Raw genomic sequence first — 116,886 nt, 5'->3', positions numbered from 1 at the left:
GAGACAGTCAATCAATTTTGCCGAAGAGGATATTGCAGTAATATACAATATAACAGTTGAAGCAGTTACTGATTGTAATGTTTTCTGCTAACCAAGTTCAAGTTATTCAAACAGAACAGCCATTCAATACTATGAGAGAACAAGTTCCATAAGGTGACGCTGTCGATTGGACAAAGAAACAAAATTTAACGTGTTCAATTTACGCACAACTTGTTTTTAATTCACTTCCACTTGGAGTTCTTTGAATATAGACTTACTTGAAAATCATTATATTTAGTTTTATAGAAATTAATTCTGACAGAGTGAAAGCTGTGTGACAAAACTAAACCAAATATAATTTTAATGTTATTCTGTATCTGTAAGCACATGCATTCCGTTTTTATTTCTCTCATAATCAATATTGTATCAGTGTTTACTAATTTTATTCAGTATTGTGAGTTAACTCATACTAGAAACTGTAGTTATTAGATTCATAATTCTTCTTCTTATTTTCTATTTGAATCTGCAGTTATTAGCAATCTAGCTTTATGACGCTTGTCGAAAAGTTAGTTTGTACCAGAAAATACTATAAACATATTATAATAAGTAAATATCCTTTCTTACTTATCTACAACCATGCAAAAATCATTTTCTTTAATTACAACATTTAATGGATAGAGGCATGAGTTGCAGCCTTATTTTGTTTATATTATTATATGTAAAAATATAAATAAACAAAAAGTATACATTATATCTAGTGTATATTTATAAAATGTGTTGTAACGGATTTATTAATATACATGTATTTTAATATCGACGTTTGTTTCAGTTAAATACATATTTACAAATCCATGTAACTTATACTGTTAAATGTGTATTGCTAAATTTCAGCTTATTTTCTAAGTTTAGCGCAGATAACTCTTGAGTAGCTTTGCGCGAAATTCAAAACAAACAGTTCTCTAAATTTAGAGAATATTCTCGAGTGTAAAAATCAACAGTGTACTACGTGTGTATGTAAATAATAGTGATTGCCAGTACTGTTACCAAATGAAGTTTCGAGAACCTCACATAAAGTTTATAAATCGATCCATCAAGAGACGGTTTATATTTGTTGATTTGCTACAGTTAGTGCACTATAAACCTCGGAAGATATAACTGCAACGAACACTTATTAATCAGGAAGCTACAGGTATTTAACCAAGTACGTTTATAGATGTGGGATATTGCAAACCATTAACAGATTAAGTTCAGAAGTTCATATTGCTACGAGAACTGTGAAACACGCACGTTAAAAACGCCAGCAAGCTACCCGTTATGTGAAATGTACCGATATCAATTCGAAATTCATTCGTTCATCGTCAACTGCCGATAACATATTCAGTTCCAGGCTATATAGAACACTAAGCATTGTTTGTAAGTTTCTAAAACTTTTGTACATAAATAAGTGTTTGTTATAGCCGTTATTATAAATTGTGTTATTGTTTGTATATTAAAATATATTTGTGTTCAAAAAGAAAACTGTGTGTATAAATCTTGTTGGCAAATATCATAATTAGATAATTATTGACATTTAATTAACTTCTCAATCCAAATTACAATTTAATCAAGTTTTAGGCTACTCCAGATTGTAAAACGTAACATAATTAATTGTTGGTTTCTCCATGATTAATTTATTGTGGGGGGCTCTTCCGAGATAAATTATAACATGTAACAGTGTGAAAGTGATTTTAAACGAAATTTTGTTTGTTTTTTGAATTTCGCGCAAAGCTACTCAAAGGCTACCTGCGCTAGCCGTCCCTTATTTAGCAGTGTAAGACTAGAGGGAGAGCAGATAGTTGTTACCACCCATCCCAACTCGTGGGCTACTATTTTCTCAATGAATAGTGGGATTGACCGTAACTTATAACGCCTCCACGGCTGAAATGGCGAGTATGTTTGGTGCGACGGGGATTTGAACCTGCGACCCTTAGATTACGAGTCGAACACTTTTACCCACCTGGCCATGCGGGGCCTTTTAAACAAAATAGGACAGTATAATATGAATAAACGTATTACTGAACATCAATTAATAGTGAGTTATTGTCTTGGAAAATAGAATAGGCTGTAAATATTAATAGCAGTTTACAGTTGCCATTCTTTATATACATAACAACCATGTTATAGAAAACAACTTTTCTACTGAAATCACTCCACGACCATGAAGTATATGGTAGCCCTATGATCTACTTGGTTTCTTTAATTAACCAATTATTTGTTATATTATCCAAAAAACGTAGCTTATTAACATTACCTTTGCACTCTAAGAGCTCTGAGATTAATGGGATTCACTAATCAATTAATTACGTTTACATGAGACTAAACTTTTTATATTCAATCTGTTTTTCCTTTTTTCACGTTTCTTCTGTTTTTATTAGAAAACGACTATAGTTATTTTATTTCACTATCACTTTTAACACTTTTATAAATACGGGAAAACCCACTTGCAGAGAAATATCTACGTAAAATATTTTCTCAACCCAAACGAGCCGTTTTTACATATATATTTTATAAATACGTTTTTACCTTTGTAGCTACAGATGAACAGTTCATAGAACGGCTCTGAGTTTGTTTGTGTTTGCTTTTGCCGAGGCTTAGCAGCTCGTGGAACGGTTTTTTGTGGGTTTTTTCTTGATTTTTTGTTTCAAATACGAACCTTTAAATCATTGTTTTGTCATCTCTTGACCGATTATAGATCTACTTAGTGTTTTGGACTTAGTGTTTTCGATTGGTAAACTTCCTCTTGCCCAAAGTCTCATAAATTAATTTATTCTAATCTTGCCTAAAATAATTTCAAATGCCGCGGCTATTACAGATCCCCTCTTGTTTGTCTCTTTACTATTTCATTTGTAAGGAGAGAAAACTAGCAGTTATTCTGATTTACTTCTCGATGTCTGCAGTCCAAAAGAGCATGACTACACGTGTTATTTTTTTCTGTCTTTTTACTGTTCTGGCCAGGTGGTAAGAACGCTTGACTCACACACTGAGTGTGATAAGATAGAATCCCTGTCACACCAAACATGCTCGTCCTTTCAGCCGTGGGAGCGTTATAATGTCATGGTCAGTCCCACTATTCGTTGGTAAAAGAGTAGCCCAAAAGTTGGCGGTGGGCAGTGATGACTAACTACCTTCCCTCTAGTCTTACGCTGCTACATTAGGGCGGCTAGCGCAGATAGCCCTCGTGTAGCTATGCGCAAAATTTAAAAGCAAATAAACAAACAACAATCAATTAAGAAAGACAAATAATATAAAAGGTGAAGGAAATAGATAAAGAAGAGAGCACTCAAAGATAGACGCCCTATGAAATATATAAAGTTCTTTTTTATACTAGCGACAGATAAAACAGACAGAAACACAACATATGTGTACTGGTGTTATTCTTTAGTTTGCAGAGTTGTAGCTGCTGTTTTCATTGTTTGGAAACAGACTGAGAAATTACGTAATATAAAAAAAGACTCTAAAGTTGTGTAATACAAGAAATAATAAAGATGTGACAAAGTGTATTTGTTTTTGTTTTAAATTTTGCTCAAAGCTACAAGAGGGCTATCTGTGATATCCGTCCATAACTTAGTAGTGTAAGACTAGTGGAAAGACAGCTAGTAATCACCACCCACCGCCAAATTTTGGGTTACACTTTTACCAACGAATAGTGGGATTGACCGCCACAGGTGAAAGGATGAACATGTTTGGTGTGGCGGGAATTCGAACCCTCTACTCTAGGATAACGAGTCGAGCGCCTTAAACGCCTGGTCATACCGGGTCAGTTAAAATATCGTATTTTCAATACATAAATGGCCCGGCATGAGCAGATGGCTAGAGCTCTCGACTCGTAATTATGTGACGGTCAATCCCACTATTCATTAGTAGATAAGTAACCCAAGAGTTGACGGTAGGTGGTGATGACTAGTCTTACACTGTTCAGTGAGGGACTGCTAACGCAGATAGCCCTCGTGTAGCTTTGCACGAAATTCAAACCAAACTTAAAAAACAAAAAATCACACAATATTCCGCAATCACTTTTTGTATTGACAACATGTTTGGTGCGACGAGGATTTGAACCTTCAACCCTTGTCCTAACCACCTGGCCCTGCCGAGCGCCAGGAAAGAAACGTTAAGGTATCGTAATATAATATTTAGGAACATCAAGAGCCCTATTGGTTACCGTCTCATTCTCTAAAATAAATGAAAGGTGTGAAAAACAAAAACTCAAATCCCTCCATTATTATTATTCATATAATTATCACACCACGCTTTCACAACATTCAAAAGCACCCCTGTAAGAATGTAAAAGTACCTTAGCTAAAGATGACTCATACCATACCACAGTTTATGGGTGTGTTCCATACTCCTACCATTCTAGCCACAGAATATGAAAAAAAAAAAGATATATCAACACTATCGATCTTCTTAAAAACACAAACACCACAGTCAGGTTACTTTTATCATTCTTGTTTTCAAAGTAAAAGTTTCAAGGATCTTGACCACTCATCGCATGGAATGCAGGGTATGTTATACGATGAGTGGTTTAAATCTCTGAAACTATTATCTCTAGTGGCTCTTTTTCAAACGCTTTCCAACAATTCAATGTCCTTCTTCAGGAAAGGAGCCAAAGGGCGAATACAATGCTCCAAATGTGGCCTAACCAGTGACCTATAAAAATGAAATCATAACCTCCTTAGACTTGTATTCAATATTTCTGTCGACACAATTTAAAGTTTTATTAGTCATACTACTGGCAAAAGTATATTGAATGTATTTAAATTATAATAACCCACATGCATTATCTTGCATTTATTACTATTAAAACGTATCTTTCATTTAGTCACAAATTGCACTAAGTGATCTAAGTCCTTTTGTAAAGCAGCATTGTCCTCATTACAGCCAGCAACACAGAACACTTTAATATCGTAAGCAAATTTAATAATTTATTAATCGTTCCTTCATAGAAGCCATTAATGATAAACCAAATGAGCAAAGGTCCTAAGAATGAACCCTAAGGTATCCCACTTGTGATATTAACCTAGTTTGACTGAACTCTATTTATAACAACTTTCGGCTTTTTTCTATCCTGCCACTCTTCTATCCAATTAGCTAACTTATTATTCATACCTATAGAGATAAGTTTTAGAAGCATTTTACGTGGCATCTTGTAAAATAATCTCTGAAAATAATGAAACATTAAAATAGCACCTGAATCCTCACCTAAGATTTATCAAAAGATTAGTAAAGCCATTAGAATTCTACACTTTGTGAAATGAATTTGCAAAACATCTTTTATTAGACTTTTCAAAACATTTCCCACATCTGATTGAACACTAACAGGCTCATAATTACTGGATCAATTTTTATCACCTCTCTTGGCAAAAAGAAAAAAATGTTAGCCATCTTCCAGTCTTCTGGCATCCGTTCACTATTCAAGGACCTTGAAAAATCAATAACAGTTGGTTCAAATATCCAATTCTTAATCTGTTTTAAAAACCAAGTGCTTTATTACTATTTAGATTGTTAATTGTTTTTCTTAAAACGTTAAAAATTAATCCAGTTATCTTGTTTCCATTTACCAACTGTTCAAGCTGAGGAATTTTGTTTAAAAACTGAAGAAAAAGCAGAACGTAATGACACAGGAATCTTTAAATCAACAGATATGAGCATCATTTTCTGATCCTTCAATGGTCCTACTTCTATACTAACTGACATTTAACTTACCCTCAATGTATTTAAAGAAGTCCTTAGTGTTAATTTTTACATTTTCAGCCAACCATTCTTTCGTACATTCTTTATTGATGTCCTAATTTCTTGATCAACATTCTTGATATGTTTTAATCTTTCGTGAAACCAGTAAATTCAAATTTTATAACTTTGTGATGGTTTGCTTTCATTTTATTTTTATACCCTTTGTAAGCCAACCTGGTTTTTCCTTGCAGCTAATATTTTCTTTCTACAAGGCTTTGTTTGTTTTGAATTTTCGCACAAAGCTACTCGAGAGCTATCTGTGCTAGCTGTCCCTAATTTTGCAGTGTAAGACTAGAGGGAAGGCAGCTAGTCATCACCACTTGGGCTACTCTTTTACCAACGAAAAGTGGGATTGACTGTAACATTCTGGGAGGGCGAGCATGTTTAGCGCGACTCGGATGCGAACCCGCGACCCTCAGATTACGAGCGCATGCCTTAACGCGCTCGGCCATGCCGGGCCTTCTACCAGCACATCTTGATCTTGAATATTTAAAATTTACCTTCAAACATTTTCCACATCTTAACAATGTTCCAAGTAACTAAGTTGCACAATTCACAAGATATAATTATTATTGAATTTCTTAAAATTTCTTTTTTGAAACTTGTAGCCAAAGTATTATTATTCCTGATCTCCATGAGTAAACAATCATCGAACCTAAGAGAGTAATAATCACTTGCACCCAGATTTTTTTCACCTTCCATTCTCTCAACCATTTCTATACTACAGATTAAGAATAAATCTGAAACAGTAGTGTTTCGAAAAGGTTCCATGACCATTTAGTGAAGAAAACAACCTTAAAGGTGAATTTTTAACAAATTTAATAATTGCCTTAGAAACTGTACTTTGGTTAGGTATAATTCTTGTGTGATCGCCATATTTTTAAACACTTTAGTTTTTGAGTAAAAAATGAAACAAAATATGCGGGTCTTCGAACTCAAGTTCCTCTCTGTCGTTTGGCTGTTTCCGTGACGTTTTACAACTATGACGTAATAGTTGCCAAACAAGTTTTGTTGCGCACCGACCATTGTGTTCCTTTCAGTGCTGGTGTTTTACGTAAATCTATAGGTGCTTTTTTCGGGATACATAATTTGTGAGACTATTTTTTGTCTTGATATTGCTACTTTATGTTTGTTTTATGATAACATGGTTTACTGCGTTGCTTATGGTTGTAAAAACGGTTCGTCATCGGGCAAAAGCTTCTTTTCGTTTTTGTGCAAGGAGAAGGAACCGGCAAGGTGGCGACAGTGGGAACGGATGATCAATAGGAAGAACTGGACACCTTCACACCATGCAAAGCTTTGTCAAGCCAGAAAGGTTGAGACTGAAAAACCATCGGCACTAGACAGGATCGTCCTCACCATCTTTCCTCGTGTAGAGCTAAGGACTGATCTCAGCCTGCTGTGTACAGGTTCCACCCCTCTGAAGCCATCCCTCGCCATCACGAAAAGAACAAACTTAAATGTATGTGTGCATTATAAAGCGATAAACAATAACTAGTATAATATAATAATTTAAAAAGTACAAGTTTTTGAAGAATGTAACTATACATACACATTTCACATTCATGAGAGTGTTTTCCATTTGTGGTACCTAAAAGTCAGTGAAACCTTGATTTTCTAGTCTAGACAGTGAACAAATCTATCCCAAATAGTGTATATTCCAAGTTTAAAAGCTGATAGATCATTCTGTAGATGTTTTTGTATCATTTTTAAATATGGAAAAGTTTGAAGAATTCCATTTTTCAAATTTAACATTTCAAGATAAATTGAAATAAGACTATGTCTTGAACGTGTTGAAGTAATCAAGTACATGTTATGTATTTTTAAAAAATTGTGGACTTGTAAAAAATCAAATATAAACTTCATAACATATTTCCATAACTCATCATAATAAAATTAATCTTAACACAGTACTTTGACATTGTCATATTAAATGTAAATCTCATAAACCTCATAAAGCATGTTGTTTTAATATATAATCTTATACCTTCAGCATTTAGAGGAGAGTGCTGCTGCTGACACAGTGCCTACTACTGTAGAGGAAGTTGTGATTCAGCCCACTCCTGATGATGACTGCCAAGACTCTAGAGCTGACTCATTTCAGAGTGTGTCTGTTCAGACTCTTGTAAGTACATCATGATTGTTAGATTAAACATTCATAAGTTGTAATAATTGATGCATAGCTTTATTTACATTAATTTGAATCTAACCGTGAAATAATGTTATTATTTCAATACCTAAATAAAAACCTATTGTTTTAGCCTATCCCAAGTATTCCAAGAGGGACACAGACTGGCTGGTATTCTGTTTCCAGAGGTGTACAGATATTCCCATCTGGCTTGAAGACTGTAGCTACCCAGACAGAAAATCTTCCAACAACAGATTTTGCTTGTGGTACTGGTAAGTTAGTTTGAATATGGATATGAAATTTTCATTCATGATTTAACAATATTCAATAGTCAGATTAGTCTTGTTAATATTATTTTGATTATTTATTATAAACTATTGCTGGTAAACAGTACATTGTTCATATACATGTAATTTTTCACTGATTTTTGCAGAATCATCACCTGCTGCTAAGAAGTCCTCTGTATCACAAGTGACAGATGCTGGTGATACTGATGATGTTCATATGAGTGATGATGAAGGTGCTGATCCTGACTTGAACTTGTCAGATCTGTGTCAAAAGTAACTGTTCAAGGTTCGTTCAGAGTAGGTTTGAATTGATATGGCACTACTCAACACTGTTCAGAACACAAAGTCAAAACAGACTCCACTTCTGTTTCTCTGTATGCACTGGCCATGTTTATTTACATTACATTCAATGCTCTGTCGTTGGCGGTTTGTTTGGCAACTATTACGTCACAGTACTTTTCCAAGCAACAAACGTAAAAACGAAAACGTTCGGATTGCCGCTCGAAAAGGGCTTTTTCTGCACCAAGTTCTATGTTTCATTTATTAGCACATATTTTTTTATAAAAAATGTGAACCTACAAAATTAATCAGTATGAGTAATTCTTTTGACTGCAAAGTTTTCTTTTTTCTGTAAAATTTACCTTTAAACAGTTTCCGTAAACTTCTCTCACTCAAGTGTTATTTTTAACGAAGAAAAACAAAGAGAGGTCCGGCATGGTCTGGTGGTTAGAGCTCTCGCCTCGCACACTGAAGGTTGCGAGTTCAAATCCCCTCACACAAAACATATTTTTCCTTTCAGCCATGTGGGTGTTATAATATTACAGCCAATCCCACTATTCGTTTGTGAAAGAGTGGGTGTTGAGTGGTGAGGACTAGGTGCTTTTTCCTTAGTCTTACATTGTTATGTTATGAAAAACTGGCGCAGACAGCCTTCATGTTGCTTTTCGCGAAATTAAAAAAACTCAACAACAAACACACAAAAAGAATGAAATCAAAATATTTCGATTTGTGTTAAACCAAAATCAATAAAGATAACACAAAAGGTTTCTTTTAGTTTCTCTTAAGCGAATAAAGATAGAAAGAATAAAATTAAAATAAGCAATGTTTTTGTATATTACATATAATACATTTAGTGAAAACGCGAATGTAATATCTATAGGAAATTTAAATCTGATACTTTAAAGGGAAAGGAAAGTCGATTGAAATACCTAAAGTTTTATAATTCGAGAAATGGTAAAGTATCACAAAAGAAACTTGAACACGGCCATAGTTTTATTCTTTGAGTTCATGCAGACACAGAAAAGCAACACAAAATACTAGCTGCTTCTGTTAACGTCTCCTGGTAAACTCGCGAAAATGGCAAAGAAAACAACTGGAGAAGTGTTAAATCTAAAAACGGAGATTCTAGAAACATGTAACAAAGAGAGTTGGTTTATACTAAAAGCAGAAACAGATAGGAAGAAAACGAAAAAATCGTGTAGTAGTGTCACAGTTGAACTGATAAACGAAACAACTGCTATTTTTGAAAATCTGATAATTTGTTTTTCGTTTGTTTTTGAATTTCGCTCAAAGTTACTCGAGGGCATGTTTGGTGGATTTGAACCCGCGACCCTCAGATTACGAGTCGAACGCCTTAACACACTTGGCCATGCCGGGCCAAAAATCTGAGAAAGTAAACAGTAAAGAGGCAGCAAATTAATCTACTGAGTGAATAGAAATACAGAGAAATGTAACAAAATACCAAATATTTGATAAAATATATGAACAAACAGAAAAGACGAAATAATTACCTTAAAATTACTTGAAATGCATGAAAGTTTTTGTTCTAGAAACAGAGAACAAAGACACGTAAAATATTTCGAGTTACTTTTTAGTTTACAAACACACAGGGAGCGAAAGCAAAATAAATGATATTTTTTGTGCAATTGAGAACGATAAAGGGACAGAAGACGCTGAGCAAATACAAGCAGTTGTCTCAAATCATTAATTAAGACTGTACGCAGAGAAAAAAAAATGTCCATTGAAATACCAAACATTGTTTTGAAGTAGTAACAGTAAAGAAAGATAAAAGAAATGTAAAATAAAAATATTTTGTTTTATAACAACTACTGTAATTAGTTATAACTGTTTTATTATTCTGACTGCCCTATTCAGAGTTTGATACCAGCAATGAATATTAACAACAACAATATATTTTTGCATACATTAATATGCAAATATACTTAATATGTTTGTAATTAACTTCTAACAGCGTTACAGATAAATGTGTATTTTAATTTAGAAATAATAAATTAGGCAAAGCATAAAATGTTGTACCTTTCAGTTCATGATTTCAGAAGTTTTGTGCACATCTTGACATAGCACTGTTTGCACATAGCTGTCACTAATTTTAAACTGATAACCTAGAGAAGAGATAACTAACCACTCAATGGAGTGTTCTCGTCTAATTCCAGGCCCGGCATGGCCAGGTGGGTTAAAGCGTTCGACTCGTAATTCGAAGGTTGAGGGGTTCGAATCCCGGTCGCACCAAATATGCTCGCCTTTTCAGCCGTGGGGGCGTTATAATGTTAGGGTCAATCCCACTATTCCTTGGTAAAAGAGTAGCCCAAGAGTTGGCGGTGGGTGGTGATCACTAGTTACCTTCCCTCTAGTCTTACACTACTAAATTAGGAACAGCTAGCGCAGATAGCCCTCGAGTAGCTTTGCGCGGAATTCAAAAAACAAACAAACAATCTGACTCCATAAACGATGAGTATGATGTTATACTTTTACTCTGGCCCAAAGCTTAAAAAAAACAAAAAAAAAAAAACACCCTAAAGACAACGCTATAATCGTTCGGGAGGGAGGAAGAGGTCAAATGTACCTGACCCTCCTGGGTATTTAACAACATCAATACCCAAATACCCACACAGTCAAACACCATAAACGAATTTGACCGTTAATATTATAGAACACCCGTAGTTTGGAACGCGGTTTGCTTTTGGCAATAAGTCGTGAGTCATGAATCCTTGGAATCACAGACTGAACACGCTATTAACTCGTCAAAGAGTTTTAGTAAAAACAAAATCGTAAGAATGATTTCATACAGAGTATAAGTTTATTTGTTTATTGAAGCATCAGAAGACTGTGCATTTTTTAGACACACGTATCTGTGCTAGAAATGTGTTAACTGTCACATTCACTATAAAAGTAAACTTAAACTTACCTGCTCCTGTTTATATAATTAAACTTTCACTTAACAAGCGTACGTCTTGCGTGCAAAGTAGAAATCACGTGATCTGTGGGTAGTGCTCGAGAGTGTAGGATGGTAACCACGAGCAGTGTTTTCTCTACCATTACTCGTACTTCTGGATAACGTAGCTCATGTTTGTTTATTGAAAAGAGATGTATACTATATTTTGTATTTCATTTTAACAGAATCAGATTTGGAATGTGATGCGTTACGAAACTTTACATGCACGTGGTCAGAAAAAAAAATCCAAATAAATGTGTGAGAATCATTAACTTTATATACAGTTTAACAGCTAGAGACCAGAAAATAAACTACGCAGGTAAGTGATTCTTAACCTGTCTTTCAAGGTTGGTTTTTGAAGCTTTTTTAAACTAAATGTGTGGAAGAAACCCTGTTAGTGGTAAACTATTTTGATTAAAAAGAAACAACTGAGGTACAAATGCAATAATTTCAATACATTTTGCTTTAAGTTAAATTATTATCGGACGCATAGATTACAACATATATATGATACAACGTTACACCAGGAAAAAACACGAATTATATGTAAGAATATAAACATATTCTGTTTCATATCTTCGTGATGCTAAAGAAATATAGTGATATTTCTGCTGCTTTCTGGTATGAACTAAAGATGGCTGGCATACGACAAATTAAGTGTTAACTAGAATTAAAGTTTTTGAAAATGGCTTCAATCCATTTCATATACACCACCTAGATTCGTTTATTGAAACTACCCCTTTCAAGAACGAATATTTCAAAAATAATTTGTAACGCCGTTAATAATAAAAATCTTTCACAGTTTTCGCATGCAGGAAACAAATTCTTTAAGAACGTTCTAATTGAAGTTTTGTTTTAAATGGATTAAAAACGATTACAATGATTTTTTTATTATTTCCTGATTTGTGTGATAATGGAGAAAGTTGTATATATATATATATATATACATACATGTATTTCAAAGTTTCCTGGCTTCTTCATGACGCAGCATCTGGGAAACCTGTAAAACAAGGTTCATATATACATATATACATCAGCTTTACCTGTTTATTGGATGTAACCACTTGTCCTCAACTGTTTAACTTTGATGTCTACTCACATAGAAATGAAGATTAGGTTTATTTCTGTCATATTTTTCTTACTACACCAAAACAATATGCAGTTAAGAAATGACTTTCAGATATTCGGTTTTGTTGTATATATTTATTTTATAAGTTCTTAAGGTCCTTAATTATCTTCTGAGTTTACATTTGTACTTCCTGAACAGTAAACTTCGATGGCGGAGAAGGGAGCAGGTGATGTTTAATAAATACATTTGTTCTGGTATGTGGCGGAGAAGGGTGCAGGTGATGGTTAATAAATACATTTGTTCTGGTATGTGGCGGAGAAGGGTGTAGGTGATGGTTAATAAATACATTTGTTCTGGTATGTGGCGGAGAAGGGTGCAGGTGATGGTTAATAAATACATTTGTTCTGGTATGTGGCGGAGAAGGGTGCAGGTGATGGTTAATAAATACATTTGTTCTGGTATGTGGCGGAGAAGGGTGCAGGTGATGGTTAATAAATACATTTGTTCTGGTATGTGGCGAGAAGGGTGCAGATGATGTTTAATAAATGCATTTGTTCTGGTATGTCAGTAGATACTTCCGATTCAATAAAAGCACTCCCCCCTCAGTGGCACAGCGTTACGTCTACGGACTCACACCGCTAAAAAACCGGATTTCAATACCTTGGAGGGCAGAGCAAAGATAGCCCACTATGTAGCTTTTTGCTCAATTCTAAAACAAACAAACAAACAATAAAAGTATTTACCCCTTTGGAGTAAATCAACTTTCATTAAATACGTGATTAGTCTATTTGTTATATGTTATACGAAGCATAACAAAATATCACAGAACTCTTGGAACACCCATATAACAAAGATAAAACGTTACTTGTTAGTGAGACAGGTAGACAAGTTTGATTTTGAATTTCGCGCAAAGCTACTCGAGGGCTATCTTCGCTAGCCGTCCCAAATTTAGTGGTGTAAGATTAGAACTACTCATTATCACTCAACGCTAACTCTTGGATTACTCTTTTACCAACAAATAGTGGAAGTGACCATTACTTATAACGCCTCCATGACTGAAAGGTGAGAATGTTTGATGGAATGATAATTCGAACCCGCGATCTTCAGATTAATAGTCGAGCTCTCTCTCTAACCACTTGGCCATGCCACGTGATTTGTTATGAACAAAATTCTAGAGCAGAAAATATATTGCCATATCTAAATATAAATTTTACAGGTTTACAAATAAAGCCTATTTTATGGTAAGATATATAGATTTTGTTATGATGGACATCAACACTTTCACTGCTCCTTTCGTTAATAATGGGAACTTTACCTATGTTTCAGTGAATCACGTTTAGAATAAAGTTTAATTTCTTTATTAAATATTCTTTTGCAAATATTAAATAATTTAAGTTTTTGTAAATTCTATATTTAAATATATTATTGAATATATATATATATTTATTAATTTTATATTTACGTTTTATGATTAAAATAATGCAATAAATATTTAACAAAAATTATCAATGTTTGCTTTAGTTTTTCACTCTGTGGGCTTGCATATATAATAACTATTCGAATATATCATTTTGTTAATACTGGCTTTATTGTCTTTATTTAATAGGAAACCTATGAAACAAAAAATAGATGTTTATCTTGCTTTGGAGTACGTGAATAATAACAAGTGATACAAAAACATTTGCACTGTTCAAGAACACTTTGAAGTTTTTCGTCGTAACTGATTCTTTTAATAGTTCCAATGAAAAATATATTTCCTGAGAGCAATACATCAGCTCAATAGAGATGATTTGTCACTGAAGTTACCTATAGAGACATACTGAAGGTGTGTACCTGAAACTAATGGAATAATATGAAACGAGACTGAGCATATACACCACACAGATGATAGTAAAGTCCTAGACACCAGTGCATCTTCATAACGTTGAGACGTTACAGCATCACTGTAGGTCAACCAGGGTTAATAAATGTTAAGTGAACCAAATCAGATCCAGTTTAAAAATATTATTATTGAAAACTGCATGACTGAATTAGTTTTTTAACTGTCGTGTATCTAACGACTTTAGATATTATTACCATGATATTGTTTAGCTTATCAAAATGATGCAATGTTTAAGAATTCCTTTCATTGTTTTGGTATTTTTATCAATTTTCTTATTGTTATACGTTTTCTTGAGCACGGACAGGATTCTAGAGGGCGCTGGACTAGAAAAGAAATTATAAAACATTTTCATCTCGTATGACCTTACAGCATATTGTAGCTCATGCAGCAAACTTTCAAACACACAGTTGTGAGAAAATTTCTGTAAATGTTCCAAACATTATGAACAATGCTACACCAAATGGGTGGAAAAACCCTGTTAGTGAACCCGTATTTATATTTTCGGCATTCTTTGACAATCGCTACGGGTTAACCAATCAACAAGTACGTCTCATCGGAATGATCGAAGGTGACTTTAAAAAACCGCTTTATTGCCAGCTTTGGTACGAAAATATTTCATTACCTCTAGTAGTTGAAAGTGAAATGCGTGAGATATGGCTTGAGATTTGGAGCAAAGCTGACCGTTTTGAGTTTTATCGACCATATATGATTAACTGTCCAGTACCTCAAGACAACTCAGTCCCATCAAGCAACATTCCTCAGGGTGTATCCTTATCACTTCATCCTTGTTCTAATTCCACAGTCTTCTTCAAGTTAGCTGTTCCGCCAAGAAATGCGACTAAACATAAATTTGCTATTTGTGTGAAAAGTTTAGATTTCCAGAATGATATATCTTTTCGCCTTATTGAGTGGCTTGAACTTCAATTTCTACTTGGTGTGGACGAGATAACCATTTACGTATTCAACGTTCATTCCAATACTTACAAAGTGCTCCTTTATTATGAACAACTTGGAAAGATCACAATCATTCCAATTGCCTTACCTGGTTCTTTACCCAACACACCCTTAGAAAGAACCAAATTCCTTCACGAGAACTTATGGCAAAAACGAAGACACGAGTTGATTCCTTACAATGATTGTTTTTATAGACACATATATACTCATGAATTTGTTATCCTTTTAGACGTAGATGAAGCTATCATTCCTGTAAATCATAAAACATGGACTCAAGTGTTACGTCAAGTATTTAAAGAAAAACCACAGGCAGTAATGAAATATTCCTCTTTTGCAGTCCCTAACGTTTATTTTTTCGACGATTTCGGTCCTTCAAACACAAATAATGATGTGCCAAGATATATGCATATGTTGAGGTTTCTTTATCGTTCCAAACATTTTACCAAGCCAGGATTTGCTGTCAAGAGTTTCATAAGCACTAATAACACTCTTGCTGTGTTCAACCATTATGCTCTGTTCCCACTGTTTCCACATATTGTACGGACCATGCTATTAAATGAAAGCGAAGTGCGACTCCATCATTACCGATCGAAGTGCCCCTCAGAAATGGCTGATGACTGCTTGAAAACTTCATGAAATACAAAAGAAAAGACACGTTAATTCTTAAATATCAAAAGGAACTACTGACCAAAGTTGGTAGAGTACTTAGAGAACTTAGTTTAACATAATGCTGCACCATACAGTTTTCTTCAGTTTAATTTGGAACTGAAAAAATGAAAATTATTACATACATATATAGTGCATAATGAATTAATGAAATTATTTTTAACACTTTTAATGATAATAAATGCAACAATAAGAATTAAATTAGCTTTTAAAACTTTTTGCCTCCCTCTTAGAAGAAGACTGAGAAGGTAGTTTATGTATTATTCATTTTTTTCTCAATGACAATCCATTTGAAAAGATTCACCTTTTCTAATACCATTTTAACATGATTTTAAACCATTATTTAAACTTATAATTTTATCGCTATTCTACGGAGGAACAGCAGTGATAAGTCTTCGGATTTACAACGCTAAAATCATGGGCTGGATTCCCCTTAGTGGACACAAGAGACAGCCTTATGTGGGTTAGTTATGAGAAAAATCACACATACACCCACTATATGTTAAATTTAAAGTTGTGGAACACTGAATAACCCCTTTCAAAAAAAATATGAAACTTTCTCACTTAAAGTTTTTAAAACGATTGGGAATAGTAAAATGGTTTTACATTTACATGATATATATTTAATTCAAGTGTAATTTAGTGACTCAGCGGCAGATCTGACGGCTTACAACGTCAAATATTATGCAGATTTATGTTTCAAAAACAGATCAAGTATAACTGTAACAAATTATACAGAAGTCTTCAGTTACGTGGGCGTTTGGCAAAAATGTCTCATAACTTACAAATTTCAAATCTCAGTCACGTTGTTTTAAGAAATGTTCACTTTATACAGGTATTTAATGCAAAGTTAGTGAATTGGACTATCAAATTCAAAGTTTTTTTTTTTAATTTCACATTAAGCTACTCATAGGATATCTGAGCTGGTCATCCATATTCAACACCTGTTAAACCAGAGGGAAGGTAACTAGCTATTCAAAACCAGTCACCCTATTCTTTGGAATACTCTTTTACCAACAAGTACTGGGATTCACCGTCACATTATAAGGAGCTCAAGACTGAAAGAGCAAGCATATTCAGTGAAGACTATTCGAACCTACTAGAGTCGAGTTAATTTATGTATTCAGTGACCATTGGGGATACGATATGTTTTTCAATCTTGCTGTTTATATCGCTTTAACTTCTTTTTTCCAAGAATTGTTACATTAATTTATTTGTTGTTATTTCTATAATGAGAAGGTCTGAAAAAATTGTTTATTTGTTTATAATTAACCACAAAGCTACACATTGGGTTATCTGTGCTCTGGTCACAATGGGTATCGGGTCCCGGATTCTGTGGTTGTAAGTCCACAGGCATACTGCTGTGCCACTGAGAGGCGTCTAAAAAAGAGTATGTTAAAAAAAACAAATTAAAACCTCTAAAAATAAAATTCGTTAAATGAAAATATAGTACTTATTTGTTTACGTCAGCTAAACAACAGAAACAGCAAAATCCATTTTAATGTTTTCAGTCTAAAAACATTTAACATCTGAAGTACTTTTTAAAATTGAACTAACTCTGCTGATTAGCAATATTGACGCAGTGTCTCCCTATACATTCACTGCAGATGTTGTACGGTTGTTAAACAAGGGTTAATCGAGATATCAAATTCAAATATCCCCATTACCTAAGACTTTTCAATCAAGTAAGAACAATAGTATACAAAAAATAACTGTGAAAAAAATCATTATCTGAAAATTACAGATCCAAATGGTAACTTTATATCTTTGTTCGTGACGAAATACACACCAAAATTCATATTACAGGAAGACTGTCAGCCTTTTTAACGTACACCGTATGCTAATACAGATTTTTCGTGAAGTAAGATATTAAACCTTAATTGTTTTACGTGTGTGTGTGCATATAAAGATATATATATATAACCATAAAATTTTAAAGCCCTAAAGCAAACCACGTTAACATGAAGTTGTTGTGGTCACTTCTAAATATCTGTTGCATGCGCCAGTCACTACTGCCATTGTTAATCCATTTGCTAACTTCAGTTGGCTATCAGTGGTGCACTAATTAATCATGAAAAGCAACACTTCCTTTTTGAGGTGAATTTCATGGGTTGTTTCTATTTTGTTTATTTTTGCAGCAGAGTGACACTCACTGTTTTCTTTCTTTCCAGCTCCATTCTAGTAAGTTGCTCCAACTATTTTATGTTGGTATTTTTCCTTTTTTTTTTTAGTAATAGACTTGAGTTCCTTTGTAATGTGCCTTATTTTATAACAAGTATAGTATATCGTCTCTCATTTATTTGTTAAGCTATTGTCCCATTTGGTTGTATCCTGTTTCTGGTCAGTCTCCCCTCGTTTCAACTTTATCCGATTATTTCTAAACTTGTCAGCTATATACCCTCCTTTGGCTGCCATATTTTCTTCTGCCAGATTAATCATCTCGTTCATGTTTTTTGGTGATCTTTCCTTTAAGAGCACGTGATAATGAACTATTTACATAAAGTCTTCCAGCATCTCAAAAGTGTTTCCACATTTAACAAATTTAATCCATCTTATAGAATATCAGCGTAGACGTGTCACAAACTGAAATGTAGTTTCTCCAGTGTCATGTTGACTTCTCTAAACTTCCAACCTAAGCCTTATCTTTAAGTTCATGGCATTTCAGCAAGGTCACTTTTAACTTGTCGTATTAGATGGCATCTTGTGATGTCATGTTTGTATTTACTGTAAGAAGTGGATTGAGGCAGACGACTCGATTGTCTTTGTCCCAGGTCTGACTTTGGGCGAAACTTTCATATATGTTCAAGAAAACATTTATGTCGTTTTTGTGTTTATCAAATTTTGGTAGTTTGAGTTGATTGCGATTGAATCCATTGTCATTCTTAGATTTTTCATCTTTCTGTTGGACAAGCTTGAAGTTTCAATTTGTATGTTTATTATCTGTGTTTCTAGTCTCTCTTCTTTTCAACTTGTGATCTTATTCTCTCTCCATGTCCTGCTCTTATTCGTGTACGTTCTTTCTTTTCTTTCCAACTCTCTTTTCTGTTGCCGCTCCTTTCCTCTCTAGTTGTTGTTGTTGTTGTAGTTTGACTCTAGAAGTTCGCCATATTTGAGCCCAAGACGTTCATGTGTTTCAATCCATTTATCAAATTCGGTTGACGTGTTTAAATAACGTGGCTGTAAACCTTAATACCTTCGCTACTACTACAGCTGTGTGTACATAAGTCTACTTATTTCCACTGTCGTTCATGTCTTCTTTCACCGCATTTTACCATTGTATAATTCTGGCTGTCTCTCCAAGTGTCAGTTTTATGGTGCTAAATTCTTTACAGTAAGTGTCTGTGATAGTTTGGTGATAATTCTTAATAATAAAGTGACGGCATCTGTTTTAAAATAATCTATTTAAAACAAGCTATACGTGTGTACAAAAATTAGTCACATAATAAGACATGATATTTTTTATCTACAACTCTAAATAATTCTCTTTTCCTCTCAGAAGCCCACACAGACTAGTTTAATTACTTTAATATCCATTTGACAAGGCTAATTATTTTTCTGTATCGTGTTTCATATAGTACAATGTACGATAAATTCATTTACGTTGTCCAGTGGGTTACTACAGATGTATCCAGATCTTTAAGTAATTGTCTTCTTTCTGTCAAAATCCCCACATGTGGTTTAAATTCTAAATATTATTTTCGGGCAAACACAAGTTAAACCACAACAAAACAATTTGGGATTGGTATCTACTTACAAGATAAAAATTCGAAACATATTTTGTAAGGCCAAGGATGATTTTTTCCACGATTAGACTCACTGTCACAAGCTTCTGTAAGAGAAATATTTTTTTTTTATCAGATTCCACTTTCTTAACACGTTAACTAATGTACATGGAGACGGAACCTCGTGATAAATGTTATTTTAATGAAATGACGGACGTAAATAACGTATGTTTGTCGTAGAGAACATGTTTAATCTCTACAGAAGCTCGAAACATCTACACGAGGTAATACGTTTGGTTGTTTTTTGTAAGTAAAATGCCCCACGCTAGTACAGCAATATGTCTCCAAATTTACAACGCTAAAATCCCGGGTTCGATTCCCCTGGGTGGGCTGAGCAGATAGCCCGATGTGACTTTGCTATAAGAAAACACACACAAACACAAATTGTAAGTAAAATGTAATGTAAATTGTTTGTTTTAGAATATCGCACAAAGCTACTCGAGGGCTATCTGTGCTAGCCGTCCCTAATTTAGCAATGTAAGACTAAAGGGAAGGCAGTTAGTCATCACCACCCACCGCCAACTCTTGAGCTACTCTTTTACCAACGAATAGTTGGATCGACCATCACATTATAACGCCCCCACGGTTGAGAGGGTGAACATGTTCGGCGCGACGGGGATGCGAACCGGTGATCCTTAGATTACGAGTCGCACGCCTTAACACGCTTGGCCATGTGTAAATGTAACTATAAAAATATATTATACAAAATAATATAATGCAATTATATTCTACAATGAATATATAATAATATGTATATATATATATTCTATTATTTTACTAATCTAATGTGTGTTTTATTATTAGTAATAATAGTTTATATTATCTATCACAAATATATAATAATAATGGTTTGTTTTGAATTGCGCGCGCGCAATGTTACAAGAGAGTTAGGTCTGCTAGCAATCCTCAATATAACCGATAGTCATCAAAATCGACTGCCTGTGTGAATGACAATCACATTATAATGCCTTCGGGGACTCGAACTCGCGACTCGCACATCCTTACCACCTAGCCATGCCAAGCCCTAGAGTAATATATTATAAAGAATAAATCTATGATTTTCCTAACTAATTATCGGACATGAAATATAAACTACCAAGTTTATATGAATATCTTGTATTATTAATTGCTCCGTATTAACCACGGAAAGTTTCTGCTAGAACTGTCACGCTCAGGAATTTAATAAAACGTTTTACAATACTTTAAAACTCAATTTTTTACATAGAAATAAATTAATAAACATTCTAAGTTAATATTAAACTGAACACATATGGAAAGTATTAAATAGAACAATATTATAAGTTCAAACAACGCTTTATATACATTACGTAGTATTACGTCACGGATAATCAGCAAGTTATCATTGCAGATCGAATTACCTGTTTGTTTGTAATTAAACATGAAGCTACATAATGGGCTGTCTGTACTCTTCCTACCTCGGGTATCGAAACCCGGATCGTAGCTTTGTAAGACCGCAGACATCCAGCTGTGCCAATGGGGAGCACCAAACATATATATATATATATAATTATGTATATGTACAAAACTATATGATTGAAAAATATACAAATATATATATATATATAATTTACAAATTATTATAATCAATATTTTCTACTGTTAAAAATATAGCGATTATCGCTTTCATTGACTACAAATGGAACGACGTTACCTGTAAACGTAATGATTTTTAAAAAATATCATCGAACCCGGAATTAGAAACATAGCGGCGATATACATAACTCTGACTGTTTTCAGCTGAGTTTTAGATAAACACAAGATGTAAGTGCATTTCGTAATTTTAGAAAATCATTTTTGCATAAGAATTCTTGTTTGCTTGAAAATTATACATTACACATATTTTACTAGTACGATAAAAATTATTTTAACAAAATTTCTTTACAACTAGTGGGAATGAAGCTCTCAGTATTAAAATATAGGTTCAGCATGGCCAGGTGGTTAAGACACTCGACTCGTAATCCGAAGGGTTTTGGGTTCGAGTCCCCGTCACACCAAACATGCTCGTCCATTCATCCGAGGGGGGGCGTTATTGATCAATCCCACTATTGGCGGCGGGTGGTGATAACTAGCAGTCTTTCCTCTAGCCTTACACTGCTAAATTAGGGACTGCTAGCGCAGATAGTCCTCGTGTAGCTTTACGCGAAATTCAAAACAAACCAAACTAAACCAGAGCACAAATAGCCTATTGTGTAGCTTTGTGCTTAATTTCAACCAAACAAACACTTAAACTGTGGTTATTATTAACAATTATTATTGTAGTTTATAAGATTGTTTGAAAATCGAAGTTTGTGATCCTGTTGATTTTCTAAAGTGAACAGTCATAGTGGTATGCTTACTATTCAGATATTACACAAATCTGGAGAGTTAATCAGAATTTTTAAAGGTAGTGAAACTTGTAATAGTATGAATTATACTGGACGGTGCACAACCCTTGATTTTTCTTGAAAACAAAAACAGATTGGCAAGAGATAGAATCAATCTTAAACAGGTAGCAGCACAATGAGTCTTATCACGTAACTTCCCATTCAGGAAGAAGTGAGAATCAGTTGATTCACCTGACAAACAAAAAAAACGTTTTGAGAATTAACTGCATTAGAGTTACTGTTGTAAACTACATTAATACATAACTACACCTTCTCTTCTAATGGTATAATGGTGTAGAATAATTCGATATTAAAATTAGCACAGTGAACGTTACTATAATTCTTCAGTTTCTAAATTTCTTGATAAAACTCAAAACTGCCATTTATATTCGTTTGTAGTAAATACATATATACATAATATGTATTTAGATTATTGTTATTATTTTCTTATAGCAAAGCCACATTGGGCTATCTACTGAGCCCACCGAGTGGAATCGAACCCCTAATTTTAGCGTTGTGAATTCGGAGACTTACCCCTGGACTAGCGGGAGGCAGTGTATTTAAAATGTCTACTAAACATCCAGCCAAAAGTATTATATATTCCAAGTTTAAATATTATAGTTATGACAGACATTCTTCTTTATGAATTTTTATCCATCCATAGAAGATTTCTGGAAGACTTCCTGATGGTCTGATAATCCAATACAAATTTCATTGATAATATAATTATTTTTTCAATAGTAACAAATCTTGTTGTTTTTTTTTAATTTAGCATCCCCTTTTATCAGGAGGATTATATTTTAAGTCAACAAATTTAGTAGTCACAGTTTCGACAGATGTTCTTACATATCTCTGATAAAAATTGATATTATTTTAGATTTATAGTTTCTGTTGATTATGGAAAGTTTGATAAATATCGCTCATTAAATTCTTTTGTTGCTGTAAGTAGAGTAATATCTTTGATATAATTACGTTTTATTTTTTATTTCTGGAACACTCAAAATTTCTGTCTGGGTGGATGTAACTAAGGAAGAAATCTGTAAAGAGTTGTTTCCAGATGATGTTCATTGGTTTTATGTAAGATGTGGTAAGTAAAGTTTTTGTCAGGAATATGTACACGCTGATTTTATGTCTAAGGCTCGGATGGTTTGATTTGTTTTGAATTTCGCTCAAAGCTACTGCAGGGTTATCTGCGCTAGTCGTCCATAATTTAGCAGTGTAAGACTAGAGAGAAGACAGCTAGTCATCACCACTCATCACCAATTCTTGGGCTACTCCTTCTACCCTTTTACCAGCGAATAGTGGGATTGGCCGTAACATTATAACGTCCCAACGGCTGAAAGGACGGGCATGTTTGGTGCAACGGGGATTCGAACCTGCGACCCTCGGATTACGAGTCGAGTGCCTTAGCCACTTGGCCATACCGGGGGGTTTGAGGGCCAAAGAATAGCACAGAGTCTAGAAAGTAGATTTTTTGTGAAGTGTTACATAGTATGATCAGAATGGTTTTACTTTGCTAAAAATGAGATTTGAAGTAATCAAAATATGATATGCAAACCAGGTTTTCGTATCAGCTGTGATACGGATCTTTGGAAATTATGAAACCTTTTGAAAATCATTATAAGTTTCTCCAGGTTATAATAGGATTTCAGAAATGGAATTATCTTATTAAAGTCCATGAATTTAAAAGATGGCCCAACAGAAGATAATCATAAATTTAAGAAGTGTAGATAGACATTTTCCTTCTCATATTATAGAATCTGAAAATAGCTTAATGATACGTTTCTGGATGTTGAAACCTTGTAAAAATCATGCTAGCATTGTGACTGCGTGTATGAATCTCTGTCAAACGACCCCCGCTAGCACAGCGGTATGTCTGCGGATTTACAACGCTAAAATCAGCGGTTCGATTCCCCTCGGTGGGCTGAGCAGATAGCCCGATGTGGCTTTGTTATAACACAAACACACAAACTCTGTCGAATATTTCTATAGATGTATTTCAATGTCAAATTTTTATTGGTCAGAATTATAAGGAAATGAATTTCAGTCTGTGTTGGATACGAACTATTAAGTTGAAAAAATGTGTGATACTTGATTATAATTTAATATATAATTTGTTTTAAACTATACAATATTAACGTTGTCTTATAGTCTGTACAATAATTCTTCTCAGCCAAGATAAAAAACTTTTCTCTCACAGTATTAGTTTTTCCCGTTTTGTGCTGTCCTCTATACGCGAATATTATAATTTTTATAACGCATGCTATAAGCCTTTCACACACACATACGTTTTTCATTCAAATCAACATGTGTACTCTCTCCACCAATAGGAGAATACCATCATCACGTGACGCTTGTGACTTCCTCTATGCGCCACTACCAAATTGTTACTTCTCGTTTCACAAAGCTCGACCAAGCAAACAATCGTGTAACAAATAACACAGAACTATACAAACCACTTTTCCCAATTAACATAAACAACAATAACATTAATACCGCAAACGACTACAGTAACACTCTGCTAACCAAAAAAATCACAACAAATGAACTTAAAAAAAAAACAGTAAAAACATAAAAAAAGAAATCACCAGGAAATAACGGCATACAAACCATCCTCCTCCAAAAAGGTACACCGACATTGTTTGACCATCTATTAGCAATCTATAATCTGGCTACATCCCAGTTTCTTCGTAACATGCTAATATATTAATGTTTCACAAAGAAGGTAAGCCAGTCAATAAATCAAACAGTTATCGACCAATCAGCCTAACCAGCTGTGTAGGCGAAATTCTTGAACGCATAATCAGTAATAAACTCTCCACATTCCTGGAGATAACATTAAAATTACCTGAGGAAAAAACGAATTCAGAAAATTTAGACAAACAACAGATAACTTAGTTAGATTAACCGAAACAATAGCAGACAGCTTCAATAAAAGAGAACACACTGTCGCTTGCTTTTTCAACATCGAGAAGACATTCGACACTGTATGGTATAATGGTCTCCGATTCCACATGAACGAAATGGAACTTTCTCGTGGAATTATTCGCTGGCTGTACAGAAAATGTAGAATGAACGTAGAGGGAATATTCTCGGAGTTCTTCACTCCAGAAGTTGGCGTCCTTCAAGGAGGGGTAGTTGGCCCTATCCTCTTTATCATGTATTTGAACAATACGCCACTTAAAGATCCTAATCATGGATACACATCACAGTTCGCCGATGATGTAGCCATCTGGAAAGTGTCCCAACACCAGCAATAGCAACCATAAATATACAACCACAATTAAACAGAATGTGTTAATACTACCAAAAATATAGAATCAAGATAAATACAGCTAAAACCCAACTAGTGGGTTACAAAGTTAACAAAACACCGAAAAGTACAACCAGAGATTTACATGAATGGAATACTTCTCCAGACTGCTACATTCGAAAAATTTCTAGAACTAACTTATGATTCAAAACTCACGTGGACAAACCATTTAAATAATATAAAAACTAAAGTCTGGCAAAGAACAAACTATGCTAGGAGTCTAATTAGCGAAAACAGTAGAGCAACACCTGACAGTATCCTAAAAATATACAAAACATACATGAGACTAGTAATAGACTATGCAGTTCCAGCATGAATTAATGTAAGCAAACAACTATTGAAATCCAAACAACACACAATACAAAATACGGTACTCACGACGCCATATAAAGTACCTAGAACAGCCTCGTCAAAGTTTATGCGTAAATATTCAAACATACCAATAAGAGCAGATAGATTCCTACGTAGTACAATAAAATATTTCGATAAAAATTGGAGGAAAAAGGAACTACTATGCAAACTCAACAGGTGATTCTTATAAGATGAAGATAATCCTAAACACCTCTCCCCTGGTAAATTATACATTAGATCAATAGGAATAAATAAATAAACAATTTAAATTAAAATAAATAAATAAATAAAATAATAAAAATAGGCCACCTATGAACTAGACATTAGTGAGGAACTTACTACTAAACACTGAGTAGTTCATGTAAATATTTATTAGCTAATCCTGACACTAATGAAAGTGTCAGTTATTATAGAACTGTAAAGAGAAATAGTATATTCCCACCAAATGCATTGATGAATGACACATGGACATTGCCCTGCTAAAGCCCCGAGTAAGTGCGGGTTACTCTGGCCCTCATGTAATATTTATTAATGCAATAAACAGTTTAGATAAACAAAAAAAAGGAAGGAGGAAAAGGTCAAGTGCACCTGACCCTCCTGGGTATATATAAATACCCAAACAACGAGGGTTTGTTTTGAAGTTTGCGCAAAGCTACTCGAGGGCTTTTTCTGTGCTAGCCGTCCCTAATTTAGCAGCGTAAGACTAGAGGGAAGACAGCTAGACATCACCACCCAACACCAACTCTTGAACTTTTCTTTTACCAACGAATAGTGGAATTGACCGTAATATTATAACGTCCCCACGGCTGAAAAGGCGAGCATGTTTGGTATGACGGGGATTCGAACCCACGACCCTCAGATTACGAGTCGAGTGCCTTAACCACCTGACCATGCCGAGCCCAACAACACGCGCTCGAAAGAGAATGCTCGATTTCAGACATCCTTTTTTTTTTCTATTTCTGCTACGGAGTGATTTAAATCTAACATAAATTATATTTCTTTTCAAGAGATTTTCACTTCCATTTGAGAGCATTTATTTGCTCGTGTTTTACAACGAAATCTTTCGCTTGTTTGTTCAATGTCAAGCATGAATTCCGAAGTTCACGTTACTACTTTGGAATCTTCTCACTCGTCTGATGTCGTACTTCAAGGTCACAGGTGTGGGTGATCCGTCGGGGAAGTTATTGACATTTGTTTGTCCCTTCAGGCCCTGCAAATGAGCTTTCCTTGTTGTTGATACCCTTAGTGTGGTGATGCCATACTGTTATTGAAGTGTCTTCCAACTGCTTATCTAAAGAACTTTCGTATAGCCGTCCCACACAACAGGCTATCAAGTCTGACACACGATTGCCAGGGGTTTTTTACTCCCGCCTGTTTGTGGTTCCCTAAACGACCAGGGACAAGAAACCAGTCATTTCCCTGTTCCATCTCAATCAGTACATTCAGGCCCGGTGTTTCCACATGAAATTCTGTTCTTATTAATTGGTGGAATAGGACAGAATAATTCATCAAATCAGTTGCATTCTAAAGTTATTAAACAACACGTGTGGACATTGACGAAAATATATAGTTATTTAAAGCTCTGAATATAACTATGGTAACCAAAGTAAAATTTTCACTGACTGTGTTGTAATCAAGAAGTAGAAAAGAATAATTCATCATGTAAATTCGTTTTATAAAGTAGCTAAAATGAATTGTGTGACACTGATGAAAAGAAGTAATTATTTAAAGCTCTTCACACAACTCAGTGAAAACCCACTTGTAGAGAAAATACATACGTTTATAAAATACAATGTGATAACTGCCACGGCTTCTATATTGGAGAAACAAGTAGAAAAAATGGAAACCAGATTCAAAGAACATAAAAAGTCACCTTCACACGTTTTCGAACACTGCAAGTCAAATAAACACAACATAATCATATAAAACACTCAAATACTAAATAAAGAAACAAACAAAAACAAACGCAAAATTAAAGAAGCCTTACTTATACAACAACTCAAGCCCAAAATAAACCAATACAAAAGAACACCTTTATACCTATATTAAATATAATATAATAATATAAATTATATATTCAAACATCTAAGCACGCCCTCTACATTCTGACATTCAGTTACACAACCCCTTTCAAACATGTGGTCAGCTTCCGGTCAGTTATCTCTTCCTTTCTTTGTGAACCTGACGATGACTGAAGAAGGTCGAAACGTTGTTCGCTCCTCTACGTAAAAAAATTTTCTCAACCCAAACGAGCCGTTTTTTACATACATATTCTTCACACAACTGTGGTAACCAACAGCGTAATGAACATTTCTATATACATTTGACTTGAATTTAATGTGTTATTTTCAAACAAGTGAACTGTGTGCTGTTTGTTGTCGAAATGTATCACCAACAAGTCACAGGCACTTCGGTCTATTCATGAGTATAGAAACCTGACATTCAAGTAATCCGATAAACTTTTTAAACACTATTTCTCACATTTATTTTCTTAAAAGACAAAAGTTAAGACCTTAACCTCTTTTCATAAAATAACACAATTAAATAAACATGCTTGTTGCTTTCCTCTAAACCCATTGAACGAATCAGTATCCTTTCTTAAATAAGACCAAAACTATACACAGTATTCAAAATGAAATCAAAAGAGTGATTTCTAAAAAGATAAAGATTTTTATTTTTTTACCTATATCTAATATATAGGATGTTGTTTTGAATTAAGCACAAAGCTACATAATGGGCTATCTGTGCTCTGCCCACCACCAGTATCGAAACCTGGTTTTTAGCGTTGTAAGTCCGCAGACATACTGCTGACCCACTCGGGGGATAATCTATAGGAACACACCCTTAAATTCTTCTAACACTGCTACTAACAACAGAGTAATGCCTCGGTGGCATAAATGATTTAAGCCTCACTATGCCAGGATTATTTTTTAACATAATATAATTTCACGTTTTCGGACAACATGGGAGTTATTGGTATGTCTCAGATGTCCCATCCTCTAAACTGAATTAAAAGTTAAAAAATCTTAAAGCCAATCATTTATACACTTATCAATCTTTTTTTTTTAACTCATTTAAATTTACTGCTTCTATAACATTTGAGGGCAACCCATTCAAAACACCAACCACCCTGTTAGAAAAATGAAGCTGTCTTAGAGAAAGATGACTCCTACCCTGCCAAAATGTATATTTGTGTCCTTTAGTCCTGATGTTCTCACTGGTAGCTGAAGAACTCTGGTGAGAAAAGGGTTTGTTAAAAATAATCAACTTACTGATGATGGTACTGGTACAGCGGTAAATCTACGGGCTTACAACGCTAAGATCAGGGGTTTGATTCCCCTTGGTGGACTCAGCAGATAACCCGATGTGGCTTTGCTATACGAAAACACACACACGAACACACCTTTATAATATTAAACATTTCAATCAGATCCCCCACTAACTCTTCTCTTTTCATAATAAAGCTATTTGAGAAATTTCACATTCTCCTCATATGACAATCCTTTCATCTCAGGTACCAATCTAGTAAACCTTTTCTAGCCCTTACATGCAATTCAATGTCTTTTTCAAGGTAAGGAGCCATAAACACAGAATTCCCAGTGTGACCAAACAAGTGACCTGAACAATAAAATGATAACCCCTTTAGACTTACATTCAATATTTATGTAGAAAAAGCAAAATCCAACAACCCAGCCATCTCATAATTGTCATATGCTAGTTTTTATTTATCATCCCTTAAGAGTTCTACCCCATTTTAATGTTATATTTCTCTTAATGTATTTAAAGAAATTCTTACTGTTAATACTTAAATTTTCTGCCAATCTTTTCTCATACATCTTTTTTGATGTCCTAATTATATATTTTACCAACCTTCTTGATCTTCTAAAATATTCAAAATTTCTCTTAAATGTATTGTTTTTCTTTAATTTTGTGTCTTAAGCCATTTGTGAGCCAACCTTGTTTGTTTTTTACTTGTAGTGACCCTTTTTCTTTTTATAAGGAATAAGTTTACCGTGAATAATTAACATTTTTCATCAAGTAATTAGTGTCTCCAAATAATTCATCAACCCAGTTCACAACAGATTATTCTTGTCGCATCCCTTTAAAATTACGCTCGGCATGGCCAGATGGTTAAGGCACTCGACTCGTAATTCGATGGTCGAGGGTTTGAATCCCAGTTACATCAAACATGCTCCCCTTTCAACCGTGGGGGGCGTTATAATGTGAGGATCAATCCCACTATTAGTTGGTAAAAGAGTAGCTCCAGAGTTGGCGGTGGGTGGTGATGACTAGCTGCTTTTCCTCTAGTTTTACACTGCTAAATTAAGGACGGCTAGCGCAAATGGCTCTCGTGAAGCTTTGAGCGAAATTCAAAACAAACCAAATTCTTTCCAATTTATTTTTGGAATTATTCCATATTCCTAATTTTAGCAAGACATCGTATCTAACAGAACGATGATCAGTGATCACTTGCACCAATTTGCATTTCTTTCTATATAAAATGTGCAATGTAAATATATAATATTTTACCTACTACAGTTAAGAGCACGCCATCTTGCACGTATTATTATATAATCAAAGGCACTCCACAAATTTCAAAGGTTCACTAATAACTTTTTCTTTCTTTCTCTCACCAGGCCACCACACATCTCAATTAAGCAGCTTTGTTGTAACCCCATCAATATGACTTTCTTGGCGAAGCCTCTATATGCCACTTTATTAAAAGTTTCTCAAGTAACAAATTATTTCTGAAGGACAACAAGCGACCATTTGGTCCTTTAAGGATTTCCTTGTACTTCTTCTTGGGAAACGTAAAGTCATTAGACCAACCCTTTACTTTTCAGAAAATCATTGACTTCTCTTTTAACCTTATGTATCATGTTAGACTCCACTATTGCAAATGGTAATTTATTACATAAGTCAGTCACCCTCTTACAAAAATAAAATTGTCTTAACTAAATCCCAGCCTATTTTTCAAATCATGAAACTGTGTGTTCCCCCCGTTCTATTATATTTAAAGTACAAGGCAATGGAATCAGAGACCTTTGTCCCAGCAATTCTCTTGATAATTTTGAAAACTTTGATAACGTCACCTGAAGAGAAATAAGTCAATAAATATTAATTTTTCACCGTAAGATAATTCTTCGATCCCTATAACAGTCCTCATAGCTCTCCTTCGAAAATTTACAATAAGTCAATATCATTTATTGTCAATTGCGTATATATCACTACCGATACATAACTTATAATAATATCTGTAAACACACTCTGAAATTATATCAACTCTATTACTAGTAATAAGAAGCTGCCTCAGCAACCAAACTGTTTTTAATGTCAAAATCCTTTTTGTGATTCAAATTATTATGCATCAAATGCATTACCTCGAAGTTATTATAATTAAATGCAACTTGCCAGATACTTGTCCAACTTTACAATTAATCCAAGTCACTCTGTAGTAATTAAGTTTTGTACTTGCATTCACTGAACCCTTTGTAATTGGAAAAATAAAATATGATTTTTTTCAAATTCAAAACATAATGAGATATTTTATTAGTGCAAAAAATGAATCATGCATCAATTGCACACAATATCAATGTGTTCAAAGAACAAAACCAACAAAACATGAATTTCACACAAAAACAAAAACATAACTCAATGAACATTTACTGCAAATCAATGTGACTTTTGCAGTTGCCTTCAGAGTCAAGTTCAGAAATGTGCGGCTTCACCTTAGCAAGTGCCACTCTCATATCATTTTCGCAACAAAGTCTGTTCCTTTTCTTCGTTTTTATGTCTACCATCCTCGAAAAAGATTGCTCGTAAAGATACGTTGTAACAAAACGGCATGAGTATCTCAAGGGATTTCTTAACAATAAGAGGGTACGCTACGATTTGGTGACACCAAAACGTTGAGACCGTTGCTGTTCTGAAAAGTTGCTGATGAACCTGGCTCTACTGATGTTCAATGCTTTCGTCGAGGTATTCATCATTGACATCTGCTGTCGCAACACTAGACGTGAACGACTGTCTCACCCATGCTGGATATGACTCTCTGGTGGGGAAGTATCCGTCGAGAGACTTTGCGAGCTCATCTAAGTGCATGGAAATTGCTTGCTTCAATTCCCCGGGTACAGAAATATCTCCGATTTCAGACACATCTTACTTACACAGTCTTCCAGCGGGGAAAGTTTGCGAAGTTATCATTCTCTGTTCGTCGTTTCCATAACGTTAGCTTTTTTTGAAAAGCTTTCAGGTTTTCTTCCGCTTCGATGATGTTGACTCCACAGCCCTGCATCTGTTGATTGAGAGCATTGAAGATATCGGCCATGTACGCCAAAATGAGAATGAATTCAGATTTTTCGATGCAATCTGCATGACAATGTTGGTGCTTTCGCAAAAACAGGGCTAATTCCACACGCATAGCAAAAACATAATTCAGCACCTTTCCCCGGGTTAACCAACGAACGTTAGAATGGTACAGAAGTGCTTCGAATTCAGAGCCCATTTCATTACACAGCTCTTTGAAGATGCGGTGCTTCAGGGCACTATTTCGCACAAAGTTCACATATTCCACTACAATTTTTAATACTTCTGCCAGTTTTGAAGGCAAGGTTTTTGTTGCCAACGCGTGCCTGTGCAAAACATAGTGCGTTACAATAATGTGTGGTACACCGGCTTTCACCAGCGCACCAAAACCAGAGTTTCGTCCAAGCATGACTGGAGCTCCGTCCAAACAAACTGCAGAAACCATATCCCACGAAAGTTCGTTGTCTTTGAAGAAGTCATCCACAAGTTTCTTCATGTCGACTGCCTTAGTTGTTGTTGTAAAGAGGCTTACAGAATAAAAAAAAATCTTTTATCTCGTCGTTTTTCACATAGCGCACGAATACAACAAGCTGGCTTAGATTGGAAACGTCGGTTGTCTCTTCGAGTTGAATGTTGAATTTTGCTGGGCTTGAAATCAGATCTGCAACTACTTGAGCCAAGATGTCATCACTCATGTCATCTATTCTGCTGCTGATGGTGTCATTTGAAAGAGGAATTTGGGATAACTTATTTTCATCAGCTTTTCCCAGCATGATATTCGCCATCTTCAACACAGCTAGTTTTACGAGTGCTTCACCAATGGTGTGTGGTTTGCCCTGCTTTGCAATCAAGTACGCAACTTCGTACAATGCTGTGAGGATCGGTTTGTCGATTGGTACAAAGCCCAGAACATGCAAAGTAGCCTTTTCATCGAACCTGGCTCTCTTTACCTTATTTCAGCAAGCATTGTGTTCTTGTAGTTTCCATCTCCATGCAGCTTTAGAGAGTGTTCTCTTAGTTTTGCCAGTGCTAGACTAGAATTGCTCAACTTGGCATTGCAAATCGTGCATTGAGGACATTGTCTTCCATCATGTTCCGTTATACACGTGACTCCATATTGTACGTATTCGTCCGACCACTTTCTGTTTTTGCTCGACATAGTTAGTAGAGATTAGGAAATAAATCACAAATGATGCACGATTACTACAGTCACAAGTCGACTGCTAGAGCACGAAGTTCCCTGCAGCACAGATATTAAGGCCAAGTGATGTGACGTGATCAGCCGCAGCCAGTGATGGCCAAGTAGAGCATAACGTCACGAATCACACGATTGGGGTGAACGGAACGGACACACACACAGGGTATGTGTCTTGACCTCCGCCAAACCCCTGAAACTAACTCACCGAGCCCCTGGGGTTCGATTGAACTCAGATTAAGAACCACTGCTTTAAAGATATGATTGACATTTTTTAAGAAACTATCAGGACCCATATTACGATAATATTGTAAATAAATGCTTGATATGTTTAAAAAGAGTTGGGTTATAATATGAGCTTGAAGGTTCCTTCCTTAAACCAATATAATGACTAGTTCCGTGAAAATCATGGTGCCGTCACAGAGAAACAAGTAGAAAGGTGTCATCAGGACTTTAGGAAAATGAAGGGGAGGTATTTCCGATTATTACTGATCAGTGAAACAAGTCGCTCCAGGCACAATACAAAGAGAAAAAACACAACACGTAGTTTTTACCAAAAAATCAGAAGGAACAAGAGTGCATATTTGTTTTACATTAATGTTTCTCCTTTTTTCAGTGTGTTTTTATTTTTGTTAAAAAGCATAATAACAAAAATGTTTATTGTCTAAAACAAATTAATGATTTGATCTAAGTACGACTTTTTTCTTCTCATTTGTGAAAAATCTTCACTTGATAGAAAAAAACATTAATATCAGTTTAGAAATATGTTATTAAAACCAAAACAGCTTTTATATTTGTACCTGTGTTATTATTATTATTTATTATTTTAATTATCTAAGTAATCAGGATAACGTTTATGTTTGTTCTTGTTTAAGCACAAAGCTATATAATGGATTGCCTGGGTTTTGCTCAGTTTGGGCCTTAGAAGTTTTGTTTTTTTTTTTATTGTTCACGTTTATTTACCTTTCATAAGTGGTGGAGTGAAGAAGGGATTGTGGTTCAAGAGTCTTATATTAACTCCTATTGTCACGAAACTTGCACACCCTTTCTTTGATATGACAAAAGCTCGTGAGGATATTTGTCATTGTTACCAGTTTTGAACTGCTGACTAGAAGGAATACAGCTGGTTGGGAGTACATACCACCACCTTTATTTTGTTTGTATCTACTATAGTTTGAAGAATTCTGTACTTACTAATTAATTAGCTAATGGTGCCATAGACTAATCAATTAACAAATACTACTAATTACCAAACTCTCTTTATTATGTTACCTGAACATTAAACACATATTTTTCGATATAGTAGCTGTAGGTTGTCATAGTTAATTGAAATATATATTTGTAAATGCTACTAAAATAAATTAATTTTGTCTCAACTTGAACTTTTGAATTCCTTGAAAAGTTATTAACGGAACTTTTCAACTTGATCCTAAGTGAGTCCCTTGGTTATGGCTGCTCTTAGTCATGTTTCAGTTGTTCAATGATGACATCTAAGCCAGTTGTTTACAAAGTTAACTGATTTCCAGCTTTCTTTCTAAGTGAAAAATGATCAAAGGAAAATTTGTTTACGTGTTCACTCAATTCTTGAGAACACCATTTTCTTAGCTTTTTAGATAAAAGGAATTTTGGTTAAGTAAATAAGTTCTTGGGAAGTCATAGCCTACAATATCTGCACTGAGCCTAAGTATACTCCTGTAAAAGTTTTCCAATTATTTTAGCCACTTTAAAATGCATATTATTGTATAGTCTTTCACCAATGTAAATTGATCACAAAAGTCTCTCTGCAACTGTAGAGTGGTTACTACAGATATATTACAAGATATCTTACAAATAAGAAAAGTAGTGTTACGGAATGGCCAAGTGAGTCAGTCACCTGATATCAATACAATTGAATATTTATGGGCTGAGATAAGCCGATTAACGAAAAATCACGAGTCAAACTCGGAAGATAAACTTTTTGAAGTACTCAAAGAAGGATGATAGTCAGTCACTCAGGAATATCTTTACAAACTCATTGAAAGTATGCCATGTTGTTGTGAAGCAGTAGTAAAATCCAAAAGGATGCCAACTAAATATTAAGTTGTGAAACTGGTTTCTGTTATTTTGAGTTTCATTTTTACATTTGATTATTGCAGACAAACGTGGTTGATCATTTTGTAGGCTAACTGGAATAACACCTAATAAACTACAGCAGCTGTGCAACACATTTTATGAGAATATGTAACTACAATCATGAAAAGTTCAGGTATTCACGAGTCATTGTTAGATTAAGATTTGAAATCATATTCGAAGAGATCTCGTCGAGTGCATTCTGAAAGCTTATAGTTTAACATATTTTTCTGTTGTAAAATATATAACAAATTAACAATATTTTCAAGAGGGCCATATTTTGCCCCCCTTCCCAATGTAATTTGAGTAGTTATGAATTGATGATTGCTACATTACTGGGTCATACTACTACAAAATTCAAAGATTTTTTCCTTATTCTAATTGTGTATTATTAGATCACAACATCTAGTAGTATGTAGAACCTTCTAGACCTCTGTCAGGATATAAATGCACGTCAAAAATGTAGATCAAACGACAGGTCTAGGTGGCGTGTTTATGAGTTTAGCGAAAAAGATTTTAATAGTGGTAATATTTGTATTGAAGTTAGTACAAGTTGTATTTTAGTAACAGAGTAGGAAAATATTTCGTCTCGTCAAATTATGTTATAAATTAATTGAATTAACCTCTGTGGACTTTGACAAAAATTGAATTGTTTAAACTTTTGGATGCAAATGTGGTAATCAACAGTTATAGTTGTGATTCTAAAATGTCATTATTACAGACTGAATTTAAATAACAGAGCAGGAATACAATAATTCGCCTTGTCAATTTGAGTTCTAAAGGAACTGAACCAGACTGTGTGGACTTTGGCGAAAACGAAACAATTACTTAGAACTATGTATACGACTGTGATAACTAACTGTGTAACAAACATTTGTGTATATATGTGACTTTTTAAATGTATTATCTTAAAACACGTGGATTGTGCGCTGTTTGTGTATTATTGAACTTTATCAGCAGCAGGTCACAGAACTTCTACTGTAAATAATCCAGTCAATACATAAAACCTGACAGTGGCAAGTCTGACACGATCTATAGTGATACAGAGCAATATAAATTCACATAAATAGCAGCTGTTAAAAGGTCTACATAGGCATAGCTATAATAATGGCAAAAATATTGTAGAGGTCACAACAATAGTATATAACGAGGTCAACTGACTTTGATAAGTGGATAAAAAGTGGAAAGCGACTTGAACTCAAAGATGTCAATCTATGACAATTTGATAAACAAGAGAAAAGCATCAGCAGGAGAGAGATTAAGACAGACAAGCAGAAGAGGAAGAAATACAAGTTCAATAAGAAAAGGAAGTGAAAGGAGAGATTCTAAATAGAGAGAATAAGAGCAGAAACTGATATCAAAAACATCAAACAAAAATACAGAGAACCCAAGAATAAAAATAGAGTCAGTGCCGGCAAACCCATGTTGTCCAAATTTGGTGAACAGAAAAATGACTTAGATACTTTTCTGGAGATGTGTGAGATATTTACCTAATGTCAGAGTTGAGACAAAATTTGTATTCAGAAGACAACTGGTATGGGTATCAAAACTTTAATTGAAGTAAAATACAAAACAACGTTTCGATCTTCTTAGATCATCTTCAGGTTAATAAAGAGAGCTAGATTAAGCTACCCCGCAAAATATGTTGGTCATTAACTCAGCTATTATCATAAAACTATCACAAACAGTATAGGAAGGAGTTAAAGTGTTGATGTAAGTTTTTGAAAAGGCTATGGTATTCTGGGAAATTTTTTACATTAAAGGAGAGTAAAGACCTTTCGGGAAAGTTAATCTGTTCTCTCATCCTTAAAAGAACCTCACAACCAGACCACATCATTCAAATATTTTTACACTTTCCTTGACATTAAATTAACTGCATTCACCACAGTCCTAGACAAGTCGTTTTAGAAACCAACTACCTTCTTAGGAAAAAATACTCTCTTGGCTGAATATGATTTCTTCATTATCAAAATTTATATTTGTGTCCCCTGGTCTTATCAGTCTCACCAATAAATATAAAAAAGCGATGATACATCAATATTATCAATTCTCTTTACAATTTTAAATACAAATTCCTCTTTTTCAAGAGAAAAAAGTTCAGACATCTTAACCTATTCTCGTATGAAAACATTTTCAGGTCAATTATCACTCTACCAGCTTACCTTTGACCCTTTTTCAACAATTCAATGTCTCTTCTGAAGTAATGTGCCCAACACTGAACATCCTGTTCCAAAGGCATAAAATGATACTAAAATCTCTTTACACTTGTATTCAATATTTCCGTAGATACAACTTAAAATCTTATTTGTCCTGCTTAAGAGACTGATAAAAAAGAACAGCAAGATTGTTGTCGTTTTTCAAAGCATTGTATAGGTTAGTTCCAGCAAATTCAGACTCATAATTCAAATTATAACGCTCCACCTGCATTATAGTTTTCTTCAGAAACATTTTACAGGTTACATTCATCAAACTAATTTCCATAATTCAAACTATAATATTCCACATGCAGTAGCAGTACCTTGCATTTGTTATAACTAAAAGCCATTTGCTATTTATTTACCCAACTAATCAAATAATCCAAATCCTTTTGTAAAGATAGCATCCTCCTCACAGCCATTGGCATCCAAATTTTAATGTCATCAGCAAATATAAATAATCTCTTCTCCATTCATTCATTTATGCCACCGATATAAGTGAAAAAGAAGAAAGGTCCTTAGGTACCTCACTTATCACATTAATACAGTTTGACTGAAGAACCAATTATTTTTTCCATATAGCTGTTTTTTTCTCCAATGAACCAACCTATCCCATAGACCTATATTTAGCTAAACTTTTATGTAGCATCTTGTCAAATGCTTTCTGAAAATACAGATACATTACATCCACACTTGTACCCTCATCTGTATAAGCAGTAACAATATTCAAATAATGTCAACAGATGAGTAAAACTTGCCCTTAGTGAAATCATGCTTACTAATCTAGTGAAATCATGCTTACTAATCTAGTGAAATCCTAAAATATGTTAGATAACTTTGTATAGCATTTTAAATGACTTTCAAAAGCTCTTCTTACCACTGTTTCAATATTAGTTGAAATATAAATACTGGGACAATATTTATCACCTCCCTTGAACAGAAGTATAGTATTATATTACTTCCAATCTCTTGGTGTCTTCCCATTATTTAAGGACTTAGAAAACTAATAGTAAATTTTTAACTTTTTCAAAACCAAACTCAGAACTAATTTACCATCTTGTTCAACCTAATTTTCATTTTTCAACTTTTCAAGATGAGAAATATTGTGTAAATGTTAATTAGTAAAACTGAAGATAAAATTAGAATTTAATTACCTAGTCATCCCATGATCATCTAATATCAGTCTTCCTGCATCATTCCTCAAAAGCCTTATTGCTATTTTAACATTTTGCTTGCCCTTCATGTATTTTAAAAACAAAACAAAAATATTGTCATTTTTTTATATGTTAGCCAAGTTGTTTTCATTTAATTTTTATTCATTGCCTAACTTCTCATTTGATCTTTTATAACTCTCAAAATATTACATTCTTGTAGCGGCTTTAAACTTATATTTATAACGCTTTTCAATTTAACTATTTATATCCTTTGAGAGTATTAAATAAGTTATGGAAGATAGCCCCTTATCAGTAAAATACTGAAAACTCCTGAATATTTTTATTTTTCAGAAGATTACTTTTAGTTTGTGTTTTTCTTTCTTGAGAAACTTAGGTATCATTATTTTGGAAATCTGATGGTTTCGCGTTTTACCTCGCCCAATCTTGAAAGGTTTTAGTTACACAATCGGCCCGGCATGGCCAGGTGGGTTAAGACGTTCGACTCGTAATCTGAGGATCGCGGATTCGAATTCCCCTCGCATCAAACACGCTCGCCCTTTCAGTTCTGGGGGTCTTTATAATGTGACGGTCAATCCCACTATTCGTTGGTAAAAAAGTAGTTGACAATAGGTGGTGTTGACTAACTGCCTTCCCTCTAGTCTTACACTGCTAAATTGGGGATGGCTAGCCCAAATAACCTTGTGCAGCTTTGCGTGAAATTTGAAAACAAACGTTAATAGAAATATTGCACCTTTTCTGCTCTCTCTGTCTTTGGATAAATAAATAACTAGGGGCGGTACTTTGATTGTGTATTGTATAGCACCGTTTAGTTTAATTACTTAATTAATTTTGAATCAAGTGTTTAAATGGTAACAAACTATGAAAAGGTCTAGAAAAATTAAAATCACGTTTTAAACATGTAAACTCAAGTTAATCTAAAAATATAACGACTTTTATATTGTTGCTAATTTCCTCTATGGAAAGCAACATATAAGCACTTTGATGTACCTATGATTTTTTCTTATTATTTAGATTCATACTGAGACGCAGACGTGATACGCTGGCATACCATAGGTTTATTAGTCCACTATTTTGGTACTAAAATTTTCCCACTTTTAAATTTTTATCTGGATATTTGCAATTAAGTGTCTTTCGTCTTGCAACCTATTATTCTATGTCATTCACATAGGATAATACCACTGTATTCCTTTGAGAAATGTTTCTACAAGTACTTACATCCTATGCATGAAATAACAGCATACGTTTTCACTGCTAGGTCAGGTAATGTCTCAAGATTGTGGTGTCCCATATTTTCCAATTGGAATGGGGAATAGTCATGGAGGCAGCACAACCGTCCTGGAAGAACATATGTACCGCATTTTACGCCTTGCAAACCATTACATCGTGGAAAACGCACCCTTTGAAAAGACAATTCTAAGAACAAATATTTTGACTCAGCAACCAACACCTACTGAGTAAAAACGGTAAAATACATCATATTATTCATCGCATATAGAAAATATTAGTTAGACTGAATGTCTTATGTTATTGAAAATACTTGTAATTGGTAAGTAATGAGATTACGATCTGTATGAGAGGTCGTTTTGAGTTGACCCTAAGCTAACCTCTTGCCTTAACCCATCACTTTTGTCTTGGAAGACGTATGGAGATTTTTCAAGGCATTTTTAAAGAAATAAGTACGTCTTACAAGGCGTAAAATACAGTAGTTAAGTTTTCACAACTTGGAACAAATTCCTAGAGATTTTGACAACTTCTTCCGTCTGATCCAGTGAAGGAACGATCTGCCATTTTAAATATACACACGTGACTTTGTCATCAAATAAAGGAATGTTTCATCATATTTCTACATTATGTTCAGTTTATTTGTTTCTCACACTCAATAAGGCTCAGATAATAATGCTAACGCTCACCCTATCTATGCGTAGTTGTGACAGATGAAACTGGAAGTTTTATAGAGTCTATGGTTCAAACCACATCATTTAGAGCAACCTAGCCTCGGATTTTGTAAATAAAACCTCAACGCTCAGCTCATTGTTACACAAAGCAAATAGGGCACAAATGCGCCTTCAATAACCGCAAGCACAATGTTTCTGCAGATTCCAGTGCCGACCAGACTTTTTTTCCTAATCACAAAGTTCATAAGCTTAGTTGTGGTCAAGAGACATAATAGTGTTTTAAACCAGTGCTTTTCGTGTAGGTTTCTATGGAATTCAAGAGTCTCGTACACGTAATTCCAATTCGACTACATCATATTTTTATTAGTATAGCTGGTTTCATAATCACAAAATAACAAGGGGTCACTGCAATATTTTAAATTAGTGAGGGGCGCTATGTAAAACCATGTGTTCAAGTCATATGTGTTTATTGTTTGAGAGCGCACGCTTCTTGTTATGAGTGCATGTGTACCAGAGTAAATTTCTCGAGAAATGTTCCATGGTTTGTGATTATATAGCTGTATTAAACATACTTAATTGGTGTAGAGTTACATATATATAGTATTGTAATATTGTTTTGTTTTTTAAATGAACGCTGTGAAATATTCCGTGACAAATATTTGATGCCACAAGAGCTCCTTAGATTAAAAAATATTGAGAAACACTAATATAAAACACATAACATACACAACAAGTTGATGAGTTTACAAAGATTGTTATTAAAGAAAAAAAGAGGTACAACATATAATGACAACATAATGATTAGAACCTTGAACCAGAAGTCCAACGTTTAAACATAATATTTTCAAACGATCATACTTTATTTCAGATTTTTACATAATAAAAACTGTTCTCAAAATGACGTAGTTACATTTTTCTATCTTCAATGACACTACCGCTAAGCAAGATAACGGTCTTCATTTTGAACCTTCAATTTCAACTCCTTTCTCTATCTCCTTCAAAAAGACAAATAGAAACAGACGTTAAAAAGGATGAAAGCTGAAATATAAGTTTAACCAGTTAAATTAATGCAATGAGAAAAATAGGATGATCTGAAAGATCAAACTAAATCATCAGATTAGCTGATTTACAACATTGAAGAGAATTTAGACTGTAGGTCTATCAGAGTAGGCCCATGAAATGGCAGGTTAAAAGCGCTACTAAAACAGAATCAGTATTAATTTTGAAATTTGACAATTGGTAGAGAGAATATGCTTTAGATCTCAAATGTGAAAGAATTGTTAAAGTGACCAAGAGTTTAGTTGTACGTAAGTTTTTCTTGGACAAATTTGACTATTTACGTTCAGGCTTTTGTATAGATTTGTGTATTGATTCCTGTCTTATTTCCTTACTTTATGGCAATGGCATTGCTACGTCAGCGTTAGTTTTTCAACTTTTTTGTATTTTTTATACTTCTGTACTAGGTTCTCGAACTTCGTTTGTTACAGCAATCAAATAACGATGCGTTTATTTTACTTGAAATTCTTAAACTATCACAGTAGGCCTATGAAATGTGGTAGGTTAAAACTATTACAGCAACCGAGGCAGAATTAGTTTTGAAATTTAAGCCTTGGTGAGAATGTTTGGGAAAATTATATTTAAAATGCTGAATGTATTATATTTATGTGAAAGTGTTTATACAAAGATATATGTAAATGTTTCATTCATTATAATAAGACATATGTAAATGAACAATCATCAAACTTGGTGTAATTTTCCCCGAATGTACGATACGTTAAAAGCATAATTTAAATAATATGGTTAATGATATTATGGTAATATAATTCTAATAATCACCTTCTAACACTTAATTAACAGAGTAAAAATATAAAATTCGCATATTTTATTAGTTTCAAATGTAAGATTTAAATTACTTTACTATAAAAGTGAAGAAAAAATGGTTGCATATTCCTTTGTAGATAAAGTTAATCAACTGATTTACTCCTACCTTTTTGTCATCATCCGAACTCTCGTTGGTAGACAGTCCCTGAATAAACCCGTTAATTCCACTGAGAGTACGATTCACTACGTCCTTCAGTGCTTCTGTGGAAACATAAAATTTTTCTTGAGGTAAACACTTCACGTTTCATCAAAAGTCATAAATGTTTGTTTATTATTAAGCACAAAGCTAGACAATGAACTGTATGTGTAAGTGGTTTCTTATGTAACAACTTTTAACATATAGGAAAGTCAGTACGTTTTCATAACAATGCGTTTCAACAATGTGTTTTATGTCATATTATTGATGACGAGAAACCCACTTGAAGTTAACATGTATTCTCAAGACAAAAGGTTAACCTGAAGATGACCTAAGAGGGTCGAAACGTTGTTCTATACCTTATTTTAATTAAAGTGTTAATACCCTTACCACCCATTTTGAGAATACATTTTTACGACATATTGCTTATCAACGAAGAGGTATGGGTTATATTTTTATGCTAAAATGGGTTTATACTCTTTTTAGAATATGTCAACCTTGAAACGTTGTACCTAAACTATGTGAACTCTGAGAGTGTGCACCAGGGTATCACTTATTAACATACGCGTCGTTTTATGCAAAAAAAACAACAAGAAAAAATGTAACCGTCATATTTTCACGAGGAAAGAACCCAGAAACCTGACATTTTTCACTCATACTAAATGGATTCCCGGGTTGTGCACCAAGATATTATTATTTATCTACGTGCGTGTGCGCATCCTTTTAATGAAATAAGCTAACAAAAAATAAGGCCCGGCATGGCCTAGCGCGTAAGGCGTGCGACTCGTAATCCGAGGGTCGCGGGTTCGTGCCCGCGTCGCGCTAAACATGCTCGCCCTCCCAGCCGTGGGGGCGTTATAATGTGAAGGTCAATACCACTATTCGTTGGTAAAAGAGTAGCCCAAGAGTTGGCGGTGGGTGGTGATGACTAGCTGCCTTCCCTCTAGTCTTACACTGCTAAATTAGGGACGGCTAGCACAGATAGCCCTCGAGGAGCTTTGTGCGAAATTCCAAAACAAAAAATAACATAGAAAAAAGTGTTATATATATATATATATATATATAACAACTTCTAATATATAGAAAAGCAGTGTGTTTTGGTAAGAATGCATTCCAACAATAGTTTTTATGTCATGTTTTTTAGCAACAAAAGTATATAGGTTATACTTTTATGCCTAAATGTGTTCATAATAGCCACACTATAAACTTAATACTTTAGTGAAGCTGAGAACTTTCGATAGCGTACGATAAGAAAGTCCACCTAAACAAGACAATAATGTATCGCTTTGCTTAAATTATCTCAACAATTCAAAAGGTTTTGTGTCTTTTGTTCTTTTTTCATTATGCGTTTAATAAAGTTATTGAGTGAAAAAGTGACCTGTTCATGAAATTTTTGCGAGTTTTGAAACGACTAAATGTAGAGAAGTGACAATTTAGCATTAAATGTTTATGTGTGATATTTCCGTACATGTCTTGAAAAGAGAGAATATAGAATTAGTGTACATTTTAGGCACATTTACTAACTTCATAGATATTAAATATAGTACTCGAATGTTTACATCAAACACGGTTAAAGAGAAAGACAGAGGTGTAAAATGAGCCTGGCCTTCCCAACTTGCACACAACGACACGACCAGGTTCCAATCAATATATATATATATATGTGTGTGTTTGGTTTCTTAAAGCAAAGCAACAAAGAACTATCTGCTGAACCCACTGAGAGGAATCGACCCCTGATTTTAGCGTTATAAATTCGGAAACTTACCTCTGTACTATCAGGGGCTATATATATATATATAGTTTATTCATTTCAGCTAATTGTGTTTTGGCAGTGGTAGATTAATTCTTTACTCCAATGTAATTATAATTACGAGTTTTTAGAAAAGTTTCACTAATTCTGGTAGTTTACTTGAGTCTTTAGCCTTACATATTTCACAAGCAAGTAAATATAACGTCAATTACGTGATATATTAACATTATGGAGGTCGCATTTAAATCTTCTGTTTAATAATAAACTTTAGACATTAGTACACTGCGTTTGAATACCGTACTTGCTATACAGATTGAAAATGAAAATTAAAGAATCAGTCAGTAACTATAGCATAATATTATGTAAGAAAAGTGACATTACTTCCGAGCTAATATGTCTTAAGTGGTTTCTTTCAGAAGGTAGTGTATATTGTAGTTTGGCACTTTAGTTCAGTCTATAATGATACTTGATTATCACTAGTTTCATTACGAAATCACCATATTAGTTGAAACTGTATAAATCTAACGAACGAAGTAATTCATTAGTGTACAGTTGATTTCATACAGAATACTAAACTAAACTAATACGGTGAGCTTTAAGCTTGTTTTACAGTGAAAGACATGAGAATGCTAGACCAGGTTTGAACTTACCACCAAAATTTTGCACGTGATCGGATATTCTACTAATGCCAGAATCTGGATCATCAGAATCAAAGAACTTTCGAATGGAATCCAAGATTCCAGCTTCCATCACTTCAATTTCCTTCTCTTCCACAGTTTTTTCATCATCTTCACTGTGTTGCTGCTCTGTGGGTTGGGCTTTCTTCTCGACGTCCTTAACCTCGTTGTCTTCATCAGATACTGGAGAAGATGAGGACTGAAGAAGCAAAGTTAAGAGAGCACCAAATAAAAGAACCCCTCGTCCGGTTTTCATGTTGATTCTTTACGAACTATTAAATACAATAATTTAGAAAACAACCGATTTAGTTGTTGTTTTTTTCAAATGTCATTCCTTTAACGGGACTTTCCACGACTTTAAAGAATAACGTCACAGAAAACTGATTTTATAAAGCTGAAAATAAGGACAACGTTTAATTTATAATACTGTATAATGTGTAATTAAATATAACTTTAAACAACAGTCGTTGTGCTTGTTATCTGATGTTTAAATGAAACGTCAAGCAATAGTTGTAATTCTGTTTGATATTTAAACGTAAAATAGGACAATATCTTTAGTACTGTCTTGTGTTTAAATTACAGTAGATGTAACATCATGCACAAGTAAAATGAGATTCACTGGACGCTTGAAAAGACGTAAACGTCCGATTTAAATAACATACACATATGTATATAGTCAACTATATTTGATATATAATAAATCATGCATATTTTAACACTGATAAAAATTTTAATAGTAACCGGTTGTTTGAATTTTATCTGTAAAAGGCATTAAAATGGTTTGATAGTTGTAATTATAAACAATCCCCAAATATAAATAACAGTAATATAAATCAACACTAAACTATTAAAACTTGGAATGTATTTGCTCTATAGACTCCAGCCGAATTTATTTACCCTTGTATAAAAAAAGAAGAAATCAACACAGTGCAATTTCAGTAACTTTAACAGTAAATGAATTGAGAAATATTAAATGTTCGAACTGAGAACAATTTTAAAAGACAAGAAATAATGATTGTACCTTCTGAAGTCTACAGTGATGTGCGCGGGAAACGCGGCTAATATACGAAACGCACAATCAGTGTTACGCAAACTTTAATCTTGTGCTAAGTTCTTCAAGTTTTATACGTCACACTGAACTCCTATTGGTCAGTAGTGTAAGTTGGTAAGTTGCCAACACCCTATCAACGACATTAAGGCAATATGGAAAAGACAGGCTAAGCTTCTTCACGTGTGATCGTTTAAATTCGTGTTTTTTGTAGAATAGAAAACTTCCAGAGGCATTTTTAAACAATAAATTAAATCATAGATATATCGGCAAAATTTATTTTAAAAAAAGAAATAGTCGACGAGAACTTTAAACAATGAATGTATTTCTGTTACACGTGTGTAGCACGTTATATTTATACGAGCCCATGTAACTTTAAACAAAGAAACGTCACTAGGTGAGACAGCAGTAAGTTTCCGAACTTACGACGTTAAAAACCAGGGCTAGATATTCCGCGTTGGACACAGCAGATAGCCCAATATTGTTTTGCTCTAAAACAAACATATTAAATAAAGAACCAAACACTAAATATGGGAAGATATTTTAAATGAACAAGACAGCCGTTCTCTAAACTAACACCCTGGGTACCAAACTACCAATCCTAAACTGTTAATTAATCTGCCATCATGTGATTTCTTTGTTCGATACTATATATATATATTCCCGTGTTTGTGAAAACTAGTTGAAATTGTTCATGACATAGTCTTGTCGAAACGTTGTGCGTTCATAACAAAGTTTTCTTCATTACCTATCCAAGTCGTCTCTAAACGTTTAAAGTCAAAAATGTGTTGTTGGGAACGAGTGAGAGGTAAGAGAGAATAAGATGGCTTGTCCAGGAAACCTTATTTGGGTTTCAAGGGATATATCTTTAAATCTAGGAAGCAATTAATGTAGAATGAACATACAAAGTAATAACTTGTCACTCACACGTACATTTCAGTGTAGAAAGTTAGAGCTTTATGTGTAACTTAACTCTGATTGGAAGTTGAACTTGTAAAAAATTAACTGTATGTCATATCAAATATTACAAACTGACAAATCAAAATATTTATAACAAAGTCATGAACATTTTCAAACACGTACGTTTCTGTTAATTGTTTTGTTTTTAATTTCGCGCAAAGCTACACGAGGGCTATCTGCGATAGCATCCCTACTTTATCAGTGTAAGACTAGAGAGAAAGCAGCTAGTCATCACCATCCACCGACAACCCTTGAGCTACTCTTTTATAAACGAATAGTGGGATTGACCATTACATTATAACGCCTGCACGAGTGAAAGGGCGAGCATGTTTGGTGCAACAAGGATTCTAACCCGCGATCCTCAAATTACGATTCGAGCGCCTTAACCGCCTGGCTTTGCCGGATCGTTTCTGTTGACCGGTTTATGCTGTTCAAGAGTCAGCTTTAAAATTAACATGAATGTTTGTAATATTTTGTAACTGCAAAATATATTTTTTGAGAACGTAAACAAATAGTAGGAAACTGATTCTAGAGCCTTACACGAGCTTTCAAGACCCCTCGCCTGGTGAGATCTGGAAAATCTCCCCTGAAAAAAAAGAAACCCTTTATGGCTCTCAACATTTTAGCTCCTTTCCCCAAATTAAAATTTGTTCCTACACCAAAGTGTAATCACAATTTTGTTTTTTAGATTTTAGTTGTTAATTTAAAACTGAATCTATCTAATATTCAGTAAGAATGGTTTCAGAGCACTGCCTACATAACAAGCAGGACAAATTTATTGTACGTATTGAACAGAAACAAGAGGTTTAAAAAGACATTAGCAGCACATACATACCAACAAGTTTCTATAAAAGACATTAGCAGCACGTACATACCAACAAGTTTCTATAAAAGACATTAGCAGTACATACATCGCAACAAGTTTCTATATGTTCAAGTATTATTTATAATAACAGAAAATTTATCGCAGAAGTAGGTCGCCTGGCAACATGGGTTGCAGCTTAAAAAATACTATATTTTGTAGTATACTAGTATATGTGAGTTTGTTAAAGGTCAGTTATAGCTCAGTGATGTAGCGTTACATTTGTTTGTATTGGTGCACAGATTATATCCTAATCATTTTCTGTGCGTTGAATAATATATATTCACATATAGGCTGTATTTTAGACAAGGCATTTAAGTTGTTTATAATTTCTAGTAAATTGTGAATTAAATTTACATAATCAACTAGTCATAAATATTTAAATGATACATTATCTGCAATTTATATGGAATCTCTACACCAAAAATATATATATTATTTATATATATTTTGAAATCGTAATATTAAGTATGAAGTTTATTATTTTTCATAGCTTTTGTTTTTGTTTTGCTTTGAATTTCGCGCAAAGCTACACGAGGGCTATCTGCGCTAGTCGTCCCTGATTTAGCAGTGTAAGACTAGAGGGAAGGCAGCTAGTCATCGCCATCCACCGCCAACTCTTGGGCTACTCTTTTGCCAACGAATAGTAGGATTGACCGTCATATAATAACGCACACACGACTGATAGGGCGAACATGTTTTGGTGTGATGGGGATTCGAACCCGCAACCCCCAGATTACGAGTCGAATTTTTATAGGTAGCGTGTGAAACATGCACGTTAAAAGTATGAATTAATATACGTACAGTGTAAGTTTATTTGATAAACACATAAACTTCATTCACACCAAACCAGCTTCACATCTAATAGAACATTTTTTAGGATACAAGGAAAGATCTTTACACATTCGTTAACTGATCGTTTAGATATTTAGGTGAAGGACTTCTAGTTGGTTTAGGATTGAAATATGTGCACATTATTATGACTACATTGTTTTTGATGAACTCTCTCTTTCAGGCTCTGCTGTGTTGTTTGAAATAAGTCTACTCACAAAAGGATGTATTTTTAAAAACATAAGCATCGCAGACAACGAATTATGCGACAAACAAGCTTAGCACTCAACAGTGCCTTGTCTATTCGACATAACATGTATAACCTGTTTAGTTAGTTTACTTTCTTCAATTTGTGCAAGCGCACCTTTGACTCAAAGATATCATATAGTTGTGAAAGCAACATCCGTTACAGACATTAATATACAGTAAAGTTGTATGTCTTTCAACAACAAAAGGGAATTCTCAATAACCGAGGATTTAAATTATTTTAGGTAGAATAAATTTAGTTGAGACCTTTTTTCCACTTTTTTGTTAGCTATATTTTCTGTGCTAGCCACACTGTGTGTGATGCGCGTGCATAATCAATTCAATTTAATTATTCATCAGGGTCTCTACGAGCTTACCCTGAAATTGAAATTGTTTAAGGTAGGCTTAGCTAACTTATGAGATCTTGTGTGTGGTAAAATATATCAATCGAGGGGTTTGACTCCCTGAGTCCAAAATCTCTAATTAGATCTGACATTTTTTAAGAGATTAAAGAGCTTGGAGCTGAACGTTTGTACTTGAACAAACAAATTCAGGTATAAGTCATGGTTATAACGTTAACTTTTACCACAGCTACTTTCATTTGCTCTCGTGTGGGGGACCGGCATGGCTAGGTGCTAAGGCACTCAACTTGTAATCCGAGGGTGGTTGGTTCGAATCCCCGTCATACCAAAACATTCTCGCCCTTTCAGCCATGGGAGCGTTATAATGTGACGGTCAATCCCACTATTCGTTGGTAAAAGAGTAACCCAAGAGTTGGCGGTGGGTGTTGATGACTAACTGCCCTCCCTGTAGTCTTACACTACGAAATTAGGGACGGTTAGCGTAGATAACCCTCGTGTAGCTTTGCGCGAAATTCAAACTAATCCTTTCGTGTGGAAAAATATTTCAAATTCGACTACGTGTTTGTATAATTTAATTGGAACCTAACCAGTATATATACGAATAAATGTTTTCCCACTGTTATTTAGATTTATTATGTTTCAAAGTCTGTTTATTAAAGGTATGATTGTTTTACCGAATGTTGAGCAAATCTATATGATGTACTTGTTCTACCGTCTTTAATATTCAAGTGAGAGATTTGAAGAAAGTTAATTAGTTAACACCGCTAACTAAGAAACTTTTCTTATCAAACTAAATGGCTGTGACTCTTATAAAGTAACCACAGTAACAAAGCTCGGAGAATAATTCGTTTATGGCGGTAAAGGGACGTGAACCACGGTACTTATGATATACAATTCGGAACACTAACTTTTGAGCCAACGCTCGCTCTGTTTTTAATAGGTTTTGGTTTGGTTTGAATTTCGCGCAAAGCTACTTGAGGGCGATCTGCGCTAGCCGTCCCTAATTTAGCAGTGTAACACTAGAGAGATTCAAACCGAGGGCCCTAAGATTACGTTTTTAATAGGTTTGGAGGACATATATTGTAACAGATTTAATGTTATACGTTTATCTTAGTGCCCACGCATGTTTCCACATAGTTTTCTTTTTTCGCATGTGATGTTTCTTCTTGACTGCTCATCGCGCAGTTCCCCCTTTTGTAGGAATTTGTCAAAAATTCTTGAAAGTGAGAATCAACAGTTTTTGTTTTACGAAAATTCACTGGAAAATTGTTGAAAATTCTAGGAACTCGAGTGATTGGTTTATAAAAACCAAAGCCGAGAGACAAATTTAGTATTATTTTTGGTCAGCTACAGTCAGTGTGCTATAGACCTCGGGAGCTATAATTGTGATTACCGCCTATTAATCGGAAAACTTCAGAATTTGACCAGGAATGTTTATAGATTTTGAACATTAGAAACTGTTCAACTTTAGTAAACTGCTTCCCACATTATTATTTCTATGAGGACATTAAACATATCTCTCGGTAAGAAGTGAATCTGTAACAGGTGTGAGGCCAACCGAACTAGCGAGCTTGCTTGCTTTTGTTTTTGAATTTCGCGCAAAGTTACACGAGGGCTATCTGCTTTCGCCGTCCATAATTTTGCAGTATACGACTAGAGGGAAGGCAGGTAGTCATCACCACCCACCGCCAACTCCTGGATTACTCTTTTACCAACGAATAGTGGGATTGATAGTAACGTTGTAACGCACCCATGGCTGAAAGGTTGAGCATGTTTTGTGTGACGGGGATTCGAACCCAGATCCTCAGATTACAAGCCGAACGTCTTAACCCATCTGGCCATGCCGGGCCTCTAGCGAGCTTGAGCGAGGTGTTACAAAACAACTTAGAATTAATTTGCTCGTCGTGGACCTGGACCATCAATAAAACGAGGCCCGGCATGGCCTAGCGCGTAAGGCGTGCGACTCGTAATCCGAGGGTCGCGGGTTCGCGCCCGCGTCGCGCTAAACATGCTCGCTCTCCCAGCCATGGGGGTGTATAATGTGACGATCAATCCCACTATTCGTTGGTAAAAGAGTAGCCCAAGGGTTGGCGGTGGGTGGTGATGACTAGCTGCCTTTCCTCTAGTCTTACACTGCTAAATTAGGGACGGCTAGCACAGATAGCCCTCGAGTAGCTTTGTGCGAAATTCCCAAACAAACAAACAAACAAAAATCAATAAAACGTTTAATTTCAGACTCAGTATAGTTTGTCATAACTATCAGTAATAACCGTTATCATAAATTGTATGTTTTTTATGCCTGTATACTAAAAAATATTTGCGTTAGAAAAGTAAATTGTCTGTATAGATATCGTTGGCAAATACCATAAATTTAATACATATTAACATTTAATAAACCGTTAATTTCAAATTCAAATTTCCGGTTATTTGAAATTGTAATACGTAATGTACGTAATATAATAAACTGGAGACTCGTCCGAAATAAATTATAATACGCAACTATATTTACATATGTATGGTTTTATTTCTTCAGGTTCTATAAACTATTTATTTCACCGCTGATTATTACGTTATTCGAAAAAATGTTGATTTTCTTTAAAGTTTAGCTGCTACTCTAATTTTCAGCATTAATGTAACAAAAAAACAACTAGAGAAGACGAAAGCCAAAACATGTTCTACAGGCTGTCTCAGTAGCTACGGGTTGATATCAGTTGTTTTGTAATGAAGTATTTTGTATTATGTATTTTGTATTTCTCAAGTATCGGTTAATCTTGGTCAAGGTAAAGCTTATTATTGAAAGGAAATAAGTTACTTATGGTCAGACAGACTGCAGGAAAACTGTTTTCATTCTAAACCTTCTGAAGAACCTCTACTGTGGGGTCTTCAAGTTCATCATCACTCTACCATCTGATACAACAACAGATATACTAGATCCGATACTGGCCTGGAATGACCACCATGAGGTCTACATAATCCACCCTTGTGAATGGGTCCGTGACTATACATAGACATTCTACCAGCTGTTTACCGGAGAGTAGATGTTGTACATTATGGAAGACTACAGTCTGATGAAGGCCCTGATGAAGAAAAAAGGATATGCTTTCCAAGTTGGTCTTTAGTGGCCGCCATGTAGAGCACAAAGCGTGTGGGTACTCACACAGAAGTAGAACTCAGACTTAAAAGACCTCCAAGAACAGACGCGATGGGATGCTCAGTTCCACTAAAAATATCATAACTCATTCGAGAACTGTCTCCCTGAAAACGATGTCATCCCCATAAGAGATGAGCAGATTCCAGTGTGGTTGCTTCTGGCAGAAACAAAGCATGAAAAGCTCCTACTAAAGACTGGTCAATCTGTGGGAAGCATATCCTAATTTTGGGGGGATTTTGCGGTCGCGATTCTACAAATGTATTATATTTCACAAGAAGGTGATGCATTGCATATCATTGGTGTTCCCAACGTTTTGACTGCTGGCTGAAAAGATGAAGATGTGCAGTGACAAACTAACTGACAAGCTGTTTGATGCAGAGGAAAAAACACCTGGTGCAGGTGCAATCAGATATTGCAGCTGTTGGAACCATTTACAAAAGCCACTGTTGCAATGAAATAAAAACATTGGTGGCTAACAGTATTGGCCACCGGAGGGCAAGCCAAGTAAAATGTGGATTCGGCCATTATGTCAGACCAGGTCAAGGGTATGCTTAAAGAAGAAATAGAAAAACATTAAGCCCATTACAAGGCATGGCTTGGAGCAGCTTTGACCAAAGCTGTACTCTCTGGGTACAGCTGCTCTTCAGCTCTGCGAGGTGGCAGTCAGTGTATTTCTTTCCATTCCATCCCAAAAATTGTACAAAGCTGATTCACAACCTCAAGGTTTACCCATTTCTTTGGCATGCACTTAACAGTGCCACCCATGAGCTGTACCGCTACTATGAAATGTTTTTGACACCTCTAAACGGGGCCTTGACCACAAATAAATGCAGTTAATTTAGAAATGCATGCCCATAAATATAACACATTGATTATGTTGGAGTTGAAGCCACTGGTGTTGTATTTTCAGCAACCTCTACTGGAGGAAAACTGTGAAAAGGGTCAAATGGAAACGGTCGACCCACTCAAGGGATGCATATTTTTGGGCTTGGTAAGGGGTGCCGGATGTTCTTTTTGCACAGGAAGTCTTTAAACTTATGTTTAAACTTTAAACATAAACATCATGCCACTGTTAGTCCAAGTCTTGTATGCCCAGTGCATCACCATGGTTGGTGAAGGAGCTTGTGATTACTAGCCTTGGTCAGCATCCTGTTAACATCTATGGCTTCGTGTATCATCATGACCTCTATTATCACATACTTTGCATTACTGTTGATCTTATGTTTGGTGACAACACAGGTGTATATTCACCCAACAACATGCTTTTGAATTCAAATAAGAATACTTTAATTTTCCTAATAAAGCATTCAAATACAAGTAAGTACAAGTACTCCCATTGCTATATTTGAATATATTTGAACATGAATACCTCATGTCTGAACCAGAAGGGGTAAATCTTGGATGAGTCTCAACCCGAGCTATGCCATTACATAGGAAACACTAACATTTTACAACTTGTACATATGGAGAATAAAAAACAAATTGTTTAATGGCATTCCCCCTAATGATAATGACCTTACCATTCAAGGAATGTGATCTTTATAGGTGATATTTACAGGTTGATCGGTGTATAGTTACAGGTAACAGTAATGATGGTGTCTTAATTTATATCCTCTGGAAGAACAAAAGTGATACTGAACTATGCAATTTTCTGGCAAAAGCCAAATCTTTCTTAGAAAGTTATCTGAAGCTTGTGCGTGCATGAACTTTACTAGCAAGAGTTTGAGGGTTTGAACGAATCAGACTTCGTAAGGCCACTGTACAATACTGATTTGTTTCTGTCTCTATCACTGTTTACACCAAAGTAGCTCCTTTCAAACAAGTAGTCATTATTTCTTGTATACAAAATTTTCCACTTAATATCTGGTTGTGCTCAGTTGTGGCATAGATTCACAAAGCTAAACTTCTAACTCCAACAATAGTTTAGGCAAAATAAATAAAAAAGATTTACTCCTAAATTAAACACTGAATTCATTTAGCCCATATAAAAATGCAATTTCACTACACTAGTGGAGAAACAATATTGGGAAAGTTCTATAATATTCACAGATCTCAGAACAAGTTTATTCTACAAAACGAAACTAATTTGAAAGCAAACTACTGTAAAACAATATGCATGCGATATTTTTTCCATTCTAAGACGAAAGAAGAATCATTAGTTAACTCACGTAAAAAGAGATCTATTAATATGTTAAGTCTATTTAAATTCCTTCAACAACAATAATGACAGCACTTGTGTGATGTAAATACAAAAGCGTCCTTTATCTTTTTTATGAAAATAAACATTTGCTTATAAATAGTTCAGTTTGACAAATAAGCAAAACGTATTTTTAACAACAACAAGTAAAACATTAGCCATCCCTAATTCAGCAGTCTAAGACTAGAGCGAAGGCAGATAGTCATAACCACTAACTCTTGGACAACTCCTTTACCAATAAATAGTGAGATTGTCTGTGACATTATAATGCCACCACGGCTGAAAAGGCGAGCATGTTTGGTGTAAGGGAGATTTGAACCCGCGACCCTCAGATGATGAATCGAGCGCCCTAACCCATCTGGATACGCTGAGCCGAAGTTAATTTTTTTAAGTTAAATGGTTAATAATGTTCGTAGTCTACAAACGTTCTTGGTCAAATATCTGTAGTTTATTACAGCGTTTAATACAGTTATAGTCTGGTTGGTTTGCATTTCGCGCAAAAGTAGTCGAGGGCTATCTGCGCTAGCCGTCCCTAATTAAGCAGTATAAGACTAGAGGGAAAGCAGCTAGTGATCACCACCCACTGCCAAATCTCTTTTACCAACGAATAATGGAATTGATCGTCACACTATAACGCCTCCACGGCTGAAAGGGCGAGCATCTTTGGTGCAATAGGGGTTCGAATTTGTGGCCCTTGGATTGTGAGTCGAGTGCCTTAACCACCTGGCCATGCCAGGATAACAGTTATAGTCTCCAAGATTTGTAGTACACTAACTGTATCAAATGAACTCTGGGTGAGTCGATTTATAAATTTTAAGGGTGAGGATCTTTACATTGCAGTTGACAAAAATATTCGACGATACGCTAGTACTTTCGTAAAACATATATTGTTGATTCTTACTCGAACAGCTTTTACAAATTTAGGGAATAGGCGAGATTTTCGCATCACACATAACAATATAAGCTACATGCATTTCTAAATATATATTTAACTAAAACAACATCAAAATTAAAATAAATATTACAATAGTAAATCCGTTACACCTCCTTCTTAGAGCATTAAAAATTGGCGTTACACAATTTTTAACTAAAATGTTATATACGTATATCTATCTATCTACATATACATTAATAAAAATATTAATTAAATGTAATATATTGTCAGAGAATTATAAAACTTCGTAAATCATAACAGTACATAACACAATCTATACAAAACCTTATAATCATAAAATTATATGGAACGTGAAAGTGTATATGTGCAGATGCTATCCTTCTGGTAAAGACCCAACACAATCACCAATAACACGACTGAGAAGTTATTCAAAAAACGGAATAGGTTTAAAAGAAGCAATAGGATTTTTCCGGTTAGATTTTTCCAACCATTTGACAGGTTTATAACTTTAAAAAAATTGAAAAACGTCTTGCCTAATTTTTTTTTTTCATAACTTAGTGACCTACCACGGGGATTTAATGATCAACTTCAATATTTCAGAATGGTATGCTATTTAGGAACAACTATTAACTAAATTATAGTCAAATCCTTTAAAGCTGACATATCTCATGGTCTACATTTCCTTATGATCACACCAATTCTGATGATGTAAATTTTTGAAGCTTTCTACAATTCATATTTTGGAAGTGCATATCTAAATAGTAAAATGATATGCAGATCTTTTTCTTGCTCGGTGATCAGTTTACTTCTAGCAAAGGGAACTTTACCAAGTACACCAGATCCCTTACGTTCATCATTGTCACTTTCCAATGAAATGTCAGTAGGAAATTATTCACAACATCCCTGTCAGACGCATAAAAGGTGCGAAACAAATCTATAACAATAATATCGTCCTCTAACACTTGTTTTGGGCTTAACTTCCCAGCATGAGCTCAAGTCACAACACACGAGGAAAACACACCCGGTTTCTCCTAAACAATAACACCATATTTAGAGAAACAGTGATCAGCTCGCTAACTATTTTGGGTTCGATAACAACTTTTCCCACATATAATTTTCCAACAATCATGATACTCACTTAATTAGCAGAATAGATCTTACTCTAACCTCATTTAGTCCTAAAACTTAGTCTGATGCTATATAAGCGTTGTGAAGAGGAATATTACCAAAGCCACCCTCAATACCCTGAGCAAAAACATACTCACCAGTGACAGAATTCGAATGTAAAGGCGGTGTACCTTCTAACAGTAATGATTGAATTACTACAGTATTACCCATACGTATTTTAGATTGGCAGTGCAATTTGTTAATGGCAAAGAACCAACAGACAAACAATGTATAAATTTCTCTCTGACTAAATGAGTCTTTATATCAGTGGCCAAATCAACAACATCAGATGACTCAGTGAAAACGTCGATTCGTGGACACGAACGCACGGGTTTTGCCTGCTTTTATTTTTTCTTTTTCAAATGTCAACAATCGAACGTAACAAGACCAGTTTGTTTTTTTTTACAAAATGGCAAACAGGCCTTGATTGTTTTGATGAAGTTTTATCCTGACTGTCAGAATATTTCAAACAAGAGAAGCTATGTTCTTAAAAGAATTCTCAGCTCCAGAAGATTGGACAGATATTGGTTTTTGCTTGAGATGGCAAGAATTTCTCTTCATGAAAAGTAGTTTTATGTGTTAAAGTGTAATCATCAAATAGAGCAGCTGGTTCCTGTAATGTCCAACTTCCTTTTCATCATAGAAATACATCGTAAGTGAAAATAAATCCTTTTTCGTGGATGAATTCCGTTTAAGTCTGACTATCTTGCTTGCTTTCGCTTCGCAATTTTTTCGTTAAGCTTCCGATACTAACTTTTATGCTTTGAGAATAACTGCTTTGATCTTATCATAATTATAAAATCTTCTAGAGAGAGAACAGCATAAAGTTCATGTGCTTTATCAGTTAAAACACTTTGTAATAATAACGACCGTTTCTCAGTAGTCTATTCCATAGTTTGGGTAACATTTTCTTCAACCATTTTCTTCCATTTTCATTAAATGGTACTACTTTAATATATCAATTGAGTTGACAGTTGTCATTTTACTTTGGTCAATCAAAGTTGAGCCTAACTTCAATTTCTTTCAGACTAATTTATTTCTCGACTTTAATACGAAGATTTTCGGTCTCCAGAGTTTACTTTCTCTTTCAGCTTTGATACAGACTTTCTCCTTCTCTTTTTCAGCTTTGATACAGACTTTCTCCTTCTCTTTTTCAGCTTTGATACGAACTCGTTCTTTCTCCGCTTCATATCGAGCTTAAACAAGCTCGATCTGTTCGAGTTTCTACTCGATTTTTAACTTATCTTTATAACTCAACTCTGATTGGCTAGTGCATTCTCCTAATGCTTTTTCAGACAACAAATCAACGTCGATTAATACTCCAACAATACTCTTTTTTAGTTTTTTTTATTGATTTCTAAACCTCGAATTCTAAAACTTTGGTAATTTTAGACAATTAACCTTTCTTATACCTTTCTAGTTGTTCAAGGGTGAGTGGTTCAAGAAATTCTTGATAATCAGACATGATCAAATGTCATTGGCTTGATAAATGTAAATTGAATTAAGATTTAGATTTTAAATTAAAACGAATTTTATTTCTGATTCAGATCTCAGACATGAGCCCCAATTTATTGTGTTACGTATTATAATTTATCTCGGACGAATTTCCGATTTATGATGTTGCATATTGCGATTTGAAATAGCCTGAAACTCAGTTAACCTACAATTGAAATTTAGAAATAAATTAAATATTGATATGTATCGATGTTATTATTTTTACCAACAAGATTGATGCACAAAATTTTCTTTCACACAAATGTTTTAATATTCAAACAATAATACAATTTATGATAACGGTAATTATAAATAGTTATTACAAATAGTATTTTACGTACAAAAGCTTTACAAATTTACCAACAATATTGAGACTTCTATCTGATCTGAAACTGAATATTTATATCGACGGTTCACGATGAGTGAATTAGTTTCAAGTTGATATCATCACAGTTTACTTAATAGGTTGCTAGCTATCTCTTCACATGTGAGTTTTTCAGAACCGAAGTAATTCAATATCTTCATAGAAAATCTAACATCCAATAGTAACTCACTGAAGTTAACTTGTTTGTAATATTAGAAATCTATAAATATTTCCGGTCAAATATCTGCAGTTTTTCGACTGATAAGGGTTTATAAAAGTTACAGTTTCCACAGTTGCAGTATATTAACTGCAGCAAACCAAATGACTCTTCACGTTGCGTTGGTTACTTTTTATAAGCTTGAGATAGATTTCCTAGAAATTTCAGCTAAGACAACAATACTGGTATTTATATACAAATATCATACATTGTTGACTCTTACATTCAAGAACTTTCAACAAATATAGGGAATAGGCGGGAATTTTGAAATACACTTCTAACGGTAAAATGTATACGCATTTCTAAATATATATTTGAGTAAAACAAACACTGATATTAACACACGTATATAATAGCAAATCCATTACAAGTTGTTCAACGAAAATCGTGAAAACAGATTTAATTTCAATCCAAAAGTGCTGAAGTTGTTTATAATTTTAAATTTCTGGATGGTAAACTAAAAGTTAGAGGGAAATCAAATTTTTAATCATAGCGGCATCTTATTGGGATGGCATGGCCAGGGTTCAGATATGCTCTAATTCTGTATTGCTAACTACAGGGTGGTAGCCAGCAACACTCGCCCCAACGTTTTGAATCAAATAAAGGGATTGAGGGTCACTTTTAAAACATGGACAAAGCTGAGTACCTAAAGTGTATTCACTAGCACCACGTAAAGCTTGCTAATCAACATACTATCTACTTCCCAACATGCTTAGGTTGCCACATGAATATTAACCACTGTTTTTACAAAATTGATTTTGGGAATATATATTAAAGTGTATGTATGTGTTTAATTTCGCTCAAAGCTACACTAGGACTATATGTGCTAGCCGTCCCTAATTTAGTAGTGTTAGACTAGAGTGGAGGCAGTTGGTCATCACCACCCACCGCCAACTCTTGTGCTACACTTTTACCAACAAATGGTGGGATTAACCGTCACATTATACAGCACTCCACGGCTGAAAGGGCGAGCAGGTTGAGTGCGATGGGGATTCGAACTTGCGACCCTCACATTACGAGTCAAGCGCATTAACCACCTGGTCATGCCGGGCCATGTTAAAGAGAATAAAAACTTTCAAGTGGTTGCTGTGCATGAGTGAAAGTGTGTATTTCATGGTATTGGAATCTATTTATTTATAATTAGAACCTTAAAATTTCGCTATGCATAATTAAAACTGTAAATTGTTTAAATATTTTTTCAAAACTTACCTTTTTAATTAATTAAATATTTATTCATAAATATAAATGTATGTAATTAAAAGTTCGTTTTTCTAAATATTATTAGTAATTATTTAATAACATTTGTTAAACTTATCGTCATTGATGTTTATTTACAAAATATTCAAGATATATAACGATGATAGATTTCTCTTTGGCTTGGCATGGCCAGGTCGTTAAGGCATTCTACTCGTAATGTGAGGATCACAAGTTCGAATCCCGTCACATCAAATGTGCTCGCCCTTCAGCCGTGAGGGCGTTATAATGTTACGGTCAATTTCACTATTCGTTGGTAAAAGAGTTGCCCAAGAGTTGGCGGTGGGTGGTGAGGACTAGCTGCCGTCCCTCTAGTGTTACACTGCTAAATTAGGGACGGCTAGCGCAGATAGCCCTCGTGTAGCTTTGCGTGAAATTCGAAACAAACCAAACATCTGTATTTTGAAGGTTTAACGCAATAAATCTGCTTATTTTATCACTTTATAATAAAATACTATGCTGAGGTATATTTTAATTCACATGTACATTGAAAGCATATTGTACGCCTGTATATTGTCACGTGTTATTGTAAGGAAGCGGATGAATTTGTTTCAATGAAATTTGATGAAGAAGCTCTGGTGTACCTGCCTTCCTAGTGCAAAAATGTAATCTGGTTTTTGTTTGGAGGATCAGATGGGTACTCGATCTTTATCTCTCTCCTGTTGTTTGATTGGTTGGATCTGTCCAATGAAACGCACATTTTTCTCAACTATTATTTAGTCCGGTAGATAGGAAAAAAAAACAACCTCTTCTTGACGGCATGCAACCTCTGCAATAGTCCATAGGTTTCAGCACATACAAGTTTCTTTCGTTCATATCCAAAGGTGTAAAAGATAGATTTTTCAAAATTTCAAGAAAATATTCCACTTTTTGCCATTCCCCAAAATTCTAACTAAATTGCCATTATTTCGATTTTACCGCCTTAACTAATGCCACTAATAAGGAGTCATCTGACCAAGGAGGTTCGTAACAAAATACGTGACGCGGACACCAAACAAAAGCGACATTTAGTCCCGGCAGATTTGTTCAGAACGAATGGTTCGAGTGCAAACTTTCCAATTTTCAACATTATATTTATAGTGAGACTGTTGGGCATCTTTGCTAGTAAACGTATGTTCTGGTCGCTTATTGTTCTGAGATCAAATTATAATACATTTACTAAAAAAAAAAAAAATAAAAGCAGGCTATTACTATTGTGTCCTTACACACTGGTTGTACAAACCAAGGACAGCGTCACTCAAGTCCAGCAATTAACTTTTTCATGTCTTTATCTTTCCCTGATTTATAACTTTATCCTTCAGCTTGACTATGTTTTCCCAGAATTTCTCATGGTCAATATAACGTGGTTATTTTCCTTCAAGTGATCGCTTTATAGCAAAGTTTTGTAAAGTTAAAAACCAACAAGTTTGTACCATGCATTGTGTCTGTAATGAGTTTCAACAAGTTTGTAGTTCTCACTTCAGCAACGAATAGAGGTTACGATAATTATAAAAGATTAACTGCAACTAAAATGCTCCAAATGCAACAAGAGAGTACTTCAGTTGAAAGGACCGAAGTCTTCACAACGTTCAAAAGCTAAATGTAACATTATCATTCAGAAACAAGTGCTTGTAGTATTTAAGAGTTGTAATGAACGATTTTGGAAGTGGTGCGGTTATACACACACGTTACCGTAATTAGGTTTCAGTCACACAAAATCCTACACCCAAATAATTTGCCATAAATTCTCTAACGCCCTAACTGGCCTGGCATGGCCAGGTGGGTTAAGGCGTTCGACTCGGTTCAAATTCCCGTCGCACCAAATGTACTCGCCCTTTCAGCTGTGGGAGCGTTATAAGGTGACAGTCAATCCTATTATTTGCTTTAAAGAGTAGCTCAAGAGTTCGCGGTGGATTGTGATGACTTAGCTGTCTTCTTACTAGTCTTACGCTGCTAAAGGGACGGCTAGCGCAGATTGCCCTCCTGTAGCTTTGCACGAAACTAAAAAGAAGAAGAAACAAAAAAACTAACGCCCTAAACAACACAATATCCATCTTAGATTGAGAACTTCTGTGCGCCTATACTTTATTATCTATATCCTTTAAATTATTTTAATTCAGGGAAAAACGAACAATTATTCCCTAAAAATATTTTTGGCTTACTTTTATTCGATACGGATAATAGTCTTCAAGTTGCTATAAAAATGTTCTGCATATTGTTGTTTAAAATGGCTTGTGAATTAAATGTTATTCACCATTATGAAAATAATGAAATAATAGTAAAACATAGTTTATTTTTAAATTTGTGTTTAAAAAAAATACCGAAGTCATTTTGGAGTAGCAAAAGTATAATCTGAAAGGTGAATTTTTATAAACAGTTGAATAGAAGGTTGCTTCGAAATAAGTACAAAAATGTTCATGGTAAAATACACTAATACAATTCAGAATGAAACTTGTGTAATAAAAAGCAAGAAAAACAGAATATCGGTATTTAATCAGATTGATTTACGCGGAGATTGTTCCAAACGGATTTTAAAAAATTGTACTTTTTATATGCTATTTTCTAATACATATCGTACGGTAATTCAATAAAATATATCAATCCAAAATGAAAAAGTAATGTTAAAGGTTTTATTAGAACGATTTGTTTGTTTGTTTGTTTTGAAATTTCGCACAAAGCTACTCGAGGGCTATCTGTGCTAGCCGTCCCTAATTTAGTAGTGTAAGACTAGTAAGAAGACAGCTAAGTCATCACAACCCACCGCGAACTCTTGGGCTACTCTTTTACCAGCGAATAGCGGGATTGACCGTCACATTATACACCCCCACGGCTGGGAGGGCGAGCATGTTTAGCGCGACACGGGCGCGAACCCGCGACCCTCAAATTACGAGTCGCACGCCTTACGCGCTTGGCCATGCCAGGCCTTATTAGAACGAAGAAATACATATGCAAAAAGTCCCTGTTTAAACTGTTAGAAAAAATAAAATCATCTAGGATCGCTTCTTAGACATACCATGTTCATGAACATAATATAACAGTTCAGTTTTGGATTTTTCAAACATAAATCATTAAAATCACAGTAGATAAAAACCATAGTTTAATTCCAATAATTCGAAATACGTTCACAGATTAACCAGTAACGTCAAATAATAAGAGATCAAATAGGCTTGTTTGCAGAATGATTTTTATGTGAAAGAGAGAGTGTATGTTTTTTCTTGTAGCAAAGCCACACCAGGCTATCTGCTGATCCCATCGAGGGGAATCGAATCCCTGATTGTAGCGTTGTAAATCCGTAGACATACCGCTGTACTAGCGGGATGCAGAAAGAGAGAGAAACACGGGTTTAACAGACACTACTTTGGCAAATGTAAGACCATTTTATTTAGCGTACTGAAAAGTTGTGTTAGATGTTTAGGCAAGCAACGTCACATATTATAAACGTGGGCAGCTGCTTACGACAAGAGAATACACTAAGAACCAGCGGTATAAACAATATTTGAAAAAGTTCTCAAACTGTTTTCTCACAACGAAGTACAGATGAAAGCGATAGCAGTTACCGTATTTTAAGCCTCATAAGATGCACTTTTTTCTTTAAAAATTCCTTGAAAAATCCCCATGCATCTTCCAACACAAAAGTGATGGGTTGAGACAAGAGGTTAACTAAGTGTCTACTCAAAACGGCCTCTTATACAGATCGTAATCTCATTACTTACCAATTACAAGTACCCAGCATGGCCAGGTGGTTAAGGCACTCGACTCGTAATCCGAGCGTCGCGGGTTCGAATCCCTAGCGCACCAAACATGCTCGCCCTCTCAGCAGTGGGGGCGTTATAATGTGCGTTCAATCCCACTATTTGTTGTTAAAAGAGTAGTCCAAGAGTTGGCAGTAGGTCCTGATGACTAGCAGCCTTTCCCTCTAGTCTAACACTGCTAAATTAGGAGGGCTAGTGTCGATAGCCCTCGTGTAGCTTTGCGCGAAATTCAAAACAAACCAAACCATTAAAAGTATTTTCAATAGCATAAAACATTCAATTTAACTAATGTTGTCGATATACTGTAAAGAATATGATGTATGTGACTGTATTTACGCAGTAGGTTGAAAAAATAAAGATTACATCAAAGTGTTGGTTATTGAGTCAAAAATTACTTTTTTTTAGGATTGTCTTTCCAAAATTAGGGTGCGCATTCCTCGATGTATAGCGTCTTACAAGGCGTAAAATATGGCAATAACGTTTTTGGTTTGTTTGTTTTGGAATTTCGCACAAAGCTACTCGAGGGCTATCTGTGCTAGCCGTCCCTAATTTAGCAGTGTAAGACTAGAGGGAAGGCAGCTAGTCATCACCACCCACCGCCAACTCTTGGGCTACTCTTTTACCAATGAATAGTGGGATTGACCGTTACATTATAAAGTCCCCGTGGCTGAAAGAGCGAGCACGCTCAGCGTGACGGAAATCTGAACCCGCGACCCTGAGATTACAAGTCGAATACCTAACCACCTGGCCATGCAAGGGCCCCACAACAAGTATCATAAAGCTGACTACTATGTCTGTCAACTTGTACTTGATTAGATGATATGCAATGAGGAATGTGTATAAAGCGTAAATATTACACGTTTATTACAGTAACTTTAGCAATTTATATTACTCTACTATATTATATTAGAATTTCGCGCAAAGCTAGCTGTCCCTAATTTAGCAGTGTAACACGAGAGAAAAAGTAGCTAATCATCACCGACCACCGTCAAGTCGCGGGCTACTCTTTTACCAACGAATAGTGGGATTGAGCGTTACATTATATCGTTTATTACAGTAACTTTAGAAATTTATATTACTATTCTAAGTGTCACATTTGTAAAATATAGTCGTGTTATTCACGACCAGCATTGCATTAGTGCATGAGATAAAAAAAGAATAAGATACTCTGAAAGAAATAAACAAATCCTGTTCGCCCTTCAGTTTCACCTTGCACTCGATGAGGATCGCCTTGGACCCAAGCGAATCCCCCCCATCACTAGGGCTACACATATGTTATATGATATTTTGGGGGCGTTTATTTTCTCTTTGATAATGCTGTTCGAGTTGCAAAACCTGAAGTGTCTGTATTTTGGATAACTTCCTTAATGCGATCAGGATAACTCAGAACTGATGCGTTTAGTAGTGAATCTCACAATTCCTCTAATATCTCTCGTCTTTCATCTGTCCTCTGAAATTCTATATCTTTATTAGTTCGTTCAGGCAGAAATCTCGCTAACATTGCAAAATGTAGGATAAATCTTCTGTAAAATTCTACAATTCTTAATAATGTGTGTGAATATCTTTTATTATTGTGTGATGATTATATATTTCTCGTTTGTTTTTTTTGGATCTGCTTTTCACCTTCTGCGGTTACAATATGACCTAACTAATCCACTTCCTTCCATAAAAAAAACTGACATTTACGTGGTTTCAATTTTAAGCTCGCCTTTCTTAATATATTAAATACATACTTTGTATTATAAATAATAATGCTATCTAAGTAACAGATTCTGAATTTTCTAAATCTAATAAAACTATATCCATCAATCTCTCGAATGTTGAAAAAGCATTGTATAATTGGAAAAACATCGTTGAGTTGCAACTTTTCTGACAATCATATAAATGAAGATTTAGCTATATATTCTTCTTTGATATATATTTCCCAGTATATTCTTTACAAGATCGTGGATAAAAGTGTTAATTATGGACTTCTTCCATCAGCAGAGCCTCCTACTTCATGGGTTTTTATTGCAATAGCAGAAATAAAAAGTGCTCCAACTTCCACATATTGTTCATGTTCAAGGCAGTCCATGGAAAGATAAGAACTTACCATGTAACAAATTAGTCCAATCGTGTTTCTGTGTCTCTGACATCTGGAACAAAATTTACACAAACAAGGTTAAAGTACTCCTTAATGTACCAAATTTCCATAAAAATATCAGTTTACATAAACCTTCCTGTCTTTTTATGCGATTATTTTATGAATGCGTGTAATAAAATTTAATATTATGCAAATTAATTTACTTCTTCACTTCATACATACAGGGATCAACTCCCTAAAAACCCCGATTGTATAGTGTACAACACACTAAGTGTATACATGTTACAGTCATTCAGTGTCGATCTATTGTTAGCTGGTAATTCTTGTTTTAAATGAACAAAGAAATTCCATGGCAGGTCATTGGAAAAGTGAAAAAACTTTCCTCCAAAACTAAACTGGGGTGTTCAGGGATAATATTGTCCCTTTTCACCCCTCATGTGTATATGCTATGGGAAATTCGAGGAAATTAATGATTACAATGCCAGTGGTTGTTAGTACATCACTGCCACCACTAGCCTCGGTCTACTCCTTCCCTCTGCATCTACCGGACATCCGTCAACTTTCGTGACTATCATGCGCTAAGTTTTTTATTTCACCCTGTACTATTGCATTGTTTAAAGAAACACTGCACGTGTAATAATGCTAATTTCAAGGGGTAATGATAACATCCTTTACAATAAGTTTTTTTTTCAGCTTATGTAAACGGATACTTTCTAATACCCCAGCGACACCTTCGCAATACCTTATTTAGTATTCTACAAAAGGTTTTGGTGCAATATACCAAGGCAAAAGATCAAGCATTACAAATGAGCCATTTTGATTGATTTTGTTTTTCCTCATAAACCTAAGATGCGTTGATTTTGTGCATTTGTATATATGTGTATAATCTAATTAATAAATAGTAAAGATGTTGAAGTGTTTTTGGAGCTGAATCTTCACTCTTTAAAAGTTCTTTTAGCTCCAAGGTTCTATTAGGGTTTTGTGCAATATCTTACTATCCCTATTATAAACCATTAAGTTTTAATGCTTTGGAACCGATTTTTTATTTACAATGTGGAAAGGTTTGTTTGTTTTGGAATTTCGCACAAAGCTACTCGAGGGCTATCTGTGCTAGCCGTCCCTAATTTAGCAGTGTAAGACTAGAGGGAAGGCAGCTAGTCATCACCACCCACCGCCAACTCTTGGGTTACTCTTTTACCAACGAATAGTGGGATTGACCGTCACATTATAACGCCCCCACGGCTGGGAGGGCGAGCATGTTTGGCGCGACTCGGGCGCGAACCCGCGACCCTCAGATTACGAAGCGAACGCCTTAACGCGCTAGGCCATGCCAGGCCCTATGTGGAAAGGAAAAAATGTAACTTAAGTGTATTATACGACTGAATTAGAATAACCCTTGAAGTATGGGACACCTGAACCAGAATTCTCAAGCCTGAAATTGTATAAGAAACAGTAAATCAGTAAAATAAAATGATATCTTTTCTGTGGCGAGAGGTTCAGGATTAGGGACAAAGCCACTACTTGGACTACTCATTAAGACATGTGTGTTGTAACAGGATTCATAACTGTATGGGAGGGAGAAGAGTCTGTATTTTGGCAAGTGAAAACACCTTTCATGTGTGAAGAATACGTATTTTATTGTCTAATTTTTTTCCTTGTAAACATGAGCAAAATATTTAATGCAAAATTTGATCTAACCAATTCATTTGGAGTTAGGAACATCAACAAGCATTCCTGTCACTGAAGTAATTTGGTAGAAGCTATATTATTAGTAAAGCTACAAAGTTTAGTTGGATCCAATACCAATAATAGGGAAATCAGAACAGTGCCATCACTGTTACAGAAATGAGTAGAATGTAGAATAGTATACATTACTCACTCATCCACAACTCCCGAATTCAAATACTGTATAATGAGGAACGAAGTACTGGCCTTCATGAAATACTACGAGGGGTAATCAAAATTTTAGGACTTCACTTTTATTTTGAAGAATAATGTGCATACATCGGTATTATATTTTAACCACTTCCAAGTAATCTCTCCCAGCTGATACACGCTTGTTTCAAAGTTCCTGCCATTTTTGTAAGCATAGCAATACTGGAAGTCTCCAAATTATACTATTAAGTTATGCTTTCACATTACTATGGATAGTTGGAATGTCAAATCTCTTTCCTGTCAACTTTATTTTTATTTTTGGGAACAGAAAAAATCACACGGGATTACGATCAAGAGAATACAGGGAGTGTGGTATCACAGGAGTTATTTTCTGTCAAAAATTCTTGAACAGACAGCAGTGTGTGAAGGCGCGTTATCATGGTGAAGAAACCAGTGACCATTCTCATACAGCTCGTGGCAGTTTCTTCTAATCTTCTCTCTTAAGCGAATTAAGACCTCTTTATAAAAGGCCTGGTTAACTGTCTGGCCACTTCAATTTTTTTTTTTTTTTTAACCTTAGTGATCGTTTCATCAGCAGACGATGGCGACTCTAGGCCATCTTGGAAGAGTTTTATCCACTGATAAACGACAACTTTACTTATTCAGTCATCACCAAAGGCAGTTCTGAACATTTCGAGCGAGGATTTTTCTTCCTTTATCATATTTCAAACAAAACGTAATGTAAAATGTTGTTCTTCTTTTCTGCCCATATTTATTACGACAGGGGCAAGATATGTCCGTCTTTGAACACGGTTTTTTGTAACACGGGTATAAGGTATAAGTTGTGGAGAAATGGCTTGTTCGTGGGGTTGATCACTATTTGCACTTTGTACACATCTCAGTGAAGCTCATTGACTCTGTACTGAAATCTGTAACAGAAGTAGTCTTGGAACTTTTTTTTTTTTTTTAAATCAGACCTTACATTGAAACTACTTCTATAACAGAAATTTCACTGTTTCAGCGGAACACGCATCTGAAATGGTTGATAAATTGATAGTGTGAAAGGGATAATAGCACATTAGATAAAAGTATTACAGAAATATGATATAATTAGAGGCATGATATATTTCATAAATTTGTAGAACACAAAGACTGGAGAGCAACAACATATTTCCTATTTCATAGTGATTCTACTGGTTATATTGGAGTCATGACACTGAGGAATAATGTCAACATTCTACATCACATATTTAGAAAACTCAGAAAAAAAAACCAGCAACAAGTTTGTAGATCTCCCCTATAGATAACAGCTCTTGATATGGCTGGCTTATCCATGTAGACAGAATGAGGATGTTTGCATATATTTATGGCCACTGATTACTTAGTGACGTACGCCAAGGCTTATGCAGTTGTCAGTATGTAGGTACAGCCAGTGGCTGACTTGTTGACAAAGCAACCGATAGTCCAGTTTGCCTATTGAGCATTGGTTAAGATGTATACGTCACCTTATTTTTTCTATTCTGATTATTTAGTAAAAAAAATATGTAATACAAGCATATGCTTGCTAAATTTATTAATCCCGACTGAAATAAGCAAGATGAACACTCATTCTTTGTCATGGTTGTGTACTGAACGACTAAACATAGCTCAAAAGGTTGTTTGCTAAACATAGTCATATTTGGATGGGGAGTCATACCCTCTTAAGATGTGGAATGTAGTCCCTTTGCTAAGAGGAGGTGTCTCACAGTATTCACAAGAATAAGTGGTGTAACTAAGCTCTGCATTGTTTAATGCATGCGAGTTTACACGCCAACAGCAAGAAAATAGATGTGTTATGATAAAACAGTGAAAACATAAATATACCAAATTGAAAGCTAAATGTGACTTTGGTATGAAAAAAAGAGCACACAAGACATTAAACTCCAGTTAGATAGAACCTCACGTTACGATAATCCAGTCTAATTATGTACAAATTACAGCAGTCAAGAAATGTGTGAAAAAAATGTAGTACGTGCAGACCAACTGAAACACTAATAATGGTCACCTTTGTTACTGACATTTTTTTACTTGTGTTTTATCTAACTAAGAGTACTTATCTTGTTATGCAGGATGAGAAAGATGAAGTGCTGGATATAGACGCGAGATACACAGCGACAATCAAACTTGCCACTTTACCTTTAGATTGATATAGTGAGGATGGTCATTTGTTTAAGAATTTAAATAGTTTAGCAGATAGTTTTAGCTGCGCAGGTTTAAAAAAAAACCAATAAAAGCAACAGTCCACTGTCCAAAGTACATATAGTGTGTTTGTTTTATAACGAAATAAAATTTCATGTTGTAGTTTCATTGTGCTCAGTCTATTTCATTTACACAAATTCACCTGTTCCGAGATAAGTACTCCTCTGTAATAGGCCACTTGCTATATTTACTGTTTTCGAGTAAACCAATCCAAAATAAGTTTCACCTGAACTTACCAAGCACATATGCTCATGTACATGAATGATTTTTTTCTTTTAATGGGGAGGGGGTTATGGACCTCTTATGAGATAGCTAAATACAGAATTACTCAGTGACTGATCAATACACTAGAGCACCTGTGAATCACAAGACTACTTTTTAACCCAACAAATTAGCGTGTATTCTGTATACTCACTTTTATGAATGCAGCAACTAAAAATAATTTATTCGGTAGTAATGGCATTTCATTTCATTTCTCTAACGAACCCTTGTATTTCATGTGCATAAACCTGGGATCCTTTACGTTTTCATTTACTAAAATTAACCCTACCTTTCAGCCCAATTATCGTACTGTCAATTTAACAATACCAGCTTTGAATGAGAAATAAGTTCCAGCAAAGTCTAGGACAATATCAAGCCAATGATGTTTACACATGAATATATTTTACATTACTGCCTGAGTTTTACAGAATATTGATAAAGCAACTTAGTTAAGAACAAAAAATAAAGAATTGCATTACTAGACCAACATGTTCAAAACTTCCTAGACATATGCAGCTCATAAATAACACATTTTGAACATACTTTTGTGTCTAAACTATCTCTGTAGCTAAAGAAGCAACAAATATAATGTAAATACATGATAAATAGATAGTATACACAAAAAACGTCCAAGTTTCATGGTTAGCAAGGTCATCCTATGAATAAAACATACATAACAAGATAAAAGGAAAAGATTTAATTAATTTAGGAGTTTCAAGAAGAGCTGAAAGCCAAGGTAGTTTTACTTTATAACCAGGAAAAAATGAAAAGATATGTTTGAGGATGACAGCACATGCATCTTGAATTATGAAAATTAAGAGCAAGGTTTAGACACGTGGTATCCACTACTGAATATTAATACTTTTAACAACTGAATAATATCTGCCTGTGATTATTGCACAATTATGTTTGGTTGTATTTTAAAATCAAGACTAAAATTTAGCCCCAAACATTTAATACTACAAGATGGCAACTACTGGAACAGGCTTGTTTATAAAGTATTGTTTCAGACAAGAAACATCTGGGGACAGAACCTAATGAATGTTCAAATTAGAAATAAATAGATGCAATTGCCAAATTCAATCCAAATGGAGTAAAAACAGATAAGAAAATGCAAAAATTAAAAGCACATTAAACATATTAAAAACTTAAAAATGCTGGTAAGAATGAAAAATCGAGATCTACAAAATAACTGTTGCTTGTTAAAGAAATACCAATCAATCAAAAAGGGCATATTAGACACTGGCATTATTGTTAGTGTTTACATTTCTTTCGCAAGGGAAAAAGAATTAAACGTTTAAAAGCAAAGATCAAGGTGGTTTGAGTGATGATTGTATGACGGTAAAGTAAAGAACAGATTTTTTTCTTCTTCAATTTTCACCCAGGAATATGAAGGGCGATTTTTCCTTCTAGAAGACTATCTAATATTTTTACACAGATGAATGAGTGAGCATGTTCAGTGTGATAGGGATTCAAATCTGTAACCCTAAGATTATGAGTTGAGTGTCTTAACCATCTGGCCATGCCAGACCAAGCTCATTATGAAGCTGCTCTCCTGAGATCACTTGCCATTTGACATGAAGTCATGCCTTAATCACAGGACAATAGTCCATAAAGGGAACAGGCAAAACTGACAGCACCAGAGCTTGTTCTTGTGAACAACATTGTCAGTTATGCAGAAAAAGTGGATAGAAATTGAAGATAGAGAAAAGTGGGCCAGTCATTACTGAATAGTGAAAGAAAATAGGGTTAGAGCTGACATTAAGCAATTCTAGGACCAGTGGAGAGCTATCAGAGTCAGTGCAAATAGTGCATTTAGTGTACTGCTAAGCTTCTATATGATCCAAGGCAAAATAAATAAAATATGACTTGTCAGTGAACTCAAACTATACAGAGAATACTATGAGCAACCACCAAGCCACAATAAACCAGAGTAAAGCCCACAGTCACCTAACTTTGAACTATCCTTGAAAATAGGAAAAAAAACTGTTTCCAAAGATTTTTGGCAAAGAGAAGACAGTACTTCTCATTGAAAATATATATCCTCCTTCCTCAAATGACTGAAACAAGAAGGCCAAAGGTGGGGTGGTAATGAGCCATGGTGGAATGAGCTAACAATTGGACTCAACATCTAATAACATACCCAATTCAGTCAGCTGTGCCTGCACAGACCAAAAGAGGAACAAACTATTCCAAATGAGTCTAGCCCAGTAAGGAAAAAAAGATACAATCCCAGGTGGGACACAGCTGAGGACTGAAGCTCAATAGTACACTGCAAATAATTTTGCAAATGGTGAAAGTGAGAAGTTTTGTGGACCTCTGTGTATAAATTCTGGACTGACAAAATGCAGAGCCAAAGCCATAGATGGTGGAAATGATTCAACATTATCAAGGAAGAGGTCCTGGTAGTACCTCAAACCAAAGACCCTTAACTTTAGCTTGAAATGTACAAGGGCACAATATATTTAACACAGAACATTAATCTGATCCAAAAGAAGTAGAAAAGAAGAAGGGATATTCAGTGCCCTTGTAAACTTGACACGAACTTGCTTGATGAAAGAAAGCTTACAATCAAAAGTTCCAAAAAACTTTACTACCAGTGGGGTTTGCATCTTAATTCTGAGCTTCATGTCAGTAAGAATGTTTATGATTCCTGAAGCAAAGGTGTATGCAAATGGTTTTAAAAGAGGTGAAAGCGTTTCCCTGGTCCACTGCAATAAGTAAGTTAAAGTAATTTGAAAATGCCACTCGATAACCTCATGTTTGGTAATTGACAGGAGATGTAGAAGTGATTTATACAGATCCTGTTTGTAACAGTAGGAAAAAGTTTAGTTGATAGTATTAATCTAGATATCAAAAATGGTGACATTCCAGGTACAGCTCTGAGGGACTCCAAATACCTGTATAAAAAAAAAGCCAAACAAACACAGACTTGGAATTACCTCAAAGGTAAATAGTTATGAATAAAAATGAATAAATGACTTTATAATCAATAGGAATGGAAGTTTCACAAAATGCCATAACTCTTCCCAGTGTCATAAGCCTTCTCTGGATGAAAAAAAATAGATGCATGCTATCCTTTGAGAAAAGCTTCTCCAATAGAAGTGATCCAAGGTGAAGGACTGTCAACAGAATCCACATTGGTTAGGTAAGAGGAGTTTGATTCAAGTAACCAAACAATAACACATCTTGTCCCATCCTTCAGCTGAACAATGATCACTCCTAAAGTATTCCTCAGTCTACAATATAAACCATTTCTATATTAGAAGTCAATAAAAAAAATCTAAAATAGCACTGTCCCAAAGATTTTCAACATGCTGTCAAATATATTCTTCAAACCTGTCTCCATCATATGATTATACTTGTCTAGCTTTCATGCATAAACATACACATATTGACTACATTAATAGCTGAATTATTTATATTACTGTAAAGTTGCTCAATTTCATTCAGTGATCTGTAACAAATTACAACTAAAAGCCTTATCCCCTTATAATCACTAACAGACACCCACACAAATTAAATCTCACTGCTATTATATTTAATATCCTCAACTAAAGAGGATTAGCATTTCATGAAGTCACTTCTCTTCCCTTTTACTATTCTTATGAAATAACCTGTAACTGTTTTACAAAAGAATTCCTGTCATGAGAATTGTCTACAGTTAACTAAGTTCAATTATTCTTATTACACCAAAATCCATTATTCCAACTAGTGCTCTGTAGTCATCTACTTTGTTTCTTGTACTTTTAGCATTATAATAAAAACAGTGTAGCCTACCACTAAAAGTACTTCTGTACTTTGTATCTACAAAAAGGTTTTGCATCTTACTTCCATTATTTTCACTTTCACCACTGTCTATTCCTTTTATGTAGCTGCCCTTACAAAGAAGTCAGCTCCTATCTTACTTATGTGCAACTCATCTGCTCCAAATATTTCCCACTTCCCACTGACCTTATCCCACAAATAAAACCAGCTAATTATTCATCTTTAAGTACTATCATAAGTATACTATTCAGCCCTAGAACTTAATTCTACCCAGACTTAATTGTGAGGATTAAATTTTAAGCTGTTTACAGCTCCTTTCTACAAGTTTTTTTTTATAAATCTCTTGCACTTATCAGTTAGATCATCCAACCTACATCATTAGTCCCTCTGAGAACTAAAAGTTGTGCTTCATTGCTAGCACCCTACATTATTTGCTCTGTCAATTGTGTGTTCTACTCTTGCCTCTAATTCTTTTCTTCGTATTTATCCCACAGAAGTAGAAGAGAGAAAAAGTTTTAGATATGGTAAAACTTTGTTGTGATTCCAATTTATAGTCTTACTTTTCTAACAGGGTGATCAAATTATCAAATAGTTTTCCTTTAGAAGTACTAAAAGATATTAAGAAGAGCCTGAATGAGTATTTTAGAGATTAGGGTAGGATACAGAAAAATTAGCTATATTGGTGGTTTTCAGAAACAGCCTAAACTTGACCATACAGATTTGACAGTTGGTTCAACCAACCACTTTTCACTCTCAAACTCAATATATTCTTATTATTCTCATTCATATATTCTTGTGTATTATTCTGCCCATAATATTCTACTGACATTTAATTATAATCTATTATGTCATCTATTTGGGTGAGACTATGACATCTCAATGTGTGATTGTTACTTATCTGTGAAATGGGCATTTTAACTTTATTCAACATTATTTTATCTATTATGTCATCCAATGAAGTGGGTTTGTCTGTACATAATCAACCATTCTACTACACTCATTTAATTTTATCTATTGTGTCATCTATACACTCAGTTAAATGGGTGATTTTAATTCTTTATTCAACATTATTTTATCTATTATGTCATCTATACACTCAATGAAGTGGGTGATTGTTAATTCTTTATTCAACATTATTTTATCTATTGTGTCATCTATACACTCAGTGAAATGGGTGATTGTTAATTCTTTATTCAACATTATTTTATCTATTGTGTCATCTATACACTCAGTTAAATGGGTGATTGTTAATTCTTTATTCAACATTATTTTATCTATTGTGTCATCTATACACTCAGTTAAATGGGTGATTGTTAATTCTTTATTATTAATCATGTCATCTATACACAGTGAAATGGGTGATTGTTAATTCTTTGTTCAACATTATTTTATCTATTGTGTCATCTATACACTCAGTTAAATGGGTGATTGTTAATTCTTTATTCAACATTATTTTATCTATTGTGTCATCTATACACTCAGTGAAATGGGTGATTGTTAATTCTTTATTAAACATTATTTTATCTATTATGTCATCTATACACTCAGTTAAATGGGTGATTGCATTTAAAAGAAAAGGGATTGAGTAATAACTACTGAATTGTGAACTGTCTTTAATAATGCACAACACAGCAGGCCAGAACATAGTTCTTACCAAATTGTAAAAGCACCAATTATTAATTTCTCAGCTGTTTTCTGTTGATTTTTTACCCATATTTTAAAAATTTATTTTATTACAATTTTCTTTTTTTTCCCCCATTAGATTCAAATTCAAAAATCAGTTTCAGTTGACTTCACTATTCAAGTAATATAATTTCTATGTAAACTGTATTTAAGTACTACAAGTAAACTGTAACAAAATTTATTACAAAAATAGTGATTTTACAAATAAAACATTACAGACATACTACTCAAGTACATTGTGAATAGCATGTTTTTATACAGTTTGGGTATTATGTACTTTTTCTAGTTGTATTGAATATATACTGCAATTAAATGTAATCATCTTATTTTCTTTTATGCGTACATATCAAACTCAGAAGTGCAGAAAGTATTCTTAAAAAATTGTGTAATTCCCAAACACAAGATTATTTTTTAAAAATCAATTTTCAGATCAGTCCTATCAGTTTAAGAAAACTGATGTGGTAATCGAGTTCGTTTCCTACAAAAGTAGAAAACAAGACATAACCACAGAGAACATGAAAGCAGATTCACCTTAAGTGAAATGAGAAACTGATGGTTCGAAAAAGTTTTGAAAGTTAGTTTATTTGGATCCAACAATGATAGCTTAAAACCTTTACTTCATAACTTTGGTTGGTTGTTAACAAACATCCAGTGGTACTTTTATACTGCAAAAGATGCATATGGAATACTTAGTATTTCACTTATACAAAACTGGAATATTGATCACTGCCATTTAATTTCATTGTACATCATTGTCAGTGCATGATGGCTAAAATGTTCGAGATATTTTTATGCTGGTTTTTTTTTCTATCTCAGTATTATTTAGAATTTTATGAAAAATTCTGATTTATTTAAAATTTTGTTAGGCTCGACAATCAACACCAAATCCTTGCTCTATTGGTTTGATGGATAACAATCTTATGTTAGCACAACATACAATGTTTGTCGATTAATTTTGAAATAAAAAGCTGTTACTTGTCATAACATTCTGAACAAGAAAATTGGATATGTTAGAGAACAATGTTTTATGTCTATTATGGATGAAGTATTATCAGAATCATTATTCTAATCACCTTCAATCCGAGCAAGAGTAGACTGAGCTAGGGTATTTTGTTTAGCCAATACTTCTGTTAATGTTGGATCACATTGAGGCTAGAATACTGAGCAAGGAATGCATTTTTATTTATAAATATTTTGTATTTAGAGAGCTCTGGAATATTAACACGAACAAAATTCACTTACTAGTATTGGCTTATCCAATATTGAGAAAAGGGTTTTGACATACAAATACCCAATAAGTACTAGTTAGCTACTGCTGAAAAAAACACATTTATAAACACACCCCAAAGTATTTAAAACAGTAACTCTACACTTGTTTTATTGAAAGATATTCAGAATAATATTTCATACCTAAACTACAATTCATTACATACAATATTAATACCCACACCTTTAATATAAGATCCAATATGCAAGAAACTGCCACTTTTTTAAAACAAAAATATTTGATTACATTACTAAATATATTGTAATGATACATCTTGAAGACAAGCAGTTGCAATTTAAATAAAAAGTCAATAATAACCAATAAAATTGTCATAAATGAATTTAAAACAGATATAATTATTGTTCTTTTACAATGAATGAAGTATTTCAATAAAAAGTTTGGAAACATGCCATTTTAAAATGAGTTTCGATGGCGAAAAACAAACTTTTTTGATGGAAATTGAACACGATATAAAAATCTTGCATCTATTTCTTAAACAAAGATAATCCCTAGATTTTATTTAACAAGTCTTTAAGAATTACATGCACTACACCAGTAACAAAAACACTTGCAAGTTCAAAGCAAATGGGTTACAAGTTCAATTATGTACTTATTACAATAAAGTTACAACCATTTAGCCAAACCGTTTTATTATGAATGAAAGTGAAAGGTATTTATCTTTTATAATAAAATTATAAACAATTTATTTTACAAAACAGTGTGTGGCCTTTAATAAACTATAAAATGTTACTTTTACTTATGATCAGCTGTTACACTTCACTATTTTTAGACAGATTTGTGTTAGATCTTTTTGGTGCTTTGAAGTCATTCTTTTCTCTTGTGATGTCTTTACCACTGAAAAATAAAAGAAATGGAATGATTCCAAAGTATCATACATGAAATGAATATATTCAAATATAACCCAATTTATATAAGTTTGCATGTAGTGATTTACAAAAATAAAGTCAACAGATGGAATAGTAACAGACATAAGTTAACTCATTTTCATTTTCTGCTTATTTCACCGTTCCTGTAATTTTAAGACATAACTAGTTTTCTTGTTGATAAACACATGTTAATTTTACAACTGCAATTAGTATCTTACGCAATTTCGTGAAAAAGGTATTTGAATGGAGAAACATCAATTAAATCAATGAGATAAGATCTATATTAGTGATAAGCAAAGCAATCCAAAACATCATTAATATAATTTGAATAGTATTTTAAGTTTTGTATCAGTGTACATTAGTTTTATTCTAATCACAGTAAAAATATTGCAAATGAATTTAACTTTTGCACATGAATCAGCTATAAAATGTTTTCTGTTCAAGATCATTGGAATGTAGTAAACTTAGATTTATATGGTCTGTGTAAAGATGCAATAGTTGGTTTAAATGTTAAATAATTTATCTTTATATTAAATGACATTATTCTTTTACATGAATAACATTAAATGAAAATAAAACAGTTTCATACATGTGTAGTACAAACAACGTTTTCATAAACAGTTAATCCTGCTGTTAGTATTAGAGGATGAAAGAGGGGAGACAGTAAAAGAATCACTTGTTTGTTCAAGAAGTAACCACTAGACAACACAAGACCATATTTTTACTAAACATTCTTTATGGAACTCTTTGCAACATATCTGTTAATACACCTAATAAACATTTCTGTAAATTATCAAGTTGTTAAATTTATCTAAAAGTGGAATATATGAAGTCCTAACTTATACAGTATTTACAATGCAAGTCTAAAGCTCTTATTCAATTTTTAAGGAAAGTCAGAAATGAGCTACATTGATTCATTTTCATTATCTCGTAAAGACAGGATGCTTTCAACTTTATTAATATCATGATATATTAGCTATCAAAAATTATTTTCATTAAATGAACTGTAGGTTTGTTTTTTTTACATTCCTCATATTTATCTATTTGTATTCAATAGAGATGCAAAGCTACAGAAGGACTATCTTCACTTGCCCTTAATTTTCAACTGACAAACTACTTGGGAAGGAAAGGACCCTTAGTTTGGCAAGCCAATCACTTTATCCTCATTTATAAACAAACAATACTAAAGTATTACTGGACCAACTTTTGACATCACTCACCACTAGCTTTTGAAGTTCTTCAAAAATAAACTGGCATTTGAAATATCACACTAATAACATTTTGTTTTGTAACTGTGTAACACATGCTATTAGAAAGTAAGAATATAGTGAAAAACTTTTGCTAAATTAGATTTCTTCTAAGACAAGCAGTTTCATAAATGTGCAAGATAATATGCATGAGTTAGAAAAATTCTAATTGTAAAAACTTAAAAAAAATTAAAACATTAAACACATTTTCATAAAGATGTATAGAATGATTCATATGCTTAAAGTACAGGCGTGTATTTAATTTTATAATATCAATTAACACTTTAAATTTTATGAATAACATTTGTTTTACAAAGTTCAAGTTTTGCAAAAGTTACCAGCACATTTTCATGAGTAATTCTCCATAATAGAATTACAGTTGTAGCAATAAAAGCATTTTCAGGAACAATATAGAATTGAAATATGTTTTAAAGTTCACAAACTCAATAAAAAAAAACAAAAAAACACATTCTGATAGTTATACTTATAAATATGATCATAAAATAAACAAACATTCTACAAAACAGAACAGTTTGGTTAAAATACAAACTTAGTAGCTTTATGTAAGAACTGATTATTTCCACACACTAAAAAGAAAAACTAAATGTAAATAATCTAAAGCAAAATGATCCACTAGCACCTTGACTTTTGTAGATCATAACTGATTGCACTGATGTTGTGAGAGGGCACACATACCAAGACTTGAGAAGCAAATACACACACATTTAGTTACTATAATTATTTGCAAAGGAAAATGAGAAACCTGGATTTCTTTTTTTCAAATAACTTGTTTAACTAGTGGAAATTGTCATAGGAAATTGTCAAATACTAAACAAATTTTAATAAAATATAAATTTTCAGGTTTTTTAGCTCCCTGATCATTTCAACAACTTAGAATGCTAGTGTTATAAGTACATCCACTTCATCCTTCATGGAATATTGATTCATATTTGAATATTTATCTTAGTTCTTTAATATTCACATTAACTCATCTTGTCAGACTTTACATCACACTAAATCTCATACTGTACAATATTCCAATAAAGAAATTTCACAAAAGAGTAAAATTTGGTACTGTCACTGACTGACTGGGATCAGCGTGTTCTCACTAGTTACTTCTCCACCATTTGAATTTTTTGGATTCTCCCTTGTCTTCTGAACAAATTCATTTTTGCTGAAAAAGTTAGTTTCATTTAAAATGTCTTATTTTTACATGATACAAATTAAAATGATTCAAAAATAACGTGTTTCATTTTTAAAAACGACTACAAATACAGAGATGATTTTTTTTAACCCAATATTTTAACTCCTTTCCAAAAGCAAAATTTCCATAAAGTTTCTAAATTTAAATATTTCATAAGCTCTGGTAAATTTTAAGTAAGAGAGAGATTATAGACTTAATTAATGGCAAAAAAATCCTACAACTTACTGTAGTTATTTTGATTTGTAAGTTACTTAAAACAAGGTTGAATATTTATGTTAAGATCCCCCCAAAAGTACATGTTTGATAAGTTTATCAACAAAATCTAATTTCACATAAAACAACTTATTTTGTTGCACTTTAATCCTTTCCCAGTTCTGTGCTTTACGCAAAATAAAAGTGAAAACAGTTTTTAAAAGTATGTTGAGCTGCATTCTAAAAAATATGTAAACGCATAACTTATACCAACTTCATTGTAATTCAACAGTGAAATTTATTGTTCAGATTTCAAGAAACTTAGATTATTTTGTTCAGATTTTAAGAAACTTAGATTATTTTGAACTGTTTGCATATATGCATCAAACATCTTTGCACAAGTTATGATTTTCAGTACTAAAAAAATAGATCCAAACTAGATTTCATTCACAACTGATAATACTTCATGTAGTTCAGAGAAAAAAACGGCTTAGATGAAATAGACTTGTTTTTATTTGAAAATTGAAAAAAAGTAGTCTTCATAAAAATTTATCTTAATGGTTTTTTATCACTGATTTTCAAAATTACTCTACTTAAAATTTATTTTGTTTAATTCATAAAGGTGTTCATTAAAGCATATTTTCAGATTTTAATACTTCAAGTTAATATGAACCAATATATATATATATATATATTTTATAACAATATATATAGAGTGGCAAGGTTTGGATTATTAGTTGTCGAACTTGTGCCATAACTGCTGTAGACCAAAATTCTCAGGCCTAACACACAAAAGGAGTAGCTTTGAATTACAGAATTTTATTTCTTGCTGTATTTAATTTTTGATTTTTTTTAGGAGTTTCTCTTCGACAAAGATTATAGTTTAAAGCTAACTGAATAGAAAAACCGAGTGTTGTTGTTGTTTTGAATTAAGCACAAAGCTACACAATGGACTATCTGTGCTCTGCCCACCATGGGTATCGAAACCTGGTTTTTAGCATTGTAAGTCCACAGACATACCGCTGAGCCACTGGGGGGCAAAAACCGAGTGTTTTTATGTGGTTTAAAGATTACTAAAACTGTACATTCCAATTAAATGTTATGCATAGTTGGAGAATTTGCTTGTATGCAGGATGAGCCACTTTGTTTTTTTTTCAGTTTGCCACTTCCCAAAAGCATACTAGAAATGTCAAATTAACAACACAAAAAACAGTAACAATAGACTACAGATTAAAACACATTAATCCAATCCTTCCATAAGAAGCATGTCAAGCTTTTACAAAAGACACACAGATATAACAAACAGAAGCTGGCAATTTAAAGGCTTACTCAAGATACACTACAGTAAACCCCCTATAGATGAATCCACCTCAATATAATCAGCATTTTATATACAAAAAATATCATACATACTTTGGGGGTGGGGGAAGGAATTAACATACCTGACAATTGGCCTAAAGCCCACAATCCAAGTTCAGTCAAAAATATACCACTTAGTAAACAAGTGCTAAGCCAGCAATCTGTGATAATTCTCATTATTAACAATTAATAGTTACAGTAAGTAATTACAAAAAAGTCATACTGTAGCAATTAACTTTGAGTAATACTTTATTAAGACTGTAACTGTGAATAATGTCACAGTGTTTATACACACACACACACACACACTGGTTCACTTCAGTAGACAATATGAAGCAGTCTGTAGATACTGTTCAACAAACCTCATGCTTGACAACTGACACGAGATGTCCAAGTTGTCAACATAGATACCTGTTTGCAAATGTAAGGGGGAGTTGTCCACTGATGGCATTAATCTTTATAAGATTAAGCTCTGAGGGACTCCTACTTCCTGTGGGTAACAACAGGAAAGTGTCTAACACAGACGTAGAATTGCCAGTCCATTAAAAAATGTTTTATAAAAAATGGGTAAATGTCCATGCAACCCACATGAATGGAGGTCTTATAAAATGCCATACCTTCACATAGTATCATAAGCCTTCAAGGTAAAAAAAAACAAGATGTTGCTTGAGAAAGGCTTCTCTGATTGACATTTAGGTGGTCCATGGTGGAGTGCTGTTGTCAAACTCCTCACTGGGTGGGCAAGAGAAGGTTGTTTGATTTGAGGAACCAAACAAGATGAATATTAACCATCCTCTCTAAGGTCTTACAAAAGACAGCTCAAAGCAGTTGAATGATAGTTTTAAAGAATCTTGGTATCCATCCCAGGTTTAAGAAAATGGAGGACAAATAGAATGGCACAAAGCATCAGGAAAAACATCCTTCTGCCAGATATGGTTAAAAACAACCAAAAGAGCAGCAAGAGAGGCAGGAGAGAGATAGTGTAGCATCTCAGTAAATACCATCAAGTCTGACTGATGAACTGCCAGACTGAAGAAGACCAAGCTTGAGTTCCACCAACGTAAATGGGCAATTAGTCACAGAAACGATCCATCCGAAAGGAAAGAGGTAATCCTCTCCCTGTGTCTTGATGGCTAAGAGGGTGGGGGATGAAGCAGGAGCACCATATGCATGAGAAAAGCTTTAACCAAGATTATAAGTGATGCTCTGAGTATCAACAACTTCCTGGCCATCAGAGAGTAATATCAAAACATGGACAGAAGTATACCATCCACTGACTTTTCAAATCCTGTCCCACAGGATTTTTAAACTGGTGGCAAAAGAGAAGTTGCATGTGTATTTTATCCAAGATTCCTTCTGGATTTGATGTCTGACCTACTGACCAAATGCATGGACACACTGGAAAAAAAATTGTGGTTTGAAAGTTTGGGATATCTACAAAGAATATCCCAGGGCCATTTCTGAGCCTTCTGTGCTATATGGCAGGCACGATTCCACCACAGACTGTGATACTGTAGAAAACATGTTAAGATTTTAGGAATACACTGAACAGCTGCCTGGACAATATAGTCAGCAACTACTGCCACAGTCACCTATCAATGGTTTACAGACAATGGCAGGATCAAGTTCCAAGACCACAGTGAAAGAGGACCAGTTGGCCTGTTCCAACTTTCATTGAGGCAAGCAGGTCTGGTGGCATCAACCACAGCCAGTCTCTCCGAAAATGACAGCAAAATGATCACTGTCCTGTGGGTTACTGTCAACCTTACATGGAAAGTAAGAAAAGTGAAGGGGAGTAGGTAGAAAGGATCAATAGCAGTAAAATAATGACTAGGTGCATGAAAATAAGTGCAAAAACCAGTACTAAAGAAAGGTTGTGATCCAAATCATATACTCTATGGAATAATGCCTCCCATAAATATAAGCTATGGCCTTAAAGGGTGTATTGAGTGTCAAATACAGGGAGGGCATATGCCGACTGACCAGCAATGCCACCCCTCCATGCACTCATCCACCACAACCTGTGATTTATATACAAAGAACACTGCTGAAGGGTGATTAACAGCAGTAGATTTTAGAAACGTTTCCTGTAAAGAGACACATCGGGTTATAAGAATCAATCAAATCCTCAATGTCATTGTATTTGAAAAGAAACTCGACAGTCAATTATGTCAATGCAGCTATTGTTACTTAGGTGAATAACCTTTCAGCTTACAACCACATTTTTCTTTATTTAAAGTAGATCTACTCTCTTAACCACAGAAGATACAAGACTTTTCACATAGTTGAATGACTAATGGAAGCACAGAAAGATCCATTTACACTCCCATTGTAGCAGTGGAACAAAGTGCAGCAGCACATGTTCAAGATGGAGTGGTGGACAGTAACTTGAGCATTGGAGTAAGAAATGTTATGAACAGTTTTTAAATACTGTACCTCTTTCTTTCACCCACTCAGGAGAAGAACAAAAATAAGAAGGGTGAGAACCACTACAATTAACTTAATGAGGGTTTGTTTTGCACTGACATATCGTAATCCATGCCACAGCAATGAGCACATGTCAGGGAGCCACAACATGATGTCAAGTGACTTAACTACTGACATTGGAAACATCCGAAACGGTTTAGAACATATGGATGTACCTTACAGTTTAGATAATCCATGTTGATGGTGACATGTGGTTGTGATGATGTAAACAAAATTAGGATACTGATCACCATCATAATTATCCTTGCAAGTGGAGATACACTTCACTACAGAAACTCCTTATGTGGAGAAACAAGCTAGGATAGCTGATTCTGGAGTGTTTAAATCCTTCTCAATAATAACTCCTCTTGACAAATTCAACATAGCATAAGGAGTAATTGGTATATCCCTGATGCCCTTTGAATGCAAGAGGAGTTCAATGTGTTTTAAAGTGGATGTTTGCACCAAGATGGTCCCAGAACAGCTTTTCACTGACTTAGGAGAGCCAGCAAAGTCCCTCTTGTCCCTTTTGAAAAAAAAAAAAAGGCACACGCCCTAAAGAACGTAACATCAGAAAATGAAGTACAGGTGTTGAAGTTAACTACTGCTGTTGAGAATCTTCAAGATGTTGTCTTCTACCAATGGTCTGTTTTTTGTTGTTTTTTAAATTTGGGGGATCCATATAAAGAGAACTTTCAATGCCCACTGACCCCACCTACCATGGAGCCCCACAAAGAGGAAACTAATTCCAAACAAGGACATGCAGCAATGCCAGGGTTTTGCAAGCACTATACCCAAACACTAGCATCAGATACAATATCCACAACACCTGTTTAGAACATCCAACACTGGTACTTGGTTGACCTTAAATGATCCATCCAAATCACCCTGGGGTAGCCATCCCAAGGTGCCCTATCTATAGGGTTTGTTAGGGTTGGACAGCAAACATGTAGGTAGATGTTTAGATCCCAGAGAAGGTATACTGAAAGTACAGAACCGTCTCTGGAAAGTCTCCTGACCACATACAGGAATTGACCTTGAAGGCCGATAGTTTGGAACAAGGGGCATGTCGAGAGGGGTCTCAACCTCCTACTAGTAATGCTGTTATTCAGCATTTATTATTCTTGACATAACTAAGCATATTCAGATATAATGCCACACTATTACACCAAAATAACAAAAGTTGCATTTTCTGTACAACATGCACAAAGTAGGGGAGGGCACACAAAGCATATGTAGTTTACAGAGTGCACTAGCACTTTCTATGGAGGGAAGCAATTTGAAAAAAGTGTCCGACACCACAAAGCTAATACAGTGAGCCATTTGAGTTTTACCTACTTCCTAATTTGACCTTACAGCCTTGGATAGTAAGACATTTGTTACTCATGACTATCAACTAACTAATAACATGAACCAGTGTAAAAGAGCATTTAGAACTGGATGTTAAATCAGATACAAAGTACCTATACCACATCTCTTCCAATAAAGTCACCTTGACTATTGCATAGTGTAAGCTATGTTTCAAGTAAATCTAGAGCAAGTTCTGAAAGCTTACACAGAACTTTGGTGAGTTAATAATGAACACCATAAAATATTATAAATAAATTGGGTGAAACTTGGAAATTGTTTATTTGTCATAGCATCCACCCCCATATTTAAGTTCATAGCCTAAACAAATAGCAGATACCTTGCTTTGGTTCAAATATAAGATCTTTTACAATTATTTGAGAAAAATGTGCATCCACATCACAAGGAAATAGGAAGAATAAACAAGGGAGAAAACTGGACCAAACATTAATATTTTATCAAGTTCTACAGTCCACTGTGACACAAGTTACTGTGAACAGGGGTAACAGGTGTTAGGAAGAATCACTTATGCTTCGTATTGCCCCTGAAGTATGGAGTGCTAGAAAGTAGGTTATACAGGTAATTAAACTGTGGCCAATGTGCAGGAGCAGACAGGTTAGTTTTTTTTAATTATTCACTTGTTCAACAATAACCAGAGTTTTTACTAATGAAAATTTAAGCAGTACAAAGTACTTAGAATAAATATTTTCTACATCACAGTGGTCACTACTTCTGCTATGAGATGTGTTACACATAAATGCAACTGACATATATCTAGAAAAGACTGGGTTTTTAATACTTCATCACCATGTTTTAACATGATATTGCTAGTTTCAAGATCAGAGGTGTATATGCAATATAAAAAAATTTACTTTGTCTGTCATAATTCTGGTTTCAGTATGTTTATTTTGGTTTCTTAGATATTTATAATGCTTTTCCTTCTGTGACCAACAAGCCAATACTTGAGCATTATAGTACACGAGTTTTAAATTTATCTTGTTTACCTTAGTTTTTCTGATTTATAATTCAGAATTTTTGTACATATAGAAGGTACTTCAAACATTTTGGCAGTAAAAAAACGACCTTTAATCTAGTGATTCTAGTCCATAAGAATGGATTGATGGTAAAATATTGGCCAAATATTTTTTTTTAGTATTTTAGTGTGATTTTATTATTTTAGCATCATTTTCATTTTGTGCCCTTAATATGATTCGAATTCAATTTTGATAAATTTTTGTATAAAAATTGTGCTATAAATTATACAGTTTCACACTTGCTTATTTCCAGTATTGACTTTTTAATTCTCTTCTGTACTCTAAATGTTATGATTTGAACACATTTCATTTCTATTTTGATTATGTAATAACTCACTGAGTTATTTTAACTTCATTTATATCACATGAAAGAAACGATTACAACATCTTAAAATCTGTAACGAACATAAATTCAGCTGTAACAAAAACTGAAATAAAGAGTAGAAGGAAGTTATAACTCGAATAGTTACTGCTTCCAACCTTTTATAACTATCAGAGAATACATCTTTATTCAGGTATCTACAAATATAAATGGTACGCTGTTGTCTGTCCATGTAACTACTTCACAAGGTGTGGCATGGAGATTCATTAGATCCATGCAGAGGGTATATACAAGTTTTGTTTTGCATTTTTAGTGGTTAAAACTTCAAAAATTCTATCTCATCTCCTATGGATGGGTCTTTATATCTGGTATGAAAGTTTGAGTCCATGTGGAGAAACATACAATTCTGCAGTTTCATTTTTTGTTTCACAGGTTTTATGGTCTTTTTTTTCACAATTACATAAGGTAAACAACTTTATATTCTAACACAACATTTCATTAATCATAGAGTTACATAACTTCCATCCTGAGGACAGGTACTCCAGCTACTATTCACAAACTTTCTCAATTTTCATAAGGTGTGCTGCACATAATTATGACTCTCATTAACCAGATGTTGAAAGATTGTAAACATATGCTAGTCCTTTTTCTCAAAGTTACAAACAGCAATGTTACAAACACATCTTGCTTTAGTTCCTTTTTTTTTAGTTTGTTGTTTTTGTTTTTTTAACTATGTGGGGTAAGGAAAACACATCTCAAGTGGTGAAACATACTTACACAAGCTTATAACAGAAGGTAATATTCTTTGTATATAATACTTGGAACAGTAGCTCATGCTTGCAACTTGGAATTAAGGTACATCATAATTAAACACACTGCCTGATTTGAAAGTGAGTTAATTAATTCTTGCCATCCTTTATTTACATTTCAGGAGATTCCTCTCTACATTAGTCGTCAATAAAGAGTCATTATATAGAATACGAAAGCCAGCCAATGAATTGAGACAAACAAATGTTGTAAATAAAGGTTTTAATTATTTGCTTCTGTAGTTGTTTTCCCTAAGTCACTCTCTAACATTTTCATATTCTACTTTTTACAGATACTTTAAACTTACCTGTTGGACATCAGCATACCTGAATATCACAGCAACAAAATATCAGGCTTAAGTGATATTAAAACCAACTAATTAAAAAATAAGCTCTAAAATACTAAACTCACTTACCAACAAATTACTGTATCCCTCGCTTACAAAAATACTGTAAGTTTCATTTTGATCAGACACTATCTCTATACCATTGAAAGACCACTTAAAGGTTACAACAGGAAATGAATCAATTATACAGGTTAAGTTGACATGATTATTGTTCCGTGTCTTCACAATCTCTGATATAGGTCCAATAACTTTTAGTTTAGCTGTTTATAAACAAAAGCAGAATTAGATAGAAGAAATGCTTTAAATGAATAAAAACTAAATGATTCACAAAAATTAGTAATAGATACAAGGTAGTAATTGTCATGGTTACTTTATTAATAAGCCTCCAAATAATTCAGTAAATTTGTTGCAAAATTAAATCTGAGCTTTATAAAAAAATACATTTTCACGTACATCATTCTTACAAAAATCTTTTATTCAATGATAAGTTTAAACTACTAGTGTTGTAGTACGGTTGTGTATTCGTTTGGACTGTTTCTATACTTTTTGGCATTTTTTCCTTATTTGTCAAAAATTTTTTTATAACTTGTTCCCCCTCTTTCAATTTTTTAAATTTATGTTAACAAATGATAATTTTTACAAAGGAAACAGTTTTGGCTTAGCGGGATGAGTTGTCTAAATAAATTTTCTGTTTAGGCTAGTGAAACACTATACTGTTTAATCACACCACAAGCTTTTGTTTGTTTGCTTGTTTTGGAATTTCGCACAAAGCTACTCGAGGGCTATCTGTGCTAGCCATCCCTAATTTAGCAGTGTAAGACTAGAGGAAAGGCAGCTAGTCATCACCACCCACTGCCAACTCTTGGGCTACTCTTTTACCAACGAATAGTGGGAATGACCATCACATTATAACCCCCCCAATGAATGACCCCATTATATTAATTTTTGTTAGCAACAAGATCATGAGAAGCTTAGCACTTTCGATGTCTATTATTCAACCAATAGGATTTTCTCATCTTGTGTACCTTGTATGATTGATCAGTAGAAATAAATATATCCAAATGACGCGTTTGATTGGCTTATAAGCTATGATCAGTACCTGTCCTTTATATTAGACAATGGGTTTTGTTTGTCATTCGACAGGATGTGAAGCAAGAGCTTTACAGTTATAATTTTTAAAATTTTAATTGCATATTTAAGGTCCTCAAAACAGTAGCAAATTTGACCACAAAATACATGAGTACTGGCATTTTGAGAATTTCATCTAAGTTGGTGCAACTTATTAAAACAAAACTGGTGAAATATACTTCAGAATATTCCAACAAAACTAGCAATTAAATTAACTAAAAAGTAACCTATACATCTTTTACCGTATCGAAACGACTTAAAATACAGCCTGCCCAAGAAAGGTCAATATAAGAGAAAAAAAAAAGCTTTCCACCATGCGTTTTCCAAGATTAACTAATTCTCATGAAATAGGTCAATCGTTTCACTGAGCACAACTGTGAAGATCGTATTTAATAAACATGTTAGTGAAGTCTTCTGTGAAAATGAAAACGAAATAAACAGAAAGATCTGTTAAATAACTGGCTTTTTCTAGATGAACGCTTTCATATGGCGCGTTCATACCATAGAAAAAGTTTTTTGTTTTTTTTCCAATTAGTCTGTTTGTTTGTTTCTTTTTGGAATTTCGCACAAAGCTACTCGAGGGCTATCTGTGCTAGCCGTCCCTAATTTAGCAGTGTAAGACTAGAGGGAAGGCAGCAGGTCATCACCACCCACTGCCAACTCTTGGGCTACTCTTTTACCAACGAATAGTGGGATTGGCTGTAACATTATCACGCCCCCACGGCTGGGAGGGCGAGCATGTTTGGCACGACGCGGATGCGAACCCGCGACTTTCAGATTACGAGTCGCACGCCTTAACACGCGTGGCCATGCTGGGCCTCACACCACAAGCTAACCTTTATAATGTGACTAGCAGATACACCTGCTTAGACACTCATGGGTACACAATGCAACAAGTGGATTTATTTCATGTAGCCATGTAACTTTACCTTATACTAAACAGATTTACCCCATAGCTCATAGTTTTTCAAAATATATTCTTCTGTGACGAACAGGAATACTCCCATATCCTTGAAAAAAAGAAATACAGTAAGAGTAGGTGAGCGTTCACATGTGCACACAAATTCTTAAATTCATTTCCTGGTGGATAATTGCCACTTTAAGCAGAATCAGACTGAATGATAATTACGCACTAAAATGGGTTAAAATGCAACATTTTAATGTATAAGTTATCACAACAACTTCAAGAATTGGTATGCTTGTCTTTCTGTTGTCAGAATAATTAAGAAAATATTTGGCTGTTATGTTACTTGCTGGTTCTCTATTTTAGCAATGGTTTTTGGCAAAACTGAAGATTTTTAACACCTTTTGAAAACCTAAAAACCTAAATTTGGTTAGTTTTTTTATTAGTTTCTTATATTGTTATGACAGACTTGAGACTATGTTAATAATTCATAACGTGTGGAAGTCGTATCTTCACTATACAACTCCAGTATAGTTAAGTACTGGCATTCTTAGTAATAGCGAAAACATTCATGCTACAACTTACATTCTACTAACAAGTGTCCTGTTTTCTCTACACTTCCACCTATATTTTTTGCAAGACATAAATACTCGGCCTCATGGTCCCTTCTAACTTTGTTAATGGTCATAGTTAAGACTGCAACATCCTCTTCTTGGAACTTTTCTATTGAGGTTCTATCATCCTAAGAGGAGGTATACTTAAAATAAGTTTAATATGTAGAACTAAGTATATACTTGTAAAATTAACCTGAATAAATTTTCTGATATTATGATATGACAGTAACAGGGTGGTATATGTGTATGCTTTAATATATGTAGACAATTAGAAACTCTAATAATGGATTTGTATGAATTTAAGCAACAACCTAAAGAGAACACTAGTAAGTTTTCTACAATTCTATATTGTATTATGAAAATTGAGCTAAACTTTATACCATGAAATATTTCATGTATGTATATATTTTTAAAGAAGGTGTAGTGTTTTGATCTGTTTGTCTGGTAAGATGTTACTTAATTTTGGCTTGAATTATTTTAAGTACATCATTTAGGCTTAAAAATTAAGTACTTATTACTTGCAGTTTTCTTATTCAGTGTCCAAGGATTTTTAAATATTTGACAAGATTAGGCTACAGATATTCCTTTACCCATTGGTCTAAATGACAAGTCATGATGACAATGACAATAAAAAATAAGCCATGTATGACCACAAATCAATTAACATTAAATCTTTATTTTAAAAAAGTTCTTTAATTATAAAGAAAGTTTAAATGCTAAACAAATGAACTTGTGGATAGTTTAATTTCATAATAACCTTAATCAGCTTGATTTGTTTAGTGATAAATTTGTATTAAACATTTTAAGTTGTTTCGAAACAAAAGACAACGGGGAAATATAAGTTAGTATTCATACATGTATGATTTATCATTTGTTCTTGTTTTCAATGGTCAGCAGAACTATATTATTTAGACCAAATACAAACACATGGCCTAAAGTTGCTGAGAAGAACATGAAGCAACAGAAATAAGGACTTAAAGATTTTTTTTAAGTTAAATAATGAAGAAAATTACATAAAGAAACTACGCATCAGAAGATTGAAATCAAAGCCAAATATTCATTATTTGTCAATTAAGTTCCTGGGAAGTTAAGTTTCATTCACCTTTCATTGAATCTAAATTTGATTCATAAACATTGGGTGGAAGAAATGGTAGCAGATAACCTATTTAAGTTTGCAACAAGTTCAGTAAACATGATCAGCCTATATATGTATTGTAAAAGCAAATTAGTGACTGAAATAACTAAATAGCAGGTATTTAGGCTTATTTACAAGTTGATAATATTTCATAGATACAATCTCCATTATTTTGTGTGTATTATGGTTGAATACACTTAACTTGCATACTGAATCTGTTGTCCTTCTTTCAAGATGGTCAGCTGTGAAGCTGGAACACCAGAGAAGCACGACATTCCAATAACCCTTTTGTTTCTTCAAAATGTTTGAGCAATCCTTGGACATTGGAAATTTTTAATGCAGCACAAATTCTCTTATATTATGAGAGTATGCACCCTTACACATAATGAAGCAGTAACATGCAACTCAAGAGAATTGTATTCAATCTTTAAAACAATGTTCCTACACCTCAACTGAGAATTAAAAATCTTAAGTTTAATCTCATTTCAAAAGCACATAATCTCTTGGTAGATAATATAGTAAGTAATTAAAAAAAACTAAGTTTAGTGGTGAATTTTCTGAACAGTGTGACAAAATCAGCACACAGTCAAATCTTGCATCTGTAATAACTAACAATTTTCAGTTTCCACAAGAATAATTGGCTTACAGATTTTAAACGAGTTAGAACTTAATTAAAATTGCTATGTTGTTGCAAAAATGATCAACTAGCAAAATTTGTAAAATTTAAATTATAGCTATGTTAAAATTAAGTTCACCTATGAATGCCAATAATACCTCTTAACACAAATGAACATGAATATTTTAATGTTATCAGAAATCTGAAATTTCAGTTATAAATTCAATCCAACAACACTCTTCATTTCAAAGAAAACAGAAACGTTTCAAATTCCATACATGCAAAAATCCATTCCTCTGAACTTCAGGTACTCAAACTAAAATCAAGATTAAAATTTAACTCTTCCCCAAACAACCTTACACATTCCACTAACAGCAAACCTGTTTAACAACTACCTCTGTCCAGATCTCTGAACTCTGGTGTCTGAGAGCTACAAATAATTTCTACCCATTACAGGCTTACACATGTGGATCTTGAAAAAAAGATAATTAACAGTATCTGTCCATGTGTGTAACTACAATATGTGTTTAGCTCTTTATTGATAATCCTATAATTTTAATATAACACCAAATCTCATTCTCAACACTAACAAATATGCTACATAAGTCGCTATCAACACTAACAACCATGCTACATACGTCACTATCAGGAAACTATTTAAGAGAATATGTTGTAGCATAACTCAAGCACACAAATTGAAAACACCAATTCCATCTTCTATCATACTCACAGTAACTAGTAAAGCTAAAAATTAGACTATCCTATAGGTGAAGGAGACATTGGATTCTTAAAAAGAAGTCAAAATTAAACAAGCAACCAGATACTACTAAACTTTTACTCATAGTTCAGGCATTTGAAATTATTTAACCTCAAACACTCCATTGTAATATTTTTACTTGCATTATTTGGAACCAATTGATTAAAACTCATTTTATATACAATCAAATGTATTCAGTTGTCAACAGATGTTCCATATAAACATCAATTCATAATTTACAGTGGTATACAACAAAAAATAAAAAAAAAGTTATGGTTACTGACAAAACTTTTTATCCAAAATAGAAAAAGTTGTTCTTTATGGGTTTTTTTCATTCAGAAGGATAAGTAAAAAAATAGTACAAAAAGGCAAATGTTTAATATGGAAAAAATCGCTATCTAAAAGTTACAACTTATTAAAAGTGATATAGAAATATATTCTAAAATATAGAACTGTTTTACTATTTAATATTTGAATTAAATATTTTCCTAGTTATTTATTTGGAATACTGCAAGAATGTGGTGATATATTTACTGTGAAACATTATGAAAAATTCACCTGTGTTTAACTGTTGCAGTTGTAGTACTATAAAGGAATGGATCAGACTTACACTAAGTCGATTTTTTTTTAATCAGACAGAACTCACAGAATACAACAAGCTGCACCTTCCTGTTATCTTCACCAACTTTGTTTCGTGCAACACACGTATCATTTCCTGTATCCTCTTTCTTCAAATTGTGTATTGTTATGCTTCCATTAACCTCATGAACTACAAATCTTTCTTTGGAGCCCAGTTTAACACCATTCTAAAAAATCGAATACAAGTTATATCACAAGAGATTTATGAAGACTACTCAATAAGGCTGAATTATAATTAACCATTGACAAACCTCTGAGATATACCTTATAAACAGTAACAAAAAGGTTTATAAAAACTAGAATCTGAATGGCACATTTTCATAAACTTATGGCTAACACAGGTACAATAAAGAGCTGAAATTATATTTCATATTTTGTTACCTAAATAATTACTGATTGTGTTAGCTTTTTTAAATAGTTCTCTAAGCTATTTAAGGATTAAACTTCTTTCAGGATCCTTAATACTTAAATAATTATTAATGTAAAAAGTAATTCGATATATTTATTTCCAAGTTGAATTCTAAATGTTAGTAATTATATTATGCTCTAATGTGAGCCTACAACTATTTTTACAGGATCCTTATAATTAAAAAAAACTAAAAATACCTTATATTGCTATTAATTCTGTTAATTACTGCTGAGTTTCTCATGTCTTTTGCAAAGAAAATAAGTTTTTTTTTGTCACAGCTCTTTGCATTATACAAGATTGTAATAAGCAATAACATACAATATTCAATAAATACAATGCCTTAACATAAATAGTAAACAGTACGCAAACAGTAGATATTTTTAGGGTTAAATTCCTTGTGCTATTTTTAAGTGAACTAAGTTATCATTTGAGTTATTGAATGGATCAGAGAAACAATTAGAATTCTTAATCAAATGAGTAGATTTTAATCAAAATGAGAATTGTAAGCAACATAAGAGCAATAATGTGTGTAACAGTTAAAGATCATACTATATGGAACAAACTGTCAGAAATCATGTTAGAAAAATTTGTTTAAAACACATTTACAAGTCCTCTTTAGCCTCAATTTGAGTTAGTAAAAGCCACATAATATCTGAGGGCTCTAAGACATGACAAAGTATCAGAAATGAAACAGTCAAAGACAAAAAGTAGAAGGAAACTAAAGTAAAAGCCTGACAGCTCATTCCATGGCTTGAAGCCTGATGGGGGACTGGTAGAGCACAATTTAAGTGGGTATTGAAAAACAGCCAGATGAGATATTGTTGGTGACAAAATGGATTTCTCCAATTGGAGAAGGAAGTCTGTTTTTGTGCTTCTTAAAAGATAATCAGTTTTGTTAATTAACAGAATGGTACAAGAAAGACCCATTTGTCTATATAATAATACATGCACAAGGCCAAAGAATACCAGTGAAGAGCAAAACTTCAAACAAATATATAGAATACACTAGGAATAGAATTAAATGCAATCAAGATGACCCTTCCAAAAACTCGCACAAACTGGTTAACAAACTGACAACAAGGGGCTGGAGTAGGCTAATCAAAATTATCTTCTGTTGAGGCCATCCTAGCAAAAGGGGGAGCCAGGAAAAGAAAATTCTTTGCAGCCAGTTCCAGTCCAGCTCATTTGCAAAAGCCACCTCAAATTCCCAAAGACACTCTTAGACCTCATATAAGATATGATCCATTGCAAGATACAGACACTATCACAAACAACTCTGACCAAGAGTGATTCCTCTCCTGGCTGTTAAACAGGAGAGAGAAGAAGTGGATAAGGTCTGGATGGCTTTTATAATAGAAACATTAACTTGAAGCAAAATAATAACTTAAAACAAACAAAAAAATGAAGTGATAAATATAAAACAAATATACAACTATAGAAACACCACCCATATTCAAAGTCACAGTCCAAACTGTGAATGAGCATTGCTCATGTTTATAGAACTTCATGCCTAATGCTTTGTCAAGAAAATGTGATTAAATTACCTTAAAATGCTTTTTTTTCTATCTACACAGAAAACACATTGTGGTTGGAGAATTTCTCAAGTTAGAATTTGCCAAGAACATTTGAACAGGGTATAAAATATAGGAGCAAGAGTGTTCAATGCTTATATGGGTAAAGAAGGGAAAAATGGAAACAGATGTGTTTTGGCATAATTTTTATGCTAAACTTTCAACTACTCATTTAAAGTTTAATCAACATTACACACAAGTCAAGAAAACAATCCAGTATTTCTCAATATACAAAATAAAGCAAATAAAATTGTTTTTACTAAAGTGCACCCTATAGGTATAAAGAGCCAAAACATGCACTTTGGCATATTTCTTGTTCATAAATTTAAACAATATACATCTCTGATTTAACTTTAACCCAAAACACTGGTCATGAACATGAAATACATTAATCATGTGACCACACTGGAATAGATAACTTATCAACATGGTATCCAGTTCATAACAAGTAAGCACAGAGTACATTCGTTTAAGTAATGCTCCCAAATGATTGTAATGTTCCATGTTGCTAGTGTTCACATATATCCAACAAAAACTACAAAATAAAATCACTGAAAGAACATTTCATACTATATGATTCTAAAATGTAGAATAGAATCTATGATAAACAAAATCAAAGCAGAAGAGCAACTGTTAGCATTACAAGCTAAATCAAATTTCATTATTCAGCAGTATATTCTGAAAAGAAAAAGACCATTCTTTCAATGTATTTACAACATTAGATAAACAGTAAAATTATATCAGCAGAAGAAAAAGAATTACAAAAAATTTATTTCTAATAAATTACCTACTTTATTAGAATTCTAAGATCACCAAATATAGTAGTAACTTTCTAAACAAGTTATTAGCCAGACATATAATTAAAGCAAGAACTAAACTTTACAAACAAAATTATGATTGTTGGAGAGTAAAAATACAACTTGTATTATTAAGACACTGTCTTTATAATTTAAACTAAATTCTTAATTTAATTAAATCTACAACTGTAAAAGGTACTGCACAGTGTAGTAACAATAAATAAAATTAGATTTAGAAAATAAAAATGCAACTGTAATCATTACCTATAATTAGATAAATAGCATTTATGAACAGATAAAAATGGTTAAAAAAAATCAGTTATTTAAGTTCTGTTTATTATCCACAAGTTGAATTGAGAAGTGTCTGAGGCTACATGTAGATGACATTGTTTCAAGTTTAATGGTAGAATATCTACACTTAAAAACTTCAAATAGTATTTGAATATAATATCCTAAATACTATTTAAGCTATATTGGATCCACATAAAAAAAGTACAAATTTAAAGATTTACACCATTTCCTATTATTAAGAACCATGCAGCAAATGAGCTAGTAAACAAATAAGAACAATTTAAAATCCTTACAAAAGTAAATAACAAAGAGGAAGCCTGTAAAAGTGACAGCTTATTAATGAATAGCCTCAATCAAGTTTAAATCAGCAGAGTCGAAGTTTATTACTAATTATACAAGCATTTTGTATTTTGTAATTATCTAGTAATGTGCTACAATAATTCATTCACTACACTGAAAAATTCACGATTTTTTCCCACAGTCAGACATGCTGACTGAAGATCCAGAGAATTCCAAATTACAGACTTTAATCTAGAACCAAGATCTGGAAAAAAACACCTGAAATTGATTCACAATCATGTCAAAGAAATATCAAACAAAAGCACAAGTTTGTAATGTAGCATGTGAAACTTATAAGAGTAAAGACTATTCAAAAGTTTGCATTGGGTGTACCTTCACTCTAAGATAAATTAAACCCTAAACCTAAGGTGAAAATCAAACCCTAATGAATATTAACGTACAAAAATTATATTCAGACAAAAACTAAGATTAAAATTTAACTACATTTCAAATTAGTCTAACTACATTAGTACCTAAACAAAATATTGCATAAAGTAAAAACTTCCCTCCCTAGAGCTTAAACAAACAATTCACTTCCCTAAGTGGAAGTTGAAATACTAAAACTAGTCAAGTCACTCAATGTAAGTGATCAAATTAAAAGGTCTTACTGTCACACATGACCAAAACTGCAATATTAATTCTTGAATACTCCATTGTCCTTTCCTGTTCTTTTAGAACCTTAAAAGCATACCTGATTTTATTTACCCAAATAAAATACAATGAAATAACCAAATTTGCACATGAAACATGCCTCACTTTCAAGATACTTGTCCATTGAAAGTTGAACTCTATACCTCAGCTGCCTCGCCCATATGTGATTCAATGAGAAGATAACATGCAACATCTTGAAAGCTATCTTCCATACAAGTTAGTTAATTGGTACTTAAACTAATTTTTGCATAATTTGAAAAAGGGAAGTTAGTGTTACTTGAGCAAATTTCTTCACTGAAACTGAAAATTAAAGAAAATTTCCTATTAGTTAAAAATAGCATAAGACAGAAGTATTTGCTTACTATAAGAGTTGTGGAATTGAATTTATAACACTAAATATAGTTGCCAAAGTTATTATTTTAAAAAACAATCAAGGCCTCTTTGGTGTAATGGTGATCATTTATTGTTCTGTAGGAAACTATATTTTTACTTTAATATTATTTACATATTTAGGACAATGAGCCAGGAAAGACTTATTACAAACAGTCAAGTTTTGTCTCAATCAAAATTACGCATCAAATTTCTGATGATAAATATTGGGCTAACTTCATTCCTACTTCACTCCTTTTCAATTTCACAATTTTTAGTTAATGGTAGCCTGATTGGAAATGGATTATCAAGTACTGCTAATTTCTGCACAAAAATTTACAATTAAACTGCTTGCAAATGGTGGTCTGTCAAATGTGTTATACTAACATAACATATCTTACTAGTATTAAGTACTATAGAGTTCGGAAACAAGTTTATTGCTATTATAATTATCAGTGTAATTTTCCTAATTTTCAAAAAAAGTACTACAAAATCAGGTTAGATTTAGAAATTTTGAAACCATATAAAATATACAATGAAATAACTATTAACTTTATATTATCTACTCCTCACTTTCATTTCCTAAAAAATACTATTTCACATTCAATTAAACTTTAAATTGATAAACGTAAGATAATTTAACTTTTAGAAAAACAAATTTATATTTATTCATGTAGAACTTATAATTTTCCACCTATTTCAAACAGGTGGTTTGTTCTTTGTGCTACAAGTGATTAAGAAATTTCATCAAGTTTTCATTCTAGCTGCCTTTAATCTTTTATCATTCTAAGAACATAACACCTGTTCTGAATGTAGAAATCATGACTGTATAAAGCTAAACCATGTAAGAATTGTGGCATCCAATGTATTCAAATAGTAGGCCAAATATCTTAAGATGGGCTTTCGTCTGTCTGAACAAGGACAAATGTGAATAGTGCTAGTCACTTCTGTTGAGTAAAATGTTCTACAATTAAAACATTCATGTTATCAGATCCTGAGTGATTGGCTAATAGAAATACATCTCAAAGACTGTAGCTAAATCAGTTTGATTAATAGATTGTGTACATATAATCTACTGTCCATTTGCTCACACTCAGTTTTAATTACATTCTGTATTATTTTAGGATTTATACTGTATTTTCTGATATATGGTAAATCTACCTAATATTGAAGTGTTTTACCTAAGCATATTATAAAATACGGAAGAACAGTTTTAAGACAACAGTATTAACTAACATTTAAAACAAAAATCCTAAATTTTCCTGATAGTGAAATTTTAAATTTGTCTTAACTTGTTAGGTGACTTTCATCAAAAACCATTAAGAACAAGAATTAAATAACATTACAAAATCCAAGACATACCAGTCCATCTTTGCTGTTCTATCCTAAACTAAATTAAATAACTATAAACAAATCTTTTAAAGCTAATTCTACTCATAATTTTTAAACATTCTTAAATTCTTTCAAATTTACTGCCTCTACAATATCTGAAGGTAACCTATTCTAAGAGTGAAACTCTTATATTAAGATGACTCCCACTGTTCTCATTGTTAAATATGAAAAAAATGATACATCAACACTATTAATTAACTTTACAAATCTTAAAACATCTAATCAGATTCCCCCCACATTTTCAAAATAAAACAATTTTAAATAATTTCCACCCTTTCCTTGTATGACACTCATATTTCAGGCACTAATCTAGTAAGCCTTCTTTGAAACCTTTCCAAGTATTCAAAGTATTTTCCAAGGTAAGGATACCAAGACTGAACGTATTCTAAATTTGGTCTAACCAGTGACCTGTATAATGAAATATCCTCTTTAGGACTTGTATTCAGTACTTCACAGATACAATGCAAACTCCTGTTTGCCCTCGCACTAGCAGTATCACACTGTTTGGATAGCTTTAGAGACTAAACATTTATACTAAGATCCCTTTCCTTTGTAATACTTAAGATTTTTCCCATCCAAATCATACTCAAGTCAAATTATGATAACCAATATTTGTTATCTTACATTTATTTGCCAAAGTCATGAAATAAAACAATCGTTTTGTAAATCAGTAGTATCCTCTTCACAGCTGGCCACACCCAAGACTTTAATATAATCTGCAAATTTAAAGTAATTTGACTTTTCCTTCATCTATGTAATTGATGTAGATTAAAAATAGTAAAGGTCCTAAGACTGAGCTCTAAAGTATCCAACTTGTAACAGTTATCAGGTTTGACTGAACTCCATTTGTTACAATCCTGTTTACTTCCATCCAGCCACTGTTTTTGTTTAATTTGCTATCTTATCCCCAATACCTATAGTTTTTGTTGTTTAAGCATTTATATAGCATCTTCAACTACTTTCTTAAAATCCAGATACATCAAATCTAAATCCTTACTCTCATCTACATAAGCAGTATCATTTTTAAAGAATGTCAAAAGATTTGCAAGGCAACAATTTCTTTGTGAAACCATGCTGGCTATTGAATAAAATTCTAAGCTTCAAGTTACTTTGCATATCATCTTTTAATAAACTTCCCAAAACTGATATATAGCTAATGGGTTTGTAATTACTGGGACAATCTTTATCACTTCTCTAGAAGTTACAGTACGAAACAAATTAGTAGCAAGTAGCTCTTCTATCCAATCTTTTTTTCTCCTTCAAACCCTTGGAAAAATATCTGCCCCAGGAGCATTATCATTTTTAAAAACTTCCTCAATTTTTTTTCCAAACTAGCTCAGAATTAATGCAGCCATCTTGTTTAATCTTATTTTCATTTATTAAATGTTCAAGATGTGGATGGCTGCTTAAATGTTCATTAATAGAAACCAAAGGAAAAAAAAACGAAATTTAATAAAGCAGTCATCTCATAATCAGATACTAGATTTCCTCAATAAACTCTCAAGGGTCCTATAACTCCCATTCTCATATTGTCTTTACCTTTAATGTGTTTGAAAAAATTCTTGCTGTTAATTTTTATATTTTCTTATACATCATGTTTGATGTCCTAATTTCCCATTTACTATGTTTCTTAATCTTTTAAGAGTGTCTTTTAATACCAGTCATTCTCAACTTAAATGTATGGTGTTTTTCTTTAACTTTCCTTTACTCAAAGGACAAGGTACATTATTCTCATTATCTCCAATATTACAATATCTGAAAAACTCACTTTAGAGATCAGACAATAACTTTTTACACTGTGCACGTGATGCATGTGTACACACATGTGTGTCCTTATAGCAAAGCCACGCTGGGCTATCTGCTGAGTCCTTGTACAGTTGAAATGTAGCTGCTTCATGTTTGGAGTTTAAGTCAGCTTAAGTCAAAGATAAGATCAAAGACCTATTCTTCGGGGATCACAGAATGCACTTGACAGAGCTCAGGATTAGGGTGAATACCCCATTGGTAGCAAAAATTCACGTAAGTAGATGATTGAGGCCCCTCTGTAGCTGCCAGTCAATTAACCTCATGCTCAATGAATGACACAAGATGTGAAGTCAGATATTGTCTGTTAGCTACTGTTTCAGAAATAGTATTCATTTTTTTAAATAAATGAAAATTGTGACACTGAAAAATTGTAAGTTCCTGTCAGAAAGAACAGGAAAGTGTCAAACCCACAGAACTGGGAGTCACCAGTTAATTAAAAAAATAAAAAAGGGCAAATGGCCATGCAACCCATAAGTCGAGGTCTCGCAAAATGTTATACTTCCACACAGTATCATAAAACTTAAGGTAAAAAGAAACAAATAAGATGCCACTTGAGAAAGGCTTTCCTGATTGTATATTTCAAGTCAAATCAGATGGTAGTACATGGTGGAGCACTGCTGTCGAAGCTTACACTGGGTGGGGGAGAGAAGGTTGTTTGATTCAACAACCAAACAAAACGAGCTTTAAATATCCTCTTCAAAATCTCAGAGGCAGCTTGTCAAAGCAATTGGATGGTAGTTTGAAGGAATCTTGGGATCCTTCTGAAGCTTAGGAAATTGTAGGCTAATAGCCCAGAACCAATCATCAGGAAAAACATTCTCCTGCCAGAAAAAAACAACCAGAAGAATTGCAAGAGATGCAGGAGAAAAATGGTGCAGCATTTCGAAGTGATTATTATCAGGTCTGACTGATACACTACCAGATTGATGAAGAGAAAGTTTGAGTTCCACAAGTATAAAAAGCAGCAATGGAGACGATCAGCCTGAATTCTTGATGGTTAAGGTGGGGAATGTAGCATAAGTGATAGATGCAGGAAAAGGTTTTTACCAAGAGTATTGGCAAAGCTATGGACATCAGGAACTTACTGGCCATTGGAGAACAATTTCATAAAGAGGAAGAAGTATATTGCCCACTGACCTTCCAAATCTTGTCCCACGACTTTGGCTAAGTACACAATTAGCATCTCTTTTACTACCAGTTACAAAGATTCCTTCTGGTTTTGACTTATCTGCCATGTACGTGCCCGTTGGAAAGTGATGCACTTTAAAAGTGTGGTATACCTACGAAAGGCATTCCAGACAGGATTTCACTATTGACAAAAATAGTGTGGAAACTTAAAGGTTTTAGGAATACATTGAATAGCTGTCTGTACAATATAAATCAGTCAGTGCTGCCATGCTATCATCTATCAATGGCTCACATTTGACAGCAGGATCAAGTTGTAATACAGCAGTGGAAAAGGATCAGTTGGCTTGGTCCAACTTCCAGATACATGCAGATTGAGTGCATCCACCATGGTCAAGTCTCAAAAGTAAATAAAAAGTGAAAAGGAGCATATAGATCAATAGCACTAAACGATTGACTAGGTGAAAGAAAATCTGTATAAGAACTAGTACTGGAGAGAAACAAGGTTGTGATCCAGGAGTGTATGCTCTATGAAATGACCCCTCTCATCAATATCAACAGATTTCAAGGGTGTAGCAAATGGCAAAGACAGGATGGGTACATGCAGATCGACCAGCAGTGCTACCCCTCTGTGCACTCATCCATCACAACCTGACATATCTATATATGGCACTGGAAGGTTTCAGAAACATTTACAGCAAAAAGAGGCACAGTGTGATAAGAATCCTTAATGTTATCCATATTAAATAAAACCTTGAAAGTTCCTCTGTATCAAAGTGGTCTTTTTTATGTATGTGAAGGAAAACAGAGCCCTTCTGTTTTGGACCACGTTTTTTTTTTTTTGTTGGAAGGAGGTCTGTACAAAGATTCCACCTACTAAGGGTGAAAGATGGATTCAAGGAAATGCTTGAACCCAGGACCAAAGGAATTCCCTGGAAGGAGTGGCAGAGACAGATGGGAGTGGACAGACTCGTCAACTCTTAACCATGGAGAGCTAAAAACTCTTCAGATGCTTTGCAAACAACTCTGTTGGAGGCAAGGAGAGATTTGTCAGCACTTACCCTGTAGCAGTAGAAAAGTGCATCAGTATATCTCCGTGATAGAGTGGGGGACAACAACTTCCGATCCTCTGGGAAGAATATAGGTGTTCATTGTCTTCAAACGTTACACCTCTTTCTCCACAACCTACTTACGGGAAGAACTAAAGCAAGAGGGATGTGAACAATTACAGTTAGCACAGTGTGGTTTCAGGACATACTCATAGGCATCGTGATCTTTGTCACCACATCGAGCACGTGTTAAAAAAACACGGCATCTATTCGAGTGACTGAACAGCTGGCACTGGAAACACCCGAGAGGGTTGAGAACACATGGACGTACCTTACAGTTCAGATAGTTTCTCTTGACTGTAGCAAGTGGATATGGTAATGTAAAATATCAAAATCAGAATATTAGTAGGCAAAATAATTGTGTTTACAAGTTGAGATTTAGTGCACCACAGAAATACCTTCAGTGGAAAACTAACGAGGATCTCTCAGTCGGGAATTGATGTTTCTCTGAACAATAACTTGAGACATTCAAGATAGCATGTGAAATAACCTCAATGGGTATATCACTAATGCTCTTCGAATTCAAGAGGAGCTTAGTGTTTTGAGGATGTTCTAAAGTACCTCCAGAGCATAGCTTTCTTATTGACTTGAGGGAGCCAGAGCCAGCAAGCAGCTCTAATTCCTTTTGAATAAGAAATGGGAGATTTCTGCTCTAAGGATTTCTCAGATAATGAGCATAACATGAGAAGTCTAGGTACAGAAACCTGCTGTGATATGATTGTTGAACAGCCATCTATTCATGGCCGTTTATCTTTTTTTCTCAGTTTTATTTATTTTTCTTTCTTAAAAATGGGGGTGTCTGTAATACACTAAGATTTCACTGGCTACTGTCCCTACTCACCATGGAGTTCTCCGAGAGTACGTACTGCAATGCAAAACAAGAACATTGGGTATAGTGCTCACTAAACTATGCAATCACCAGCAGACAATGTCTATAACTCCTGTTGAAAACGTTCAACACTAGTACTTAATCCTAACCTAAGAAGACCAGCAAATTGATCCTGGGGGAGCCATCAAGATGCCCTTCTGCAGGAATTCAAGGCCAATGTGGCATGTTAGGGTTGGACCCTTCAACCACTAGAAACCTTTCCTTTCCTTCACGAGTCACCAGGCACAGTAAACAAGTGGGTGGATGTTGAGATCGCATGAGGTAAACTGAAAGTATAGAACCTTCTCTGGCAGATCCCCTCACCAGGAATCCATCTTGAGGGAGTTCTTTGTTGAGCGAAAATATTGGATATGAAAAATATGGTTAATTTGTTTTGTTTGTGAAAACTGATGGAAAAAAGGATCAGCAGGTCTCGTCACTATTTAAATATTCACTCCCAAAGAATGAAAAGGAGAAAGTTGTAAATGGATAGTATTAAAAATGGCGTGCTCATGAAAAGCGTGGAAAACACCAAATGTACGAGCTTTAGAGGACTGGGCTGTAGTTTATAAAATCATTGTTCCAAAAGTATATTGTTTTGAAATATTTAAAGATAGCCATGAACTCTCCCGTAGGTCATTCAGGTATCAAAAAGATGAGTGACGAAATTATGAATTTTTTTTGGTCCAAAATTTAGGAAAGGTGTTTCTCACTTTGTAAAGTTTGCCCTACATTTCAATTGGTTTGATAATCTAGCCACAAAATTTCTGTTGCTCCTTTGAAACCTACCCCAGTTCTCAAAGAATCCTTCATTCGTATGATTATTGATCGTGTTAAGTAAAAACATTTAATATTTGTTTAAGCACTTTCAATTGCTTGGTAATTTTATAATACGGTTATTTGTATTGATTTTATGTACCGTTATGGTCTTGAAATTGTACAATTCTTTGACAATGTATTTTATTTAATGTATTGTTATCAATGTGTATAATTAGTTAAAACTTGTGTAACACTTATTTCTCCAAGGAGGGAGGTGTAACGGATTCAATGGTCGAGTGCAAGAATCTACAATGCTTTACGAAAGCACAAGCGCGTCTTCGAATTTGTTTCGAATTGAACTTTCGAGAAATGCACCCTAAAAGTTTAGAAATCAGTGTGCCAAGAGACAGTTTTATACTATAATATACGTTTATCACAACTATAGCTTCTGAAGTTTAAATCAGAAAACAACAAATTTATCACGAACACAATACGTTTCGGTCGTATCCTCTTGTGGCAGTAGCGAGTGCTATGTATTGAAAAGCAAAAAATAAAGTACACGCACAAACATATCCAGAAAACGCATGTCATACGGCCTCTTAACCATTTATATAATAGTGGGGGGTTTCTCGTGTTCTAGAACAATCGACAACACTCAACTATAGGTTTAATGAGATTTATAGCTGGTGATTGTGTAAACTTCAAGCACAAAATATTTGACTAGATTTCAATGCAAATGATTCATTTATGTAAAAGTACAAGAATTTTGTGAAAATGTGCAAGAGAAAGGAAATTTGATATTTTGGATTCCATATACAGAAACTGGTAAACGTGTAAAAATTAAGACAATATCATCGCAGGTCCTATTTGTTGGAGTTAAAACCACTTCGACAGTGAAAAGTAACAAATAAACTGTAGTTTAAACTATATCTACAGATATAAAGGCAGCCTTGTGAAATATTGTTTTCAGAATACAAATAATCACACAGTATAACGTCATGTACATGGTTCATTATTTTCTTGAGATTTTAAACTATCGATCGACACATACGTTTATAGCAACTTACAGTCTGGAGATTGTTTTACGTATTTGAGAATACAACTCTGTACAAATAACAAGAAATCATAAAACAATGATTAAAAAAAACTGCGTTTGAAATGGTTTTAACCTATCCATCATTCATTTTTTTTTAAGTTTGTAATATAACCAGGAAAATCCTAATGAGTTGCGTGTCGATTTGTGGATCTAACTGTTCATGGTTCGAGATTTGATGTCGCTATGGCCAATATCCACATTTCCATCTTCAGACATTATAAAAGAAGCCACTGAGGCAGACGGTGGCTAGGGCTCCTCCTACTCATTTCTTATTCCCCGATTTTGATTTAAATAATCAGTTAAACCTTAATCTCACTGACCTCTGACCTCGTCGTTTAAACACGTACTTATTCGTTGGTAATAGTAGCCCTAGAGTTGGCGGTCGGTAGTGATGACTAGCTACTTTCCCTCCAGTTTTACACTGCTAAATTAGGGACGGCTAGCGCAGATAGCCCTTGAGTAGCTTTGCGCGAAATTTAAGTCATGGTAAACATGCAACATTAAAAACAAGTTACTTAACGAAGTATTTTAATGTAAATGCATACAAAATGGTTTACTATTTTTATTAATACACATTAACTTATAAACTGCTAATTCATCATCAAAATAACGAACTCTTATTCTAATGTTTTGATTCCTGGTTGGATGGTTGTCATTTATTGGCGCAAAGCAATTATGCCATCTGCGCTAAAAATCTTAAAGAAACGTAAAAATAGATTATTTAAATAAATTACACTTGAAACATATTACCTATATGGTGCTAATCGTAACTGATCTTTAATGAACACATACATACTAGATGTTCAATGCAACATCTGCTTGTTTAGCACAAGTCAATAAAGCCAGAACCTACTCCGCAAGTGATCCTCACACAACCCTCCAGATGACATAATTATGCACAGTGAAAGTTAATAATTTATGTTATAATTTTCGACAAGTACTGACAAATAGTATGGCAAGGTTAACAGGACTGACTGGTGAAACTTACGTAATGTCGTTTGAGCTTAAACAAAACTTGTGACCTGTTAATGTCAGTAGGTAGAGTGTAAAAGAAACCCAAACCAATGTATTATGAGAATATCTTAAAATGCAACTTCACTGTTCTACTTATTAAATGTTACTGTTATATTATGTGAATACCGCAATTAATACTACTTGTAAATAAACACATGAATACAGTATGCGTATTTTAAAAATACTCATTGTTTGAATCCAATCTTGGAAGAGCACTATTTATAGCAACTTACATTCTGAAAATTTTATCAATTTGGGAAGACAACTCTGCCAAAATAAGCAATCATTAATCAGGATAAAATTGTGTCAAATGGTTTGACTTATCCTTCATTCATTTTTTTTTTTTTTAAGTACAAGCGTAAAGCTAGTCATTAAGTTGTTTATTCCCTCGCTAATGGTATACGTTGATTCATTGTTTAATAGCTGAATTAGATACATGAATGTCTTTAGATATTGCACATTGCCGGTTACTATAGAAGAGAAAAAAATTGTAAATTCAATTATTTGCGTATCGAGCAGTGGATCTAACGGTTCGATATTTTATGTTATGAAAATTATGCTGAAACACCGAGTCCATGACTTTGTGTCATGTTATTTGGGACTCTATAACGAATAGGTTTGGTTGTTGGAATTTCGCACAAAGCTACTCGAGGGCTATCTGTGCTAGCCGTCTCTAATTTAGCAGTGTAAGACTAGAGGGAAGGCAGCTAGTCATCACCACCCACCGCCAACTCTTGGGCTACTCTTTTACCAACGAATAGTGGGATTGACCGTCACATTATAACGCCCCCACGGCTGGGAGGGCGAGCATGTTTGGCGCGACTCGGGCGCGCTATAACGAATAGAATCGGTTAACTGTTGTTCGAGACCTCTATTTTACACAGATTTAACTCAATTTACTTTTGGTCAGTTCTTAATACTGCAATTGAAAAAAAATATTATAAAGGATGACCTCGTCTGTGATAAATGGTGTTTACGTATTTGTTCGTAGGCACACACAATTACCATTACAGATACGGTGATCTATAAAACCGTGTTCACTGTAAACTACTGCTCTTTGAATGGGTGTGACACGTCCCTTACCACAGTTTCAATAGCCCTCTGATGAACATTTAGTATATTATTCCTTGACAGCTTGTTCGCGAGAGCTGATCGTCCTATGGTGCTCGCAAAGCTAATCAAAGATCAAATTGCGAATTACATCAGAACGGCCTTGAATTTAGTTCGACATTTATGGTGGTCTCAAGGCTTACCCTAACGTCCACACAAGTTTAATGTGGAAGTTATCTCTAATTTTAATGTAAGATGGACGCGATATCTAGTGCAAAAATATCTTATTCATATCTATACGTCTGATAATATTTTTTAATTTTATGCGTAACACAAACTTGTTAGAGTTGAAAATATTGTAGGTTTATATTGTCCTTTTCTTTTCCAAGTAAAGGTAATTCAAGTGCATAAACAAACCCACAGATTGGTGGAAATTTCTGATAAAAATGCAGAAGTTAAATAAATTTTAACTACTTTTAATTCCACAGTATATTTTGCTTGTTCATGTAAAATGTGATCGTATATTGAGCCGACATACAATATCTTTATTATCTCTATACTAATTTTATAAGCATATAATAAAGACAACTGCCTAGACCTATGCATATATTAGAGAACTGGGACGACACGTAACATTTTGTAAAAGATGACCTTCGAAAGTTTTTGCCGATATACCCACTTTATAAAGATATTCGTTGTGCGAGACCAGCATTCTCAACACACGTGTATTTACTTGTCACTGGCAGTGCGAGATATACAGTTTAGTTTCAGATAATTAACTTTTTTCGTTTATTTAAGATAAACATCGTTAAATTTGAGAATCTTTACCCGGCTGTAACCTGTAACTAAACACGCACTGCATCAGAAAAGGCACTGATCGAAGAAGCTACAGTCAATATGCTTGTGAATAGCAGCTTTCTGTTGTGATATGTTTTGTTCATATTTGTACAACTAGTACAGTGTTGACAGGTCTCGCTTTCCATAATAAATTTACAAGTTTGTCAATAATTCATCCAATCTAGTGTGATAAAAATAATAAAAAATATAAAATTCTGGCAAACGCAAACTGTGGTTTTAGAAAACTGACAGACAGAGTGGTGACCATGTCCAAAAGGTAGAAACAAGATCTTCAAAAGCTCATATGACACGCCAAAAAACAAACAAAATCATTCCTTGTTACTATCGTTACATATAATTTATCCACGACGACTGATTTGTTACGTATAATGAATACAAATACCCTGAAATTTTAACTTCAAATTAGAATTTAATTTTTGACAATTTTGCTCGTAAATACAAAATTTGATTTGTGTTTTCTTTAACAAACATTTTAGTGTACAATACCCTTTATAATAATTTATTATAAATAATGATTTAAAGAAGTTTTACAAACTTAAACATTGGGTCTTTAATCTGCTCTGTTACTGAATATTTCATCGACGGATCACGATCAGCAAAACCGAATTGATATTTGTACAGTTCACTTAATGGGTAGCTAGCCAGCTTTCACTGGTTTCACACCATTTACGAGTTGATTTTTTAACCGCTGAAATTATGTAATGTTTTCGTAAAAAATATTGTTGTCCATTGAAGCTGAATGTTTAGCTAAGTTAGAAATCTATAAACGTTCCTGGTCAAATACCTATAGTTTCCCGATTAACAAGCGTTTAATCAGTTGTATCTTTAGAGGTTTATAGTATACCAACTGCAACAAACCAACAATATATACTGTCTCTGCGTTATATTGGTTACCTTTTATACTAGAGATTTTCCAGAAATTGTAGCTAAGGCAACAATTCTCGTATTTGCATACATATATATTGCTAATTCGTATGTTTGAGAAACTGATATAATGTTAAATGTGTACTGTGAAATTTAGCCCATGCATTAAATTTGTACGTTACGCACATTTCTAAATATATCTGTAACACAGACATCAATAAAAATGTATATTAGTAGATCCGTTACACTGTACATACATTGTTGTTGTCTGTTAATTCTGAACCCCAAAAAAACGTTTTAAGAAGCTAAACACAAACGATGTTGTCAGTAACACTACTGATACCAAATAAAATGAATATTCCGTATTCACTAACAAATCACAAATTTAGAATTAGTTCACTATACGAATGTTTACACAATACTTGGTACTGTAGGCTATCACGACATTAATCACTGCTAAATTAGGGACGGCTAGCACAGATAGTCCTCGAGTAGCTTTGTGCAAAATTTAAAACAAACAAACAAACAATGGTCATATATCACAGCAAACTTCTGCATGCATTCCCAGCTCGTGTTCAGAAAATTACACACTGGGTTTTCAATCACAGTTACGACAGAAAGTGTTCGTACCCCTGCGTCTTGAGTAGGTTTTTCCTCCTAACTTAAAAAAAGTATCATGATTAGGATAATGAAAGTAGAGTATATTATAAATATTATACTAACACACACCTACATACATTTTTATGTAAGTTGAACAACAAATAAACTGTTTATAAACAAATAACCAAACATAGGAGGGGCAGAAAGTGTTTGTGCGTCTACTTTAATGGTCAGTTGTGTAGCCTTTCAGGTAAATTACTTGGCGCAATCTCTCCTCATAGCCCCCAATAGTCGTTTGACAGTACTCGACTGGTATTATCTTCAACTCACGACAAACGTTTTCAATTGGGTTGAGATTGGGTGACTGCGATTGCCACTCCAGAACGCTTATATGGTTCCTCTGCAACCAGGATTGCACATATTTCGATGTGTGCTTAGGGTCATTGTCGTACTGGAAGATCCAACGACGCCCAAGCCGCAAGTTCCGAGCATCATTCTTGATACAAGTGCCTAATATATCAACGTACTCTTCTTTATTCATGATTCCGTTGACGCGGTGAAGGCTGCCTCCACCAGAATAGCTGAAGGAACCCCATATCATGGTCACGCCACCTCCGAGTTTAGCTGTAGGGATGGTGTTCTTTGGAAGATTTCGTTCCCCCTTCTTAAGGAAAATATAGCGAACATCATTGTGGCTGAAAAGCTCGATTTTAGTTTCGTCTGACCAACGAATACTCTTCCAATAGGTAAAGGGTTTATCTACATGCTTTCTTGGATACCTCAGTCGTGCTTTAAAATAAAGAAGCTTGAAACATGGAGTTCTACGAAAATAGCATGCTTTGAACCCAGAAGAGCGTAACATGTTCGTAACTGTAGAGGTGCTATCTTCAACCCTAGTTTCCCTTACCAGTTTCTGTATGTCATTACGTGTTAAACGAGGGTTCCTACTAACTTCTCTGAGAACCTTCCTCTTGGTTCTCTCTGGAATGTTGGTGGGGCGTCCGGAACGAGGGAGGTTAGCAGTTAAGCCTGTAAGCTTAAACTTGGCAATTATGCTTTGAACAGTAGATTTCGGCACATTAAGTTGTGTAGCAATACCGGAAAGACACACACGAGATTTGTATTTTACAATAATTCGTTTTCTTTTTAAATCACTGGACACTTGTTTCCTGTTCGCCATGATGACCAAGCAGATAATGACGGAGACGGCGCTAAATTGCCGGAAGTACATTTTTTGCTGGCTAAATTCCAATAATTATGAACCCAGTGTCTTGTTCTGGAATGGTATAATGTAGTTTATTCGCCAAACTAAACAAAATTTTTACAGAAATATCAGTTTTTTCACACGTTCTGAACTGTACGAACACTTTCTGCTTCTCCTATTTTTGGTTATTTGTTTATAAACAGTTTATTTGTCGTTTAATTTACATAATAATTTATGTAAATGTGTGTTGGTATAATATAATATATATTATACTTCTCTTAGACTGATCGTGATACTTTTTAAGTTATAAGCAAAAAACCACTCGGGACACAGGTGTACGAACACTTTCTGTCATAACTGTAGTTTTACTGAAATATTTATTATTAAGATTTTCCGTTATCTCAAAAGTGTTCTTCATTCATTTTCCAAAAATTGAGAAAACCAGCAGTCAATAAAGATACAATATTAACCCAGGGAATTTTCAAAGAAATTGTCTAGTGCTCGTAGTACAAGAGAAATTCTTAGAACACTGACTTTGATAATGGAGTTTGTAAAAAGACAAGACTAAATCCCAAGATTAGAGGGCGCCAGTACGAGTTGAAGTGTAAGACATATGTTAATATTACTAGAAAGAAAAACATCTTGAAAGGACAAGCATGAACCATTGTCACTAAGATGGGAAGGACAATCTATGGTGTCAAAGAAAATGTCGATATAGAAACATTTGACATAATGCAATTTCTAGTAATTGTGTGGTAAATATTTGTAGCAGTGCATAAAATTCTCTAATGACAGCAAGACCAAGTTTCATACTGCAGGATAAGTTGTTTTTCACAACAATCAAGTAAACCTTCCAAAACTCACGATATGTCTCACTAACATGACCACTTCTCATTCTCACAATAACCTTCTCAGATGGAAGGTTTTTAACGACCAATGATAAAACCACTACGTCCAGACAAGTTTGGCAGAATAAAGTTGGTGTGTAATGGATCAATACGTTTTAAATACAAATGTCAAAAACATGGAGCATATTAAGGTCCAGGGGTGAAATGAATACCTACTTTGAAACGACTAGTTGTAGTAAATTAAAAAGATGATTCAGATTAGTCACCCAAATCTTGTAACTAGTCTAGGTAACCACCTTTTACTTAGAGTACGTTACCGTTGATGAATGCACAAATCTCGGTGTAAATCCTGTCATGCTATAGTTCCAGCGTGCACAAATGTTTGTTATGCTGAAAGTAGCCTACAGAATTGTCTTTACCCATTGTTATCCTTTAGACAAGAGCCTGCTTGCACATGATTTGCATGAGAAGATAACAATCCAACAAGTATTGTGATGAGAAAAGTCGATAAGTATTTGGATCAATTCAGTAGCTACGACGATAAACAACTTTTCAAGGCTTTTTTCATTTAAAATGAGGGTTTGTCAATTTACGCATGTTCTATCACAGAGGAAGAAGTCTTCCATAGAATTTCAGCTAGATCCTGGCATGTTCTACCCATCATACTAGTTTTGAACATCCTAGACATTTCAGGACTTTGAAACTTTATCCAACTTCTGCATAGCTAGCACAAAGAAAAGAATGGGGTCGCATTTCACAGCTGCAGTAGATGGAACATCCTCTAATTACTGGTACTCGTATAACGCTAATGCTGACTGAGACTATTTTAATTATTCATAGCAGAAAGTATTCTTTAGATTCTAGCAACAGCATAGCAGAAACCATTACATGGGTTACCTTTTGTTGTGTATATTACCCTACATCACCACATACTAAAACATTAGAATAAATTCATTCATAAAACACGAGAGTGTGATGCCGTGACTTCAAGCGTTTTCTACCTACAACTCTAATTATTGATCTGTGTAATAAGTTTACTACCATGTATAATCAGTAATGTGCACCTATGTGCAGTTTCCAGTGATGTTGTGATTAATCAACATACGTATCCTGAAAAATAGAACCAAATATTATGACTTAAAAAATAAACAAAAAATAGCTGTAAGATGAGATGAAAGAACCGAAGTTGTAACAGAAGGGTAAAAATACGTTGTAGATGGTCTATTGAAAATTGGTGAAGGTTCTCAAAATGGTCCTTGAAGTGCTCAGGTACTAAAAGTCATAAGCAACACACAGCAGGTTAATACCTGAATAATAATGAAACTTTTATAAATACGTCGTGATCACAAGTCAAATTAATTTCATTCAATACTGTCAAGCATCTTAAGATGACATTTGGTAAGTAATTTATCTTTAAAATAATTTTCTCCTCAGAACTATCGAATAAGTTGCAAGATTCCATAACTTCAAGTAAAGTAAAACGGTGAAGCTAAAATAGCCTGTAAATATTCCTAAGGTGGACCACAAGCCACTGTTTCTAGAAGACATAATTGTCTATCTCTTGTGAACTAAAATTGCCACACAATCTGTCTAAAAGGAACTTTATATAAACTGGCTTTTAAGGTATGGACAGTTCACACTTCAATTGGTGTTAGAATATTCTACGAAAGGAAAAAGTCAACAGTTTAACAAATGTGTGGGTTTTAGGTTGGAGGAATAAAGTAGTTAACACTTGTTGAACAAATGGCAACTCCAATTGATAATGAATGCCTAACCTTCAATCTCGATCCATTACAACTATTATTTGCGGCTTGCGACTAACCATTCACACGATTGGGGCTGAAATCTCAATGGAAGTTATAACCAGTGATGCTATTCATAAATGCTGGTTGTATACTAATCTACTGGAGAAATGAATGATTCAACACTCAGAGGGTTTGATTCAGAGGCTAATGATAAATACAATGTTATACTTTCTTCTGACGTCAGTCAACAATCAAACATATGCTACTAATAAAGACGAGACTTGTCCAACTGTGTTTATTACCTAGTGATGAAAGAAAAAGATAAAAGATAGCATTAAAACTTATTAAAAGTAATAATATAAATCAAATAACAAAGCAATACAAAAGCACTAATCGCAGGTCAAAAACCAAGAAAAATCCACAAGACAACGAAGAATCGCCGGGAAGAAAAAAACATTCGAAAACTTAAGAGAAATTCCCATGAAAACTATTTTCAAAACCTAGATGTATTTGCTGGAAAAACTGAAAATGCAAAATAAAGAACGTATAGAAAATTATATCAGCAGAAAGCTTAAAACTTCCTAGAAAAAATACATTGTCATCCAAAAGACTGATAAAGGAAACTTTTGTTATTCTGCTAATCAAAACACTACGATTCCCTAATAGGGAAATATACTGAATCATACATCTAAAATTATTCATGCAAATACTGATTTTAAACCAAGATCATACAAAAGTTGTGTAAGCTACTCAAAATACTATTCAAAATAAAATAAAATTTTATAGCTATGTAAAAGGACTCAAAATTACTTGCTGAACGTCCATATAAGCCTAATTGTTTTCAAACCCTAAATTACAGCTTTTGTAAATAGATCAAGTGGAGTTTGGAGCCTTATGCTTTCAAAATAAGCGCCTGGTTAAAAACACTTCACACCTACTGTAATATTTAGATAGTTTAGACAGTAACGTTCTTACGCCCAGCTTTGATGTCAAACTTATTCCCTAAAACCATTTATCATAAGACAGCTTACTGTAGAAATAAGTTCACAACACATGAACACCTAATCTAGCTCTTACAGCTGCCTATATTTACTTTTAGAGATTTGTACTTCCTCGCGTTTCATAATAAGCAACTTAAGGTACTTTGACCACTTTTCTTACATTGCATGGAACATACCAATCATATTTTAATATGGAGAGCGATTTATTATATTTTTACTATATACAAATATATCCGATTTTGATGAAACTGGATGAACATACGTAGAATGTTGTTCCTTATTGTTCTATTAAACCTGATAGTGTCGGTTGATAACAAGCGTGACCTCGTTTGACCCACACGCCTTCCAGTCTCAGAATCTAAACAATAATGAAAGTCTTCAAGCGAACCAATGAATGACCCCATTATATTAATTTTTGTTAGCAACAAGATCATGAGAAGCTTAGCACTTTCGATGTCTATTATTCAACCAATAGGATTTTCTCATCTTGTGTACCTTGTATGATTGATCAGTAGAAATAAATATATCCAAATGACGCGTTTCATTGGCTTATAAGCTATGATCAGTACCTGTCCTTTATATTAGACAGTGGGTTTTGTTTGTCATTCGACAGGATGTGAAGCAAGAGCTTTACAGTTATAATTTTTAAAAATTTAATTGCATATTTAAGGTCCTCAAAACAGTAGCAAATTTGACCACAAAATACATGAGTACTGGCATTTTGAGAATTTCATCTAAGTTGGTGCAACCTGTTAAAACAAAACTGGTGAAATATACTTCAGAATATTTCAACAAAACTAGCAATTAAATTGACTAAAAAGTAACCTATACATCTTTTACCGTATCGAAATGACTTAAAATATAGCCTGCCCAAGAAAAGTCAATTTAAGAGAAAAAAAAAAGCTTTCCACCAAGCGTTTTCCAAGATTAACTAATTCTCATGACAAAAGTCAATCTTTTCACTGAGCACAACTGTGAAGATCGTATTTAATAAACATGTTAGTGAAGCCTTCTGTGAAAATGAAAACGAAATAAACAGAAAGATCT

General features: G+C 34.0%; 2 protein-coding genes, 1 long non-coding RNA gene and 1 pseudogene across 5 annotated transcripts; 2 read left to right on the top strand and 2 right to left on the bottom strand.

Moving 5' to 3' along the window:
• The first annotated feature begins 11,270 nt into the window (after positions 1-11,270).
• On the top strand, positions 11,271-16,168 carry LOC143253655 (uncharacterized; annotated as a pseudogene). The gene is made up of 2 exons (XR_013029758.1): positions 11,271-11,714; positions 14,071-16,168. The product of XR_013029758.1 is annotated as an uncharacterized LOC143253655 (transcript).
• A 23,836-nt stretch (positions 16,169-40,004) lies between these two features.
• LOC143253657 (uncharacterized) lies at positions 40,005-45,145 on the top strand. Its single transcript, XR_013029759.1, has 3 exons — positions 40,005-40,239; positions 42,630-42,780; positions 45,039-45,145. It is a non-coding gene; the product is annotated as an uncharacterized LOC143253657 (long non-coding RNA).
• On the bottom strand, positions 41,393-45,371 carry LOC143253656 (uncharacterized). The gene is made up of 3 exons (XM_076507858.1): positions 45,089-45,371; positions 42,659-42,753; positions 41,393-41,666 (listed from the first exon to the last, which is right to left on the bottom strand). Exons 1-3 carry the CDS (start codon positions 45,369-45,371, stop codon positions 41,628-41,630), a joined length of 417 nt encoding a protein of 138 aa, XP_076363973.1. The 3' UTR covers positions 41,393-41,627.
• Positions 45,372-75,988: 30,617 nt separating this feature from the next.
• Positions 75,989-94,236, bottom strand: LOC143253654 (fasciclin-2-like). 2 transcript variants are annotated; one of them, XR_013029757.1, is made up of 5 exons: positions 94,081-94,236; positions 90,898-91,054; positions 88,350-88,540; positions 80,289-80,377; positions 75,989-77,924 (listed from the first exon to the last, which is right to left on the bottom strand). XR_013029757.1 is itself a non-coding variant. In XM_076507857.1 (4 exons), exons 1-4 carry the CDS (start codon positions 94,144-94,146, stop codon positions 77,919-77,921), a joined length of 420 nt encoding a protein of 139 aa, XP_076363972.1. In that variant the 5' UTR covers positions 94,147-94,236; the 3' UTR covers positions 75,989-77,918. The 2 variants fall into 2 exon arrangements, 1 of the variants encoding a protein (XP_076363972.1); XM_076507857.1 differs by lacking the exon at positions 80,289-80,377.
• Positions 94,237-116,886: the final 22,650 nt, after the last annotated feature.

This window comes from Tachypleus tridentatus, chromosome 6, assembly GCF_004210375.1.
Source record: "Tachypleus tridentatus isolate NWPU-2018 chromosome 6, ASM421037v1, whole genome shotgun sequence".
Classification (NCBI taxonomy): Eukaryota; Metazoa; Arthropoda; class Merostomata; order Xiphosura; family Limulidae; genus Tachypleus; species Tachypleus tridentatus.
The sequence above is the reverse complement of the archived record's forward strand: the minus strand, read 5'-3'. Positions and strand labels throughout refer to the sequence as shown.

Excerpts from the sequence above, each read along its gene's own strand:
- LOC143253656 (XM_076507858.1), bottom strand. The coding sequence starts at position 45,371 with ATGAAAACCGGACGAGGGGTTCTTTTATTTGGTGCTCTCTTAACTTTG. Across the intron at positions 42,754-45,088 it reads TCACGTGCAAAATTTTGGTG|AAGCACTGAAGGACGTAGTG; the intron begins GTAAGTTCAAAC and ends ATGTTTCCACAG. Across the intron at positions 41,667-42,658 it reads GTTCGGATGATGACAAAAAG|GAGATAGAGAAAGGAGTTGA; the intron begins GTAGGAGTAAAT and ends GTCTTTTTGAAG.
- LOC143253654 (XM_076507857.1), bottom strand. The coding sequence starts at position 94,146 with ATGATACGTGTGTTGCACGAAACAAAGTTGGTGAAGATAACAGGAAGG. Across the intron at positions 91,055-94,080 it reads GGTGCAGCTTGTTGTATTCT|GATGATAGAACCTCAATAGA; the intron begins GTGAGTTCTGTC and ends ACCTCCTCTTAG. Across the intron at positions 88,541-90,897 it reads AGGACACTTGTTAGTAGAAT|CTAAACTAAAAGTTATTGGA; the intron begins GTAAGTTGTAGC and ends GTTTATAAACAG.